The 104,502-nt window shown below is 47.0% G+C and overlaps 1 protein-coding gene across 1 annotated transcript; it reads left to right on the plus strand.

The window, feature by feature from the left end:
• Nucleotides 1–7,839: 7,839 nt before the first annotated feature.
• LOC142297013 (cytochrome P450 2K4-like) lies at nucleotides 7,840–65,073 on the plus strand. Its single transcript, XM_075341221.1, has 10 exons — nucleotides 7,840–7,894; nucleotides 11,169–11,356; nucleotides 13,381–13,543; nucleotides 15,416–15,565; nucleotides 17,780–17,940; nucleotides 19,514–19,690; nucleotides 22,267–22,408; nucleotides 22,543–22,727; nucleotides 60,778–60,919; nucleotides 63,018–65,073. Exons 2-10 carry the CDS (start codon nucleotides 11,183–11,185, stop codon nucleotides 63,194–63,196), a joined length of 1,473 nt encoding a protein of 490 aa, XP_075197336.1. The 5' UTR covers nucleotides 7,840–7,894; nucleotides 11,169–11,182; the 3' UTR covers nucleotides 63,197–65,073.
• Nucleotides 65,074–104,502: the final 39,429 nt, after the last annotated feature.

Genomic DNA, 104,502 nt, shown 5'->3' on the forward strand with positions numbered 1-104,502 from the left:
AGTCCATGACTTATCATAGTTCTCTTTCTCGAAGTCTATGACATTCGCTCACATACTGCGCTGCTATCTCCACTGCGCTCTCTTCTTCCCCCAGCAGGATATATATTTTCTCTTCCTCCTTCATGGAGCTGAAATCCGGAAAGAGATGGGAGAGTCTCCTGAAGTGAGTGTCCCTCACTGCTGAGTACTTGGTGCAGTGTAGCAGGAAGTGGGTTTCATCCTCCAGGGCCTCCAGGTCACAGTGTTGGCACAGTCTGTCCTCCCTGGGCTTGTAGCTCTGCTTGTGTCGACCGGATTCGATGGCTAGACTGTGGGCACTGAGTTTATATCGGCTCAGGGTCCTGCGGTCTCTGGGATCCGGGAGTTTTTCCAGATATGGGGCCAGTCTGTAGTCTCTCTGTAGTCTCTGGTACGTGGTCAGTTTCTGTGAGGTGTTGATGTCGGTCCTCCAGTCACTGACAAACCTCTCCTGGCCCTCGTCTACCATCTTCCTGATTCTGGTTCTTGTCAGGCTGCTGTGATTGGTTATTTTGTCCAGTTGGGTTTGGGAGAGCTGTGCCAGGGGATGGTGGGTGGGGACTGTAGGAAGGATGGATGGGGCACATCCAGGGTGGGGACTGTGGGGGGGCACTTCTAGGATGGGGGCTATGGAAGTCCATGGCTTATGATGGGGCATATCCAGGGTGGGGACTGTAGTAACGGTGGATGGGGCATATCCAGGGTGGGGATTGGGGGGCCACATCTGGGATGGGGGGCTATGGAAGTCCATGGCTTATGATGGGGCATATCCAGGGTGGGGACTGTAGGAAGGATGGATGGGGCACATCCAGGGTGGGGACTGTAGGAAGGATGGATGGGGCACATCCAGGGTGGGTGGGGACTGTAGGAAGGATGGATGGGGCATATCCAGGGTAGGAACTGTAGTAATGGTGGATGGGGCATATCCAGGGTGGGGATTGGGGGGCCACATCTGGGATGGAGGCTATGGAAGTCCATGACTTATCATAGTTTTCTTTTTCGAAGTCTATGACATTCGCTCACATACCGCGCTGCTATCTCCACTGCGCTCTCTTCTATCCCCAGCAGGATATATGTTTTCTCTTCCTCCTTCATGGAGCTGGATCTATCTATCTATGCATCCATGTATCTATCTATCTATCTATATATCTATTCATTTGTTTTTACATTATATTATTTTATGTCATGTTAAAACATGGGAAAAACTTTCACAATTCTTTTTGGGCAGATTCCCTCCAATAACACAGCAGAATCGAGTTAGTCCAAATAAAATTTTGCTAAAATTAAGAGTGCTCCGATTGCTGCTATTATGCTCTAAAGCCTGCTTTACACGTTACGATTAAGCATATGATATTGTATGTGATGTGTCCCGCCCCCATCGTATGTGCGGCACGTTCAATTTGTTGACCGTGTCACTCAAACGATTATTTCCCGTCACACGTACTTACCCTTCCATACAACCTTGATGTGAGCGGTTAATGTCCACTTCCTGGAGTGGGAGGGACGTTCGGCGTCACAGCGACATCACACGGCAGGCGGCCAATAGAAGTGGAGGGGCGGAGATGAGCGGGACGTAAACATCCTGCCCACCTCCTTCCTTCCGCATTGCAGGCGGGAGCCGCAGGACGCAGGTAAGCTGTGTTCATCATTCCCCGGGTGTCACACGGAGCGATGTGTGCTGCCCCGGGTACAATGAACAATCTGCGCACAAAAGATTAAACGATTTTTTAAAAATGAGCAACGTGTACACGATACAGTATTTTCCACCGATTAAGAGTCACACTTAGGTGTCACACGAGACGACGTCGTGAACGATGCCGGATGTGCCTCATGAAAACCGTGACCCCGACGACATACCACACGATAAATCGTCTCGTGTGACGCTCGCATAAGGTCTTGCCAGACGCCAAAAGCATAATAATTGACAGAAAAGTAAGGGGTTAAAAATATTAAAAGTTTACCTTTTCTGGTCCCAGCACTGACTTGTAATGCTCCGGTCACTTTGCCCAGTTTTACCTGTTGCTCCTTATTCTCTGCTATGGTGGCAGGACGGCTGAGGGACGGATTTATTTCAGGGGAGTGTAAACTTTTCTTATTCCTTATCTCCTTCCAAGTTCTTAAACACAGTTGCGCCGATTATTTTTTTTGCTGAATTAGTGAGAATTGAATCCCAAAAATGTCATATTTGCTTACATCCGAAACATACAGGAAATTTGGAACCGATTCAACTGTTCTCGATTTGTGTTCTTAGCCGTTGCCAGTAAGGTATTTACAGCGGGGTGGAAGGTGGAACCAGTTCACTGAGTGTCTCTATGGGAGGGAAGGCCGATAACACGGAGAGGTTAGACGAGTTTTCCTCTTTCAGTAAATATTGACGCTTTCTATGTAGGAAACCAAAGTGAACCATAGCGGTTAGTGTACATGTATCATATAGGTGTATATGTACGCTGTGGCCATTAACTAACATATATAACCTAGAATAAAAATATAAGGAACAGGCACAAAGCAGTGAGTAAATAGTAAAACACGTAAAAAAAATATAGGCTACTTAGATGGCATTATTATTATTATTATTTTTTTTTTTTTAAATCAAAAAATTTTTATTAGGCACAATATAGTCATAACAGATCATGGCATCATCAGAATACAATATATACCAAGGTTCACAATATTCTTTATATACTTAAAAACAGCTCATCCCTTTTACCCTCCCTGCAAATGGCACTGTTTTGATAAAAAAAAAATTATTCCACCCAGACAAGGTGTACCTAATCAGGATGGACCCTAAAGGCTACTTTACACACTGCGATATCGGTCCCGATATCGCTAGCGTGGGTACCCGCCCCCATCTGTTGTGCGACACGGGCAAATTGCTGCCCGTGCCGCACAACATCGCGCAGACCCGTCACATATACTTACCTGCCCGGCGGCGTCGCTGAGACCGGCGAACCGCCTCCTTTCTAAGTGGGCGGTCTGTGCGACGTCACAGCGACGTCACTGAGCGGCCGCCCAATAGCAGCGGAGGGGCGGAGCTGAGCGGGACGTAACATCCCGCCCACCTCCTTCCTTCCGCATAGCGGCCAGGAGGCAGGTAAGGAGAGCTTCCTCATTCCTGCGTTGTCACACGGAGCGATGTGTGCTGTCGCAGGAACGAGGAACAACCTCGTTGCTGCTGCAGTAACGATTTTTGAGAATGGACCCCCATGTCACCGATGAGCGATTTTGCAAGTTTTTGCAACGATGCAAAATTGCTCATCGGTGTCACACGCAACGGCATCGCTAATGCGACCGGATGTGCGTCACCAATTCCGTGACCCCAACGACTTCCCATTAGCGATGTCGTAGCGTGTAAAGCCCCCTTTACTCTAGCTTTTCACCTCACTATGTATTATTGAGGCCACAAAATAGAGGAAGACCTTGTCCTGAGTGTGTTTCACTCCTGTCTGTATGAAGCTTAATAGATAAAGGTGCACAGCCCATGGGGACTTTATCTACTTTGCTTTCCAAACACAGTCAGGCACTGGACCCATCTATTTTGAAGCCTTGATGGCACAAACTAGGTGACATACTACTATACTAGAGTTGAGCGAGTACCTAACTATTCATACTTGATATACTCATAATGAGTAATGTCCAATACTCGCATATTCATTCCGAATAGCATCTGAAAGGCAAATCAATGGAGAAAAACTGGCAAAATAACCATATAACCTGAACACTATTTGGGTGAGTAGCGAAAAGTGCGGAATTCAGGTTACTCGTTACTTTGCCAGTTTGTCCCCATTGACTTGCATTACACATGCTATTCGGAATGAATACGCGAGTATTAGACAGTACTCGTTATGAGTAAAGCAAGTACGAATAGTTAGGTACTCGCTCAACTCTAGTGGTCCCATCCTGATTTGGTACACCTTGTCATGAGGAGATCGCTTTTATGCTTTATTGATTTAAAAAAAGTCACCCGTACCCTATGGTTTTTACATGTGTTACTACTTATTCAGTTAAAAAAAAAAGGTTTTGGTACCGTGTTAGCCAGTTGAGCTGCTTTGTCATGTCAATTTGTCATGAACAGCCGGGGGAGTCACTCAGAAATCCTACAGCTGTTCGCTGATTTGTCACACACGACTACTCTCTAGCGCCCCCCCTTGTCAGCAGGCCACTTTTGGTACTGCAGGACAATGCGTAAGATGAGGCTGCTGAGCTGATAATGACAAATATTGGAGGTCTCATAGCAAGGGTAAATGTATATATCACTGATTCCCGCTAATGAAATATAGATATACCTCGGTACCCTTAATGATAGCACTCCAATAATTCTATGCAATAACAATTACGCTGCCACCACCCAACTTTTCGGGATAGCTGGGGACCCGTTTCAGATAGCATAAGGCCCTTCGGGGTTTTGGATTCGTATATAAAGCATGAGGAAAGAAACTATTAAACTTTTATACATTTAATCCGAAATAGGCAGTGTTTAAAAAATATACAAGAATTTACAAAAGGGAACAATCACTGCTCAAGTACTACTTATTCAATTACTGCATTAAGTGTTCTATGTGCAGTAATAATCTGTTTCTGTATTGGAATTACATAATATATAGGTACTTGGTGAAACAGAAAAGTCAATTGTACATTGGGACTAGGGTGGGAAGAACCCTCCAGTAACATTGACCCTAAAGCTACCTGCTAACATTATCTGAACTTTGTTCACAAATTCCCAGCCAACACATTTTTCATACATTTGCATGGAAATATGTCTGTGTTTGATGGAGCCACCTCACCTGTTAGGCTGCTTTCACACATCCGGTTTTAGCACTGCGGCACAATATGGTGCTTGGCTGAAAAAACGCAACCGTTGCGTTTTTTCCTGCATAGACTTGCATTAGCGCCGTATTGTGCCACATGGCCTTGTGTTCCGTCCGGTTTTTGCCGCATGCGGCATATTTAGCCGATGTGGCGGCCGAATGGAACGTTGCCTGGCACGTTTTTTTGTCCGGCGAAAAAAAACGTATCGCGCCGCATCCGGCCGATGCGGCGCGATTTTTATTGCACGCCTATGGACACCGGATGCGGCGTCCTGCGGCAAAAAACGCATCCGGCCCCCGCATGCGTTTTTTTGCACTGCGCATGCTCAGTAGCCAGCCGCAACTGGCAAAAAACGGACAGGCTGCATGTAAAAAACGTATGCAAAGGATGCGGGTTTTTTTGCCGCACCCGTTGCATAGGTTTTTGAGCCGGATTGAGCCGCGGTGCTAAAACCAGATGGGTGAAAGCAGCCTTAGCAATTAATATGGTGGATGGAAGCACACAGTGTACAGAGCAAACTGTGTAGTGGCCGTTCTCAGGTACTGCAGCTCAGTACCTATCACTTCTATAAAAATAGACCTGCAGTAACCAATAATGGCCACTGTGTGGTGTACAGAGCTTTACTCTTTTATATCAATAAGTTGTATGCATCGTGCAACCACAAGACTTTGTAACAGCTAAGTGGTGGGGGATCAGATATCGGACTCCTTCAATCTAATATTGATGATCTATGCTAAACAGTCCAGGAATAAACTTCTTTATTATACTGAAAGAATCTGCAAGTTAATAGGTTGGAAAGGAGTCCTTGTGGAAATGTTGAGAAGGGCGGCCATGGAGCTTGAGGGACACCATGTGATCTACTACTGCAACTTTGTCATCTCTGCCAATGTGTGTAATAAAATATGTAGTCTGTTAAATAAATGCCTTTGTATATGGTGCATCAAGCACTGCTTATATTGGAGGTGGAGGCCCCCCTGGGGATTCTCCTTCTCTCCTGTGGGCCAGTCCAAGGCTGAATCTCCTTAATGGGAACATTGGCTGATTTTCTATGGTCTTGTTCTGTTGGCAGCACAAATCTGTCTTCTGTTCTAATAGTTTGTTACCATGCATTAATCTGGAGTCGAGCTACTGAATGAATGCATATTCTTTATAAATGGAGGACTAAAAACTATGGGTGTATAAATGGATAAATTTGACTGCTTATCTCATCACTCTTCGTTAGGGGTATTAGCATTTGGACCTCAATGATATAATAGTTATCACCTTTCCTATACAAAAATGATCACAATGAGTTTAGCAAATCGCTTAAAGTTTGATTTTGGTAGATTTGCCTAATTCAGGGGAAATTTTGCATTATATAAATATGAATTATACTGGTTGGAAGGGGTAAAAATAAAAAAACTTAACTCATCTCTCCTCCACCCTTCTCCAAACCTGCAAGTACTATTCTTCCAGTTGGCTCCTCTATTTTATATCCTCGTTCTAGGCCTCCAGCAGCTTCCACATTAGTCTTTCTATCCCTGGAAGGGTCATTGACAGTAGTGACGTGCGTTGTGCCGAATGTGGTCACATGGGGTTCATTTACCTATGTTATGCCACGTGTGATGATATGGGGCTTAATGAACAGAAAACCTATCTGGAAGAGTCAAGAGGCCCAGAATGAAGATAGAAAACAGAGGACAGAACTAGGGTTGGAACAAGCATAGGGAGGACTGAGGAAAGATGTATATAACATTTTATTTAACAATTTTTAACAGGACCAATTTGCATTATAGGTACAGTACTAGTGAAGTGAAATAAGGGAGTTCCAATGTCCCCCTACTAGACAGACATTTTGTGCAATGTGCATTGACCTCCAGATGAAGCATACTGTGCGAAACTTCAATGAGATGGACATCTGGACTCCCCAGTTCCACTTCACTAATTAATATCCAGCCATTAGAGTTCCTGTTTATGTACAAACATTCCAATCATAAGTTACATCCTTCATATGCATGAGTCTTTATTTTAATGACTATGATGTCCAACCATTTTCATGCATGTGGATGGGGATGTACCTTTGAATTCTTTTTGATATTTGTGCTATTTTTATATGTATTATTTCATACAGTCTCCCGGTACCTACCCGCACGCAACCTCAGATCCTCACAAGATCTCCTTCTGTACTCCTCTCTTATCTCCTCTTCCCACAATCGCGTACAAGATTTCTCCCGTGCCTCCCCAATACTCTGGAACGCTCTACCTCAGCATATCAGACTCTCCCCTACCGTAGAAAGCTTCAAGAGGAACCTCAAGACCCATCTCTTCCAACAAGCCTACAACCTACAATAGCCCTCAGTCCAGTACACCACTGCGCAACCAGCTCTGTCCTCACCTATTGTACCATCACCCATTCCCTGTAGACTGTGAGCCCTTGCGGGCAGGGTCCTCTCTCCTCCTATAGACTGTGAGCCCTCGCGGGCAGGGTCCTCTCTCCTCCTATGCCAGTCTGTTTTGTACTGTTAATGATTTTTATACATATACCCTCTTTCACTTGTAAAGCGCCATGGAATAAATGGCACTATAATAATAATAATAATAATAATAATAATAAATAATAATAATACAGTTTCCATTTTTTCTTTTTTACTAATTATTATTTACTAATTATTCCTGGTCGCATTCCTGTTTTGCGGTTGTAGGATTTAATGTGAGACCAGCATTATATTGGACAGAATTATGGAATCACCAAAAAATTAGACTCAGGCAGATCTGAATTTTGGATACAATTAAAGGGAAAGTAGCTCATCTCTAATGGACGCTTCTTCTTACTGGAATACTCCTTTAATGTATTTTGCGGCGCACAACAGCCACAATATTCCATATGCGCCTTACGCAAGACACTGAAATATTCCTGAGAGGTGCTGGCTTCTGTTCGTTAGGAAATGTAAAGGTTAAATACGGGGTGGAGCACAATGTCTGCAGGTTAACCATAAACTCCAGTGACTTTTCTAAGCCACATTTTTCTCCTTGTAAAGAGAGAAGTGAGAAGACCGGATCCATTGTGCTGACGAAGCGAAGGAAACCTCAAGTAAGAACAAAATTTTTATGAAACGTGATGTTTTTGCACCATAATATTTTCACGGCAGACAAGAATATTGGGCTGTGATTGCACCATAGTTCTAGTGAAAGGTTTTTACTTTTTGGGTTATGGAGCTGGATTGTTTTTTGCAGCCTGAGTTGATGTTTTTAATTATATTTTATATTGGGTTATATATGATGTTTTGATCACTTGTATGACTTTTTTTCTAATGTTGCGGCAGCTGGAAAGCTGCAATTTTTTTTTTTTTTTATATTTCTTGCTACGTTGTTTCTCAGTCGGGTTAATTTATTTTAGATTTTGATAAATTGGACCATTATTAATGCCATGATACCATAGATGTGTATTTTATTTTAGTTTTTATTTTCTGTATTTCTTAATTTTTGATGTAGTAAAAAAAAAAAACGTTTAGGAAAGAAAATCAAAAAAAATCTAGAAGTTCAAATCCCGAACCCCCATTTGAACTTCAAGATTTTTTTGATTTTTTTTCCTAAACTTTTTTTTTTTTTACTTTGTGCTGTATTTAATACAACCTGCAATAGTCATATCACTTGTTCTATATACAACAATGCTGGATGCAGGCGAAATCAGAGTCTCCAATGAACACTGGTCATGGGAAGGTTTTCACAGGAATACTGAGATACAGACACAGGGATCATCAGCTGACCTCTGGTTGCCTTGACATTTCAGCAATCGTGTGACGGGGCGCCAATGTGGGGTCAGAAGAAAATGCCACCGTGATGGAGCTCATTAAATGCTGCATACAAAAATATGGCAAAGCCCATGTCAATTTTTTTTTTTTTTTGTTAAATCATTAAAAATAATAAAAAAAAATCCAAACACATAACCCTGACCCTAGGGTTAAGGTTAAAAAAAAAGGGTAATCCAAGCAGCTACTGGCTGCTAACCCCCACTACTTGCTGTTACCTTCACTGGCAATGGGAAATCCAGGGAAGCCCTTTTTTTGTTTTTTTTGCTAAAAAATGAAAAAAAAAATGACATGGGCTTCACCATATTTTTGTATGCTAGCCAGGTACAGCAGGCAGGTACAGACTGCCCCCAACCCCCAGCTGCCTATTTGTACCCAGCTAGGAAACAAAAATATAGGGAAGCTCTTTTTTTAATTATTTCATGAATTTCATGAAATAATTAAAACAAAACCCAATATGGGCTTCGCCCAATTTTTGTTTCCAGCCAGCAACAACTAGGCAGCTGGGAACAGGAATCCGCAGCGCAGGGTGGCCCAAGCTTTCTAGGCCCCCCTGCTGTGAATTGCAGTTCGCAGCCGCCCCAGAAAATGGCGCTTTCATAGAAGCGCCATACTCTGGTGCTGTATCCAGCTCTTCCAGCGGTCCTGTTGCCGGGTGGCACACTGGGTAATAAGGAGTTAATACCAGCTTTTTTTACCAGGTGGTATTAAGCCAGAGTTTCCTAATGTCAGGCCAAGTTTGACCCGGTCATTAAGAATTTCCAAAAAAAAAGGCACCACACAGAGAAAAAATATTTCATTAGAAATAAATACACAGACACACTTAGGGACTCCATCTTTATTACTCCCTCTCACCCCTCCATGATCCTGGTCTTCTGTCTTCTTTTACAACCTGGTTCTGGCAGGTGTCTTGGTGCTGGCATGATGTCCTCCGATCAGTTGTTCTCCCCTTCTGTTGTGACCACGCATGCAACCGTGGTCTAAAGAGAGCAGAAGATGTGAGGGCGCATGCGCTGCCCTCTCAGTCGGAAGAATTGAATAACGTGATAAAGGCGGGCTTAAGAAAGATGGCGCCAGAGATAAGCGTTATGCGCAGGCGCTAACTCCGACACCATCTTAATGAATAGAAAAATTAGCATAGAGCCAGAGAGTTGGTAGAACAGGCGGCGGGATGGAAGGGGGTTGGAATCCAGATGAATACCCACCCAGTTATTATCTGCTTCGGTGAAATTGTCAATCAAAAAGCTGACAAATTTTTAAACTTCACTTTCTTGGATTTGAAAGCCTAAACATCCGAGCTGATCACTAACGGTATGTAGATAATCTGCCTGATAGTGCCAGTATAGCACTGGCTTTAGGTTATATATGAAAATCCTAGTGATTGGTTCCCTTTAAAAATCGCTGCCAGGGCACTGCTCCACTCGTGTCTGTTGGAGGCCGATGAAGGCTTATTGATTCAGCTGTCATCTGCAGGGAAAGATGCGGGCTCGAGCTGTACAAAACACATTAGGGGTCATTAAGGTGTTAAAACCAAAGTATTTTTCTAAATAAAAAGATTAAGGCGGGATTTACATGTTGCGACATCGGTAACGACATATCATCGGGGTCACGGTTGTTGTGACGCACATCCGGCGCCGTTACCGATATCGCAGCGTGTAAACCCTAGGAGCAACGATCACCGATCACAAAAACGTCAAAAACCGTTAATCGGTGACACGTCACTCCTTTCCATAATATCATGACTGCTGGCAGTACGATGTTGTTTGTCGTTCCTGCAGCAGCACACATCGCTGTGTGTGAAGCCGCAAGGATGACAAACATCTCCTTACCTGTGTCCACCGACAATGCAGAAGGAAGGAGGTGGGCGGGATGTTATGTCCCACTCATCTCCGCCCCTCCGCTTCTATTGGCCGGCCGCTTAGTGACGTTGCGGTGATGCCGAACGCACCTCCTCCGTGAGGGAGGGATTGTTCGGCAGTCACCGTGACATCGCCGACAAGGTATGTGCATGTGAAGCTGCCATAGCGATAATATTCGCTATGGCAGCAATCACCACATATCGCATGTACGACGGGGGCGGGTGCTATCGCGCTCGACATCGCTAGCCGATGCTATCGATGTCGCAGCGTGTAAATCCCGCCTAAGTGATGTAAACATCTAAGCACAAGTATCTGTAGATGTTACCCTGTTTAGTCCCAGTGCTCATAGGAATCTGCTTTTGGTGGTTACTGAAATTGCATTTTGGCTTGTCCTACATGCATGCCTCCTCCAATTTTTTTATTTTCCTCTTCAATATTCATAATATTAGCAAATCGTAAAAGGAATAAGGAAAGAAAGGGTTTCTTGGTTGTCTAAAACCTTGAGAAAGCATAGGTCCATACAATAGCCATATACACAAAATAACAGGCGTATTTAAATCAACAGTCTTGCAAAAATGTTTCCTTTATTTTCCAAAGCAAAAGATGTTTAAAGAAAAAAAAAGTCTGTGCACTCTTTAAATGTGTAAATATCTATATACAGCATATACAAGTCACTTCCGTGTTTTCTTCCTTCCAGATCTCGCCTCCACCATGGAGTTGGTCACTGTTCTCCTGTCCATCGTTGTCATCTTCTTCTTAGCCAAAGCTTTCAGCTATCAAAAACAAGGGAAATACAAAAATTTCCCCCCTGGGCCAAAGCCTTTACCGATTCTTGGGAATATCCTCTCTCTGGATATGTCAAAACCACATAAGACATTTTACCAGGTACAGGAAACATTTTTAGTAAAATGCTCCATTCTACTCCCCCCAAACATTTTTTGTTTCCTTTTTTCTACATTCTTTGATACTTATCTGTGATTATGATTTGATAATCTGGTTGTGGCATTTATGACCCCACTGATCCTGCGAATGGAGCTGTGAGAAGACTTGTCTAAATGGAGTGAAGGTTGAGCATGTGCACCTCTGCTCCATTCACAGAAGGCTCTTCTGAGCCCCATTCACAGTGATCAGGAATTTAACCCCTATTCTATGAATAGGGTATTTTTGGAACCTACCCTTTAATTATCGGTTAGGGCGTTCTCACACATCCGGTTTTTCGCCGGTTTGACGGATTCGGCGCACACCAGTACAGTATGATACATTACAGTGGCAGCGCCGCAACTTCCGGGTCACATGCTCCGGTCACATGACAGCATGTGACCGATGCTTGTTGCGCTGCCAGTGTACTGTATACACTGTACTGGTGTGCGCCGCATCCGTCAAACCGGTGAAAAGCCGGATGTGTGAGAGCACCCTTACCAACTACTGTATTTTACTGAAAAAATAGTGTCTTATCCAGTATATTGTTTTTTGCCCTGACACTTGTACCAGGGCTTACTTTTGGGATAGGTCTTAATTTTGGAGGAAGCATGTCTAAAGCTACCCCCAAAATAAGGAAGGAGACAAACTCTAGCACCACCTATTGGAAATAGCAATCCTAAAAGTCAAAAGTGGCTTTTTTATACAAGCCCTTTCCCAGAGGGTCATTGCAGCTATAAGTCCCCTCACTGGCAGCCTAGTCTTCCCCGTGTTCCTCAAAATAAACAGACACCCGCAAGGAGAATCGTACTTAAAAGACCCTGGACACCTGCATGACTGTAAGGTACCACTGTGTTCCACAATGGTCACTCCCACCCCCACTTCTGGCCGGAAGTAGTATCACTTGCACAGAGTTCATGAGAGCGGAGTGATACTGTGACCCAATGTGTGAGAGCAGAGTGATACTGTGACCTGATGTGTGTGTGTGTGTGTGTGTGTGTGTGGGTCCACCATCCCTCTACTTTCACACACACATTGGCTCCTAACACTTCACCCCTCTCACACACACACACACACACACACACACACACACACACACACACACATACACATACACATACACATACACATACACACACACACACACACACACACACACATACACAGACTGGGTCCAGTATCCCTCCGCTCTCATACTCACACAATTTCTGTGTGTGTTAGAGCGTGAAATGTTACTAGGACACGAGGTGTGTGTGAGAGCGGAGGGATATTATATCAGATCTGTGTGTGAGAGTGGAGGGATTCTTCACCTGATCTGTTTGTGAGAGAGCTGAGGGATACTGGACCAATGTGGTTTTTTTGTGGGGAGGGACACTGGACCCAATATGTGAGTGTACATGTGTGTTAGCGGAACAGCGAGGGACTTGACAGTGATGCAGATCTCTGTGGGAGAGCCCATCTATTTGCCAGCTGTAATTTTTGGGGGTCTGGGGAGAGATTTTTTTTTTTTTTTGGGGAGGGGGGGGGCTGGCTTTACTCTTTTGGGTCTGGCTGCTTTTTTAATGAAGTGTCATGCTGTATTTAACATTTTTTAGCTTCATCAACATTTCATTACTGCACTGGAACTAGGGCTTATTTTTGGAGTAGGGCTTATATTTTAAGCATAATCCAAAAAGCCTAAAAATTCGTGCTACAGCTTATTTTCTGGGTAGATCTAAATTTTTGGAGAGACATGATATACTTATACACTTACACAGGTTAAACATGTCTGCCTTCTTCCAGCATTCTCACCACATTTGCTCATTGAGGGTATGTGATGTTGCAGCTCATCTGTGATATTACAGACAACGTCTGGACATGTGCGGAAGAGTTTTTATTCATGGGGCCACCAGGGCAACAAGACTCTAATCTATCATTAGTTACACATAAAAGAAGCAAGATCCTTGGGGAAATTTTTTGTCTTTATCCTGTTGTCATTTTTGCATTCTCAGTTGTCTAAGGAATACGGTCCAGTCTTCAGTGTCCACATGGGGATGACAAAATTAGTGCTCCTATGTGGTTATGACACCATCAAAGATGCTATGATCAACAATGCTGATGTCTTCTCCGACCGCCCCGATACTCCTCTGTTCACTAAGTCAATAAAGGATCATGGTAAGAGTTATTTGGCGTTGGGTTTCTTGTGACAGGTTTCTCGTATACACTGAAGATGGAATGTAAGTTTTGTTTTGAGCCATCATACAAAAAGTCACAAACTCCCTTCAGTGGGGGACTTGGCCTAAAAATTGGAAAATCAGTTCTAGACAGAAATGTAGCATCTTAAGATGCCCCAACTTTATCAAACATTGAATGATGTTTGACACAAGTAATGGCAATGCAATTACATGCAAAATTGGGTTCAACAATTTGCTTCATGATACAAGTGTGTCAATATATGATCATCAAACTAATATGGGTTAGTTAGATACCTCCTTCCGAAATAAAGGGCTTTGAGGTGGAGGTAGGCCTCACTCTTCTGAGAAGGTTTTCCCCCAAATTTTGGAGAGTCTGTGGGAATATACAGTTTGTCCATTTGGCCAAAAATAAGCACTTATGAGGTCAAGCGCTTATATTTGGAGAAGGTCTGGATTGCAGTTTGAGGTTTTCATCTATAAGGACTTTTGGTTGGACATGCTAGTTTCTTCCCATTAAATTAGTCTCTTATTATAGTTATGAAACAACAATAATAATATTTATTAATATATATAGCACTATTAATTCCACAGCGCTTTACATACATTGACAACTCTGTCCCATTTGGGGCTTATAATCTAAAGTCCCTAACAGTATGTTTTTGGAGTGTGGGAGAAAACCAGAGAACCCGGAGGAAACCCACACAAACACGGGGAGAACATACAAACTCCTTGCAGAAGATGTCCTTGGTGGGATTTCAACCACTGAGCCACCATGCCACCCTGTATGTAGGTATGTAGGGACACAGTTGTGCTGAGCCAAAGGTCCTTTCCCAAAATTGTTGACAAAACTTAAAAACAATAACTACATAAAATAATATTATGATATGCTGTAGTATTAACCTAATAGTTCACAGAAACTAGGGTATATCAAATATCCATAAGGCACTTTACATGGCAGTTTGTAGTGTTCTCTGAGCACCAGACAAAGTCAGGGGTACTTTGCACGTTGCGACATCGCTACTGCAATATCGTCGGGGTCAAATCGAAAGTGACGCACATCCGGCGCCGGTAACGACGTCGCAACGTGTAAAGCCTAGATGCGCCGATAAACGATCGCAAAAGCGTCCTAAATCGGTGATCTGTGTAGCGTCGGACATTTTCATAATGTCGCACCAATAGGAGATACGATGTCTTTCCTCGTTCCTGCAGCAGCACACATCACTGTGTGTGAAGCCGCAGGAGCGAGGAACATCTCCTTACCTGCCTCCACCGCCAACGCAGAAGGAAGGAGGTGGGCGGGTCGCAATGTGCAAAGTACCCCTCAGTTTCATCTGTCAAACTTCCATATAGTAAAAGCTGGTTTATCTCAGCAGTGAACACATTTCTACTGCTCCAAAATCCAGTGTTAGTTGCTTTACACTACTCCATCTAACACTTGGCATTGTTCCTGGCGACGTAAGGCTTGAACACTGCTTTTCAGCCATGGAAACCCATTTTTTTTCATGCATGTGAGTCCTGTCACTATTTTTATGTTGATGTCATTTCCAGAGAAAGTTTAAAGTGATATAAACGGGAGTAGGGAATTTTCACTTAGCTCACGCTTCAGTCCTTGTCTGTTCTGTTCAATGGATTGCGGATACTATGACTCCTAGATAGTTCCACTTCCAAAGTTCCTGAGCTCTTCAGTTTTATCTAATGTCTACAGAGGGTACATGACTGTGTACTTGATTTTTTGTGTCATTTAAAAAAAACTCCTGAGAGTAGGACCTTCATATAGTACTTGATGACTTAATTTGAGAAATATTGGTCAAAGTAATTGGACTTTAGGATAACCTGAAGAAATTCTATTTAGGAATTGCATTTGCCAAAGGAGAGAATTGGAAAGTGATGAGAAGATTTACTCTCTCCTCTCTACGAGATTATGGAATGGGGAGGAAAACCATAGAAGAAAAGATCATCGAGGAGGCCGAGTGTTTAGCACAGAAATTTAAATCTTATGAAGGTGAGCGGTGAGATCTTTTCTATAGTCTACATTTTTGGCATGATACAAAAGATGGATGAATTGAATAAATTAAAATCAAATTTGAGTTAAATTTTATGACCTAGGAATTCTAACAATTTGCAGTTTATTTTTAAATCTCCCCAAAATGAATGCTGAAGGCAGATATATGAAATGAGAGACATCCCGGCACTCACAGAAGTAATGTTCTTATCCGTTATTTAAACTCAACACATTAGAAAGCTTAACATGGGCTCAACAGCATGTTGTGAATACATTTGGACTATATTCCAGTTTGGGGCTCCCTCTTGTGGTCAGTGCTGGTAGTGAACTTTGCTTGCTGAATTGAAACCAGACAGCTGGGGATGACTGGTAATCAGGTTCTTCTGACTGGGCCTATATAACTGAGTAGTGTTCTCTTGTTCCTGGCCATTGCTCAATGTTGTCTCCTGTGTGCTAAGGACATTCTGAAGCCAGCCCTTCCTTCTGTGTCTACCAGAGCTCCTTTCAGATAAGTTGGTCCTTGAACCTCTGCTGGTGGTTTCCACCTTTTTGTTGTTTTTCTGTCTAGGTACTAAGGCGTATTTCCTGATTTTGCTTGTGCGGAGTCTGGGTGGAGTTGGATCATACCCTGCTAGGAATGTCTGTGTTCCTTGCTCCATATTCTGCTATGTATTTTGTTTTGTCATGCTTGGTACTAATTTCAGTCCCTCCACTATATTAGTGTCCTTTTTACAACCCAGTAACACCAGAGTACTGATATAGTGGGGGAGAGTCCATGTGGGCTCAATATTTTTCCATATCAGGCATTATGGTTCTTTTTCTAGGGTATTGCACGGCTGCAGACAGTGCTCTTTTCTGTCCTTTCCGATTTAAATAGTTTGGGCCTTATCTTTGCTGTATCTGTTTTCTACCTGTGTATTGTGTTTTCCTACATCACCCTAATCTTTATATGTGGGGGTTTATCTATATCTTTGGGGACTGCTCCGAGGCAGATTAGCCTTTCCTATATTTCCCTCTGTAGGAATAATTAGTTCTCCGGCTGTGTCAAGGCGACCAGGTCATCGTAGGCTCAGCCCACGGCTACATCTAGTTGTGTGTTAGTGGTAGGTCTGCAGTTCACTGAGATTCCAACCACTGTGGTACATTTTAGGTTTCCTAGTTTTGGTCTTTTTCTGATCTTCCTCGGTCACTGAATAATAACAACTGGGATTTATCTGATTTTTTTTTTTTATTGTCTACTTTCCTCATGCACTACCGCTGAAGTAGTGTGCTGATCTCCATGGATTTATGTACAGAAGGCAGATATAACCAGAGGTGCAGTACCACTGGCTTTCCCATAATGCCTTGTAGCGCTCTCATCACTTGGCATAGTGCAGCTGCTCAGGAGAGACTAGCATAGCCTGTATAAAAGCCTAGGCAGAGAATGCAGCAGCCATTTTAAGATGATTTTAGAATGAGAGAACATGAGAGCTCACAGCTCAGCCAAAGAGATTGGAAGACACTGATTTAACAGAAACAGCAAAACACGGCCCAGTAAGTGTCACATCAGTCGATCCTTGGTCTCAGGCCCTACATTATACTGTTTGAAGATTACATAGAAAAATCCCAGGTAACAGATTCCCTTTTAAAAAGTTGGTTCAACAAGTCTAGGTTAAAGAATAAACTGGAGACCATTTGTTAGGACCAGGTCCAACTTGCCAAATCTTAAAACTGACGCTTCAGACAGCCGTAGAGCGTCCCAGCGTTTGGAGGAAGCGTATGTACTGACAGCATCTTCAGAGGCTCAAGATGGAAGTATCCTACCAGAAAAGGAAACATAGATAGTTGGAGAAGCAAGAAGGATCAGATTATAGCCTGAATGGGGCACTATTTCTTTTTGAGGGGCACTATTACGGAGTCCGGCACAAAAGACAAGGACTTTTACTGTATGAGGCACCACAGGGGTGATATATGTATTTGTAGTTTCCAGCAATACCACTGGGAATTACATATTCAAGCTTGTAGAGAAGGTCCGAGGTTAGCGTGGGGCCCATAGGGCTCTATCTATAACCCGGAGGTGAATACTTGGGATTAAGACATCACCATGATACTGGTGCTTACCCTGAATTTTTGCTTTAGTAATATTGTGAAAAATATTTTTCTTAAACACTTATAAAAAAGTATAGTTTCTTATAGATAAACTTTAGAATTTTTGTTTTATTTTTTTTTTCCCAGGAAAACCTTTTGGAAATTTCACCAGTTTAAATGCAGCTGTGGCCAATATCATTGTGGCCATACTGCTGAGCAAACGATTTGACTATGAGGATCCAACCTTACTGAGACTTATGGGTTTAGTTAATGAGAACATAAGACTCCTAGGAAGCCCGTGGGTGCGGGTAAGTCCGACTTTCCTTTCCAATATAAAAATTAAAGAGATTATCTAAGGCCGGACTCACACTTGTGAGTCACTCACATTGCCCGGCACGGCCTGCGCTCTCCGGAAAGGAGCATCTCGGCTGCATAGAAATGCATGCAGCTAACCCGCTCCTGTCAGAGTATGCGGCTGCGACTGGTGATGCGATGCGAGACTTGCAAGTGTGACTCCGGTATTAGATTTCAAAACTGATCCAGTCCTTAGGTGGGCTTTGCACGTTGCGACATCGCAAGACGATGCTGCGATGTCGCACGCGATAGTCCCCGCCCCCGTCGCAGGTACGATATCTTGTGATAGCTGGCATAGCGAAAATTATCGCTACGCCAGCTTCACATGCACTCACCTGCCCTGCGACCGTCGCTCTGGCCGGTGACCCGCCTCCTTCCTAAGAGGGCGGGTCGTGTGGCGTCATAGCGACGTCACACGGCAGGCGGCCAATAGCGGCGGAGGGGCAGAGATGAGCAGGATGTAAACATCCCGCCCACCTCTGTCCTTCCGCATAGCCATCGGCAGCAGGTAAGGAGATGTTCCTCGTAGTGATGGGCAGTCCGGCTCTTTTTGGTGATCCGGTTCCCATGGCTCCATTCACCAAAAAGAGCCGGATCTTTCAGCTCGTTCTCGGCTCCTTATTAAATATGTGTTCACCCCAGGTGAACACATATTTAAGATTATAGTGATGCCGTCAAAGCCCCGCCCACCCGCGGCTAAGCCCCACCCACTTACAAGCGGCCAATTATATTGCTGAGTAGGTGGAGTTTAGCCGCGGGTGGGCGGGCGTTCACGGCGAAAAGAGCCGTTTAGATATTTTTAGTGGCTCACAATAGTGATCCGGCTCCTGTCGTTCACAGCAGGGAGCCAGATCTTTGTGTCGGATCGTTCGTGACCGACACATTCCTCGCTCCTGCGGCTTCATACACAGCGATGTGTGCTGCCGCAGGAATGAGGAACAACATCGTACCTGTCGCGGCACCAGCATTATGGAAATGTCGGTGAATGCAACGATGATACGATAACGACGTTTTTGCGCTCGTTCATCGTATCATCTAGCATTTACATAGTACGATGTCGAAAGTGACGCCGGATGTGCGTCACTTTTGATTTGACCCCACCGACATCGCACGTGCGATGTCGCAACGTGCAAAGCCGCCCTTAGGCTAGACCATCAATATCGCATCGCTGTGATTAATTCTCTAGGCAATCAAGCCAATCAATTGACAAAAGGGCCAAAGCCCTCCAGATCTTGATGGTAGAGATTCTTTATTCCAACACTCCAAGGGGAAAAAAATATTTTGCAAAATAATTCTTTTTCCTGTAGGGAAAGCTACCGTATTTTGTATTAGTATATTTGATAAATTTGGATTTATTTTTTTATTTTTTTTTTAAACTCAAAAATGATTACATATGGAATCCAAAGGTCTTCATGTGTCAACACATTTTATTCCAATGTCTAATTTGCGTTAAATAAATAAATTTATCACATTCATGGGATTAAATTTTTTTTTTTTGTTTTGAATATTGGTTTGATTATTTTTTAGCTGTATAACAGTTTCCCATCCATTATGGACCTGCTACCAGGAGCTCACAACACAATTTTTGAAAACCTCAAAGAGTTTCAGAGTTTTATTAGAGCCACATTCACAAAACAAAAGAAGGAACTGGATGTAAATGACCAGAGGAACCTCGTCGATGCCTTCTTAGCAAAACAACAAGAGGTAAGAAGGTTTCACGGCTAATTATGAGATTAGTATCTGGGGTTCACATTCACTTTTATCTATGAAATTACTGAAACATGGCACTAATGCTGGCAAGTAGAAACTTATGGGTTTGGTTTGGTTTGTTTTTTTAGGAAACTTAAGACTAGTTACTAGACAGAGGTCCTACACATGGACTGTCACGCTAGGCATGGGGAAGTACCAAGCAAATGACCAAAGGGAAGGGAATGAAAATTCTGTTTTTAGGGAAGGTGGAGATGGTGACCCCTGACCAAGCCTACCGCTGAGCCCTGTCTTTGCTCACCATCCTAGATAGATTATGCACCAAGCCCGATACCTGACCCCAGCTGTCAATGATGTAGGCCCTAGGCAGGGAGTGGATGGGCTGAGCACTTAGTCAACCCCACTAAGCACTAAAGAAGACACAGGATTAACAAACAAGGGAAAATGAACAAATAACATCTCCGGATGACTCAAGGAAAGGAAGTGCAACAACCACAAAAATTCTCCAGATGTATGCAAGCCAACTGCTTGCATTGAGACTTGTGAAGGGTATATGAGCTGTCACCAGCACTGTATAATACGAAGTAAGGCTATGTGCCCACAGGACTCTGTATCTGCGGATTTTTCTGCATCAAAATCCGCAGCTTTCCCCCAGAATCCGCGCCTTTTCATAGGTGCGGATTTGACTTGGATTTTGTTGCGGATTTTGCGGTTTTTTTTTTAATTTATTTGAATAGGCAAAATCCGCACAAAAATCCGCAACAATAATTGACATGCTGCAGATTTTTCCGCATGAAAATCCGCACGATTTCCGCTGCGGAAAAATCCGCAGCGTGGGCACAGCATTTACCAAATACTATAGAAATGGCTGGGGAGTAGCTGTGCTGCAGATTTCTGGAAAATCCGCTGCTTTTCCGTGAGAAATCCGCGGCAAAATCCGCGCATTTTCCGCTGCGTGGGCACATAGCCTTAAGGTATATAAAGACACCAAGGGAGTGCTGCTGAAAGGTTGAGGAACTCTTCAGGGTCCTAAAGGGAAGGGACACACTCGGCTCCATTTAAGACAATGCTGCAGCTCAGATCTGCGAGTTTTTGCTCAACCGTAAATGGACTGAGGAAAAAAGTCGTAGCATGCTGCAATTGTCTGCGAGAGCCGTGTCACTCGCACCCATACAAGTCTATGGGTGTAAGAGAAAAATTGGTTGTCATCCAAGTGAAGTGCGATATACGCCCAGGCTGACAATGGAGGAGATGGGAAGATTAATCCCTCTCCTCGGCAGCTGTGATCTGATCTCAAGAACGGGTCACAATCGCATGATACTCGGATCACGCTCGGGAGCAGAGCCCGAGCTGAGGGTCATCATTAGCATATCGCATCCGATGCTCTCGCATCAGAAGCAATATGCAAGTGTGACTTTGCCCTTAGGAGAACGTTTTTATCATCCAAAAAAGACTGATGAAATTCTTACTAAACTCAAATGAAGCTAAAGACAGTCTGAAGAACAAAATCACTGATGGAATCAGCACCGTTTTTCTTGTATTTATAGAAAAAAATGTCATCAGAACCTTACAATTTGTGGGATCTACTGATTATTTCATGTGTATGAGGTTTCTAATTGGCAAGCGTTGGGAGAAGGAGGAATCGGGCATGTTGGATTTCGATAGGTCTGATCCTTTCTTGTAATAGACTATAAGTTGCTTCAAGAAATGTTGGCTGCAAAACATGCTAAAACATTTTATCAATCACAACTGTAACATCCAACTGGTCAAAAATGAGCTAATCTCTCCTGGCAGAAGTTGGGGGAAAAAGAGATGGATGGGGCATGTTGGATTTGAGCATGCCCATTCCTCTGTTTTTAGCTGAAGATAAAAGTCTTTCCTACAAAACTTTTCAATATAAATTAGATAAATAATGATTAAATCCTTCAATTTCTGAAGGATTTCAAGATTATGTAATGTGAATTGGACCCTCCTAATTGTCCCCCAATGTCAAATGTCAAAAATTAGAAGAATCAGATCAGATCATTTGTTTGGCCAAACTAGAACAAGTCCTGCACTGCCTGCCCTCAATTTACCTTTTGGTTCAGTGGCTCACGTGCTGATGGTTATCATGTGGCGCTGGTTTCAGGCGCAGCGTGCTGGTCGGTAGCAGACAGCTAAGGGATCCAACAGCAGGGAGACGAAAAATCGACCGCAAACAGCTGCTATGCCAAACAATTTCTTTTATTTAGACGATTTTCTCCATAGGTGCAGGTAAAAATGCGGGAGGTGGCTTGGATGCGAGTCCCTCCACAGGACGACGGCCGTTTCGTCTGTAAGTCAGACTTCTACGGGTCCACCAGGTGGACCCGTAGAAGTCTGACTTACAGACGAAACGGCCGTCGTCCTGTGGAGGGACTCGCATCCAAGCCACCTCCCGCATTTTTACCTGCACCTATGGAGAAAATCGTCTAAATAAAAGAAATTGTTTGGCATAGCAGCTGTTTGCGGTCGATTTTTCGTCTCCCTGCTGTCAGATCATTTGTTTGACTGAATGACCTAAGAATGATATTTATATAATGTACTTTTCACAGGGAAAGCAGGAATCCACTCAATATTACCACAATGAGAACCTGACCGTGCTGGTGGGAGATCTGTTTGGTGCTGGAATGGAGACCACGTCAACCACATTGAGATGGGGACTTCTGCTGATGATAAAATACCCGGAAGTACAAGGTAAGTTATTAATCCATTAAAAAGCCAATCATTTACGGCTGTCTAATGATGATTCCCCAATGTCCACTTGCTCAATTGCTGCATTGATCCTCAGTTGCCCCTTTGATTACTAATCACTATCTCTGTCCTCGCAGAAAAAGTCCATAATGAGATTGATAAAGTGATCGGATCGGCTCAGATTCAGATGGAGCACAGGAAACAAATGCCGTATACAGACGCTGTTGCTCATGAAATTCAGCGCTTTGGGGATATCGCACCGACGACTCTGCCACATGTTGCTTCCCAAGATGTAACGTTTAGAGGCTTTTTCATTCCAAAGGTATGTACCACAGCTCATTAATTGTCTATCCGTGTGCCACGCCCCATATATACGGTTCCGTACCCCTTTCATTTTTCCTTCCCTTTTCCAACAGCCCGAAGTATTTAATTTTTATGACCACATTTGTTTATGGGGGACGAATTGTACTTTTGAATGACACCATTCACTTTTATCATGTGATGCCCTGGAAAGAAGGAAATTTTATTTATTTTATTTATTATTTTTTTTTAATAATCACATTCACTATATATGTCGCGGGCGGGGGACAGATCACAACCGGGGGGTGCTCGAGGCACTCGGATCCGGGCGGTGGCTGCGGCTCGAGTGGCTGCCGGATACGAGGCTCGCGCAGCGTCCGTTGCCCACAAGTGAAAGGGGGGGAAATTTACAGGGGATTGTCTGTGACACCACCAGTAGGTTGCGGTGATGAGATGGTGGCACCGCCGCTGCCTCTGGGGACCGTGCCTGGGACCGATGGTGTGGGGGCAGTGAGGTGGTATCCCCTCCACGGGTAGGAGAGGTGTTGTCCCGGGGCCCAGTTGGGAGTTGTGGTGGCGGCAGGGATTGCAGGAAATACTACACTCACAGTTTTGTGTCGTGGTGCTGGATGAGGTTGTATTGATGTGGTGAGTCAATAAACACAGAGTCTCTTTGATAAACCAAATTGCCAGTGGCTGGCCGTCGCGACCGGGTGTATTCTGGTCCCTCACCCGGGGTGATGGTCTGTGTCACTTTCCTCTCCACTAGTTTTTAGTTCTCCTTGGGCTTCTTGGTATGGAACACGGGAGCCCACTCCCAGAACTACGGGCGGGAGCCTTGCCGGCAGACGCTGACCCTTGGGATCTCAGTGGGTGTTTGCGGATACCCTATCCCCCGTGATGGGCTGTCGGTCTGCTTTTGGGACTTTGGGGGGGACAGGACCTATAATCCTTTCCTCAACTGGTTAATTAACAAAGGCGGTGGTTCCGTTCTTTGCTTCAGGGTCCAGGTACCCCCTCTGTGCACGGTTTCCGAGTCGGTTCTCCGATGTCAGTACCGGCGGGCTCCTACCCTGTCCTGGTCCACCTCGGATCTCCGGCAGCCGTCTTCCAGTCTCCTGTCAGACACTGACCACCATCTGCCACCTAGCAAGCACGCCGGAGCTCCAACCCCAACGCCTTTCCTCTCTGGCTTTCACTTGAACTTCCACTTCAACTCTCCTCTCTCAACTGCCCACCCTCCTCTCTACTTGAACTCCAAACTCAAACTACTCTGAACCCAAACCACTGTTGTTTTTCTCGCCCCGGGGTCTTTAGACCCCTAGGTGGGCGTTCCCAATCCGCCTGGTCCCGCCCACTGGTGTGCCTTTCCTACCCTGGGGGGGGTGACTAGGGTTTTGTCGGCTTGGTGTAACCCTGTGAGGGAAGGTGTTGTATGGGGGCCTATTCTGTGTGTGACCACCTGGAGGCGCCAGGGCGTCACATATACACTGTGTGCAGAATTATTAGGCAAGTTGTATTTTAGAGGATTTTTTTTATTATTGATCAACAACTATGTTCTCATCAACTCAAAAGACTCATAAATATCAAAGCTTAATATTTTTGGAAGTTGGAGTGGTTTTTTTTTAGATTTGGCTATCTTAGGAGGATATCTGTTTGTGCAGGTAACTATTACTGTGCAGAATTATTAGGCAACTTAATAAAAACCAAATATATTCCCATCTCATTTGTTTACTTTCACCAGGTAAACCAATATAACTGCAAAAAATTTAGAAATAAACATTTCTGACATGCAAAAACAAAACCCCAAAAAATTAGTGACCAATATAGCCACCTTTCTTTATGATGACACTCAGCAGCCTACCATCCATAGATTCTGTCAGTTGCTTGATCTGTTTACAATCAACATTGCGTGCAGCAGCCACCACAGCCTACCATACACTGTTCCGAGAGGTGTACTGTTTTCCCTCCCTGTAGATCTCACATTTTATGAAGGACCACAGGTTTTCTATGGGGTTCAGATCAGGTGAACAAGGGGGCCATGTCATTATTTTTTCATCTTTTCCACCCTTACTGGCCAGCAATGCTGTGGAGTAATTGGATGCATGTGATGGAGCATTGTCTGCATGAAAATCATGTTTTTCTTGAATGATACTGACTTCTTCCTATATCACTGCTTGAAGAAGTTGTCTTCCAGAAACTGGCAGTAGGTCTGGGAGTTGAGCTTCACTCCATCCTCAACCCGAAAAGGTCCCACAAGTTCATGTTTGATGATACCAGCCCATACCAGTGCCCACCTCCACCTTGCTGGCGTCTGAGTCGGAGTGGAGCTCTCTGCTCTTTACTGAACTCTGGTCCATCCATCTGGCCCATCAAGAGTTACTCTCATTTCATCAGTCCATAAAACCTTTGAAAAATCAGTCTTAAGATATTTCTTGGCCCAGTCTTGACGTTTTATCTTATGTTTCTTGTTCAAAGGTGGTCGTTTTTCAGCCTTCCTTACCTTGGCCATGTCCATGAGTATGGCACACCTTGTGCTTTTTGATACTCCAGTAATGTTGCAGCTCTGAAATATGGCCAAACTGGTGGCAAATGGCATCTTGGCAGCTTCATGCTTGATTTTCCTCAATTCATGGGCAGTTATTTTGCGCCTTTTTTTGCCCAACACGCTTCTTGCGACCCTGTTGGCTATTTTCCATGAAACACTTGATTGTTCGGTGATTACGCTTCAAAAGTTTGGCAATTTCAAGACTGCTGCATCCCTCTGCAAGAGATCTCACAATTTTGGACTTTTCAGAGCCTGTCAAATCTCTCTTCTGACCCCTTTTGCCAAAGGAAAGGAAGTTGCCTAATAATTAAGCACACCTTATATAGGGTGTTGATGTCATTACACCACACCCCTCCTCATTACAGAGATGCACATCACCTGATTTACTTAATTGGTAGTTGTCTCTCAAGCCTATACAGCTTGGAGTAGGACAACATGTATAAAAAGCATCATGTGATCAAAATACTCATTTGCCTAATAATTCTGCACGTAGTGTAGTAAAATTGACTGAGCAGTATGATTCCTCGGATCAATTTTGAATAGGTAGATGCTAAACATGTATAGTGTGTGTGGTGTGGTTTGTTTTTTGTTGTTTTTTTTATTATTTTTTTTTTTTCTTCTTTATTTATTTTCCTAATATTCCCATATTTTTACCTATGCCACTTTGAGGTAGATGCTAGAGATGAGCGAACCGGTCCCGGTTCGGCTCGAGGTCGGTTCGCCGAACGGAGCTCCCGTTCGAGTTCGGTTCGTCGAACGTTCGGCGAACCGAACTCGAACTGCATAGGAAACAATGGCAGGCAATCACAAACACAGAAAAACACCTAGAAAACACCCTCAAAGGTGTCCAAAAGGTGACAAATGACTCACAACACAACACAAACACATGGGAAAGTGACAAGGACATATACTCATGCGAAAATAAAAGAGCAGGACAAGGAAAAAGAGGAGACACAGATATAGGCATGGCACGCCCTTCTAAAATCATGTAAAACACCGCAAGGTGACTCCAAGCGGAGTCTCCCTTTTTTCCAAAAATTGGGCCCCACACACACCCACCCCTTCAGTGGCAGCAGTTGTGCCCCAGTTGTACACTTCACAGCTAGATTTGCATCAAGCACATTCAAAAATACGCCATAATTAACTGTCCCCAGGATTACCCCGAGTTAGGTAGCAAAGTCTTTCCTGATCCCAGCTCTGTTCATCTAGGATCATTTTTAAAAACACAGCAAGCAAGGGTTACTCCAAGCGGAGTCTCCCTTTTTTCCAAAAATTGGGCCCCACACACACCCACCCCTTCAGTGGCAGCAGTTGTGCCCTAGTTGCAAACAGGATGTTTTGATGTGCATCAAGCACATTCCAAATCCACAAGCATTTACTCTCCCCAGGATGACACAGGGGTAGTAAATTCCTTCTGGATCCATGACTTGTTCATTTTGATGAAAGTTAGTCTGTCCACATTGTCACTGGACAGACGCGTGCGCTTATCTGTCAGCACACACCCAGCAGCACTGAAGACACGTTCAGAGACAACGCTGGCAGCTGGACACGACAAAATCTCCAAGGCGTAACTGGAGAGCTCTGGTCATTTTTCTAGATTTGAAGCCCAAAATGAGCAAGGCTCCATTTGCAAAGTCATGGCATCGATGTTCATTTGGAGATACTCCTGTATCATCCTCTCCAGCCGTTGACTATGTGTCAGACTTGTTGTCTCTGGTGGCCTTGCAAAGGAGGGTCTAAAAAAATTATGAAAAGATTCCATAAAATTGCTGTTACCAGCACCAGATACGGTCCTACTGGTACGGGTAGACTGTTGAAGATGACGAGACCGTCCCATATTTGGCAAGTTACAACTGGGAGAATCACTCCCTGCACCTGCACGGTTGTTTGGTGGAAAAGCCGAGCTAAGATCGAGTAACAGCTTCTGCTGATACTCCTGCATACGTGCGTCCCTTTCTATGGCTGGAATTATGTCACAAAATTTGGACTTGTACCGGGGATCTAATAGTGTGGCAAGCCAGTAGTCATCATCACTTCTAATTTTGACAATACGAGGGTCATGTTGGAGGTAGTGCAACAAGAAGGCACTCATGTGTCTTGCGCAGCCATGCGGACCAAGTCCACGCTGTGTTTGTGGCATAGAGGTGCTAACCGTTCTTTCTTCCTCTGACATCTCCCCCCAACCTCTTTCAACAGAAATTTGACCAAGGTCTCCCTCATCCGCTGAGTCTTCCATGTCCATGGACAGTTCGTCCTCCATTTCTTCATGTTGTCCTGCACCTTCCTCAACATTTAATCAAAATAGCATAAAAAATACACCTTTTTTCCTGAGCTTGCAAGAGCAACGTTATTTACTCCAAAACACGCAAGTCAAGTACAGAAAGCCATCACTATGAAAGGTGAAATCACCCTGGCCACCTGGGTTAGCCGGTTAAGGGCACACCCTAAGGGGTCACGTCTAGTGATGGCCACTAGAAATAACAAACACAAGAATAAAAACCAAACAAACATAAAGAAAATGTGATGTTGCTATAGGCAAAGGACAGTGGTCCAATTGACAGAATAAACACAACAAACAAAATAATACCTAAAAAAAGCAAAATAAGATGCACTCCATTGACTGACAATGGTCAATCATGCAAATACATAAAATGCAGTAAGTTTTTAGGCATTATAAAAGGAATGGTCTCACCCAGTCCCTTTAGATGGAGGGACATGCAGTCTCCTGATCCTGAGTAGTGGAGTCGTCCGCCATGTACTGGCCCTACCACCTATCAGATGTAATATAACAAAAGACTGCTGCCCCAGACTTCCGTCCTAACAAGGACGGACCACAACTAGGTCTCAAGCTGGACCCCTATGCTGACCCTGATGACATCCCGGCGTCCCGACGCGTTTCGTCACTCAGACTCCTCAGGGGACGTGATAGTCGTCAGTCAGGTCCTTTCTGCCAGCCCTCACAAAACCATAATGTCAGAGATTCTGGCGTGGTCAATATTGGGGTCATTTAAACATATGAGTAATATCATTGCTCCAATCAGGAGCTACATCACACCAGATGCTTATTCAATCAGAATCATGTGGATCCCCTCATGTGGGTTTTGATTAAACATATGTACTTACGCCCCCTCGGTGACGTCACAGGCATTCTACCAACGTGACGTCCATGTTCTCCAGGGGAGCTGATCCAATCAGCGCTTTGGTGTGTGACTATACCAGGTGTACACTCAGATGCCTTCCCCACGTCATCTCTAGTCGGCTGTCTGCCTAATCTCAGCCGGGGATGCACATTTCGTGTGCACCGGCATCCGGGGGGAGGGACTTCCTGTTGCCCGGGGTCATGTGATCGGAGATTTCCCCCGTGTCACTTCCGGTCCGTCCTGTCTGTCATCCCAACCTCGAGTGCACCTCCCACATGCGTCAGCAGTAGGGGAGGTGCTTCCCATTATCCACACGCACGTGGTCGAAGGTGGGCGTCAGGACTGCACCGCGCGTCATCTCCCGTTCCATACCACATATGGAGATGAGGGTACCTCCCCCTCTCCATGGGGATACGGTCCGATCTGTGTATCAGTGCTGCAGCGCACGTAACCTCCCACCCCAGTATACATCAGGAGTATGGAGGCGGAATCATGCGCAAAAGCATATAGCCCTTATGGCTTCATTAATCCGATCGCAGTCCACCCTCACTATAATCATGAGGATATGTTTGGGGGATCATCTCTAACACCTAATCACCTCAACCATATAAGTTTCAATAAAAAAGCCAAACCCATAAGGATAATCAGATCCACATAGTGTTGTTCCATTATCACATACGTATGCAACTGCAAATTTGCAGGTGCAAATACAAATCTTGTGATAATTAATGATGTATAAATGGAGGGGGCAAAAGCAATATTTCTTCCCATAGTTCCATTTATTGGGTACCAAAGGGGTAAAAGGAAATTAGGATGACAGTGAATAACCATCCACGAGGACTAAATAAAACTGTTGAATAGTAGCTGCTCATTTAGGCCTTTGGGAGAGAGGGTTTCTAGCTGGAAGATCCACCTTGTCTCCCTTTGCAGGATGAATCTATCCCAGTCCCCCCCTCTCTTCGGTCTCAAGACTTTGTCGATTCTGGTAAATCTCAGGACACGTACATCTCCACCATGTTTTTCAATGACGTGCCTAGCCACCGCAGTGTCCCTGTGATGTTCAACGTCACCAAGGTGTTCACCAATCCTCCGTCTGAATTCACGGATGGTTTTTCCGATATATTCAAGGCCACAGATACAGTCAATCTTGTAGATAACCCCCTGTGTGCGGCAGTTGATAAAATGCCGGATAACATACTCTCTCATGTTTACATTGCTTCTAAACGTCTTGGTGGTCTGAATCACCGGGCACGCAATACATCCCGAGCACTTGAAACATCCCTTGACTCCTCTTGTCAACCAATTGTCCTCGACTGATCGTACAAAATGACTATGGACCAGCCGGTCCGAGAGGGATTTTCCTCTCCTATACGTAATTTGCGGTCTAGTCGGGAGCATTGGACACAAGTCCCTGTCCATTTGTAGAATAGCCCAGTGTTTACCCAGTATGCGACGTACATTTTCCGCCCCGTTGTCAAAGGTGGTTATAAATCTAGTTATACCATGCTGGGTCTCCTCTGTTTTCTTAGGAATCAGAAGTTCAGTTCTAGGTCTTTCCCTTGCCACCTCATAGGCTCTCTTAATAATGGTTTTTGGGTATCCCCTCTCCTGGAACTTAGCTCGCAGGTCATTCGCCTGTGTTTGAAAGTCACCCTCTCTTGAACAATTTCTTCTAATACGAAGAAACTGTCCCTTCGGTATGCCCCTCTTTAGATGTTTTGGATGACTACTGTCCCACCGGAGAAGGGAATTAGAACCTGTCGGTTTGTAATAGGTACGGGTCTGTAGATTCCCCATCATATCCTTCTGGATCAATACATCCAGAAAGGGGAGGGAACCACCTTCCTCAAAAGCTGATGTAAACTTTAGACCAATATTATTCATGTCCAGGCCTGCCACATAGTTGGACAACTCCTCTCTGGTGCCATTCCAGACCACCAGGATGTCGTCTATGTAGCGGGCCCAGATCTCAAAATATGATGTAACCTCCTCCGTCTCAGATGTGAAAATCATAGTCTCCTCCCACCAGCCTAGGAGCAAGTTGGCATAAGATGGGGCACAAGGGCTCCCCATCGCAGTGCCCCTGAGCTGGTGGTAGAAACGGCCATCGAAGAGGAAAACGTTCTTGGTCAAACAGAAGTTGAGGAGTCTCAAAACAAAATCATTATGTTGCTGGTACTGAGTGCCCCTTGTCGAGAGAAAGTATCTCACCGCCTCCATCCCTTTACCATGTGGGATGGAGGAATAGAGAGCCTCAACGTCAATGCTGGCAAGAGTAGCACAAGATTGAACGCTAATACCTTCTAACTTACGCAGAAGGTCCGGTGTGTCCTGAACATGAGACTGTAGGGCCAGGACAAAAGGCCTCAAGATTTTGTCGAGGTATATTCCACAATTCTGCGTGAGGCTATTGATCCCCGAAACGATTGGTCTCCCTCTCAGGGGGTCCAATCCCTTATGGATTTTGGGAAGGCAGTAGAAGGTTGCCATGACAGGATTTTTTTGGAACAAAAATTCATATTCTGATCTGTCAATGACTCCCACTGACAATCCCTCATCCAGAATCTTTCTCAACTCTTCCATATAGGTCTTAGTGGGGTTACCTGGGAGAACCTCATAAGCATCCTTATCACTCAGCAATCCTAAACAGAGTTCAACATATCTGTCCTTATCCATGACGACCACATTGCCACCCTTATCGGAGGGTTTTATGACAATGTGGTCGTCACTCTCCAAATTTCTCAAAGCCTGGATCTCCAAGCTATCAAGATTATACTTGGAGAAGGTACCAGTCACAGAAAGACTCTTAAGCTCATCTGTTACCAACCGCTCAAAAATGTCAATCGCTGATAAATCCCCAGCAGCCGGTGGCATCTTAGAACTTTTATTCTTAAGTTTTGTGAAGGGGGCAAGACCCCTCAAGTTAGGATCCTCCTCCTCCAAACTACTCAAGAGCCTTACATCCGGAAGTAAATCAGATGGGATATCAAGATCTTGACAGACCCTGGCATCCTGCCTGAAAAAATGCTTCCTCCACCTCAATTTCCTAAGAAACAAATTAAGGTCTTTAATGGACTCAAATAAGTCAAAGTTGGAGGTTGGTACAAAAGATAACCCTCTTTTTAATAAATCGATTTCTATTGGACTGAGTATCTTGTTGGACAAATTGATCATCTCTATGTTGGATGTCATTTGCCCCTGTGGAATTGCCGGTTTCTGAGAAAATGGGGCTCAAAGGAGTGAGTGGGGGAGGTGAAATCCACCCTTTCCCCCGGTTTAAAACCACCCCTGCCTCTACCTCTGCCTTTGTTTTTGTTTTTCCTGGACTTCCTAAAGTTCTCAGTATCGGAGGTTTCAGTATCCGCAGAAGATGGTACTGTGTGAGGGATATCTGGGCCTGGTTGATTATTAAAGACCTGATAGGCTCGATTGTCTTTGAAGTCCAAGATATCCCTATTGTACTGTTTATGTTTTCGTTCCTTAAGATGGTATTGGAACCGTTCCAAACTATCCTGTAATTTCTTTTCTTTACTGATAAAGTCAGGCTCACCAGAATATTTTTTGGTGACTTCAATAGATTCCTTAAGTTTGGCATTCAATTGTGAGAGAGTAGCCTTCTCCTCCTCCAGCATAATTTGCATCAACCTCAGGGAGCTATTAGTGGCCTCTCTCTCCCAATTAGCCACAAAGGAAGCACTTTTATACCGTGGCCCAACCGACAGTTGAATTCTCAGGCCCCTTGGGACTATTCCAGCCTTAATGTAGCTCTCCAGGGACTGAACCTCCCACCATGAGGCAATTTGGTCCCTGTACACTTGAGTCAATTCATTAAAGGCTGCCCCATAGGACGGTATATATTTCTTCTGTGTGAACTCTTTATCTGAAAAGACATTTCTAGCCTCAACCAACCATTCCTCAGTATTTAGACCAGTGGACAGAAACCCTGCCATCACAATATAGTAACGCAGCAATCCCAAAATATGTAGTAATCAAAATAGCATAAAAAATACACATTTATTCCTGAACTTGCAAGAGCAACGTTAATTACTCCAAAACACGCAAGTCAAGTACAGAAAGCCATCACTATGAAAGGTGAAATCACCCTGGCCACCTGGGTTAGCCGGTTAAGGGCACACCCTAAGGGGTCACGTCTAGTGATGGCCACTAGAAATAACAAACACAAGAATAAAAACCAAACAAACATAAAGAAAATGTGATGTTGCTATAGGCAAAGGACAGTGGTCCAATTGACAGAATAAACACAACAAACAAAATAATACCTAAAAAAAGCAAAATAAGATGCACTCCATTGACTGACAATGGTCAATCATACAAATACATAAAATGCAGTAAGTTTTTAGGCATTATAAAAGGAATGGTCTCACCCAGTCCCTTTAGATGGAGGGACATGCAGTCTCCTGATCCTGAGTAGTGGAGTCGTCCACCATGTACTGGCCCTACCACCTATCAGATGTAATATAACAAAAGACTGCTGCCCCAGACTTCCGTCCTAACAAGGACGGGCCACAACTAGGTCTCAAGCTGGACCCCTATGCTGACCCTGATGACATCCCGGCGTCCCGACGCGTTTCGTCACTCAGACTCCTCAGGGGACATGATAGTCGTCAGTCAGGTCCTTTCTGCCAGCCCTCACAAAACCATAATGTCAGAGATTCTGGCGTGGTCAATATTGGGGTCATTTAAACATATGAGTAATATCATTGCTCCAATCAGGAGCTACATCACACCAGATGCTTATTCAATCAGAATCATGTGGATCCCCTCATGTGGGTTTTGATTAAACATATGTACTTACGCCCCCTCGGTGACGTCACAGGCATTCTACCAATGTGACGTTCATGTTCTCCAGGGGAGCTGATCCAATCAGCGCTTTGGTGTGTGACTATACCAGGTGTACACTCAGATGCCTTCCCCACGTCATCTCTAGTCGGCTGTCTGCCTAATCTCAGCTGGGGATGCACATTTCGTGTGCACCGGCATCCGGGGGGAGGGACTTCCTGTTGCCCGGGGTCATGTGATCGGAGATTTCCCCCGTGTCACTTCCGGTCCGTCCTGTCAGTCATCCCAACCTCGAGTGCACCTCCCACATGCGTCAGCAGTAGAGGAGGTGCTTCCCATTATCCACACGCACGTGGTCAAAGGTGGGCGTCAGGACTGCACCGCGCGTCATCTCCCGTTCCATACCCAATATGGAGATGAGGGTACCTCCCCCTCTCCATGGGGATACGGTCCGATCTGTGTATCAGTGCTGCACGTATGTGATAATGGAACAACACTATGTGGATCTGATTATCCTTATGGGTTTGGCTTTTTTATTGAAACTTATATGGTTGAGGTGATTAGGTGTTAGAGATGATCCCCCAAACATATCCTCATGTTTATAGTGAGGGTGGACTGCGATCGGATTAATGAAGCCATAAGGGCTATATGCTTTTGCGCATGATTCCGCCTCCATCTCCTGATGTATAATGGGGTGGGAGGTTACGTGCGCTGCAGCACTGATACACAGATCGGACCGTATCCCCATGGAGAGGGGGAGGTACCCTCATCTCCATATTGGGTATGGAACGGGAGATGACGCGCGGTGCAGTCCTAACGCCCACCTTCGACCACGTGCGTGTGGATAATGGGAAGCACCTCCCCTACTGCTGACGCATGTGGGAGGTGCACTCGAGGTTGGGATGACTGACAGGACGGACCAGAAGTGACACGGGGGAAATCTCCGATCACATGACCCCGGGCAACAGGAAGTCCCTCCCCCCGGATGCCGGTGCACACGAAATGTGCATCCCTGGCTGAGATTAGGCAGACAGCCGACTAGAGATGACGTGGGGAAGGCATCTGAGTGTACACCTGGTATAGTCACACACCAAAGCGCTGATTGGATCAGCTCCCCTGGAGAACATGGATGTCACGTTGGTAGAATGCCTGTGACGTCACCGAGGGGGCGTAAGTACATATGTTTAATCAAAACCTACATGAGGGGATCCACATGATTCTGATTGAATAAGCATCTGGTGTGATGTAGCTCCTGATTGGAGCAATGATATTACTCATATGTTTAAATGACCCAAATATTGACCACGCCAGAATCTCTGACATTATGGTTTTGTGAGGGCTGGCAGAAAGGACCTGACTGACGACTATCATGTCCCCTGAGGAGTCTGAGTGATGAAACGCGTCGGGACGCCGGGATGTCATCAGGGTCAGCATAGGGGTCCAGCTTGAGACCTAGTTGTGGTCCGTCCTTGTTAGGACGGAAGTCTGGGGCAGCAGTCTTTTGTTATATTACATCTGATAGGTGGTAGGGCCAGTACATGGCGGACGACTCCACTACTCAGGATCAGGAGACTGCATGTCCCTCCATCTAAAGGGACTGGGTGAGACCATTCCTTTTATAATGCCTAAAAACTTACTGCATTTTATGTATTTGTATGATTGACCATTGTCAGTCAATGGAGTGCATCTTATTTTGCTTTTTTTAGGTATTATTTTGTTTGTTGTGTGTATTCTGTCAATTGGACCACTGTCCTTTGCCTATAGCAACATCACATTTTCTTTATGTTTGTTTGGTTTTTATTCTTGTGTTTGTTATTTCTAGTGGCCATCACTAGACGTGACCCCTTAGGGTGTGCCCTTAACCGGCTAACCCAGGTGGCCAGGGTGATTTCACCTTTCATAGTGATGGCTTTCTGTACTTGACTTGCGTGTTTTGGAGTAATTAACGTTGCTCTTGCAAGTTCAGGAATAAAGGTGTATTTTTTATGCTATTTTGATTACTACATATTTTGGGATTGCTGCGTTACTATATTGTGATGGCAGGGTTTCTGTCCACTGGTCTAAATACTGAGGAATGGTTGGTTGAGGCTAGAAATGTCTTTTCAGATAAAGAGTTCACACAGAAGAAATATATATCGTCCTATGGGGCAGCCTTTAATGAATTGACTCAAGTGTACAGGGACCAAATTGCCTCATGGTGGCAGGTTCAGTCCCTGGAGAGCTACATTAAGGCTGGAATAGTCCCAAGCGGCCTGAGAATTCAACTGTCGGTTGGGCCACGGTATAAAAGTGCTTCCTTTCTGGCTAATTGGGAGAGAGAGGCCACTAATAGCTCCCTGAGGTTGATGCAAATTATGCTGGAGGAGGAGAAGGCTACTCTCTCACAATTGAATGCCAAACTTAAGGAATCTATTGAAGTCACCAAAAAATATTCTGGTGAGCCTGACTTTATCAGTAAAGAAAAGAAATTACAGGATAGTTTGGAACGGTTCCAATACCATCTTAAGGAACAAAAACATAAACAGTACAATAGGGATATCTTGGACTTCAAAGACAATCGAGCCTATCAGGTCTTTAATAATCAACCAGGCCCAGATATCCCTCACACAGTACCATCTTCTACGGATACTGAAACCTCCGATACTGAGAACTTTAGGAAGTCCAGGAAAAACAAAAACAAAGGCAGAGGTAGAGGCAGGGGTGGTTTTAAACCGGGGGAAAGGGTGGATTTCACCTCCCCCACTCACTCCTTTGAGCCCCATTTTCTCAGAAACCGGCAATTCCACAGGGGGAAATGACATCCAACATAGAGATAATCAATTTGTCTTACAAGATACTCAGTCCAATAGAAATCGATTTATTAAAAAGAGGGTTATCTTTTGTACCAACCTCCAACTTTGACTTATTTGAGTCCATTAAAGACCTTAATTTGTTTCTTAGGAAATTGAGGTGGAGGAAGCATTTTTTCAGGCAGGATGCCAGGGTCTGTCAAGATCTTGATATCCCATCTGATTTACTTCCGGATGTAAGGCTCTTGAGTAGTTTGGAGGAGGAGGATCCTAACTTGAGGGGTCTTGGCCCCTTCACAAAACTTAAGAATAAAAGTTCTAAGATGCCACCGGCTGCTGGGGATTTATCAGCGATTGACATTTTTGAGCGGTTGGTAACAGATGAGCTTAAGAGTCTTTCTGTGACTGGTACCTTCTCCAAGTATAATCTTGATAGCTTGGAGATCCAGACTTTGAGAAATTTGGAGAGTGACGACCACATTGTCATAAAACCCTCCGATAAGGGTGGCAATGTGGTCGTCATGGATAAGGAAAGATATGTTGAACTCTGTTTAGGATTGCTGAGTGATAAGGATGCTTATGAGGTTCTCCCAGGTAACCCCACTAAGACCTATATGGAAGAGTTGAGAAAGATTCTGGATGAGGGATTGTCAGTGGGAGTCATTGACAGATCAGAATATGAATTTTTGTTCCAAAAAAATCCTGTCATGGCAACCTTCTACTGCCTTCCCAAAATCCATAAGGGATTGGACCCCCTGAGAGGGAGACCAATCGTTTCGGGGATCAATAGCCTCACGCAGAATTGTGGAATATACCTCGACAAAATCTTGAGGCCTTTTGTCCTGGCCCTACAGTCTCATGTTCAGGACACACCGGACCTTCTGCGTAAGTTAGAAGGTATTAGCGTTCAATCTTGTGCTACTCTTGCCAGCATTGACGTTGAGGCTCTCTATTCCTCCATCCCACATGGTAAAGGGATGGAGGCGGTGAGATACTTTCTCTCGACAAGGGGCACTCAGTACCAGCAACATAATGATTTTGTTTTGAGACTCCTCAACTTCTGTTTGACCAAGAACGTTTTCCTCTTCGATGGCCGTTTCTACCACCAGCTCAGGGGCACTGCGATGGGGAGCCCTTGTGCCCCATCTTATGCCAACTTGCTCCTGGGCTGGTGGGAGGAGACTATGATTTTCACATCTGAGACGGAGGAGGTTACATCATATTTTGAGATCTGGGCCCGCTACATAGACGACATCCTGGTGGTCTGGAATGGCACCAGAGAGGAGTTGTCCAACTATGTGGCAGGCCTGGACATGAATAATATTGGTCTAAAGTTTACATCAGCTTTTGAGGAAGGTGGTTCCCTCCCCTTTCTGGATGTATTGATCCAGAAGGATATGATGGGGAATCTACAGACCCGTACCTATTACAAACCGACAGCTTCTAATTCCCTTCTCCGGTGGGACAGTAGTCATTCAAAACATCTAAAGAGGGGCATACCGAAGGGACAGTTTCTTCGTATTAGAAGAAATTGTTCCAGAGAGGGTGACTTTCAAACACAGGCGAATGACCTGCGAGCTAAGTTCCAGGAGAGGGCATACCCAAAAACCATTATTAAGAGAGCCTATGAGGTGGCAAGGGAAAGACCTAGAACTGAACTTCTGATTCCTAAGAAAACAGAGGAGACCCAGCATGGTATAACTAGATTTATAACCACCTTTGACAACGGGGCGGAAAATGTACGTCGCATACTGGGTAAACACTGGGCTATTCTACAAATGGACAGGGACTTGTGTCCAATGCTCCCGACTAGACCGCAAATTACGTATAGGAGAGGAAAATCCCTCTCGGACCGGCTGGTCCATAGTCATTTTGTACGATCAGTCGAGGACAATTGGTTGACAAGAGGAGTCAAGGGATGTTTCAAGTGCTCGGGATGTATTGCGTGCCCGGTTATTCAGACCACCAAGACGTTTAGAAGCAATGTAAACATAAGAGAGTATGTTATCCGGCATTTTATCAACTGCCGCACACAGGGGGTTATCTACAAGATTGACTGTATCTGTGGCCTTGAATATATCGGAAAAACCATCCGTGAATTCAGACGGAGGATTGGTGAACACCTTGGTGACGTTGAACATCACAGGGACACTGCGGTGGCTAGGCACGTCATTGAAAAACATGGTGGAGATGTACGTGTCCTGAGATTTACCGGAATCGACAAAGTCTTGAGACCGAAGAGAGGGGGGGACTGGGATAGATTCATCCTGCAAAGGGAGACAAGGTGGATCTTCCAGCTAGAAACCCTCTCTCCCAAAGGCCTAAATGAGCAGCTACTATTCAACAGTTTTATTTAGTCCTCGTGGATGGTTATTCACTGTCATCCTAATTTCCTTTTACCCCTTTGGTACCCAATAAATGGAACTATGAGAAGAAATATTGCTTTTGCCCCCTCCATTTATACATCATTAATTATCACAAGATTTGTATTTGCACCTGCAAATTTGCAGTTGCATACGTATGTGATAATGGAACAACACTATGTGGATCTGATTATCCTTATGGGTTTGGCTTTTTTATTGAAACTTATATGGTTGAGGTGATTAGGTGTTAGAGATGATCCCCCAAACATATCCTCATGATTATAGTGAGGGTGGACTGCGATCGGATTAATGAAGCCATAAGGGCTATATGCTTTTGCGCATGATTCCGCCTCCATACTCCTGATGTATACTGGGGTGGGAGGTTACGTGCGCTGCAGCACTGATACACAGATCGGACCGTATCCCCATGGAGAGGGGGAGGTACCCTCATCTCCATATTGGGTATGGAACGGGAGTTGAATTCCAGCGTGTCGCCACATCGCATTTCAGGCGATAAACCGGCAGGCCGAAAGACTTCTGGAGCAATGCAAGTCGTTCAGCTGCGGCGCTTGACCGGCGGAAGTGAGCAGACAGTTTTCGTGCCCTGTTCAGAAGGCCATCTAGGCCGGGATAGTGTGTTAAAAATTGCTGGACAACAAGGTTCAACACGTGAGCCATACAAGGCACGTGTGTCACCTTGCCCAGGCGAAGGGCCGCACCCAGGTTTGCAGCATTGTCGCACACGGCCTTACCAGGCTGCAGGTTGAGCGGAGACAACCATTTATTAAACTCGGACCGCAGAGCTGACCACAACTCCTCAGCTGTGTGACTCTTATTCCCAAGACATGTCAAGCTAAAGACCGCCTGATGCCGTTGCGCTCTGCTGCCAGCATAGTAATGAGGCGTGCGTGATTTCTTCTGCGCAGTGAGAACGCTGGTGGCCTGACCAGGCAGGCGTGGGGCGGAGGTGGAGGACCCAGATGAGGTAGAGGAGGCAGAAGCAGTGGCGGAACTTGGACAGACAGAGGATTGACACACAAGTCGTGGGGACGGCAAGACTTGTGCAGCAGACCCTTCACCATCTATCACCATAGTTACCCAGTGCCCAGTCAGCGACATGTAACGTCCCTGTCCATGCTTACTGGTCCAAGTATCGGTGGTGAAATGCACCCGTTCACACACAGAGTTTCTCAAGGAAGCGGTGATGTTGTGTGCGACATGCTGGTGTAGCGCGGGCACACCTTTCTTAGAGAAGTAGTGGCGACTAGGCATCTGGTACTGGGGCACAGCGACAGACATAAGGTCTCTAAAATCCTGTGTGTCCACTAGGCGGAAAGGCAGCATTTCGGTAGCCAAGAGCTTACAGAGGGATAGAGTCAACCTCTTAGCTTTGTCATGGGTCGCAGGAAGTGGCCTTTTATTTGACCACATCTGAGGGACAGAGATCTGGCTGCTGTGTGTAGACGGTGTTGAGTAGGGTGTCCCTGGAAAAATGCAGGTTTGTGAGGAAAGTGCAGGCGGAGATGTCGCGGGCGGGGAGGAGGGTGTCAGCACACCGCGCTCACCCCCTTCTGCTCGGGTCCGGCGTCCGCTGCTCAGTGGTGGCTCGAGCCGTAGGCCGGATCCCGGGGGTTTCTCGAGCGGCACTCCTCGCCCGTGAGTGAAAGGTGTTTGTTGGGTGTGGGGATGATTATTGTCCGTGACGCCACCCACGGTTGTGGTGATTTCACCACCGCTGCTCTATACGGGGCTCCCGGGGATGGTGATGCGGAGCAGCCATGTGTTGTGTTGCCCCTCCGTGGGTAGGGGTTGGTGATCTCGGGGCCCGGTGATGAGATGTGTGGTGCAGGGCCTGGTGAGCGCAGGGACGCGGGGGCAGCGCTGTGCCTTGCGGCACGGTGGTACTCACTCAGCCTGAGACGTGGACACAGTTTGTACGGTAAACCAAACGGCTGGTAGGACGGTCCCACAGACGGCTGCACCTGCACTCCCAGTAGGTGACGGTGATGTCCCTCTTCCTTGCACCTATGGTTGACTTGTGGTAGCGGTGGATGCCCTCTGGTTACCCGCTCCCCGACTACAATCTGGGCCGGAGGAGCTCTACACTTTGCCCGCAGGCGCTGGCCCTGAGAAACTGGTGCCGTGGCGGTGGCGGTGTCTCTCTGCTTCAGGTTGGGCTGTTGCCTTCAGTCGGGACTTGGTTGTTGGGGGATCTGCGTCCCCGTCACTGACGGATTCGGCAAATTTGGCGACTCCTAGCCTTGCCGGGGTCCGAGAGGCCCCTGCCCTGGTGCTGACTGTCCTTCGGAACACTGCTCCAGACCACCGGGCACACAGCCAACTGGGTCCTTCCAGGAACTTCCAAACGGTCCCACTCCAGACAGTCACCGCCGTCGCTGACCTTGCTGATCTGGCCCTACACAAAGCTGGACCCTTCAGGCTTTCTTTCTCTTCTGTCACTTCACTTGCTTTCCTCCCTTTTCCACTTTCCTTCCTTCACTTTCACTTTACTGTTTACTCTTGCCCTGCCTGGGCTCAACTCTAGCTCTTCCCTGAGCTATCTCCCTTCCACTTCTCCCTCCTAAACTGAACTGCCTGGTTTCTCCCGCCTCCAGAGCTGTGACCTCCTAGGTGGGCGGAGCCAACCGCCTGGCCCACCCCCTGGTGTGAATCATCAGCCTCTGGAGGAAGGCAACAAGGATTTGTAGTTTAGCTGTGATGTGCCTACCTGGAGTGTGGGGTGTGGTGGTGTGTGACCTGTGACCCCTGGCTTGCCCAGGGCGTCACATTCCCCCTTAGCAAAATGCAGACCGTCCGCAGGCTGCCGTCCTACACCGGTTTTATTTTTCTGAAAAAGATAACATTTGGAAAATCAACATATATACATTTTTAATCATAACTCTTCCCAAGACGGGAGGCACATTTCTTTTAACGTTACAAACGGTTTACGGTTACGGTTTCCGCTCTCTCCCACCCAAGCAACCTGGCCCTGATGCTGCCCCTAAAACCCAGGCAGCACCCCTTGACCCACAGTCCAGCACACGGTACCCGAGCGGGATCTGTCCTTCCCTCCAGAGGGTAGCCACTGGTTCCTTTGGTGGCTGGGCCCTAGCCTGCTCTGCTAAGGGCCCTCCCTCCAACCTGCCTCTCCGGAGGCGGCATTGCGGAAAACGGTAACGGTAAACAACATATTTACAAGCCACTTAACGTTTGTGGTGCCCTGCAAGTTCACGGGCTTGTCCATGGATAGTTCCCATGCTTAAACTTTAAACGGTCCCCACGGGGACAACGGTGCCGGCTCCAGCCGGTTCAATCACAAAAGCAAATCAGGTAAACTTCGGTAATTATCATTTTTCTTATCATTTTCAACTTTTCAACAAACAAAGTGGTGGTCCCAACGGGGACGGTGCAACGGGCATCCGCTGCCCTACTCCGGTCCTTCTGCTGCTTCATCCGAGGGAGGGGGTGCAGAGCTCACCCTGCTCTCATTGCTGCCCCTGAGCTTCACATCCAGGGCAAACGACCCCCTCTCTCCGCAGTTTCGGGTATACCGCACCATGTCTCCTGGCATGAGGTTACGGCCAGGATGCTCCTCGGGCAGGTGGGCATTCACATCCCGCCGGGCTACAAACACTTCGGCCTCCAGGCCCGGTTCATATATAAACCCGTAGCCCCGGCGGACATCAAACCGACTCACCTGCCCTTCATACAACGGGCCCCGGACACGGAAGGTCGCTTGCCGCAGATTTTCCTTCTCCCGAATGGCTCGGGCCACCAGCTCGGCCTTCCTTCTCTCCCTCTCCGCGATCTCCAGGCCCAGCTTGGTCGGCTCCCTATCCCAATATGGCGCTGCTGCCGGCGCCGGCGCACGGGTCGGGCCCCGCGGGACATCCAGAACGTTACCCACTGTCAGGAAGGTGGGCGGCGTATCCCGCGGTGTCATGGCCTTGGGCGCTGCCTTGCAGCAACAGCCCGGCGCCACCTCAGCCGAGGTGTGGGGGATGGGCATAGGGGCTTTCCGCTGCTGGGCCTTCGGCTCGGAACGGGCCATCAGCTCCGGCTCGGGAAACTGCTCGGGGACTGTCTCTGGCACAATTTTTGGGGCCTTCCATGGCAACACCCCCGGTTTGCTACGGGCTCCGGCTACAGGTCGGTCAGCTGGGGCGGACGTGCTGGGTATCGCTACCGGTTGCGGTGGTAGCGGGCCTAGTGGCGGGGTCACAGCCCCCGAGACGGGTGGCGAGGGAGGCAACGGGGGGAGAGGGCTTGGACCGGGTCCCTCAGCCGCAGCGACCGGTCCCTCCGGGACATAGGGGCGTGGGTCACTCACCCTCCCTTCCTCCGCTTCCTCCTCGCGTCTCCGCACGGTGGCTATAACGTCCGCCATGTCGGTCTCCCACTCCTCCAAGAGGAGTTGCATTTTGACCTGCAGCCTTAGATGGAGCTGCGCGGTCCGGATTTCCACCCACGCTGCGGTTCCCGGTGCGAGGGCCATGGTGTTTCGGGACAGCATCCACATGGTGTCTTTCTCTCTTTCTTCCAGGAACGGTATATTCGCAGGGTCCTGGCGTCCCTGCTTTTATAGCCGCAGCTACATGCGTCCAGCCGCCATCTCGTCCCCCTTAGCTCTTTCTGGCCCCTCCTCTCCCGGGGCGGGGTTTTGGCCTTCGCGCCTCTACTGCTCAAGAAGACGCTCAAGCGGGAACTTTTCGCGCCAAAGATAGCGGCTTCTGAAATTTTTCGGCCGGATACCTCCGGCGGTAACAAGGCGCACCTCTACCAGACGGCAGAGCGGTAAGATCCTGTTCGTGACGCCAAGTTGTCGCGGGCGGGGAGGAGAGTGTCAGCACACCGCGCTCACCCCCTTCTGCTCGGGTCCGGCGGCCGCTGCTCAGTGGTGGCTCGAGCCGTAGGCCGGATCCCGGGGGTTTCTCGAGCGGCACTCCTCGCCTGTGAGTGAAAGGGGTTTGTTGGGTGTGGGGATGATTATTGTCCGTGACGCCACCCACGGTTGTGGTGATTTCACCACCGCTGCTCTATACGGGGCTCCCGGGGATGGTGATGCGGAGCAGCCAGGTGTTGTGTTGCCCCTCCGTGGGTAGGGGTTGGTGATCCCGGGGCCCGGTGATGAGATGTGTGGTGCAGGGCCTGGTGGGCGCAGGGACGCGGGGGCAGCGCTGTGCCTTGCGGCACGGTGGTACTCACTCAGCCTGAGACGTGGACACAGTTTGTACGGTAAACCAAACGGCTGGTAGGACGGTCCCACAGACGGCTGCACCTGCACTCCCGGTAGGTGACGGTGATGTCCCTCTTCCTTGCACCTATGGTTGACTTGTGGTAGTGTCGCGGGCGGGGAGGAGGGTGTCAGCACACCGCGCTCACCCCTTCTGCTCGGGTCCGGCAGCTGCTCAGTGGTGGCTCGAGCGGTGGGCCGGATCCCGGGGTTTCTCGAGCGACACTCCTCGCCCGTGAGTGAAAGGGGGGTTTTGTGGTTGGGTGTGGGGATTGTTATAGTTCGTGACGCCACCCACGGTTGTGGTGATTTCACCACCGCTGCTCAATGTGGGGATACCGGGGATGGTGATGTGGAGCAGCCAGTTGTTGTGTTGCCCCTCCGTGGGTAGGGGTTGGTGATCCCGGGGGCCAGTGGGATGCAGGGGCGCAGGGGCAGCGCTGTGCCTTGCGGCACTGAGGTACTCACTCAGCCAGTAAACACGACACAGTTCTCGGTAAACAAACGGCTGGTTGGACGGGTCCCTCGGACGGTTCACGGTGCTGCGGTTCCCTGCGGTTAGCGGTGACGGTCTCTTCCCTGCACCTTTGAAATGTCTGTTTGGTAGCGGTGGATTCCCACCGGTTACCCGCTCCCCGACTGCAATCTGTGCCGGAGGAGCTCCACACTTTGCCCGCAGGCGCCGGCCCTGGGAAACTGGTGCCTTGGCGGTGGCGGTGTTTCCCCGTTGTGGTTGGACCTTTGCCGTCAATCAGGACTTGCTTGTTGGGGGGTCTACGTCCCCTTCACTAACGGATTTAGCAATTTACAGCGACTCCAAGCCTTGCTGGGATCCGAAAAGCCCCTGCTCTGGTGCTGACTACCCTTTGTATACTGCTCCAGACCCCCGGATACACACAGCCTCCGTGGTCATTCCAGCAACCTCCAGACAGTCCCACTGCAGATCTTCACCACTGTCTGCTGACCTTGCTGACTCCGTCTGGGCACACAGCCACAGACCAACTTCAGGCTTTCTGTCACTTTCACTGCTGTTTCTCTCTAGCTCCCTCCTGAGCTACACTCTGTTCACCTCCTACTCCTTTCTCCTCCCTGGCTGAACAACCTGGAACTTCCTGCCTCCAGAGCTGTAATCTCCTAGGTGGGCGGACACCAACCGCCTGGCTCCACCCCCTGGTGTGAATCATCAGCCTCTGGAGGAAGGCAACAAGGATTTGTGGGTTAGCTGGTGTACCTACAGGGAATGTGGGGTGCGTGTGTGTTGTTATCTGTGTCCCCTGGCTTGCCCAGGGCGACACAGTAGCGGTGGATTCCCTCCGGTTACCCGCTCCCCGACTACAATCTGGGCCGGAGGAGCTCTACACTTTGCCCGCAGGCGCTGGCCCTGAGAAACTGGTGCCGTGGCGGTGGCGGTGTCTCTCTGCTTCAGGTTGGGCTGTTGCCTTCAGTCGGGACTTGGTTGTTGGGGGATCTGCGTCCCCGTCACTGACGGATTCGGCAAATTTGGCGACTCCTAGCCTTGCCGGGGTCCGAGAGGCCCCTGCCCTGGTGCTGACTGTCCTTCGGAACACTGCTCCAGACCACCGGGCACACAGCCAACGGGGTCCTTCCAGGAACTTCCAAACGGTCCCACTCCAGACAGTCACCGCCGTCGCTGACCTTGCTGATCTGGCCCTACACAAAGCTGGACCCTTCAGGCTTTCTTTCTCTTCTGTCACTTCACTTGCTTTCCTCCCTTTTCCACTTTCCTTCCTTCACTTTCACTTTACTGTTTACTCTTGCCCTGCCTGGGCTCAACTCTCAACTCTAGCTCTTCCCTGAGCTATCTCCCTTCCACTTCTCCCTCCTAAACTGAACTGCCTGGTTTCTCCCGCCTCCAGAGCTGTGACCTCCTAGGTGGGTGGAGCCAACCGCCTGGCCCACCCCCTGGTGTGAATCATCAGCCTCTGGAGGAAGGCAACAAGGATTTGTAGTTTAGCTGTGATGTGCCTACCTGGAGTGTGGGGTGTGGTGGTGTGTGACCTGTGACCCCTGGCTTGCCCAGGGCGTCACAGAGACATGATGTTGCCTTCATCCAACGTTGGTGCTATTGATGTCTGAGAGAGCTGTACACACTCACTTGTTTCCCCTTCCAAACCAACTGACGACCTACCAAGAAAAGTGCCTGTTGCGGTTACAGTGGTGGAAGTTGTGCATGGAAAAACAGGTGTGAAAGCTGTCCCCACAGTCCTAGAAGATGAAGAGCGTGCGGATGCACTGGAAGGGGCAAGCGGTGGATGGTTCGCTACGCTAGGCCGCATTGCAGCACGGTGAGCTTCCCACCGGGAGATATGATATTTATTCATGTGACGATTCATGGAAGAAGTTGTCAAACTGCTGAGGTTTTGACCTCTACTAATAGAACGATGACAAATTTTACAGATCACATAATTTCGGCGATCTTTTGCTATGTCAAAAAAGGACCAGGCTAGGCAAGGCTTAGAGGGCATGCAACCTGTTGATCCACCCCGACTAGTGCTCAGAGGCAGAGTGGTGGCTGAGGATGCAGTTGTAGACGTGCTACCAGTACTCCGACTCTGTCCAGGAAGGCGCAAGGTAACTTCGTCATCAGTTGCATCCTCCTCCACCACCTCTGTTGACCTCCTCGAGTGCCTGACTGTGGGTTGACAGTAGGTGGGATCTAGAACTTCATCATCAATTGTTGTGTTTGCACTCCCCTGCCCCTCAGACCGAGCCTCTTCTTGCCCTGACCGAATATTTAAGTTGTCATCCCAATCGGGTATCTGCGTCTCATCTTCATCAGTATGTTCCTCATTGTCTATAACCACAGGTGTTACAGTTTGTGACAAAGGGTCAACATTATGCTCAGAAACTTGTTCCTCACGGCCTGAATCAGAGTCACAAAGGTTCTGGGCATCACTGCAGACCATTTCATGTTCTGTACTCACTGTAGCTTGGGAGCAGACCTCTGATTCCCAGGCTATAGTGTGACTGAACAGCTCTGCAGACTCAGCCATCTCACTTCCACCATACTGTGCAGGGCTGATGGAGACTTCAGAGCTGGGAGAAAGCAAGTTTGATTGGGATGACAACTCAGAGGACTGCTGTTTTTTGGATGCGGTACTTGAAGTGGCTGAGAGGGCACTTGTTGGACCACTTGAGATCTATTCAAGCATTTTCCTTTTTTGGCCATCATCTACCTTTGTTCCTGTTGTTCGTGTCCGTAAAAAAGGAAGCACATCGGATTGTCCACGGTAAGTAGTAGACATCTTACTTTTGCTGGTAGATGGTCTATCTTCAGCAGATGATAATGGAGCTTTGCCACCTTCCCCACGGACAAACCCTTTTTTTCCTTTTCCACCACGCCTCTTCCCCTTTCCACCAGCATCTGTCATTTTGCCACTCATGTTGATTGCGACAAGATTGTGCACTGAAAATGTGGTAGTAAAAATTGAGAGGTGGTGTAGATTGCAGCGGTGGCCTAGCTTTATTAACAGCAGAATAATAAAGAATAAATATCCCTGACAATGCAACTACGGCCCTTACACTGGCAGCATAAATTGCTAGTATAATGGCTTAGTAACAATGAGTTTGAGTGTGCAATGCAGGCAGATGTGCTGCAAATATCTGTGCACTAGTGGGACTATACAGAAGTCCAATAGCCACGTTTAGGATGCCACTAGGTACACTGAGTGTTTGCTAGTATAATGGCTTAGTTATAATGAGTTGGAGTGTGCAATGCAGGCAGACGTGCTGCAAATATCTTTGCACTAGTGGGACTAGACAAAAGTCCAAAAGCCACGTTTAGGATGCCACTAGGTACACAGAGTGTTTGCTAGTATAATGGCTTAGTTATAATGAGTTGGAGTGTGCAATGCAGGCAGACGTGCTGCAAATATCTTTGCACTAGTGGGACTAGACAAAAGTCCAATAGCCACGTTTAGGATGCCACTAGGTACACTGAGTGTTTGCTAGTATAATGGCTTAGTTATAATGAGTTGGAGTGTGCAATGCAGGCAGACGTGCTGCAAATATCTTTGCACTAGTGGGACTAGACAAAAGTCCAATAGCCACTTTTAGGATGCCACTAGGTACACTGAGTGTTTGCTAGTATAATGGCTTAGTTATAATGAGTTGGAGTGTGCAATGCAGGCAGACGTGCTGCAAATATCTTTGCACTAGTGGGACTAGACAAAAGTCCAATAGCCACGTTTAGGATGCCACTAGGTACACTGAGTGTATGCTAGTATAATGGCTTAGTTATGAGTTTGAGTGTGCAATGCAGGCAGACGGGCTGCAAATATCTTTGCACTAGTGGGACTAGACAAACGTCCAATAGCCACGTTTAGGATGCCACTAGGTACAATGAGTGTTTTCTAGTATAATGGCTTAGTTAGAATGAGTTGGAGTGTGCAGAGGACAGGATGGTACAGTGCCAGGGTTTTGGGGCTCTGGGTAGAGGAAAGGAAGCCTGCCTTTCTATTCCCTCCTAATGGGTAAATGCAGCGACGAAATGCCTGACCTTAGCTACACAGACGCTGTCTCTGTTTTCAGGACCTGTCACCTATGGCTCTGACCCTGCCGGTATGAGCCCTTAAAAGGACTGATAGAAAGTGCTATCCCTAAGCTGTCCAGCGCTGTGTATGGAGCGTATACAGCAGTATCGGCGATAGGACTCAGGACGGAGCTGCGCCAGTGATGTCTGACACCAAGGACGCAGAAGGCAGATAATGGCGTGATGGAGGAAAATGTCCGGTTTTATAATGCAGGGACATGTGACATGGACATCCTATCACACATGCCGTTGCTTCTCTGGCTAAAAGTCCACTTAGCTGTGTGTGTGTCTGGGATTGGCTGACATGCTGGCCCGCCCCACAAGACGCGCGCGCTTAGGGAAGGAAGACAAGGAAAAAAAAAAAAAAAAACAGCAGTGATCTGAAGGCGCTGTTCACGCACACTATACACTGAAATGTCATAATAGTGTGATTCACAGAGTGACTTACACTATTACAGCAGAAACCAAGCTATGATTTAGCTGTTTTTTGCTGCTAGAACCATTATCGAACGTTTCTAGAACTATCGAGCTTTTGCAAAAAGCTCGAGTTCTAGTTCGATCTAGAACAGGCCCCAAAATCACTCGAGCCTAGAACTGGAGAACCTCGAACCTAGAACCGCGCTCAACTCTAGTAGATGCTTTTTTTTTTTATTTGTATTGCAATGTTGTAGCGACCCAAAAAAAGGCAATTCTTGTATATATTTTTTTTTTCCTCATCACGCTGTTTAATCTTTGATTCATTTATTTGATTTTTTTTTTCTTTTATAGGTTCGATTTTCTGAAATCAGCAATACCAAATGTGTACTTTTTATTTTTAATTAGGCAAAAGGGGGTGATTTGAACTTGTAGGGTTTTTTTTTCATAACTGTTAAAAACTTTTTTTTCCACTCTTTATTGTATTTGTTTCCCTATGGGACTTGAAGCTGCGATCGTCCAATTACTTGTGATCCACAAAGCAGGGCATGAGCATCAGCACCCGCACCGCTCGGCACAGGAAAAATCACGATCTCCTATGAATGTCGCTCGCAGTCGGCGTTCACAGGAAGTTTATCATGACACCTCATCGGCGCCCCACAATCACATCATGGGCACACTGATGGTAGCAGGGAATGGTGCGCCACTCGTGCTGGCATGGGTTAAATTCTACTGTCAAAGATTGTCAGAAGGATTTAACTGGTTGTACACCCACGGTTGTTAGGCACATGATGGCTAATTAAATCAGCCATCACATGGCAAGAAAGATGCAGACTCTTTGTGCAAGCCCACATCAAAGGGAAGGACATGACCTTAGACAAACGATTATGTCAAAGTTCATGAAGGTGTTAAACCTCACCCTGTGTCAGCAGACCTCTATTGTAATTGGGGTCAGAGAAGAACAGAAGTCCAACTGTTCATACACCTGCCCATAGAAAGACATATTATGCCCTTCGTTGTACAAAAAAACTAAAATGACACCAAATCAGTGAGAACATGACAGTATGGTGCATCGTGTAGGTGCACATAATTAAATACCCTGCAGTAAGTAAATACATAATAGTAAGGGTATTGTCGCGGGTGGGGAGGGGACGCTGCGCTCACCCACTGCTCGGGTCTGGCTGCTGCTGCTGCTCGGTCGGTGGCTCAAGTGGTGGGCCGGATCCTGGGGACTCGAGCGGCGCTCCTCGCCCGTGAGTGAAAGGGTGGGGGGGGTTTGGTTTAGGGATATTGTCCGTGACGCCACCCACGGTTGTGGTGAGGTTGTGACACCACCGCTGCTCTGGACGGGGATCCCGGGAGCGGTGACAGGGAGCAGCTTGGATGTTGTTTCTCCCCTCTGTGGGTAGGTGGTTGGCTGATCCCGGGGCCCGGTGAGAGTTAAGGATGGCAGAAGGGTTACGGGGCCTGGTGAAGTGCAGGGTCGCGGGGGCAGTGCGGTGCCGCACGGCACGGTGGTACTCACTCAGCCAATGATGAATGCAAAGTCTCCGGTAAAACAAACGGCTGGATGGACGGGTCCCACAGACGGCTGCGGTAGTTCTCCCGGTAGGTTGGCGGTGACTACCTTTCCCTGCATCTGTGTTGTGTTTACGGTTCCAATGGCTTCCCACCAGTAACCCGCTCCCCAGCTTGGATGGATGCTGAGGAAGCCCCTTTTGCCCGTAGGCTCTGGCCCTGGGAACTGTAGCTTTGGCAGTGACTGCATTTCCCTTCACGGTTTGAGCTGTTGCCTTCAATCGGGTCTTGACTGCTGGGAAACCCCGGAGGTTCCCTTCGCTAACGGATTTGACCGGTTTTACGGCGACTCCTAGCCTGGTCGGGGTCCGTAGGCCCTGCCGAATGGTGCTGGTTTCTCTTCGCTCCCCGATCTGGTACTGGCGGGCCACCGCCCATCCCTGGTCCTTACGGTTCACTTCAATCAGCCTCTCCTGCAGACATTCACCACCGTCTGCCAACCTTGCTATATGTGCTCGGGCCACACACCCGGACACGGTCAGTCTCCTCCACTACCACTTCACTTCTCCACTCCTCAAACTAATCTGACCTGAACTCCCTTCCTTTCCCGCCTCCAGGACTGTGAACTCCTTGGTGGGCGGGGCCAACCGCCTGGCCCACCCCCTGGTGTGGACATCAGCCCCTGGAGGGAGGCAACAAGGATTTGTGTTTGACCAAGATGTGCCTAGCCGGGGTGTGGGGTGTGTTGTTGTAGTACTTGTGACGTCCTGACTTGTCCAGGGCGCCACAGTATGTTCACACAGTGAATGTTTTTTTACCACAAAGATGCAGTGTTTTTGTTCCAAAAATTACACCAAAAACGCACCGCAACAAAAACGCATCAAAAAACACAATGCCTTTTTGACGCGTTTTTGACACTTTTTACCACGTTTTGCCCAATGCATTCTTTAAATCAAATCTATTGACTGGAAGGGCTCAATAATTTTAAAAGAATTGACATGCTGCATGTTAAAAAACGCAGCCAAAAAAAGATGCCCAGTGTGGACAGCAAAATAAAAATCTCACAGACTTTGCTTGGAGAAGGAAATGCATGAATTTAGGTGCATCTTTGTGACCTCAAAAACGCAGCAAAAATGTGGCCTTGTGCACACACTGCGTTTTTTGCTGCAGAAAAGGTGCAGGTTTTGTTCAGAACTTTTCTGCAGTCCTTCCCCAGCAAAACATGAGAAATCCAAAATTTCTGCAGCAAAAAAGAAGCAGCATGTCACTTCTTTTCTGCAGGTACCTGCGGTTTTGCCATTGATAAATGTTAAAAAGCACAGGGACAAAATTGCGGAAAATCTGCACTAAAACTAAGGTAAAACCGTATGCGGATTTTGGGTGCGTTTTTTTTTTTTTGCCGCAGGTGCAAAATTCTGCCAGAGGGTGCGGATTTTGCTTAAGAAACTTCTCTACCCAGTGCGCACAGACATTAAAAGCCATTCAGAAGTAGTAGTAGTCTCAGTAGTAGTAGGCAAAGGTCTGACACTTCCACTGATCAGCTATTTTTGGCACTAGCAGCAGGCAGCCAGAAAATCTCAGTTCTGGAGCTGCTCCATGTTCTCATAGTGTCCGGCTGCAGACGGTCACTGCATTTGGTTGCACAAGCTGATCCTTAATATTATATTTTTTTTTTCCCTCCTTAATGTGAATGGAGGTATATGTACCTTTCCCTTTTGGACCCTGCAAACATCTTGGCAGTTCAGCTGTAAATCCTTATCTCCACACCCTGTGTCTATTTATACCTGTATTTCCCCTTGGTTTATTGACGGTGATAGAGTTTACTCCTATGCTGTCCAGATTGAAAGCAGTCTGTTTGAAATCTCTTGTTGAAACATGTTGTATATTGCTGTAAGGCTGTGTGTGTAACGGGGGCAGGGGGCGCCTCAGGGGGTGTAGTCGGGTCCCCTCGCCTTGTGGGCCGCAGGCTGACCCCCGGCCCGGCCGTCACTAGTAAGACAGGGGTGTTGTTTGTGGGGCAGAGTGTGGGTGGCAGGGATGCGTTCGTGCCGGTACCTGAGTTCTCCGTTACGCCGTTTTCCCTCGGCTCGCCAGCCCCTTCATCAGTTACAGAAAAGAGCCACTGACAGGCAGCTGGTAAACTAAGAAACATTTTATTGAACGAGGCTTCCATTTTCTGTTACACTTCTCAGCAGCAAGTTACTTCAGTACTTCACTTTAACGTTACAGATTACGTCCCTTCCTGACGGTTTCCCCTTTTTGCTGACGGTCACTCTCCTTCACCTGCAGGGGACACTTGTTAACCCCCTAGTAGCTGTACTCTGGACCCTGAATTACTGCAGGGCAGATCTAGCACACACTACCGGTTCCGGATGAGTTCCCACTCCTCTTTACACCTTTCAGCATCAAGTCACATCGGTTTACAGGTTACACTTCTTGCTGACGGTTTCCTCTTTCCCCGGTAACTTTCCCTCGCCTGCAGGGGACATGCGTTAACCCTCTAGTAGCTGCACACTGAACCCGGATCTATAGGGCAGATCTAGCACAGACTACCGGCTCTGGATAAGTTCTCACCTCTCCACTTCTTTGTCAGGGCACTAACCTTCGCCTGCAGGGGCCACTTGTTATCCCCCTGATAGCTGCACTCCACTCTAGTACACACCACCGGCTTTGGGACTAGTCTTGACTCTTCCACTTCTTCTGCCACTGCACCACTTCCACACTCTGCCCCGGCACCTCAGACTCCTCTCTTCAGTCACATCAGACTACTACACTGTCCTGCACACACTGCTCTGCATTCAGAGACCTCCCTTCCTTCCTTCCCCACCTAGGCTGCCCTCCCCTCCTTCCCTGCCACTGTTACCAGGGGAACCACTGCTCTACACTGGCACCTAGTGGGGAAACAGTTTATGACAGGTAACATTTTACCATCAACATTTACAATTTGCCACCATACTACTGTGGCGTCTTCAGGGGGGGAAAAACCGCTCCTTCACTACCAGGGGTCTGACTACCCCTTACATTCCTCCCATCTTTAACCTCAGCCTCCTGGCGAGGTTCGTACCTGCAAAACAATACATGTAGGAAAACACAATACTTAAAACACACAGACTGGCACACAAGTTTGGTGCCCGGAGTCCCTCCAGGGAAGCTCCTGGTCTTAGTCGCACATCTGCCCGGAGGCCCTCCTCAAGCGCTCCCGGTCTTAGCTGACCTTCTGCCCGGAGGCTATTTCCAAGCGCTCCCGGTCTTTGGGTGGGCAGAAAATAACAAGACAACAAGATTCCTTCTTAACAGTCACGGAAGGAGTCCACGCACAGCTCTGCATTAAGCTCCTCCCGGGTTCAGTACTTTTAACGTTACTGTAACTGGAAACATTCACCGGCTTTCAACAGTACTGGTTTTCAACGGCAAACAAATCACTCTCTTCCGGACGATTACCTCTGGTTCTGGGATATCTTGCCAGTACGGGGCCTTAACTCCTGAGGGGGGCAGAGGGCCTACCTTAACAGACGCGGGCGCCTCCGGAATCTGTACGGATGCTCCTGGTGGCCCGCTCCCCAGAGTCAGCCGGGACTTGTAGGTGGCCCAGACTTCCGTCGTCGTTTCCACGGTAACGGCATCCCATGAGGTAAAAAACGTGACCTTTGCTGGTTTCTCCGAGACTCCAGTCATGGCCGGTATCATGCTTGCCGGCAACGTGATGGTGGGTAACTCTCCCACCGAGCTCTCCATCGGACGTTCTCTTCTGCATCCTACGGGCACCAGCGCGCCCGCTACGGCTTGCTTGTCTGTCCTGGCCTCCATTCTGTTTAGCGCAGGTAACTGGAACTGTTGCTTCTGCTGCTGGGATTGCAATGGCGCCGGGGAGGGTGGAGGCGGTTCTTCTTTTCCCGCTTTAGCACACACTCCGCCCCCGGCTTCACCCACCAGGTCTGCATAGCGTTGATGACGCCTTTTCTTTCTTGCGGCGCCGCCCACGTCTCTAGACCTCTGCAGCTTCTTGGGGCAGGTACCTCCCCTCTTTGGGCGGTGCACTCTGGGCTTCTTCCTCCCAGGCCAGCCCAGTGTTTTTCGTTTGGCGCTAACTTTTCGCGCCTCTGCTGAGTCCATGAGGACGGCCGCCATCTTGCCGCCATCTTGTGGCCTGTTCAGTACATCAGGCACCACTTGGTCTCTGCTCGGGGTTTCTCTTCTGCGGGCTTGATCCTGCCGACTACGCCAAAATGTAACGGGGGCAGGGGGCGCCTCAGGGGGTGTAGTCGGGTCCCCTCGCCTTGTGGGCCGCAGGCTGACCCCCGGCCCGGCCGTCACTAGTAAGACAGGGGTGTTGTTTGTGGGGCAGAGTGTGGGTGGCAGGGATGCGTTCGTGCCGGTACCTGAGTTCTCCGTTACGCCGTTTTCCCTCGGCTCGCCAGCCCCTTCATCAGTTACAGAAAAGAGCCACTGACAGGCAGCTGGTAAACTAAGAAACATTTTATTGAACGAGGCTTCCATTTTCTGTTACACTTCTCAGCAGCAAGTTACTTCAGTACTTCACTTTAACGTTACAGATTACGTTCCTTCCTGACGGTTTCCCCTTTTTGCTGACGGTCACTCTCCTTCACCTGCAGGGGACACTTGTTAACCCCCTAGTAGCTGTACTCTGAACCCTGAATTACTGCAGGGCAGATCTAGCACACACTACCGGTTCCGGATGAGTTCCCACTCCTCTTTACACCTTTCAGCATCAAGTCACATCGGTTTACAGGTTACACTTCTTGCTGACGGTTTCCTCTTTCCCCGGTAACTTTCCCTCGCCTGCAGGGGACATGCGTTAACCCTCTAGTAGCTGCACACTGAACCCGGATCTATAGGGCAGATCTAGCACAGACTACCGGCTCTGGATAAGTTCTCACCTCTCCACTTCTTTGTCAGGGCACTAACCTTCGCCTGCAGGGGCCACTTGTTATCCCCCTGATAGCTGCACTCCACTCTAGTACACACCACCGGCTTTGGGACTAGTCTTGACTCTTCCACTTCTTCTGCCACTGCACCACTTCCACACTCTGCCCCGGCACCTCAGACTCCTCTCTTCAGTCACATCCGACTACTACACTGTCCTGCACACACTGCTCTGCATTCAGAGACCTCCCTTCCTTCCTTCCCCACCTAGGCTGCCCTCCCCTCCTTCCCTGCCACTATTACCAGGGGAACCACTGCTCTACACTGGCACCTAGTGGGGAAACAGTTTATGACAGGTAACATTTTACCATCAACATTTACAATTTGCCACCATACTACTGTGGCGTCTTCAGGGGGGGAAAAACCGCTCCTTCACTACCAGGGGTCTGACTACCCCTTACATTCCTCCCATCTTTAACCTCAGCCTCCTGGCGAGGTTCGTACCTGCAAAACAATACATGTAGGAAAACACAATACTTAAAACACACAGACTGGCACACAAGTTTGGTGCCCGGAGTCCCTCCAGGGAAGCTCCTGGTCTTAGTCGCACATCTGCCCGGAGGCCCTCCTCAGGCGCTCCCGGTCTTAGCTGACCTTCTGCCCGGAGGCTATTTCCAAGCGCTCCCGGTCTTTGGGTGGGCAGAAAATAACAAGACAACAAGATTCCTTCTTAACAGTCACGGAAGGAGTCCACGCACAGCTCTGCATTAAGCTCCTCCCGGGTTCAGTACTTTTAACGTTACTGTAACTGGAAACATTCACCGGCTTTCAACAGTACAGGTTTTCAACGGCAAACAAATCACTCTCTTCCGGACGATTACCTCTGGTTCTGGAATATCTTGCCAGTACGGGGCCTTAACTCCTGAGGGGGGCAGAGGGCCTACCTTAACAGACGCGGGCGCCTCCGGAATCTGTACGGATGCTCCTGGTGGCCCGCTCCCCAGAGTCAGCCGGGACTTGTAGGTGGCCCAGACTTCCGTCGTCGTTTCCACGGTAACGGCATCCCATGAGGTAAAAAACGTGACCTTTGCTGGTTTCTCCGAGACTCCAGTCACGGCCGGTATCATGCTTGCCGGCAACGTGATGGTGGGTAACTCTCCCACCGAGCTCTCCATCGGACGTTCTCTTCTGCATCCTACGGGCACCAGCGCGCCCGCTACGGCTTGCTTGTCTGTCCTGGCCTCCATTCTGTTTAGCGCAGGTAACTGGAACTGTTGCTTCTGCTGCTGGGATTGCAATGGCGCCGGGGAGGGTGGAGGCGGTTCTCACCTCTCCACTTCTTTGTCAGGGCACTAACCTTCGCCTGCAGGGGCCACTTGTTATCCCCCTGATAGCTGCACTCCACTCTAGTACACACCACCGGCTTTGGGACTAGTCTTGACTCTTCCACTTCTTCTGCCACTGCACCACTTCCACACTCTGCCCCGGCACCTCAGACTCCTCTCTTCAGTCACATCCGACTACTACACTGTCCTGCACACACTGCTCTGCATTCAGAGACCTCCCTTCCTTCCTTCCCCACCTAGGCTGCCCTCCCCTCCTTCCCTGCCACTGTTACCAGGGGAACCACTGCTCTACACTGGCACCTAGTGGGGAAACAGTTTATGACAGGTAACATTTTACCATCAACATTTACAATTTGCCACCATACTACTGTGGCGTCTTCAGGGGGGGAAAAACCGCTCCTTCACTACCAGGGGTCTGACTACCCCTTACATGTGCACATGTTGCGTTTTTTACCGCGGAAACGCTGCATTAGATCCGCAGCGTTTCAGTGGCAAATTGCATGCGTTCAGCTTTCCCAGCAAAGTGTATGAGAAAGCCGAAAAATCAGTGCACACGCTGCATTTCTAAATGCAGCGTTTTGGATGCCAAAAATCGGTGCGGAAAGAAAAGCAGCATGTCACTTCTTTTGTGCGGTGTGGCTGCGTTCTCTCCCCCATTGAATCAATGATCTGGGTCAAAACGCAGCTACACCGCACTGAGCTGCTTTTTTGTTGCGGTCCGCGGGCTTTGTCGGCATGCCAGAACGCAGGCATTTACCTGGAAGTGAGGTCAAGAGGTTTCCTGTTGACCTCACTTCCTGGCAAAGTCCTGGAAAGCCCCCGGTGTCGCCAAAGTGCCCACTCCGACCCCCGACCCCGCACCCGAAAATCCAACATGGCCGCGCGCACAGTAGCGCACCGGCCGCCCTACTCCTATGATTTCTGTCGCATGTGCCTTGAGACATGCGACAGAAAAATGCCCCCCAGACCCTGCCAGGTCACCCCCTATTCCCCCCGGTATTCCCCCTTACCTGTCCGGTCGCAGCGCTGATCCCCCGCGGCCCCCTCCTCCTTCACAGCAGACGCCAGTCAGTGCGGTCACATGAGCAGAGCAGCTGACAGCCAGCACTGTGTTCAGAGAGCTGTGCTGGCTGCTCACATTCTGCAGCTGTGACCCGGGGAGAGTGGGTGCAGATTTTTGGCACCCACTCTCCTCAAATGGAGGGTCTGCCCTCCTAGAAAATGGGGGATACGTTCCCTGAACGTGCCCCCATATTCTAGAAGGTCCAGAGCCGACGTGGGACGTCCAAATGGATTTCTGCTGACCCATTTTTTTCAAATTTTTTTATTAAATTGGTGAACGAGGAATGATTTGGGGAGTGTTTTTTCTAATAAAAATTTTCTTGTCATTTTTTTGCTTTTGTTTACTGTCAATTAGTTATGTCTGGTATCTGATAGACGCCGTGACATCACTAATTGCTGGGCTTGATGCCAGGTGACATTACACATCTGGTATCAACCCCATTTATTACCCCGTTTGCCAACGCACCAGGGCGCGGGATGAGTTGGGGCGAAGCGCCAGGATTGGCGCATCTAATGGATGCGCCACTTCTGGGGCGGCTGTGGCCTGCTATTTTTAGGCTGGGAAGAGTCCAATAACCATGGCTCTTCCCACCCTGAGAATACCAGACCCCAGCTGTCAGCTTCACCTTGGCTGGTGATCTAATTTGGGGGGACCCCACTTTTTTTTTTTTTAATTCTTTGTTTATAAATAAAAAAAAAAACCTGGGGAGCCCTCCAAATTGATCACCAGCCAAGATGAAGCTGCCAGCTGTGGTTTGCAGGCTACAGCTGTCTGATTTACCCTGACTGGCTATCAAAAATAGGGGGGACCCCACGCCATTTTTTTCATTTTTTTTTTTGGATAAATACTAAGCTGGGCACCCTTTAGTGCCACATGAAAGGTACTAAAGGTGCCAGCTTAGAATATGCAGGCGGGGGTGGGATGTTATATATATTTGACATCTATTCATCCATTGACGCTTTTTTGGCTGTGTGCCCACAATCAGGTTTTGCAGTGGTTTGGGCGCTGAGTGTTTTCCCTGCGTCCATAACGCTGCGTTGTGCAGTAGAAGCACAGTGGAAGGATTTTTGGAGATCCCATGCCCACTGTGCTTCTTTTCTCCGCAGCATAAACTGACCTGTGGCGTGGCTTCCTGAGCCTCAGCATGTCAATTTATGCTGTGGAGACCAGAGTGCTCTCTGCAGGTAAAATAGAGCTAAAGTCCACAGCAGCCTGAACCCAAATCGTGGGCATGGCCAGCTTCGTTCTCCTGTGGACAACACTCACATCTCTGCAGGAAGGCAGGCACTGTGTACTAGACGCCGTGTCGCTGGATCACGTCCACATAGCCTAACAGTGAAAATATTGTTGCTACAGCAACATTTTGGGTGAAGTAGCTGGGGATTCAAAATGCTTAATATACTCCTGAATAAAATCCTTGAGGGGTGCAGATTCCAAAATGGGGTCACTTGTGGGGGTTTTCTGACGTAAGCCCCAAGGGGCCCTGCTAATGTGACATGGTGCGCGAAGTTTATTTCAACTTTTCCAAAATTCAAATGGTGCTCCTTCCATTCCAAGGTCTGTGTTCAACCAACTTTATTAACACTGACAAGTCTTAAAAAATGCACCTAAAAATCGCATGGAAAACGCATGAAAAACGCATGAAAAACGCATTGTTTACAATTCTCCCCTCTGCCAGAGGGTGCGTTTTTTTCCGCGCTGAAAAAAAAGCAACGTGTGCACATAGCTTTAGGCTACATGTGCATGCTGCAGTTTTGTTGTCACAAGAAAACGGCACCTTGTCCCAGAAATGTAAAAAAACAAACAAACAAAAAAAAAACCACTTGTACAATGCTGCTTTTTTATGCATTTTTTTCAGTAGAAGCAAGTCAAAAATGCAAGTGGATAGAACATGTTGCAGTTTTTTTTGTCAGAAGTTTGTGAAAAACTGTAACGTGTGCATTGCAAATCTGAACTCTCATAGACTTTGCTGTGAAGTCAAAAGTGAGAACTTTCTGACAACAAAACTGCACCAAAAAAAGTGACAAATTGCACCATGCGTGTGTAGCCTTATTTTCCAAAAGTCATGTTGCAGATAAGTTGTGCATTTGCATACCTGTTTTCCCTTTGTGTTCTTCACTTCTTGGTGGGGTTGACTAGTGCTCATCCCATCTAGTCACTACCTGGGACATATTGCAGAGTCAGCTAGGGCATAGGTATTGTGATCGGCGTATAGGTTCTGCACCTATTTAGGGATGTCATGGAGGCCAGTGGTAGGTTTTACCAGGGGTCACCATCTATCTCTTTCCTAGAGACAGGGTTTCCCTTTTCCCTACTGCAATTATCCGCTTATGCAATTTATATGATATTCTCTCATACCAAGCGTGACACCCATTCAAATCAAAGAAGGTGAATGTGCAGGCCACTATCCGAAAATGAGGCAGCTCCTAAACTAGCAGCTCCTAAACTAAACTCATCTGCTGTCATCGAGAACATCTGATCGGTGGAGGTACTGGGTGTCAGACATTGATCATCTATCCTAAAGATATGCTATCTGTCATGATCCAGGCCGGCTTTTCCTGCTGTGTTTTCTACCAGCTCTGGCCTGGTCATGTCAGGGGTTAACTTCCCCTGCCTTGTTCACGATCCCAGGATGCTATATCTGGGTGTTGCACCTATGGTTCAGCACCAGTAATATTTCTGCCTCGCAGTGTGTATACTGGCTCTGGTGAGTGTTCCCGATCTGTCCTGCCTACCTGCTACTGTGTCCTGACCTGTACGCTCCCCCGTTCTTCTGCCAATCTTGGTCTCTCACTACCCATTCCTGTGTACTGTCTTCCCCTGGCCTAACCTTTTTGTCCTCCTCCCTTATCTGTGTTTCAACTTCCCGGCCACTGACCTGTATCCTCGCTCCTGACTTCGGCATTCGTCTCTCCCCTTTGGTTTGTACGTTACTCTTTGGCTTCTAATTCTTTGCAAGCTCCTGACCACGATTTGTCTCTCCCTCTGTTTCTGTCTTAGACCTCTTTCTGCTGACTCGGATTACTGACTACTCTGTTGACCCCTAGTGGTTGCTTGCTAAACTGCACTCTGAAGCTACATTACCTGTGGCTTCAGTAACTCAGAAGTGCAGTGTGACTCTATCAAGGTAACATTAGTGGACAACCTTTTTAACTTTTGCTCATACAAGGCTGTTTCCAGTTGGGAATGCTCTCTGATGCCCATTTGTTGTAAGTGCATCAAGACAGAAGACGTCCCGATAAAGTACATTTTCAGATATCACCAGATGTAAGAAACTTTAGTCTGAAAGCAAGAAAAGGAATGAATTCTAACTACAATCAAACTACCCAGAACATCAAAAACTTTACATAAAATATATTACATTGTACATTTTATATAATTTTTTGCTATATTTATCAATATTTACTTTTTTCCACCCTCAGGGAACTGCTGTCCTCCCCGTGCTGCACTCTATACACAAAGATAAAGCTTACTTTAAGAAAGCAGATGAGTTTTACCCAGAACATTTTCTTGACTCAGAAGGAAATTTCAAAAAGAACGAGGCCTTCATACCATTCTCAATAGGTAACGTCAATGGCAATTACTAATATTCTAAAAGTCTAGGACAGGACATTACTGACACAATAGATGCTACTACTAGCAGATAATTGATATTGGAGACTTATCTATTAGTCAGAATGGATAGCGACTGCAAAGGACATTTTTAGGACCATAACGAATGACCATCAGCTGGTTTGATTATATATATATATATGGAAAAAAAATAGAAAACAGGGTTGGATGGATAGAGGGATGGATGGATGGATGGATGGCTAGAGGGAGGGATGGATGGTTGGATGGATAGAGGGATGGATGGATGAATGGATGGATGGATGGCTAGAGGGGAGGGATGGATGGTTGGATGGATGGATGGATAGAGGGAGGGATGGATAGATGGATGGATGGATGGATGGATAGAGGGAGGGATGGATGGATGGATAGATGGATGGATGGCTAGAGGGAGGGATGGATGGATGGATGGATGGATAGAGGGATGGATGGATGGATGGATAGAGGGATGGATGGATGAATTAATGGATGGATGGCTAGAGGGGAGGGATGGATGGTTGGATGGATGGATGAATGGATGGATGGATAGAGGGAGGGATGGATGGATGGATGGATGGATAGAGGGAGGGATGGATGGATGGATGGATGGATGGATGGCTAGAGGGAGGGATGGATGGATGGATAGAGGGATGGATGGATGGATAGAGGGATGGATGGATGGATGAATGGATGGATGGATGGCTAGATGGGAGGGATGGATGGTTGGATGGATGGATGAATGGATGGATGGATAGAGGGAGGGATGGATAGATGGATGGATGGATGGATGGATAGAGGGAGGGATGGATGGATGGATGGATGGATGGATGGCTAGAGGGAGGGATGGATGGATGGCTAGAGGGATGGATGGATGGATAGAGGGATGGATGGATGGATAGAGGGATGGATGGATGAATTAATGGATGGATAAAGGGAGGGATGGATGGATGAATGGATGGATAGAGGGAGGGATAGAGGGATGGATGGATGGATGGATAGAAAAAAGGATGGATAGAGGGATGAATGGATGGAGGGATGGATAGATGGAGGGATAGAGGGATAGACAGAGGTATAGATAAATAGATCCAATATTTATTAGTCTCACTACCCAAAAAGGAGCCCATTCATATCTTAATCAACCCAAAATGATGCAGGAATTTGTTTATTTTTTCATTTTTTATTTCCAGAAATTTTCACACTTTTTTAAAACTTGAGTAGCAAAATAAAAAACGTTCAGTATCATTGTAATAGTCCTGACCTAGGAATTCATGGTGACAAGTTTCATTTTTGCTAAATAGTAAATATCCAATAACACAAAACCCACAAAAACACGATCTCATATGAAATAGTTATATTGAGGGAAAAATCTAAAAGTTCAGGATCTTTCAAAAACAAGAAGAAAAATATAAGCTCAAAAGCCAGAAAGTGACCCTGTCGTACAGCGGTTAAACACTGTTATTTTCTAATGATAGCTTCCCTTTTAAAGATTATTTTGTTTTCGACTGATTGTTTTGGGGGTTTTTTTGTTTTTTTTTCTTTTTAAATGTTTGCCTGTGTGAGCAGAGGTAGGAGTTTTCATGAATTGCAAGTTTTCAAAAAAATGTCACAAGATTTTTGTGCACATGGACTCTGATTTCCACCATGGAGGGATTTTATGGATTTTTTTTTATGTAAATTTTGAATATTAGTGAATTTCTTGCTCCTAAAAAGGCGCAAAAATTGTAAACTACAAAAAAGCGCTTTTTAGATATTCTCTCATTGTGCAATTTTGAAGAATTTGGTACAAAAAATGTAAATTATTGCCACTAATAAAAGTGACTTTGAAAAAAAAATGCGAATGATGAATTGGGCTCCTATGTGGGACTGACATTTATAGATTTTTCATTAGGACCCTGTATATTCGGGGTCAGCAATGTTACTTTACTGTAGTTGGTGCCTAGTGGTAATTCTGTTGGTTCCAAAGCGCTGAAGTTTCTTAAATCTCAATTTTACCACGCAGGAGTAATACTTACTAGAATTTTATATTCTATGTTTATTAATAGCATGTTATGTTTTTTTCATGATTGCTCTTTAGGTAGAAGAAGTTGTGCCGGCGAGACTTTGGCTAAAATGGAAATTTTCCTGTTTTTCACATCACTGATGCAACATTTCACATTCAAAGCCCCACCAGGCGCTGAACTGGACCTTACTCCTGCATTGGGGTCTACAAATCCTCCCAAACCTTTTGAAATCTGCGCAATACCGCGCAACTAAGACAGACTTGGCGGCCATCAATTGTTTTATGTGAAATAGTGTATTATGTTGATGGGTCACATGGAAGGAAAAAAAATGAAATGACTGTATGAGAAAGCTGGGCACATACCTGAACTGGTTTGGCCTTCTTTTCCCTTCTTGGCCCATGTGACTGATACCACGAGTGTGACATGATCCATTTATTCCAGCAGTTATGTTCTGATTTATTAAAGGCATGGTGAAATCGATAAAATAATTTTAAAAAAAACCCACAGTTTTAAGACTTTTGGAACTTGAAGAACCTCCTCCACCATTGCCAGTAATGTATGTTCCCCATTATGATTGTCTTGTTGTTTTTTTATTATTGTGTATACAACATTTTAAATTAAAGCACTGAGTCTTTTTGAATATTCTAGCAATATACAACAAGTCACAAATTCTTTGAGTAGGAGGCATACCAAATTCCCACATTACTGCTTGGAGCCCACAGTCCCCTTTTTTGCATCGACACAGCTTCTAGCTTCCCAGGTGTAGAAGAAAGTTCACAAAACAGATTACATGGGATAACAAGCTCTTTACTTCTTGGAACATGAGGTAAAAATATTCACAGTCATACAGCATTACATCAGGAAGAGAAAGTGAACCCAAGAAGAAAACAAGAGAATTTTTACAATACAGTGAGTAAGGAAACGTCACACAACATCGTCATCTACTGTTAGATCAGCATAAAGTCCTCCTTCACATATACAAAGAAGTCCTCATCTGTTGCCTATACCAATACTCCCTACCTTCTGCTCCAGGTTTAACCTTCCTTGCTAATCGCCTTCACCTTTCATGACCAGTTTTTAGACAAGGTGGGGTCTGGCCAAAAATTTAAAGAGGGCCCCAAAATGGTCACACATTGTACCATCACAATCAAACATTAAGGTTACATTAACATGCGCTTTTAGTTTAGGCTGGTAAACATCCGTGATTGACAATATTGAAGTCGTTTGGTGCTTGTTTCCTGACCTATTTATATAGGTTGGCAAAGAATGGTGGTCACAGAATGATGCCTAATAGAACAAGATGTTGCCTTCAGTATCATGCTATCAATAGCAGGGGTGTACATACATGGGGCCCCAGAGTTTAAGTTCTAATTGGGCTCCCCCCTCTCCCTCAAAAAAAACCCAAAACAAAACACAGTATAATCCCTGACTGTGACCCCCACACAGCCCTCCACGTAGTAACAGCCTACATACAGTATAATGGCCTCAACATCTCTCCACACTGTGCATAAAGGCTTTCCCTAGCCCTCCAAACAGTATAATTGCCCCAACACAGCCCTCCACGCAGTATTATAAACCACACACAATCCTTTACACTGTATACTGTATATGTTTGCATATAGTACAATGGCCCTCAAATAGCCCTCCATCTATATATATAATTGCCTTATTCTGTCTGTCTGTCTGTCTATCTGTCTGTCTATCTGTCTGTCTGTCTGTCTGTCATGTTCCGAAATTGTGTCCTTACGGTGACACAAAGCTGATTGGCCGCTGGGCTCGCCATGGCCCCGCCCCCCCACACGGATTGGCCTCTCGCCCCGGCTCTCTGCAGGCCCCGCCCCCCTCACGCAATGCACGCTCGCTGTGGCCCAACTGACACGGGGCTCCGATTCCCAGGTGAGTACACACACACATCAGATCACACTCACTCTCACACACACCTCACACATCACATCCACACATCACATCCACACATCACATCCACACATCACAACATGCTGGGATATCGCTTGCTTCTACACCGGCTCCGTCAGGATCCCGGCAGCGCCACACATAACCTTGCGATGCTGGGATCTTAACGGAGGCCGTGAAAGCTGGTAACCATTATACACATCGGGTAACTAAGGTCCCTTAGTTACCCGATGTGTATCATAGTTACCAGTGTACACCGGCTCACACTCACTCTCATACACACCTCACACATACATCACATCGCATCCACACATCAAGGTCCTGCAGCTGCGGAAAATACATAACATAACAGCACACACATAACAGCACACACATAACAGCACACACACACACACACATACACACACACACAAATCAGATCACACTCACACATACCTCACACATCACATCGCATCCAAATACTCACAACATCCTGGGATATCGCTTGCTTCTCGGCGGCGATATTGTGCTGTGAGCTTCCAGGACCTGACGGAGGATCACATGGCCAGAAGCATGTGATATCCCCGGATGTTGTGAGTATCAGCGCGTATGTGCAATATCGTCAGTGTCTGTGTGTGTGAGTGTATGCGATCGGGTGTGTGTGAGTGGATGCGATCGGGTGTGTGTGAGTGGATGCGATCGGGTGTGTGTGAGTGGATGCGATCGGGTGTGTGTGAGTGGATGCGATCGGGTGTGTGGGTGAGTGGATGCGATCGGTTGTGTGGGTGAGTGGATGCGATCGGTTGTGTGGGTGAGTGGATGCGATCGGGTGTGGGTGAGTGTCAGCAGAGGAGCACGGCGTGCTGGAGGAGGCTGGGAGCAGAGAGGCTGATCTTGGGGAAGGCTGGGAGGGGGAGGCTGATGCTGAGGGAGGCTGGAAGGAGAGAGGCTGAGCAAACGTGCTCCATCCGCCATACTGCGCACTCCCCATCGTGCTGCATCCCCCATGCTGCGCACTCCCAAACGTGGTCCATCCGCCATGCTGCGCACTCCCAAACGTGGTCCATCCGCCATGCTGCACACTCCCAAACGTGGTCCATCCGCCATGCTGCGCACTCCCAAACGTGCTCCATCCGCCATACTGCGCACTCCCAAACGTGCTCCATCCGCCATACTGCGCACTCCCCATCGTGCACCATCCGGCATGCTGCGCACTCCCAAGCGGATGGAGCATGATGGGGGGTGCGCAGCATGGCGGATGGAGCACGTTTGGGAATGCGCAGCATGGCGGATGGAGCACGTTTGGGAGTGCGCAGCATGACGGATGGAGCACGTTTGGGAGTGCGCAGCATGACGGATGGAGCACGTTTGGGAGTGCGCAGTATGGCAGATGGAGCACGTTTGGGAGTGCGCAGTATGGCGGATGGAGCACGTTTCGGAGTGCGCAGCATGGCGGATGGAGCACGTTTGGGAGCGCGCAGCATGGCGGATGGACCACGTTTGGGAGCGCGCAGCATGGCGGATGGAGCACGTTTGGGAGTGCGCAGCATGGCGGATGGAGCACGTTTGGGAGTGCGCAGCATGGCGGATGGAGCACGTTTGGGAGTGCGCAGCATGGCGGATGGAGCACGTTTGGGAGTGCGCAGCATGCCGGATGGTGCACGATGGGGAGTGCGCAGTATGGCGGATGGAGCACGTTTGGGAGTGCGCAGCATGGCGGATGGAGCACGTTTGGGAGTGCGCAGCATGGCGGATGGACCACGTTTGGGAGTGCGCAGCATGGCGGATGGAGCACGTTTGGGAGTGCGCAGCATGGCGGATGGAGCACGTTTGGGAGTGCGCAGCATGGCGGGTGGAGCACGTTTGGGAGTGCGGAGCATGGCGGATGGAGCATGATAGGGGGTGCGCAGCATGGCGGATGGAGCACGTTTGGGAGTGCGCAGCATGGCGGATGGAGCACGTTTGGGAGTGTGCAGCATGGCGGATAGAGCACGATGGGGAGTGCGCAGCATGGCGGATGGAGCACGTTTGGGAGTGCGCAGCATGGGGGATGCAGCACGATGGGGAGTGCGCAGTATGGCGGATGGAGCACGTTTGGGAGTGCGCAGCATGGCGGATGGACCACGTTTGGGAGTGCGCAGCATGGCGGATGGAGCACGTTTGGGAGTGCGCAGCATGGGGGATGCAGCGCGATGGGGGGTGCGCAGCATGGGGGATGGAGCACGATGGGAGGTGCACACCTCCCCCCAACACACACACACACGCGCACTGCACAACACACACACACTAGGAATCACAAACAACGCCCTACACAGACACCCACACACACAGACAACGCTGCACACACAAATATACGCACATACTGCACAACACACACATTGCTCAAAACATACCTCCCCCCAAAACACACCACACACACACAAACCGCACAACACACACACACACACACAACGCTACAGACACACAGCGCTCCACAAACAACGCAACACACACAACACACATACAACACCGCTCTCACCCCCCGCGACACTCAGAATATGTACAGCGCCCTACACAAACACTTGGTAACTACACACAACAACATCTATATATATATATATATAACAAAAATCATACATGAACTACACAATACGTAAATTCTAGAATACCCGATGCGTAGAATCGGGCCACCTTCTAGTAATGTATAAATGCTCCCTCATAGCCCTCAAAATATTATGATTCTCACATAACCTTCCATATAGTATAATGCACCCCCCCATAGTCCTACATATGATATATAGGGCCCCACATAGTCCTTCATAAACCGTGTGGAGAATTACTAGGCAATTTGTATTTTAGAGGATTTTTTGTATTATTGATCAACAACTATGTTCTCAATAAAGCGAAAAGACTCAAATATCAAAGCTTAATATTTTTGGAAGTTGGAGTGGTTTTTTTTTTAGATTTGGCTATCTTAGGAGGATATCTGTTTTTGCAGGTAACTATTACTGTGCAGAATTATTAGGCAACTTAATAAAAACCAAATATATTCCCATCTCACTTGTTTATTTTCACCAGGTAAACCAATATAACTGCACAAAATTTAGAAATAAACATTTCTGACATGAAAAACAAAACCCCAAAAAATTAGTGACCAATATTGTGCCGCCCCCATGCCAGCAGCCGGCGCTGCTCGATTCCGGGCCTTCAGGGGTGGTGGTTCGAGCCCAGGGGTCTCGCGGACACGACGAATAAAATGGGGGGATGTAGATGTACGGGCTAGGCCATAATAAGTTCGTGATGCCACCCACGGTGTGTGGTGAGGTGGGACACCACCGCTGCTGTTACGGGGAACCCGGGGAGATGTTGTGCAGCAAGTTGCTAACCCCTCCGTAGGCAGGGATGGTGGCCCCTGGACCTGGTTGGCGTGTGCAGGGGATGGCGATCGCAGGGGGTGCTGGTGTACTCACTTTTAGTAAAACACACAAGTCTCTGGTAAACCAAGGTGGTGGTAGCCGGTGCCGCGGCCGGTTGCGTTCGGGATCCCCCACTCGGCTGGTGGTCTCTATCCTTTTCCTGCACTGTTAAGTAGAAAAGACTTCCCAGTTTGAAACGTAGGAGTCCGCTCCCGGCTGGATGTCGCCTAAGGAGCCGTGCCCGCAGACGCTGGCCTGTGGGATCTATGGGCCTTGGCTGTGACCTCTTATCCCTAATCGGTGGGCTGTTGTCTTCTATGAGGGACTTTAGGTGGGACAGGACCTCTAGTCCTGGCCTCAATCGGTTAATTAACCAGTTCCACTTGTTTCTGGCTCCTGGCTTCAGGGTCTGAGTACCCCCCTTTGTGCTACGGTTTCCGGATTGGTTCCCCGTGTTGGTACCGGTAGGCTACAACCCTGGCCTGATCCACCTGGGTTCCACTGAGCCGTCTTCCTGTCTCCTGCTGACGGAAACCACCGTCTGCCTCCTAGCCAAGGTACCAGGGCTCCTACCCTGGTACCGCTCAACTTAGACTTGACTGCTGGAGCTACCCCTAGCTCCAGCCCACACTCCTCTCCAAACTGAACTCTAACACTCAACTGACTTTTTTTCCCGCCCCGGGCTATCTGGTCATGCCCACTAGTGTGTCTGTCTTTCCCTAAGGGGGGTGACTAGGGTTTAATGGTTGGCTGTGTTTCCTAATGAGGGAAGGTGTTATGCAGGGGCCTATTTGTGACTACCTGGTTTTGCCAGGGCATCACAATATAGCCACCTTTCTTTATGATGACACTCAACAGCTTACCATCCATAGATTCTGTCATTTGCTTGATCTGTTTATGATCAACATTGCATGCAGCAGCCACCACAGCCTCCCAGACATTGTTCCGAGAGGTGTACTGTTTTCCCTCCCTGTAGATCTCACATTTTATGATGGACCACAGGTTCTCTATGGGGTTCAGATCAGGTGAACAAGGGGGCCATGTCATTATTTTTTCATCTTTTAAACCTTAAACCTCAGAAATGCTCTACGTACGTTTCAATTATTGGGGTCATCAATCTTCATCCTCTCTATCCCCCTCATGAAGATTGGTGACCCCAATAATTGAAACGTACGTAGGGCGTTTCTGAGGTATTTGTTCCTGGTTGGTGATGTGTGCATGGGAATTACGGACTGGTTCATGCATTTTTATTAACAATGTAAAAAAGCTAATGTTCTATGTTATCAGTAGCAACAAGTGAACAAGTCCTGCACCGCCTGCCCTCAGATTACCTCCAAGTTCAGTGGCTCACGTGCTGATGACTGCCATGTAGCGCTGGTTTGCAGGCGCAGCGTGCTGGTCGGTATTGAGCAGCTAGGAGATCCAACAACAGGAAGATGAAAAAAATCGACCGGAAACAGCTGCTATGCCAAACAATTTCTTTTTTATTCAAGCGTTCTTTTCATCGGTGCAGATAAAAATGCGGGAGGTGACTAGGATGCGAGTCCCTCCAAAGGACGACGGCCGTTTCGTCTGTAAGCCAGACTTCTACGGGTGGACCCGTAGAAGTCTGGCTTACAGACGAAACGGCCGTCGTCCTTTGGAGGGACTCGCATCCTAGTCACCTCCCGCATTTTTATCTGCACCGATGAAAAGAACGCTTGAATAAAAAAGAAATTGTTTGGCATAGCAGCTGTTTGCGGTCGATTTTTTTCATCTTCCTGTTGTTGGTTCTATGTTATCAGCCCTAGCATGGGTTTTTATTTTGTATCCTAGATTGTGTGCTGCAACCTATGTAAGTGTACACTATGTCTATAAAAATTGTACTAATATGCAATGGTGGCACTCTGCAATGATCATCATTAACCCTATACCATGTCATCTGCCGTCCAGTGAATTTGTAACATCTTTTAATTATTGATGATTTTATGGATTCTCATCACTTGTTTTCCAATAAATGTATTTGATTTTTTGCACCTTAAAATCTCGTTTTGTTTCTCCTTCGAGATATTTTTATGTGGATGCTAACATAAAATGTGTGTGTATGTTAGACTCGCATATACACACACAGTGCATCTCACACACACACACTTGTGTTCAGGCTCAGAATGGCAATACCCACTGTGCTGGAGTCTCAAACTACAAGGTGGGCTGCCCTTTAATAATTCCACTTGCCTTGCACTGTGTACTCATGCATTCACATGCATGCACACTCACGGCAGCACCATTGCAGAGATGTCTTGTGGGCAGAATTTGCACTTAGAGATGAGCGAACTGAACTGAATAAAGGATATGATCATCGAACCTTTTTTTAACTTGACTTTGAACCTTTATTGAACCTTTCAATGGATACAATGGGAGGCCAAACGTAAGGCACAGAAAACACCTTTAGGGGAATTGAAAAGCTTCCAAAACTGCAAAAATTTGTTTTACAGTGCAGCACCAATGTTTTGGGATAGCCATTAGCTTCCTAGGCTATTGACAGAAGAAATGTACAGGCGCATGAGTGACAGGTGTAGGGCTGGTGCTCCCATATCCCTGCCAGTACAGACAAGAGACAACTCTGAGATCTATCTTGTAGTCTCGACATTCAAAATCCTTTCAGGCAGACAGCAATACAGTAGCATCAATTGTCCCCCTCCCCATAGGGCCTTAAAAGAGCAGGGAGGTACGGTCCATGCAACACATAGGCTGTGGGCCTGGCATTACAATTTGCAAAATTAAAACATGCCACAGTGATTGGTGTAGGCCTCTTGTTCCCAGAAGCCTGGAACTACCCACAATACATAAGTTTGAGACCAATTTTGGAGTCTTGACATTCTAAATCCTTTCACGCAGAGAGCAGTACAGTTGCATTAATTGCCCCTTCTCCATAGGGCCTTAAAACAGCATGGAGGTACAGTCCAACACAGGCTGTTGGTCAACAGTTTAATTTGAAAAAAGAAGACTTGATTGAGTGGCAAGCGCAAGCCTGTCCCTGCCAAAAGCAATGCACTACTCACAAGATATAAGTGTCAGACTCATTTTGAAGTCTCGACATTCAAAATCCTTTCAAAAAGACAGTAGTACAGTAGCATCAAATGACCCCCCTACACATAGGGCCCTAAAATACCAGGGATGTATGGTCCATGCAATACACTGGATGTGGCCTGGCATTTAAATGTTAACAACCATCATAAAATGCATGACAGACAGGCGTAGGCCTCTTGCTCACAGACGCATGTCAGTTCACCATCACCTAATCTATCTTCACAGTCTGGGACTGGGGTGGCAAAATCACTGGACATCTATGACCTGTTCATCTTTATTAAGGTTAGGAGTTATACGCTTTGAGGGGACAGCCAGATGTGCTTATCTGTTAATACACTGCCAGCAGTGCTGAAGATACGTTCTGAGAGAACACTGGCTGCCGGGCAGGCCAAACCTCCCAAGGTGTGACTGGTGAGCTCAGGGCACTCTTTCATTTTTGAAGACCAAAATGCAAAAGGGTCCACTCCCCCCACTTATGGCATTAATATTGAGCTCTAGATACTCTTGCACCTTCCTCTCCAGTCATTCAATATGTGTCATACTTCTTCTCTGTTCTTCGGTGCATACAATGGTGTAAAAAATGTGTGCCTCAAATCACTGCAATTGGTTCTGGCACTTGAACTGCTGCTCCTGCTAATACTTCTGCTTTGACAGGGCAAGATTCCCGTGGTTCGTATTCTAGAACTGTGATTCACGCTGCATGCCTCACTACTGTCTTATGGAAAAGTACTGTTAAGATGGTCTACAAGCTTGATTCGATACTCCAGCATCTGCACATCCCTTTCCAGGGTGGAAGCATCTTGATAAATTGACTCTTGTACCGTGCATCTAACAGAGTGTCACCCCAGTAACCAGCCCTATTTGTAATACTAACGCTACGGATATAATGTTGCAAATAGTGAAGCAAGAAGGCTTATGTGTCAGATGTTTCCATGCGGTCCAAGTCCATGTTGTGTTGGTGGCGGGATAATGCTCAAGTTTGCCTCCTCTGTCTCCTCACACCAACCATGGACAAAAGACACAAGATCAAAATCTTCTTCATCTCTGGAGTTTTCTGCGCCCATCACTTTTCCTCCTCTATTTGTTCCTTGGCTCCTGCACCTTCACTACCATTTGTTTGTTACCATAAGCCCACCTTGTTCAATGGACTTTACCCTGCCAAGACACCCGCCTGTTTGACAACAGTCTGGAGATTACAGGAAATGTTATCCCTTCCTCATCCTCTTCTGCTTCTTCCTCTTAATCTGGGACCTGCACCTTTTCTCGCAGACTATTCAAGTGCACTCCAACCTGTAGATGAGAGGAATAGTGATGCTGATAATGGCATTGTCAGCGCTAACCATCTTTGTAGCCATTTCAAAATTGTGCAGGAGGGTGCAAAGGTCCTTCATCTGTGCCCACTCCGCAATTGTGATTTTCCCCACTTCTGAACCGCGTTGTCTAAAATTATGCATCATGACATAGTGCACCAGGGCTTATTGCTGCTGCCACAAATGCTAAAACATGTGCAGAGTGGAATTCCATCTTGCCAGCACATTGCATATCAACCGGTTAACTTGGTAGCATTGCAAGTCAATTAGCCGCGGGGTGCGAATGGCTGAAGTGAGCACACACCAACCGTGACTTGTGCAGCAGTGCTTCCAGCCTAGAATACTAGACTAGAAATTTCTGTACACCACATTCAAGGCATGAGCCATGCAAGGCACATGTGAGATGTCACCTAGGCGTAGGGTGCACCATTATCGCACACGGCCTTCTCAGACTCCAAGTTCAAGGGAGACAGCCATTGATTAAACTCAGCCTACATAGCGGTCCACAACTCTGCAACTGTGTGATTGCGTTCTCCAATGCAGATTAATTTCAGCACTGCCTGATTGCGTTGAGCCCTGGCTGAGCTGAACAGAGATTGGGGGAATTCTCGCTGCACTTCTTGAATGCGTATTACGTTAAGGGACAGGTTGAAAACACAGATGGAGGCCCTAGGGAAGGTGGAGGAAGCAGAAGGGGAAGCAGTAGATCCAGACATTTGCCCCAAAAGACTTGTAGATTTCAACAATTGGGAAAAAGCCCCTTCCCCGCCTGGCTCCAGAGAAACCCAGTGCTCATTCAGCGAAATGTAACGCCCGTAGCCATGCTTGCTCAGCCAGGTGTCAGTGGTGAAATGCATCCTGGGAGAACATTTTTCAATGAAAAGGAAATCTTGGCTGTGACATGATGGTGTAGCGCAGGTACAGCTTTATTCGAGAAGTAATGATGACTGGGCAAAATGTACTGGGGGACTGCAAAGGCCATCAGATTTCGGAAATCTTTGATATGCACAAAGGCAGCATTTCCGTGGCCAACAGTTTCGATATGGTGAAGTTCAAGCACTTTACTTTGCCATTTGTGGGAGGAAATGGTTTTTTGCATGACCAAAACTGTGGGACTGAGGGCTAGCTGCTGTGATGAGAGAGGAAGTAAGGTGTATATGACAGAGCAGTGGCCTGGGAGGAAGGTGTAGTGGGAGATGGAATGCTGGATTGAGAAACGCGTGGTGTGCTCAGTGTCTTACATGCATTAAAAACACCAGGCACGATCACTTCCGGAATACCTGATGGGCCCTCATTCACCCCCACTGTAATGGGTACACAAGAGGAGGTTCTGCGTCAGAGACCTGTGTTACAATAATATCCTGCAGGAGGAGGACGAAGTGGCAAACGATGGTGATTTGGTGGTCTGTGGCTGGGTAGGCCTGTTAGTCTGCATCACATGGTTGCACATATGCCTGTTTATGCGTGTAGTGGTCAAATTATTTGAAAATTTCCCTCTACTCAGTCATTGTTTATAAGGTTGGCAGATAATGGAAGTTGGGTCATCTTTTGCTGTCTCAAAAAAGGCTCAGCCTAGGCAACCCTTCCTGTGAACTGCAGACCCGCAAATGCTGTTGGCGTCAGCCAGAGTTGTGGGTGAGGATACAGTGCTTTTTGTGGTTGCATCACTAAGTGTTTGTGTGGGAATCACCACAATAACATCTTCAGCTTCTTTCTCCTTGTCATCTGCTGAACTACTCAGCGGCATTCAAAGTGGGATCTACAACTTCGTCATCATGCTCTATGTTGTCCCCCACATCCTCTTCCTGACCTGACATCATAGCACAGTATGCATGTGCCTCAGGTATCTGAGTCTTATCATAGTCACTTCCACCCCGAGGGTTAACGTCAGTTGACAAGGGTTGGGATCCTGCTGGGGCCCTACTTTGGCTGAGCCAGGATACAACTCATATATTTTGAGCCTCATTGCAGATGTTTTCCTCCTGAAGAGTCTGGGAATCTTCGTAGCGGACCTGTGATGCCCATGGGATACAATGTGTGAACAGCTCTTGAGACTCGCCTATGTGTGGTTCCCCACAATCAGTTTGTAGGTTGGAGATTTGTGACGCGGGCGCAAACAAGTGTAATTGGGATGGCACCTCTGGGGAATGAAGTGTTTGATGTTAAGGTGGAGGAAGAGGAGGAGAGGCCCCTTGATGCATTGATGCTATCCACTTTAGCACTTGCTGTTTATTAGCCTCATTTTGAAGTTGAAGCGATGTGCAGCTGCCAAAGAAATCTAGTGGAGTAGGATGTCCAGTAATGGAAGTTGTTCTCATTTCTCTTGGGATATGATGAGCTGGCGTTTGCTCACTAGACCTTTGACTAAGAGAACATCCATCATATACACCTCCAACAACCCGCCTATTCCCCCTTCCCCAACAACTAGTCATGATTTACCATTCATAGGTAATGTACCCTTCCCCTTTGAAACAGATATGTCGCAACAATACGCCCACAGCTGTCACACATCTGACATAAAAGATAAACTATTTTTTTCCAGGCTGAGTTGGCAATATTGTGAAGGCACTAAAAAGTACCACTACCTATAAATGTGGTTCGCTGTGTAATTTGGAGCAAACATGGTAAAGGGCCAAAAAGACCTTTTTAGCTTGTTTACTACGAAATTTTCTGCAGGCACCACTAAAAATACCTATGAATGTATTTCACTGCGTAATTTAGAGCTGGCAATTTAAGTTGCAAAGAAACACTTTTTAAATATTTCCTTATCACCTTGTTTAGGCCATTCACTAACAAGCAACAATACCTATAATTTTGTTAGCAGAACTCTGACCAGGCAATTTAAATTGGCAAGAACCACTTTTTAAATACTTCCCTGGCAACTTTTTTGGCCGTTCACGGCTAACTACCAAAAACTATAAATGTGTTTGCTTAATTTTCAGCCGGTAACTAAAATTGCCAAGAACCACTTTTTTAAATACTTCCCTAGCAATTTATTTAGGACAGTCACTAACAAGTAACAATACCTATAACCATGTTTGCCGAATTTTGATCAGGCAATTCAAATTGGCAATAACCATTTTTTAGATACTTCCCTAGCAACTTTTTTGACAACATTATTATTATTATTATTATTATTATTATTATTATGGCTACCTAGCAATACCTATAAATGTGTTTGCGTAATATTCATCAGGCAATTACAACTGCAAAGAACCACTTTTTAGATCGGTCCCTGGGATTTTTTTTAGGCCAGGAACTAACAAGTAATACCTATAACTCTGTTTACCAAATTTGGACCAGGAAATTAAAATTGGCTAGAATCACTTTTTAGATACTTCCCTAGCAACGTTTTTTGGCAACGCATGGCTAGCTACCGATAAGTATAAATGTCAGCTAACCTACGAAAGAATATCCACATATAGTGGTGAAAATAGCTACAAAACTGAAAAGAGAATGCTCAGGCAATTTGGAATAAGCTTGTATCTCTAAAAACAAACCAGTAAAGAGATTTTAGAATGCAATAACAAATTTTATTAAGTATAAATACAAAAGAACCCAAAATAATCAAAATATGAAAGGAGAAGACACCATAGAGACAAATGGGAAGGAAAGAGGGGAAAAAACCTTTCACAGCCTAGAGGCAGTGCAGACCAGGTGAGTAATTGTGCACCATACTGTCTATAAATATGAGCCATCATGAATACAGATCTACTAAAATAAATAATGTAACAGGTACTGAAGGTAAAACAATAACAGTGTACATACTAATAGTGGTCCTATCTATATATATAATTGCCTTATTTTGTCTCTGTCTGTCTGTCTTGCTACAAAATGACATCATTACAGTGACAACCGTCGCATTGGCCGCTCGGCTTGACCTGGCCCCGCCCCCTGCATGGATTGGCCGCTCGCCCCGACCCCCGCACGCATTGGACGCTCGGCCTGGCCCCGTCCCCCGCATGCTTTCCCCGAACACACGGAGCCCCGACTCCCAGGTGACTGCTGCACCCACGGGAGCCCACACCGGCAACCCAGCCAAGACATACCCTTGCGTTGCTGGGATCGTGCCGGAGTCAGCATACGCTGGTAACCATGGTACACATCGGGTAACCATGGAAACCACTTTGCTTAATTACCCGATTGTGTACCTTGGTTACCAGCGTATGCCGGCTCCCTGCCCATTAAGATCGTTGGTCTCCCGCTGTCAAACACGACGATGTGTGCTGCACAGCAGGCGACCAACAAACAAAAAATGAACCAGCACTGTCGCTTTGAATAGTTACCTGATGTGTACCATGGTTACTAGCTTACCCCGGCTCCTGGCACACGTGTGCCGGAGCCGGCGTATGCTGGTAACCATGGTACACATCAGGTAACTATGGAAACCACTTTGCATAGTTACCCGGGCCCCGCCCCCGCACACTTTTCCGGCTCGGACACGCCTCCCACTTACTGTACCCGCTTGGCAATGCTCCCCGAACACTGTGCCAGCTCCGCCAAGCCCCCCGCACACTGTGCCCGCTCGGCCACGCCCCCCACACCCTATGTCCGCTCGGCCATGCCCCCCGCACACTATGCCCACTCGGCCAAGTATCCCGCACATTATCCTGCTTGCCGCTTGGCCACGCCCCCCTCACATTATGCGTGATTGGCCATGCCCCCCACACTGGGTCCGCTTGGCCACCCCCCCACACACATTGGGCACCTCTACATCTACCCCCCAGGACTACTCCACCTATTAGACACCTCCCCCCAGGACTACTCCACCTATTAGACACCTCCCCCAAGGACTACTTCACCTATTAGACACCTCCCCCCAAGGACTACTGCACCTGTTAGACTCCTCCCCCAGGACTACTCCACCTATTAGACACCTTCCCCCAGGACTACTCCTCCTATTAGACTCCTCCCCCTAGGAGTACTCCTTCTATTAGACTCCTCTCCCCCCAGGACTACTCCTCCTATTATACTCCTCTCTCCACAGGACTACTCCTCCTATTATACTCCTCTCCCTCATGACTACTTCTCCTATTATCCTCCTCTCCCCCCAGGACTACTCCTCCTATTATCCTCCTCTCTCCCTAGGATTACTCCTCCTATTATTCTCCTCTCTCCCCAGGACTACATCTCCTATTATACTCCTCTCCCCCAGGACTACTCCTCCTATTATACTCCTCACCTCCAGGACTACTCCTATTATACTCCTCTCCCCTCAGGACTACTCCTCTTATTATCCTCCTCTCTCCCCAGGACTACTCCTCCTATTATACTCCTGTCTCCCCAGGACTACTCCTCCTATTATACACCTCTCCCCCAGGACTACTCCTCCTATTATACTCCCCTCCCCCCAGGACTACTCCTCCTATTATTCTCCTCTCTCCCCAGGACTACTCCTCCTATTATATTCCTCACCTCCAGGACTGCTCCTCCTATTATACTCCTCTCCCCCAAGGACTACTCCTCCTATTATTCTCCTCACCTCCAGGACTACTCCTATTATACTCCTCTGCCCCCAGGACTACTCCTCTTATTATCCTCTCTCCCCAGGACTACTCCTCCTTTTATACTCCTCTCTCCCCAGGATTACTCCTCCAACACATACACACTGCACAAATCATACTTCCCCCCCAAAACACACACACACCCACACAAACTGCGCAACACACACACACCGCTCCACAAATAACGCAACACACACAACGCAACACAGAAAGAACGCCGCTCTTACACCCCCCCACACCCAGACAACACCCAGAACATTTACAGCGCCCTACACAAACACTTGGCAACTGCACACAACAACATCTAAATATATAACAAAAATCATACATTAACTACACAATAAATTCTAGAATACCTGATGCCTTAGAATTGGGCCACCTTCTAGTCAATACATAAAGGCACAAGAAAGTTTTAAAGAACAGCTGCATGAAGGTTGTAGCTAATAACTGATATCAGAACATATAATGTAAACATACAGGCAAATCGACAGTATCTTGACTCATATTCAATTATGTTAATGGGACACCTGGAGAGCAGGAAGGAGAAGAGGAGCCCCAACACACGTTTCACTGCATTGGGCTTCGTCAGGAGCTGCCACACCGCCCCACAGACACAAAATCAAAGCACCAATAGCTGCCACACAGCACAAACACCCTGTGAAAGGAGCTGAACAACTCACCTTCCACCAGCTCTCAGTTTGTGAACTGAGAGCAAAAAAAGAAGACCCCTCTTACAGTCTCCTGCTAATTAAAAACTCCTAATTAAAAACTCCAAATAGGAGGAGTGCTGGTTCAAGTAAAACAAAAAAACAGAGGGGATACACCCTGCAGTGCAACATAGTTGTAGAGAAAGACATGGACTGCAAGTCTAAACAGGAGGTTCTTGGTGTAACATTCTGATAAAACTGTATGAAGCCCACTGCCACGTCAAGGCAAACCTTTGAGTGGGTCCCAAAATTTGATACCTTAAAGGTGCGGCACTGTGCACCAACCACTGCAGAGCAGGCGGCCTGGTGCCTCACAGGTCTCATAATGAAGGGCAAGCCCCCAAGACTCCAGGCCACACTGCCAAACAGACACAAAAACATCGCAACAATGGCCACCACACCGCACAAACTCCCTGTAAAAGGAGCGTTCGGGGGCAGAAAAAGAAAAAAATTAACATTACCGACTTTTGGGGGAGGAGCTTGGAGTCAAAGAATGAACATACTAAGGTTCATACCAAATTTGAAATTGGTGAACCGTTATTAAACAGGTTCACTCATCACTATTCATAATGTCTAGTCTTGACTCCATGCTAAGTAGCAAGAAGATTAGTTCTGATCCTCGGTGCCGCTACAGCAGCCTTTCATCTTCCTCCCATCTCAGGGCCCTGAGTGAGTCCCAACATAGATTCTATTTAATGAATAAAGCAGTTGCAGAGTATCCTATAATATAAATTCAGCAGTCACAGCCTCCTATAAATTATATAAAACAGTCGCAGCCTCTTATAATATTTATACAGTAGTCACAACCTCCTATATTATATACAGCAGTCACAGCCTCTTATAATATATATATATATATATATATATATATATATATATATATGTATTTAGCTATACAGCAGTCACAGCCTACTATATAATATACGACAGTCACAGCCTTTTATAGCGAATATACAGCAGTCATAACATCCTATAATATATACACCAGTCACAGCCTCCTATATTATATACAGCAGTCACAACCTCCTATCAGATATAACCAGCAGTCACAGCCTCCTATAATATATACAGTAGTTGAAGCCTCCAATAATGTGTAGCCAGCAATCTCAGCCTCCTATAATAAGCATACAGCAGACACAGCCTCCTGTGACGCCATGGGCAAGCCAGGGGTCACAGGTCACAACACCACACGCACCCCACATTCCCTGCAGGTACACACAAGGTCAAAACTAAAATCCTTGTTGCCTTCCTCCAGGAGCTGGTGTCCACACCAGGGGGTGGGCCAGGCGGTTGCTCCACCCACCGAGGAGTTCACAGCTCTGGAGGCGGGAAAACCAGGCAGATCAGTTAGAGAGTTTAAAGTAGAAGGAGTAAACAGTAAGAGGAGAGTTGAAAGTGACAGAGAAAGTGACAGCAAGAAGCCTGAAGTTAGTCCGGGTGTGTGCCCCGGACTGAGACAGCAAGGTTGGCAGACGGCGGTGACCGTCTGCAGGAGAGGCTGCTCGGAGGTTGCTGAAAGGACCGTGGACGGGTGGTGACCCGGCGGTACCGGAGTGGTATACGAAGAACAGTCAGCACCAGGGCAGGGGCCTTTCGGATCCCGGCAAGGCTAGGAGTCGCCATAATTTGCCAAATCCGTCAGTGAAGGGGACGACTGTCTCCCAACAACCAAGTCCCATTTGAAGGCAACAGTCCGACCATTAAGGGGAGACACCGCCACCGCCAAGGCACCAGTTTCCCAGGGCCAGCGCCTGCGGGCAAGAGTGGAGCTCCTCCGGCTCATATCCAAGCTGGGGAGCGGGTTACCGGTGGGAACCCATCGCTACCAAACAACTACACATAGGTGCAGGGAAGAGACCGTCACCGTCAACTGCAGGGGACATCAGCACCGCAACCGTCTGAGGGACCCGTCCAACCAGCCGTTTGTTTACCGAGAACTGTGTCGTGTTTACTGGCTGAGTGAGTACCTCCGTGCCGTACGGCACAGCGCTGCCCCTGCGCCCCTGCACCTCCACAGGCCCCATACCCGCCTGTTCACCCTCCAATTCCATCACTGGGCCCCGGGATCACCAACCCCTACCCACGGAGGGGCAAAACAACAACTGGCTGCTCCACACCATCACTCCCGGGTTCCCCAGCCAGAGCAGCGGTGGTGTACACTCAATCACCACAACCGTGGGTGGCGTCACGGACAATAAACTATCCCAACAATCAAACCCCTTTCACTCACGGGCGAGGAGCGACGCTAGAGTCCCCGGGATCCGGCCCATCGCTCGAGCCACCGTGCAGCAGCAGGCCGCAGCAGCCGCGGCAGCTGGACCCGAGCAGTGGGAGAGCGCGGCGTCCCCTCCTCCGCCCGCGACATATACAGTAGTTGAAGCCTCCAATAATGTGTAGCCAGCAATCTCAGCCTCCTATAATAAGCATACAGCAGACACAGCCTCCTGTAATATATATTCAGCAGTCACAGCCTCCTATAATGTATATACAGCAGTCATAGAATCTTATAATGTATTTTAAAGTCTTTGTCAAAAGTGTTGATACCTTTGAAGTTTGTTCCAGAAAATAAAGTATTTCTCCAAGAAAATTATTGAAGTTACATGTTTTGTTGTACATGTTTATTTCCTTTGTGTGTATTATAACAACACAAAATATAGAGGAAAAAAAGACAACTTGGACATAATTTCAAAACCCCCAAAATGGGTAGAACAAAATTATTGACACCAAAATTGTGGGTAAACAACTTTCTTTCAAGTATGTGATGCTCATTCAAACTCACTTAAGAAGTAACAGATGTGGGTAATATGAAAATCAGAGAAGAGAACTGTGTGGGGACTCCAAGGGAGTACTGATGATCAGCAGCTGGGTGGAAGTCGAACTCCTGCTGGGTCCAAAAGGGGGAGAGATGAATCCAGAAGGAAAGCTACCTATACCAATGAATACTGACAGCAGAATCAATGGAACGTCAGGGAGCATTCTGTGCAGCCAGACACTATGACCTTCTATGGCCAGAAACCACATGACTGTCTGCCACACGTGACACACCCATGATAGCGGGTGAATATAATTTATTTTCATTATTTTTTTAATCCATTCCCTAAAATCCTCTGAGAAACTTATTTTCTTAACAATTGAGGCACTTTACATTTATACCTATACTAGGTAGAATGAATTGAATCTGCCAGCCAGATTTTGGTAGATTGGATCATCTCTAGTCTTGGCATTTACAGAAAGTGCCATTACGTGATTTCACCAAGAAAATCCTTTGTAAGCAGTTTCCACAATATATTCAGTTAAACTGCTCCAAAATGTGAAATAATCCAGTCCAGAATGACTTTTTTTTTTTTTTTTTACAATGAGCTGTTATCTTCCCTTTCCTCTACATCAGATTAACAATGATTATGTGAATTTCCAGACAGCAACAGTTATTTTCTATCTGCTAGTGGGAAAACTCAAGTCACCTACAGCAACATTATACAATCTAGCAAGAGAGGGTAATCTTACCCATTCAGATAAAGAGACCATAACTCTAATTTATTAGTATTGCCTTTCCATATTTACAGTGCCTTGCGAAAGTATTTGGCCCCCATGAATTTTTCAACCTTTTCGACATTTCAAGCTTCAAACATCAAAGGTAAAAATGTTATACTGTAGTTGTGGTGAAGAATCAACAAGTGGGACACAATTGTGAAGTGGAATGAAATGTATTGCTTATTTTAAACTTTTTTTAAAAATAAATAACTGAAAATTGGGGCGTGCAATATTATTCATCCCCTTTAAGTTAATACTTTGTAGCGCCACCTTTTGCTGCGATTACAGCACAAGTCGCTTGGGGTATGTGTCTATCAGTTTTGCACATCGAGAGGCTGAAATTCCAGACCCATTCTTCCTTTGTAAACAGCTGGAGCTGAGTGAGGTTGGATAGAGAGCGTTTGTGAACAGCAGTTTTCAGTTCTTTTTCACAGATTCTCGATTGGGTTCAGGTCTGGACTGTGACTTAGCCATTCTAAAACCTGGATACGTTTATTTGTGACCCATTCCATTGTAGATTTTGCTTTATGTTTGGGATCATTGTCTTGTTGGAAGACAAATCTCCGTCCCAGTCTCAGGTCTTTTGCAGACTCCAATAGGATTTCTTCAAAAATGGTCCTGTATTTGGCTCCATCCATCTTCCCATCAATTTTAACCATCTTCCCTGTCCCTGCTGAAGAAAAGCAGGATTGGCAGTTGGGGAGGTGATGAGGTCATAGCCATATAAGGAGTGGAGCAACGGTCATTTTCTGAAGCGATGATTAAAGCATTTTTTTAGGAACATTTCCGGTCAAAAAACTTGAGAATAATTTGTGGTAAGGTCCCAGGAATATTTTGGTACTTTTCCTGAAGAAATTGGTTGAGGCATTGAGAAGCTTGAGCTTAAAATCTGTGATGGGCCACAGGACTGTAAGTACATACAGAGACATACCCATTCTTACAGTAGCCAAAATCCAGCCTGTGGTAGCCAGCACAGTCCCATCTGATGTTCCCTCCATCTTTCACTTCACTATAAGTTAAAAAGAATAAATTAATTTCCTGCAGCGACATTTATAACGTAAAAATCCTGTCAGGAGCTTCAGCTGCGGCCATATTGGAAACCATGGCAACTCAGCTCTGCTGAAGGAGATCCAGCGGAAGTTGTAATATTAATGACAGACTGATTTTAGTGCATTTTTGGTGTCCTTATAATCAAACCTCTTTAGGCTAACCCAGATAATAACATTGTGACTTCGGGTGCAGGCTCACACGTCGGCTAATTTGGATATTGTAATGTGTACCGCCCCCGTTCGAGCAGCCGGATTGCTGCCGCTGCTCGGATCCGGATTGCGGTGACTCGAGGGGTCTCCGGACACGGGTGTCGTGCGGCCACTCGATTAACAGTAGAAGTCACAGAGAGGGGTCATTTAACATTTCTACCTTTGGAACCCAGAGACGGTTCGAATGACCTGAAGGATTTTAGCTAACATCCTATAATCACCGTCTTTGTTCTGTAATTAAGGTCATTACTGTCGCACCACAGGAGGTTGTTGTTTTCCATTGAATTTAGTCATTTAGTTTCTAGTTAGTTCTATTCAGTTTATCATCAGTCATTTGACCCTCTTTCGGGACTTCAGGGGGGAGCTCGAATTTTCTGAGACTTCTAGTGTTAAAACAAGGTGTCTCGATTGGACCCGTTGGTATGAAACTCTTCGGGTCCCGCTCATCCGTATGGCTAATGGAGTGAGCTTGCTCTCAGGGTTCACGCGTTGGATTTCTTTGGACTGTAGAGGGAAAGTCCTATCCCATTGGTGCACTAGTACCCCAATTTTTGAGCGGATTGGGGATGACACTTGAAGTCTTCACCCCCATTGGGTGTGAAATGGTGTGTCTGGTAGGTTCAAGTGGGAAGTGTTCCTAGGATTTTGATTGGAAAAGCTGTTAACAACACCAAAGAACTGGGATCCGTTAACCAAGAAGGGTGGATACTGTGCAGAAGGGCAGATTGCACAATACCCTGTTGTAACAGGGTGCCGGGGGTGCCTCAGGGGGTGTAGTCATGGCCCCATTGCTTGGCAGGCTCACCCCCGGCTCCGCCGTCACTATTGGGACAGGAGATTGCTTGGTGGGGAAGAGTGTGGTGGTAAAGAGGATGCTGTCAGACGTAGGAAGACTCTGCAGATGGAGATCAGTTGAATCAGAAGGCATATTTATTGCACGTATCCTCACACAATAGGCAACAATTTGATAGCGTCGATTCACAACTTCTGCTGAGGGGGAAAACTCTTCTTGTCGTATCCTCTCATGGGGCTGTGCCCGGCTACTCCACTTCATCTGGGCTCCCACTTCGGCTACCACAGACTGGACACACCCCACTCTGTTTCACCATAGAGGACACTCTCTCTTTCCCTTTCCTTCGGTAGCTGTTCGCCCAGCTCCCACACTCTGCCCCCGCTGTTCTTCTCTCCCGTCCCGGACTCGACTGCCTCAAACTCCAACCCCCCTTCTCTACCACACACTCTCCCTCCCCCTGCTACTGCCGGCTCCTCCTTTCTCCTACCCTGTTTCTATGGGACAGCCGTCCCACCCGGCCACTAGGGGAACCATCTATACAGTGCAAACACAGTAAAACATAAACATAACGGTTTTGTCTACCCCTGCGGGGGTATCTTCAGGGGATGAAACTGCGCCTCTTTGTAAGGGGTCCGTCCACCCCTTACATTCCTCCCCTCTTTTTGCCTTGGCCTCCCGGCAAGGCTCGTATCTGTAAAACACAATCTTAGCAGCATGCAAACTTTGATAAAACCCTAAGACCTTCATAAGAAGAAAATAACAACCACTGAGCGCACCAGTTTGGCGCCCGGAGTCCCTCCAAGGGAGCTCCCGGTCTTTGCAGCAGATTTGCCCGGAGGCCATAGCAGGCACTCCCGGTCTTTGCTGGTTTTCTGCCCGGAGGCTTCCACAGCACTCCCGGTCTTTGAAGGCAGGAGCACAAACAATAAAGTCCTCCTTAACATCACAGAGGGAGTCCTCGCACAGTTCAGCATCAGGCTCCTTCCGGGCTCGGTAACTTAAACATGGTTACAACCTTTAAAACTTCACCGGTTCTTCAACACTACCGGTACTTAACACAAATATGTCCCCCTTCTCCGGTCACTGGGGTTCACACGGGGTGATAAGCTCGGAGCCATTCGGCCCGCTGGGCTCTCACATAATCAGAGAGTGATTGACCTGGCAAGCGGCGCAGCCTCCGGAATGGTTCATAGTTGACCGGTGTCTCCGATTCTTCTGGCTCCGGCTATGGCCCCTCAGCTCCCGACGGAGGTGACGGAGTAGCGGGTCGAGATGGCTGTGGACTTCCCATGACGACCACCGGGTGTGTCACCATACTTTGACGAATTGCCAATACCGCCGGCGTCTCCTTTTCTGGCTCAGCTAGCAATCTGGTAGTGACTCCTGGCGACACCGCCAGCATGTTTTTCGGCCGGGTAGTCTCGGCCAGCACCGGTCTCCGCTGTGTACGCCTCCGGCTCTGACACTCTTCCCATTCGATTTCTTGTTGCCATAGTGCGGCCTCTTGGGCAGTGGGCATCCGGGTCACTCCTACGGCAAATAGGCCCCGGCATCCCACTTCTCTCCGGAATTTCACTTTTTCTCCCGGGTACAGAGTCTGCAGACGTTGGGGCAAGCCCTCAGTGTCCAGGTTAACCCGGTTGTAAAAAAAATGATCCCCGGTCTCTTCATCCTCTATAAACCCATAGCCTTCCGCCTGATTGAATTTGACCACAGTGCCAACGGTGCATTGCCGATCAAACTCGTCACTAAGGGGACCGGCCATTATCTCACGGGCCACGGTCTCGGCCAGCAACCTTTCTTGCACGGGATCAGTTTCAGACGGTGGGGACTGTCGTCGGGTCAGGGGCAACGGTTTTACTGGCTCCCAGAAGAACCCCCATTCGTCCTCCTCCAACTCCGGGGCATGCTGCTCTCCCGAGGCCGGAACTTCTGTAGGGGCTGGAGGTCCTGCCTGGACGGGCGCAACCACCTCCGGACTCTGGAGGGGTGTTCCCGGTATCTCACTTCCCGGCTGCAGTGCTGTTTTATAGGTGGCCCGGACTTCCGTAGAGGTTTCACCGGTCACGGCATCCCAGGAAGTGACCCACGTTAATTTCGCGAGCCGCTCCGGACCTCCTGGCACAGCCAGTAGTTTAATAGTGAGTACTTCTTCGGCTGCAGTCTTCCTCGGGCGTCCTCCGCCCAGGCTGGTTGCCACCAGCGCTCCCGCTGCAGCTCGCTGCTTTATCTGAGTCTCCATCTCGCTCCTAGTCGGTTGCTGAGTTGGCGTCTCTTGCAGCTCTTTCTGTAATGGCGCCGGGGACAGTGGATATGCTGGGGAAGGTGGAGGCGGGCCTTCTTTTCCCGCTCTTGCATACACTCCACCCCCAGTCTCGCACATCACGTCGACCCAGCACAGGCGACACCTTTTTTTCTCTGTAACGCCGCCCTCTTCACATGTCTTCACCAACATCTTGGGGCCGGCGCCTCTCCTCTTTGAGCGGCGCACTCTGTACTTCTTTTTCTTCGCCGGCCAGCTCAGGGTTCTTCGCTTGGCGCCAATTCTTCACACGCCCGCTGTATTCGTGAAGACGGCGGCCATCTTACCGCCGTCTTGTGCCTGGTCCAACGCCTTAGGCACCACTTGGTCCTCACATTCAGGGATCGGGACCCCCTGCAGATAATCCGGATCCTGCCGACTACGCCACATGTAACGGGGTGCCGGGGGTGCGTCAGGGAGTGTAGTCATGGCCCCATTGCTTGGCAGGCTCACCCCCGGCTCCGCCGTCACTATTGGGACAGGAGATTGCTTGGTGGGGCAGAGTGTGGTGGTAAAGAGGATGCTGTCAGACGTAGGAAGACTCTGCAGACGGAGATCAGTTGAATCAGAAGGCATATTTATTGCACGTATCCTCACACAATAGGCAACAATTTGATAGCGTCGATTCACAACTTCTGCTGAGGGGGAAAACTCTTCTTGTCGTATCCTCTCATGGGGCTGTGCCCGGCTACTCCACTTCACCTGGGCTCCCACTTCGGCTACCACAGACTGGACCCACCCCACTCTGTTTCACCATAGAGGACACTCTCTCTTTCCCTTTCCTTCGGTAGCTGTTCGCCCAGCTCCCACACTCTGCCCCCGCTGTTCTTCTCTCCCGTCCCGGACTCGACTGCCTCAAACTCCAACCCCCCTTCTCTACCACACACTCTCCCTCCCCCTGCTACTGCCGGCTCCTCCTTTCTCCTACCCTGTTTCTATGGGACAGCCGTCCCACCCGGCCGCTAGGGGAACCATCTATACAGTGCAAACACAGTAAAACATAAACATAACGGTTTTGTCTACCCCTGCAGGGGTATCTTCAGGGGATGAAACTGCGCCTCTTTGTAAGGGGTCCGTCCACCCCTTACACTGTGACGACCCGATAGGCCAGGGTGTCACAAATGCTGAAAAGCCGGCTTCCTTAATTTCATTGAAGCTGAGATCCCTTTCATAAAGGCTGATCTCATTTCGGACTTTGTGCCTTTGCCTATGGATGTCCTGACTGACAAATATACATTTATACTTTATTATAACTATCTGATACTACTTCATTAAAGGAGAGAGCTCGAGCCACAGCTATAGCGCTACTCTAGTATATACCGTGGCGGTGTACAGTTTCGCTATATATAATAGACTGTTGCTGCTTTACTTAGCTATTTCTTTTACAAGCCAGAGTAGAAAGCAAATGTCACAGCTATAGCGCTGCTCTAGTTTATACCATGGCAGTGTGCTGAATTCTGAAGATTTCTGCCTGTTATCCCATCTAATCACTTATTACAAACAAAATGGAGAAAGGGGCTATCTCAAAAACTGTGATCCCTTCAACATCAAGTAAGCCTCCTCGCACATCCAATAAACTGGTTTATGGGAAAAATAATAACAAAAGAGATTCTAAGAAACCAAAAGATAAAGAATCTTCAATAATGTCATCTGTTACAAAAAAAGTGAACGACTCACAATCTTCAGACTTTTACCATAGGAATTGTATCAATGAAGAAGACTACATACAAAAAAGTCATGCAGGAGAAAATCGCCAGTCTGGCGGACCTCAAACAAATTTCATCCCACCCCCGAATTCTGATCCTCTTAATGGTAATAAACAATCATTTACACTTCATGATGACATGGACTTATCTGCTCCAAGCAACAAAAGGAAAGAGATGAATGGGGCATATGAAAACTATATATATATATATATATATATATATATATATATATATATATATATATATATACATATACATTTACCTACGCAAATATACTTACTGACTCCAGCGACGAATCGAAATCCCCAGACAAACAAAGACCCCGATTAGGTTACCCACCACTAGAGTTGAGCGCGGTTCGTGGTTCGTGGTTCTCCAGTTCTAGGCTCGAGTGATTTTGGGGCCTGTTCTAGATCGAACTAGAACTCGAGCTTTTTGCAAAAGCTCGATAGTTCTAGAAACGTTCGAGAACGGTTCTAGCAGCAAAAAACCAGCTAATTCCTAGCTGGCTTTCCGCTGTAATAGTGTAAGTCACTCTGTGACTCACACTATTATGACATTTCAGTGTATAGTGTGCGTGAACAGCGCCTTCAGATCACTGCTGTTTGTATAATGGCGATCGCCATTTTTTTTTTTTTTTTCTTTGTCTTCCTTCCCTAAGCGCGCGCGTCTTGTGGGGCGGGCCAGCATGTCAGCCAATCCCAGACACACACACAGCTAAGTGGACTTTTAGCCAGAGAAGCAACGGCATGTGTGATAGGATGTCCATGTCACATGTCCCTGCATTATAAAACCGGACATTTTCCTCCAGGACACCATTATCTCTTCTGCTTCCTTGGTGTCAGACATCACTGGCGCAGCTCCGTCCTTTGTCCTATCGCCGATACTGGATACGCTGGACAGCATAGGGATAGCACTATCTATCAGTCCTTTTTAAGGGCTCGTACGGGCAGGGTCAGAGTTAAGGTGACAGGTCCTGAAAACAGCGACAGCGTCTGTGTAGCAAAGGTCAGGGATTTCGTCGCTGCATTTCCCCATTAGGAGGGAATAGAAAGGCAGGCTTCCTTTCCCCTACCCAGAGCCCCACAATCCTGGCACTGTACCCTCCTGTCCTCTGCACACTCCAACTCATTATAACTAAGCCATTATACTAGCAAACACTCAGTGTACCTAGTGGCATCCTAAACGTGGCTATTGGACTTTGCTATAGTCCCACTAGTGCAAAGACATTTGCAGCACCTCTGCCTGCATTGCACACTCCAACTCATTATAACTAAACCATTATACTAGCAAACACTCAGTGTACCTAGTGGCATCCTAAACGTGGCTATTGGACTTTGCTATAGTCCCACTAGTGCAAAGACATTTGCAGCACCTCTACCTGCATTGCACACTCCAACTCATTATAACTAAGCCATTATACTAGCAAACACTCAGTGTACCTAGTGGCATCCTAATCGTGGCTATTGGACTTTGCTATAGTCCCACTAGTGCAAAGACATTTGCAGCACCTCTACCTGCATTGCACACTCCAACTCATTATAACTAAGCCATTATACTAGCAAACACTCAGTGTACCTAGTGGCATCCTAAACGTGGCTATTGGACTTTGCTATAGTCCCACTAGTGCAAAGACATTTGCAGCACCTCTGCCTGCATTGCACACTCCAACTCATTATAACTAAGCCATTATACTAGCAAACACTCAGTGTACCTAGTGGCATCCTAAACGTGGCTATTGGACTTTGCTATAGTCCCACTAGTGCAAAGACATTTGCAGCACCTCTGCCTGCATTGCACACTCCAACTCATTATAACTAAGCCATTATACTAGCAAACACTCAGTGTACCTAGTGGCATCCTAAACGTGGCTATTGGACTTTGCTATAGTCCCACTAGTGCAAAGACATTTGCAGCACCTCTACCTGCATTGCACACTCCAACTCATTATAACTAAGCCATTATACTAGCAAACACTCAGTGTACCTAGTGGCATCCTAAACGTGGCTATTGGACTTTGCTATAGTCCCACTAGTGCAAAGACATTTGCAGCACCTCTACCTGCATTGCACACTCCAACTCATTATAACTAAGCCATTATACTAGCAAACACTCAGTGTACCTAGTGGAATCCTAAACGTGGCTATTGGACTTTGCTATAGTCCCACTAGTGCAAAGACATTTGCAGCACCTCTGCCTGCATTGCACACTCCAACTCATTATAACTAAGCCATTATACTAGCAAACACTCAGTGTACCTAGTGGCATCCTAAACGTGGCTATTGGACTTTGCTATAGTCCCACTAGTGCAAAGACATTTGCAGCACCTTTACCTGCATTGCACACTCCAACTCATTATAACTAAGCCATTATAGTAGCAAACACTCAGTGTACCTAGTAGCATCCTAATCGTGGCTATTGGACTTTGCTATAGTCCCACTAGTGCAAAGATATTTGCAGCACCTCTACCTGCATTGCACACTCCAACTCATTATAACTAAGCCATTATACTAGCAAACACTCAGTGTACCTAGTGGCATCCTTAAAGTGGCTATTGGACTTTGCTATAGTCCCACTAGTGCAAAGACATTTGCAGCACCTCTACCTGCATTGCACACTCCAACTCATTATAACTAAGCCATTATAGTAGCAAACACTCAGTGTACCTAGTAGCATCCTAATCGTGGCTATTGGACTTTGCTATAGTCCCATTAGTGCAAAGATATTTGCAGCACCTCTACCTGCATTGCACACTCCAACTCATTATAACTAAGCCATTATACTAGCAAACACTGCTGCCAGTTTAAGGGCCGTAGTTGCATTGTCAGGGATAATTATTCTTTATTATTCTGCTGTTAATAAAGCTAGACCACCGCTGCAATCTACACCACCTCTCAATTTTTACTACCACATTTTCAGTGCACAATCTTGTCGCAATCAACATGAGTGGCAAAATGACAGATGCTGGTGGAAAGGGGAAGAGGCGTAGTGGAAAAGGAAAAAAAGGTTTTGTCCGTGGGGAAGGTGGCAAAGCTCCATTATCATCTGCTGAAGATAGACCATCTACCAGCAAAAGTAAGATGTCTACTACTTACCGTGGACAATCCGATGTGCTCCCTTTTTTACGGACACGAACAACAGGAACAAAGGTAGATGATGGCCAAAAAAGAAAAATGCTTGAATGGATCTCAAGTGGTCCAACAAGTGCCCTCTCAGCCACTTCAAGTACCGCATCCAAAAAACACCAGTCCTCTGAGTTGTCATCCCAATCAAACTTGCTTTCTCCCAGCTCTGAAGTCTCCATCAGCCCTGCACAGTATGGTGGAACTGAGATGGCTGAGTCTGCAGAGCTGTTCAGTCACACTATAGCCTAGGAATCAGAGGTCTGCTCCCAAGCTACAGTGAGTACAGAACAGGAAATGGTCTGCAGTGATGCCCAGAACCTTTGTGACTCTGATTCAGGCCGTGAGGACCAAGTTTCTGAGCATAATGTTGACCCTTTGTCACAAACTGTAACACCTGTGGTTATAGACAATGAGGAACATACTGATGAAGATGAGACGCAGATACCCGATTGGGATGACAACTTAAATATTCGGTCAGGGCAAGAAGAGGCTCGGTCTGAGGGGGAGGGGAGTGCAAACACAACAATTGATGATGAAGTTCTAGATCCCACCTACTGTCAACCCCCAGTCAGGCACTCGAGGAGGTCAACAGAGGCGGTGGAGGAGGATGCAACCGACGACGAAGTTACCTTGCGCCTTCCTGTACAGAGTCGGAGCACTGGTAGCACGTCTACAACTGCATCCTCAGCCACCACTCTGCCTCTGAGCATTATTCGGGGTGGATCAACAGGTCGCATGGCCTCTAAGCCTTGCCTAGCCTGGTCCTTTTTTGACATAGAAAAAGATCGCCCAAATTATGTGATCTGTAAAATTTGTCATGGTTCTCTTAGTAGAGGTCAAAACCTCAGCAGTTTGACAACTTCTTCCATGAATCGTCACATGAATAAATATCATAGGTCCCGGTGGGAAGCTCACTGTGCTGCAATGCGGCCTAGCGGAGCGAACCATCCACGGCCTGCCCCTTCCAGTGCATCCGTGCGCTCTTCATCTTCTAGGACTGTGGGGACAGCTGTCACACCTGTTTTTCCACGCACAACTTCCACCACTGTAACCGCAACAGGCAGTTTGCTTGGTAGGTCGTCAGTTGGTTTGGAAGGGGAAACAAGTGAGTGTGTACAGCTCTCTCAGACATCGATAGCACCAACGTTGGATGAAGGCAACATCATGTCTCCGCCTGCACTTTCCTCACAAACCTGCATTTTTCCAGGGACACCCTACTCAACACCGTCTACACACAGCAGCCAGATCTCTGTCCCTCAGATGTGGTCAAATAAAAGGCCACTTCCTGCGACCCATGACAAAGCTAAGAGGTTGACTCTATCCCTCTGTAAGCTGTTGGCTACCGAAATGCTGCCTTTCCGCCTAGTGGACACACAGGATTTTAGAGACCTTATGTCTGTCGCTGTGCCCCAGTACCAGATGCCTAGTCGCCACTACTTCTCTAAGAAAGGTGTGCCCGCGCTACACCAGCATGTCGCACACAACATCACCGCTTCCTTGAGAAACTCTGTGTGTGAACGGGTGCATTTCACCACCGATACTTGGACCAGTAAGCATGGACAGGGACGTTACATGTCGCTGACTGGGCACTGGGTAACTATGGTGATAGATGGTGAAGGGTCTGCTGCAAAAGTCTTGCCGTCCCCACGACTTGTGTGTCAATCCTCTGTCTGTCCAAGTTCCGCCACTGCTTCTGCATCCTCCACCTCATCTGGGTCCTCCACCTCCGCCCCAAGCCTGCCTGGTCAGGCCACCAGCGTTCTCACTGCGCAGAAGGAATCACGCACCCCTCACTACTATGCTGGCAGCAGAGCGCAATGGCATCAGGCGGTCTTTAGCTTGACATGTCTTGGGAATAAGAGTCACACAGCTGAGGAGTTGTGGTCAGCTCTGCGGTCCGAGTTTAATAAATGGTTGTCTCCACTCAACCTGCAGCCTGGTAAGGCCGTGTGCAACAATGCTGCAAACCTGGGTGCGGCCCTTCGCCTGGGCAAGGTGACACATGTACCTTGTATGGCTCACGTGTTGAACCTTGTCGTCCAGCAATTTTTAACACACTATCCCGGCCTAGATGGCCTTCTGAACAGGGCACGAAAACTGTCTGCTCACTTCCGCTGTTCAAGCGCCGCAGCTGAGCGACTTGCATCGCTCCAGAAGTCTTTCGGCCTGCCGCTTCATCGCCTGAAATGCGATGTGGCGACACACTGGAATTCAACTCTCCACATGTTACAGCGACTGTGGCAGCACCGCCGAGCCCTGGTGCAATACGTCATGACGTATAGCCTGGGCCAACGAGATGCAGAGGTGGGGCAGATCACCCTGATGGAGTGGTCTCAGATCAAGAACCTATGCACCCGTCTGCACAGTTTCGACATGGCGACAAATATGTTTAGCGCTGACAATGCCATTATCAGCATGACGATTCCAGTCATTTACATGCTGGAGCACACGCTAAACACTATTCGGAGTCAGGGGGTGGGACAACAGGAAGGGGAGGAACTACAGGAGGATTCATATGCGCAAGGGACAACAACATCACCAAGGTCCAGACGTTCATCATCACCAACGCAGCAGGCATGGGACCATGGGGGACAGGGATCAACAAGGGCGCATAGTAGCAGGCGAAATGTTGAGGAAGGTGCAGGAGAACATGAAGAAATGGAGGACGAACTGTCCATGGACATGGAAGACTCAGCGGATGAGGGAGACCTTGGTCAAATTTCAGTTGAAAGAGGTTGGGGGGAGATGTCAGAGGAAGAAAGAACGGGTAGCACCTCTATGCCACAAACACAGCGTGGACTTGGTCCGCATGGCTGCGCAAGACACATGAGTGCCTTCTTGTTGCACTACCTCCAACATGACTCTCGTATTGTCAAAATTAGAAGTGATGATGACTACTGGATTGCCACACTATTAGATCCCCGGTACAAGTCCAAATTTTGTGACATAATTCCAGCCATAGAAAGGGACGCACGTATGCAGGAGTATCAGCAGAAGCTGTTACTCGATCTTAGCTCGGCTTTTCCACCAAACAACCGTGCAGGTGCAGGGAGGGAATCTCCCAGTTGTAACTTGCCAAACATGGGACGGTCTCGTCATCTTCAACAGTCTGCCCGTACCAGTAGGACCGTATCTGGTGCTGGTAACAGCAATTTTATGGAATCTTTTCATAATTTTTTTAGACCCTCTTTTGCAAGGCCACCAGAGAAAACAAGTCTGACACATAGTCAACGGCTGGAGAGGATGATACAGGAGAATCTCCAAATGAACATCGATGCCATGACTTTGCAAATGGAGCCTTGCTCCTTTTGGGCTTCAAATCTAGAAAAATGGCCAGAGCTCTCCAGTTACGCCTTGGAGATTTTGTCGTGTCCAGCTGCCAGCGTTGTCTCTGAACGTGTCTTCAGTGCTGCTGGGTGTGTGCTGACAGATAAGCGCACGCGTCTGTCCAGTGACAATGTGGACAGACTGACGTTCATCAAAATGAACAAGTCATGGATCCAGAAGGAATTTACTACCCCTGTGTCATCCTGGGGAGAGTAAATGCTTGTGGATTTGGAATGTGCTTGATGCAAATCTAGCTGTGAAGTGCACAACTAGGGCACAAGTGCTGCCACTGAAGGGGTGTGTGGTGTGGGGCACAATTTTTGGAAAAAAAGGGAGACTCCGCTTGGAGTAACCCTTGCTTGCTGTGTTTTTAAAAGAAGCCAAGATGAACAGAGCTGGAATCAGGAAAGACTTTGCTACCTACCCTGGTGTCATCCTGGGGACGGTTAAGAATAGCGTATTTTTGAATGTGCTTGATGCAAATCTAGCTGTGAAGTGCACAACTAGGGCACAAGTGCTGCCACTGAATGGGTGGGTGTGTGTGGGGCACAATTTTTGGAAAAAAAGGGAGACTCCGCTTGGAGTAACCCTTGCTTGCTGTGTTTTTAAAAGAAGCCAAGATGAACAGAGCTGGGATCAGGAAAGACTTTGCTACCTACCCCGGTGTCATCCTGGGGACGGTTAAGAATAGCGTATTTTTGAATGTGCTTGATGCAAATCTAGCTGTGAATTGTACAACTGGGGCACAAGTGCTGCCACTGAATGGGTGGGTCTGTGTGGGGCACAATTTTTGGAAAAAAAGGGAGACTCCGCTTGGAGTAACCCTTGCTTGCTGTGTTTTTAAAAGAAGCCAAGATGAATAGAGCTGGGATCAGGAAAGACTTTGCTACCTACCCTGGTGTCATCCTGGGGACGGTTAAGAATAGCGTATTTTTGAATGTGCTTGATGCAAATCTAGCTGTGAATTGTACAACTGGGGCACAAGTGCTGCCACTGAATGGGTGGGTCTGTGTGGGGCACAATTTTTGGAAAAAAAGGGAGACTCCGCTTGGAGTAACCCTTGCTTGCTGTGTTTTTAAAAGAAGCCAAGATGAACAGAGCTGGGATCAGGAAAGACTTTGCTACCTACCCTGGTGTCATCCTGGGGACGGTTAAGAATAGCGTATTTTTGAATGTGCTTGATGCAAATCTAGCTGTGAAGTGCACAACTAGGGCACAAGTGCTGCCACTGAATGGGTGGGTGTGTGTGGGGCACAATTTTTGGAAAAAAAGGGAGACTCCGCTTGGAGTAACCCTTGCTTGCTGTGTTTTTAAAAGAAGCCAAGATGAACAGAGCTGGGATCAGGAAAGACTTTGCTACCTACCCTGGTGTCATCCTGGGGACGGTTAAGAATAGCGTATTTTTGAATGTGCTTGATGCAAATCTAGCTGTGAATTGTACAACTGGGGCACAAGTGCTGCCACTGAATGGGTGGGTCTGTGTGGGGCACAATTTTTGGAAAAAAAGGGAGACTCCGCTTGGAGTAACCCTTGCTTGCTGTGTTTTTAAAAGAAGCCAAGATGAACAGAGCTGGGATCAGGAAAGACTTTGCTACCTACCCTGGTGTCATCCTGGGGACGGTTAAGAATAGCGTATTTTTGAATGTGCTTGATGCAAATCTAGCTGTGAAGTGCACAACTAGGGCACAAGTGCTGCCACTGAATGGGTGGGTGTGTGTGGGGCACAATTTTTGGAAAAAAAGGGAGACTCCGCTTGGAGTAACCCTTGCTTGCTGTGTTTTTAAAAGAAGCCAAGATGAACAGAGCTGGGATCAGGAAAGACTTTGTTACCTACCCTGGTGTCATCCTGGGGATGGTTAAGAATAGCGTATTTTTGAATGTGCTTGATGCAAATCTAGCTGTGAATTGTACAACTGGGGCACAAGTGCTGCCACTGAATGGGTGGGTCTGTGTGGGGCACAATTTTTGGAAAAAAAGGGAGACTCCGCTTGGAGTAACCCTTGCTTGCTGTGTTTTTAAAAGAAGCCAAGATGAACAGAGCTGGGATCAGGAAAGACTTTGCTACCTACCCTGGTGTCATCCTGGGGACGGTTAAGAATAGCGTATTTTTGAATGTGCTTGATGCAAATCTAGCTTTGAATTGTACAACTGGGGCACAAGTGCTGCCACTGAATGGGTGGGTCTGTGTGGGGCACAATTTTTGGAAAAAAAGGGAGACTCCGCTTGGAGTAACCCTTGCTTGCTGTGTTTTTAAAAGAAGCCAAGATGAACAGAGCTGGGATCAGGAAAGACTTTGCTACCTACCCTGGTGTCATCCTGGGGACGGTTAAGAATAGCGTATTTTTGAATGTGCTTGATGCAAATCTAGCTGTGAAGTGCACAACTAGGGCACAAGTGCTGCCACTGAATGGGTGGGTGTGTGTGGGGCACAATTTTTGGAAAAAAAGGGAGACTCCGCTTGGAGTCACCTTGCGGTGTTTTACATGATTTTAGAAGGGCGTGCCATGCCTATATCTGTGTGTCCTCCTCTTTTTCCTTGTCCAGCTGTTTTGTTTTCGCATGAGTATATGTCCTTGTCACTTTCCCATGTGTTTGTGTTGTGTTGTGAGTTGTTTGTCACCTTTTGGACACCTTTGAGGGTGTTTTCTAGGTGTTTTTATGTGTTTGTGATTGCCTGCCATAGTTTCCTATGCAGTTCGAGTTCGGTTCGTCGAACGTTCGACGAGCCGAACTCGAACGGGACCTCCGTTCGGCGAGCCGACCTCGAGCCGAACCGGGACCGGTTCGCTCATCTCTACCCACCACATATTCAGCTTCAGATACCTCAGTTGGACTTATCAAATCTGGAGGGAAATCAACATCTAAAAAACCTAAATCTGGAATCCTTAATGATCGGGTTGATTTCTTCTCTTAACAATAACATCAATGCGGCCTTAGCATCTCAAACCACAACATTGAAAGAAGATCTTACAGCCATCCACAGCAGACTGGACTCATATGGAGAAAAGATTTGTAAAGTTGAAGAGAAGACAGAAGATCTCTCCAGAGGTCAAACCGATATACAATCCCAAACTCACCTTCTTCGTAGTAAAGTAGCTGACATTGAAGATAGGTCAAGACGACATAACATCAAGCTAAGAGGCATTCCAGAATCAGTCCCTAACTATGATTTAGAAGGATATGTAAAAAATCTTATGAGAACAATCTTGTCATCACTCTCTGAACTGGATACTGAAATAGACCGGATCCACAGACTTCCTAAACCGAGATCCATTGGGCCAGATGTTCCAAGAGACGTTATATTTTGATTACATTTTTTTAATATGAAAATAAAAATCCTACATTACATGAAACATAACAAATCACTACCGGATCCTTTCCATCATATCCGTGTATTTATAAACTTATCCAAAGATACTATGGATCTTAGAAGATCATTCGCTGATACCACAAAAAAAACTACAAGAAAAAGGCATTCAGTATCGCTGGGGCTTTCCCATCAAACTTTTGATCTCGCTTAATGGGAAAACGATCCCCATATTAACCCCCGAAGATGGACTTAGATTTGTTGCCTCCCTACTCAAAAACAAAGATCCAAACTTTTCTTCTTGTCACAATCAAACCTGATGATGTTTAGAGGCACCCTTGATGTTTTTTCACTGCTCTTATAGACCAAGTTACCGGATTATAGACTTCATGACATATTAGTATTCCATTTTCATGGATTTGACTATGACCTTGATCATAATTTTGAGTTCTTCTCCTTCTTTACATCACCTTCCAAGGAAGAGGACTAAACATCTCCCACTTTCTTCCCGTTGCACTTTGCTTTTCCAGGGATTATAAGTTAGTTAAGACTAGAATCCATTTAGAAGAACTAAAACTATATCTCTTTTTCTGACATATTTTATTGTTCATTTGATTTTGTATTTCTTGTTTTTGTGATATGTTTCTAGAATCAATAAGATTTTAAATTACCCATATACGCAAGAAGTTGGGTACTGTTAACTTATTAGTGTAAGTTATATCCGAGTTGGATACCAGGTTTATATTTAATTCTTTTATATTTTAATTGTTAGGAAAGTCTAAGGGGTACTTTGCACACTACGACATCGCAGCTGCGATGTCGGTGGGGTCAAATTGAAAGTGACGCACATCCGGCATCGCATGCAACATCGTAGTGTGTAAAGCCTAGATGATACGATTAACAAGCGCAAAAGCGTCGTAATCGTATCATCGCTGCAGTGTCGGCGTAATCCATAATTACGCTGACGCGACGGTCCGATGTTGTTCCTCGTTCCTGCGGCAGCACACATCGCTGTGTGTGAAGTCGCAGGAGTGAGGAACATCTCCACCTGCGTCACCGCGGCTTCCGTAGAATATGCGGAAGGAAGGAGGTCGGCGGAATGTTTACATCCCACTCATCTCCGCCCCTCCGCTCCGATTGGCTGCCTGCCGTGTGACATTGCAGTGACGCCGCACGACCTGCGCCCTTAACAAGGAGGCGGGTCGCCGGCCAGAGCGACGGTCGCAGGGCAGGTGAGAGCATGTGAAGCTGGCGTAGCAATAATTTTCGCTACGCCAGCTTTCACAAGACATTGTACCTGCGACGGGGGCGGGGACTATCGCGTGCGACATCGCAGCTTCGGCTTGCGATGTCGCAACGTGCAAAGCCCGCCTAACTGTTGTCTTGGTTTTTTATTTAGTCGAAAAGTTTCCTTGTTACACGCTTGTTATGTCCACAAAAATCTTTACTTATAATGTTAGAGGCCTCAATAGTCCGAGGAGAATGTTTCAGGCATGGAAATACATAAAAAATTCATATGCCAACATTGTTTGCTTACAGGAAATCAAATGTGCTAGAGAGAATCATCCCACCTTTACAAACAAAAATTTCCCTAATTTTTTCTTTGCCTTGAATGAGAAGAAGAAGGCTGGGGTTTGTACCTTGGTAAAAAACACTCTTTTTAACTTATTAACGAAGCTCATGATGATCAAGGTAGAATCCACATTTTAGCTTGCAAAATCAATAATAACCCATGCACAATTGTCAACGTTCATGTCCCCAATTTTGGCCAAATTGGATTCCTGAATAGGGTAATTTCCATGCTAAATAATATTAATATCGGAGATATTTTCTTTCTAGGGGACTTTAATCTGGTCCCAGATCGCATATTGGATTCTACGGCCCAAAATAGAGTTTGCTCTCTTTCCCTTAAAAAATGGTTATTAGACAATGAACTTCTAGATACTTTCAGAAGTTTAAACGCCTCATCACAGGAATTATTATTATTATTATTATTATTTATTATTATAGCGCCATTTATTCCATGGCGCTTTACAAGTGAAAGAGGGTATACGTACAACAATCATTAACATTACAAGACAGACTGGTATAGGAGGAGAGAGGACCCTGCCCGCGAGGGCTCACAGTCTACAGGGAATGGGTGATGGTACAATAGGTGAGGACAGAGCTGGTTGTGCAGTGGTCTACTGGACTGAGGGCTATTGTAGGTTGTAGGCTTGTTGGAAGAGGTGGGTCTTGAGGTTCCTCTTGAAGCTTTCCATGGTAGTGGAGAGTCTGATGTGCTGAGGTAGAGCGTTCCAGAGTATGGGGGATGCGCGGGAGAAATCTTGTACACGATTGTGGGAAGAGGAGATAAGAGAGGAGCAGAGAAGGAGATCTTGTGAGGATCTAAGGTTGCGTGCAGGTAGGTACCGGGAGACTAGGTCACAGATGTGGGGAGGAGACAGGTTGTGCATGGCTTTGTATGTCATGGTTAATGTTTTGAACTGGAGTCGTTGGGCGATGGGAAGCCAGTGAAGGGATTGGCAGAGTGGCAAGGCTGGGGAGTAGCGAGGGGAGAGGTGGATTAAGCGGGCTGCAGAGTTTAGGATAGATTGGAGGGGTGCAAGAGTGTTGGAAGGTAGGCCAGAGAGCAGGAGGTTGCAGTAGTCGAGGCGGGAGATGATGAGGGCATGCACTAATGTTTTTGCAGATTCTTGGTTAAGGAAAGCACGGATCCGGGAGATATTTTTGAGTTGTAATCGGCATGAGTTGAAGAGGGCTTGGGTGTGTGGCTTGAAGGATAGAGCAGAGTCGAGGGTCACTCCAAGGCAACGAGCTTGTGAGACTGGGGTGAGTGAGCAACCATCGAGTTTGATGGAACGGCTTGTTGGAGGAGATGAGTGAGGAGGAGGAAAGACAATGAACTCTGTTTTGTCCATGTTAAGTTTTAGGAATCGTGCAGAGAAGAAGGAATTCACTTTTTATTCTGATACCTACAATACCTTTTCCAGAATAGACTTAATCTTAACGACTTCTTTCTCTATTTCTAAATTTAAAAAGGTTATCATCCCTCAGAAAACATTTTCTGACCACTCTCCAGTACTGGGTGAGATTATATTAAATTTGCAGGCTCAAAGACATCTCTTGTGGAAATGTAGTCCATTACTAATAAATTCCCCAATTTACAAGCCACAATTGGAGAAAATAATTACTAATTACTTTATAGAAAACATTGATGATTTGATTTGTCCTATATTAATATGGAATGCCCATAAAGCGGGAGTGAGAGGGGAGTTAATGGGTATTTCAGCACATCACAAAAAAAATCAAGAGAGAAAAAATTGTACAACTCCAAAATAAGATCAACAATGTTTAAAGAATGCAACAAAATCTTAGCTATCCATCAATAGATCTTCATAGAGAGTTAATAGATCTCAGGTTGCAATTAAGGGGTACTTTGCACACTACGACATCAAAGCCGATGCGCGATAGTCCCCGCCCACGTTGCAGCAGCGATATCTTGTGATAGCTGGCATAGCGAACATTATCGCTACGGCAGCTTCACATACACTTACCTGCCCTGCGACGTCGCTCTGGCCGGCGACCCGCCTCCTTCCTAAGGGGGCGGGTCGTGCGGCATCACAGCGATGTCACACGGCAGGCGGCCAATAGAAGCGGAGGGGCGGAGATGAGCGGGATGTAAACATCCCGCCCACCTCCTTCCTTCCTCATTGCAGCCGGGACGCAGGTAAGGTGACGTTCCTTGCTCCTACGGCTTCACGCACAGCGATGTTTGCTGCCTGCTAGAACGAGGAACAACATTGTACCGTCGCTGCTGCAAAATTATGGAAATGTCGGACCCTACACCTATCATACGATAACGATGCTTTTGCGCTCGTTAATCGTATGTAAAAGGATTCACATACTGCGATGTTGACAGCGACGCCGGAGGTGCGTCACTTTCGATTTAACCCCACCGACATCGCACCTGCGATGTCGCAATGTGCAAAGTACCCCTAAGATTAATCTTGTTGGAAGACTATGATAGATTAAATTTGTACTGGAAAAGCACATTTTATTCTTCAATTAATAAGCCCTCAAAATGAATGGCCCAAAGAGTTAAGAATTTGAGAATTCGCAAAAGAATTACGTCAATAAATATGCCCAATGGTATTATGACTTACAGTATCATCCCAAGGAAATAGCTGATACTTTTGCCAAATTTTATGAAAATCTCTATAATCTTAAAAATGATTCCCATACTCCCCAGCCTACCACAACTCTAAGTAATGAATTCCTATCCAAATTGAACTTGCCAAGTATTTCATCAGAGGATCTAAATAACCTAAATATCCCCTTTTCAGAATCAGAAGTTCGTAATGCTATTAACTCGTTAAAATTAGGAAAATCTCCTGGCCCTGATGGATATACAAATTAATATTATAAATTATTTTGCCCCCTCTTGATCTCACATCTGACCAAGACATTTAATAAAATTTCTTCATCAGGCCGTATCCCCCAAGAAATGCTGCAACCAACAATCTCATTAATCCCTGAGCCCGGTGGAGATAGTACATTAGTTGGTAATTATAGACTCATATCCCTAATCAATACAGACACAAAAATATACTCTAAATTAATAGCAAATAGTTTGTCAAAGATCATTCCAAACATTATTAATGTACATCAACTTGGTTTTCTTGAAGGGTGGCAAACATCTGATGGTACGAGGAGAACAATCAACCTTGTCCATCAGATGACTAAAAATAATATACCATCCGTATTACTGGCACTTGACGCTGAAAAGGCTTTTGACCGTGTTAACTGGCAATATCTGAGGGCGACTCTGTCGGAATTTGACTTCAACGACAGTTTTATTAATATAATTATGGCATTATACTCTGCACCAACTGCTAGAGTATATGTGAATAATCAGTTGTCATCTCCCTTCAACATAACCAACGGTACAAGACAGGGTTGCCCTCTTTCTCCTATCCTTTTCAATCTTTCTATAGAACCCCTGGCTGAATACATTAGATCAAATGTAGATATTAAAGGGATTCTCACCAAAACAAAAGAACACAAAATCGGGTTATATGCTGATGACATTTTACTCTCCCTTTCTGACCACATGTCCTCTGTCCTTGAATTGATTAAATCCCTAGAAAAATGTTCACATATATCTTATTACAAACTAAATCCCCAAAAATCCAAATTTTTTACATTTCCACTTAGATGATGTTTCGATAAGTTGTATTAAAAATGTTACTTCCTTTTCACAAGAGACAAATTCTATTCCTTATCTAGGCATTACTATTATGAAAAATCTTCAAGATATGCTGGAAACCAATATAAATCTCTTAGTTAACAATCTTAATAAAGATACATTACAATACTCGAAAACGGAAATGTCTTGGGTGGGGAGGATAACAATTTTTAAAATGATGGATCTTCCCAAAATCATTTATTAATTTAGATCCATCCCCCTATATGTTCCATTGCACCATATTTTAAAATTAACAAAATAAATGAATTACTTTATATGGGATTCTAAGCACCCCAGAATTTCTAGATTAACCTTAACTAAGCATAGGAAAAAAAGGAGGTATGGGCGTGCCGGACCTTACACATTATTACATGACTTTCCTTATTCAACAAAGTCAACAATGGTTAAAAATTCACACCCCTTTCCGTGGCTAGACCTAGAGCTATCAGCTAACAACTATAGACCTCTCAAGACCCTCCTTCTTTCCTACATACTTAACCCTCTGGTGGGAACAATATCTTTAATAATGAGTTTGTGAATAATGTGCCTGTCAGGCGCAGGCTAGAAAAATACCTATAATATCTAATTTTTGCAATTTCAGTGATCTAAGGGTATGTGCGCACGTTGCGTACTAGCCCAGCACCGTAAAAGGTGCGCTTCAGAGCGCAGCTGAAAAGCTCCGTTCTGAGGCGCATGGTGCCAGCGAGAACGTGCGCTCTGCCTGCAGCTCCTGCCATAGACAGAGCAGGAGCTGCCGGCAAAGCGCACGGAAGAAGTGACATGTCACTTCTTTTTGCGCAGTGCTTCGGCATTAGCCAAAGCGCTGCGTTGTAATATGCCACGTGCGCACGGCCCCTGCACAATCTCCATAGATTGGGCAGGGGACGCAGGACGCATGCAGTTACGCTGCGCTACAAAGCGCAGCGTAACTGCATGAATTTACGCAACGTGCGCACATAGCCTAAAAGTGATCAGAGACCTTCATAGGGATGCAATAAAAGAGACTGCACATTATCAGGTGCAAAACAAATCCATTTACTCAACATAAAAGTAATAACTCTGAAATACAAACATTTCAAAACTCCC

This window comes from Anomaloglossus baeobatrachus, chromosome 3, assembly GCF_048569485.1.
Source record: "Anomaloglossus baeobatrachus isolate aAnoBae1 chromosome 3, aAnoBae1.hap1, whole genome shotgun sequence".
NCBI classification, from domain to species: domain Eukaryota; kingdom Metazoa; phylum Chordata; class Amphibia; order Anura; family Aromobatidae; genus Anomaloglossus; species Anomaloglossus baeobatrachus.

Excerpts from the sequence above, each read along its gene's own strand:
- LOC142297013 (XM_075341221.1), top strand. The coding sequence starts at position 11,183 with ATGGAGTTGGTCACTGTTCTCCTGTCCATCGTTGTCATCTTCTTCTTA. Across the intron at positions 17,941-19,513 it reads TAGGAAGCCCGTGGGTGCGG|CTGTATAACAGTTTCCCATC; the intron begins GTAAGTCCGACT and ends ATTATTTTTTAG. Across the intron at positions 60,920-63,017 it reads CTTCATACCATTCTCAATAG|GTAGAAGAAGTTGTGCCGGC; the intron begins GTAACGTCAATG and ends ATTGCTCTTTAG.